The sequence below is a fragment of the Lytechinus pictus genome, chromosome 6 (assembly GCF_037042905.1).
Source record: "Lytechinus pictus isolate F3 Inbred chromosome 6, Lp3.0, whole genome shotgun sequence".
Taxonomy (NCBI): Eukaryota; Metazoa; Echinodermata; class Echinoidea; order Temnopleuroida; family Toxopneustidae; genus Lytechinus; species Lytechinus pictus.
In genome coordinates this window covers 13347785-13455693 of record NC_087250.1, presented here as the reverse complement: position 1 = coordinate 13455693, position 107909 = coordinate 13347785, and the positions used below count along the sequence as shown (strand labels likewise).

Genomic DNA, 107909 nt, shown 5'->3' with positions numbered 1-107909 from the left:
TCCAGGTTGGAGATATTTATATCTCAATAAATATAGTAAAATTCATAAAGCAAAATGCTGAAAATTTGATTAAAATTGGATAACAAATAATGAAGTTATTGAACTTTAAAAAATTGCATTATTCCTGTAAAACAGTTCTAGGCGTATATATCTTTATGAATATTCATTGGGTGGGCTGATGATGTCATATCTCCACTCGTTCTTTTGTATTTTATTATATGAAATTAGGTTTATTCAAAATGTTTCTACCAATAATTAAAACAATTGCATTGACAACTGATGAAGTGCATTGGTTATTTATTGCCACTTATTTCATCATAATGGTGATAAATATGCTGTAACGCGCTTTGGGCCATTCTGGGAAAAGCGCTTTATAAAAATTGGCTATTATTATTATTATTATTATTATTATAAATCATTTACGCATGTATGAAAAATAAAGCATTTATAATTTCATGTAATAACATAATTATTAAGAAAAATGAAAGTGGGGGTGTGACATCATCAGCCCACCCAGTGGCGTAACAGGCGGGGGGGGGGGGTAGGGGGGCAAACTGCCCCCTGGCCGATTTCACCGGGAAAATAAAAAAAAATGGAAAAAGAGATAAGGGAGGGAGAAAGGGGAAGGAAAGGGGAAAAGGAAAAGGAAAGGGAAAAGAAAAAAGAAATTTTTTTTTTATATGAAAAAGGAAGGAATTAAGCGGGAAAATGAACGAAAGAAGAACATTTGAGAAAGAACAAATTATTCCGAAATAGGCCTATGTAATGCAATAGCGTGATGTGAAATCAATCAAAATATGACGGGAAAAGAATGAAGAATAGAATTAGTCAAAAGCTAAATTGGAAAACAATGAAATGGGACAACATTGTGCTATATAAGCTTGATAAATTTTATGCAAATACGCTACCGGGGCTTTGCCCCAGACCCCACGCAGTAGGGGCTCTTCATTTATAACATTCAAATGGCTCTATAACGCCCCCGGCTCCTGTAAGGACCCTTCCTACATTAAGATTTACGTCAATCACTGGTATATAGGCGCGGGGGGTCTTGGTTCCACACCCAAGAGGAAATAATAATTATAGGAGACAACGTATGATGAAATTAATGGAAACAATGAAATGTGTTATTTGCTGAATATAATGGAAAAATCTAACACATAATTATAATTTAATTTTAATATTTTTATAGGCACTTTTTTGCAGCTCGCTTTACTCGCTGGCGACTCGTTACAAATTTTCCCACATTGTTTGCCCCCTCAAAATATTTGGTTCATTACGCAACTGGGTTGAATAAATTTGTTGTGTAAAAGCTATATTCTGTATATACCCGCGATTTGATCAAAAAGCTGCAATCTGCGAGGTTTAAATGCCTTTGATATCATGCAAGACCCCAACCGCATAATTGTTTGAGACACACAGTTTGTTCTTTATTTAAATAAAAACGCGCTTAGACTCAGTTTTCAGGTCGGAATATCAAAAAATGTTAGCTCGCGCTTCACACTTTCATTATTTAATCGGTGATCCTCTTCATTATAATCACTAAAACAGTCCTAATTCTCTTTTTACGTTACTATATTAAAATTTCGGCTCGCGCTTCGCGCTCGCATTGTTTAGTTGGACACATATCTTTGTTATGATGATTATAAAAACTGCTCACAATCCTCAGGTCTGAAGACATAAAATATCAAAGAATTTGAGCTCACACTTCGCACTCGCATATTATATTAAGACCACGTGAGATACCTTATCTTGTTTATAACAATAAAAACTAAAACTTCAGTCTTTAGTTAGGAATAACCCCTGAAAAACCAAAAAAAAAAATCAGATTATAGCGGCCAATCGAGAAAAATGTTGATGAAAATATTTTTAGCCCCCCCCCTTTTGGCGAAATCTGGATCCCCCCCCTGTTATTTAGGGTATACGCCTATGATCGTTCACTCCCTTTGCAGGGGCCGCGGAAGCGGGGGGGGGGGGGGGGGGGGCTTCGGCACCCACTTTTTCCAAAACTGTGAAAAACGTGAAAATGACCATAGGATTGTGATTGTTTGCATTATGGTCACTCCACACACACACTTTTGGCTCAGCCCCCCCCCCCATTTTGAAAACCGTTCCGGCCGCAGCCCCAGCTTTGAAAGCACCCCGTGTCTCTGTCTGCCAAAATTTCTGAACCCCGGCCTTTATTTCACGGGCTTTTCCTGCTTGAGAGACGTACCCCCTAAATCCGGAACACGTACATGTACCCTAATATATCTCAGGTGAGTTCTCATTCAAACCCTCTATCTAAGCTAGGACAGACACCCCCCCCCCCTTCATCTCAGGTATAAGCTGTCATTACAATAGAGGTTCCCTGCATGATGTCATGTTGGAGGACATGCAAAACAATAGCAAAACCATAAAAACAATGAATGTTCATAGTCTAATGCACGAGTTTTTATTGTTTGTCCTCATCAATCCAATATGGCTGCTTAATTGTAGCTATATTAGGAAAGATTTTTAAATATCTCAGGAGTCCAAAGAGATGATCGAGAGACAGAGTGAAAAAAAACACCCCCTTTTTTTTACAATTCGCGGGCCGGACTTGTCCCGCGAAAACCCCTCTATTACGGACAATTTTGGAACACGCATGCATGCGGTCCTTCCGACCCCGGAGTGGGGGGGGGGGGGGGGCGGGGTGCAGGGGAACCCAGTTTTCTCCAACCGAAATAGGTCAAAACATGGTATTGGTAGCCCGGGGGGGGGGGGGTCAGAAGTATTATTGTACACATGCGTGACCAAACTATTTCCAAACGGCGCCCCCTCAACGAGTTTTTCCCTGTGTGCAAAATTACCCCGGCCATAAACAACTTTTTCGCGGGCATCATTTACACATTTTGGCCCTTAATCAAGTTGTCACGAGCCATAACCCCTTAACAAGTTTTGTCTACTTGCTAACAATAAGCTTGTTTATGTCCCCCCCCCCCCACCCCCCATCGGGAAGAACCCGACCACTTTTCAGAAACGAGGAGGAAAAAGCCCCGGGGAAAAAATTAGGGAATTACCCTAAACACGTTTGGCTAGTCTTAAAAAAAAATGCTTTGGAAAAAAGCATACCCTATACGTTTGACCCCGCGATTGACCATTGACCATTCTTTCAAACGCACCCTTTAAAAAAAAAAAAATCGGTGTTTTTGATACCCTAACGAGGGCATGCACACGCTGCCCGAGTCCAAAACTGAAGAAAAACACCCCTTTTAACGCGTTTTTTTTTTTTTTTTTTTTTTTTTTTTGGGGGGGGGGGGGCATGTGTAAAGCAATATATTTGACTGCCCCCCCCCCCCGGACGGTATAGGTCTCCTAATTTACTCCGAAAATTCCTGGAATTCTACAAAATATCTCGGAATTTTACAAATGTTCACAGTCTTTAATACATGTTACACTTCTTTTCTATATAGGGCCCAGTTCCGTATAATGAGCCAAAACTTTTTGAGGGGGCGGAGTATGACCGCATCGGATAAAAGATAACAAAGTATTATTAAATGTTAAAGTTTATTAATATTTTGTGAAAACAGTTAAATGCAAGTCGTGATGAATATTCATAAGGTGGTATGTTATGGATCACATCCCTGCTTTCCTTTTTCTTATGTTAATTACATGAAATCATACATGTGTAAATGATGTGCCTCCATTATGATGAAATACTTTGTTGCAGCAATGAATATCGAATAATGCACTTAATCAGTTGTCAGTCCAGTTGTTTTAGTTCTTGGTAGAAAATTTTTGAATTGAGCTAATTTCATATAATAAAATACAAAAGTACAAGTGGTGATATGGCATTATCGGCTCACCTATAATGAATATATTCATGCACTTGACTCAGGGGCCGCGGAAGCGGGGGGGGGGGGGGGGGGAGGGCCTGAAACAGCTAGCCCCCACTTTTTTCCAAAACCGTGTACAAAAAACGAAAAAATGACCATATGATTGTGATTTTTTGCATGGTCAGTCCCCCCCCCCCCCACTTTAAAAACCGCTCCGCGGCCCCTGTGACTATGTACATTATTTTTTTATTCAACTATTTCCCAGATTTTATCGTTGTATTATTTGCAATTTTCCCTTGTAATTTAGGGGGCCTATGTTAACTTGTATGTGCCTTGTTTTTGTTTTTATGATGAATGGAATAAATGCTATATCAAAAAAATAAAATTTCACCGGAATAATGCAAATATTTAAAAATGCAATATCTTTGCTATTCGTTATCCGCTTTTGATCGAATTTTCACCATTTTGCTTTTTGAATTTTGCTCTTTTTAGTGGAATATAAATATCTTCAGCCTGGAGCATACCTTTAAAGGGATGGTCCAGGCTGGAGATATTTATATCTCGATAAATATAGTAAAATTCATAAAGCAAAATGCTGAAAATTTGATCAAAATTGGATAACAAATAATGAAGTTATTGAACTTTAAAAAATTGCATTATTCCTGTAAAACAATTCTAGGCGTATCTTTATGAATATTTAGTAAGTGGGCTGATGATGTCCTATCTTCACTCGTTCTTTTGTATTTTATTATATGAAATTAGGTTTATTCAAAATGTTTCTACCAATAATTAAAACAATTGGATTGACAACCGATTGAGTGCATTAGTTATGTGTATTAGTTATTTATTTCAACTTATTTCATCATAATGGTGATGAATCATTTACACATGTATGAAAAATAAAACATTTATAATTTCATGTAATAACATAATTATTAAGAAAAATGAAGGTGGGGGTGTGACATCATCAGCCCACCCAGCACTGGCGTAACAGGCGGGGGGGGGGGTTGGGGGGCAAGCTGCCCCCTGGCCGATTTCACCGGGAAAATAATAAAAACGGGAAAAAGAGAAAAGGAGGGATAGAAAGGGAAAGGGGAAGGAAAGGGGAAAAGGAAAGGGAAAGGGAAAAGTGAAAAGAAAACGATTTTTTTTTTTTTAATGAAAAAGGAAGGAATTAAGCGGGAAAAGGAACGAAAGAAGAACATTTGAGAAAGAACAAATCATTCCGAAATAGGCCTATGTAATGCAATAGCGTGATGTGAAATCAATCAAAATATGACGGGAAAAGAATGTAAAATAGAATTAGTCAAAAGTTAAATTGGAAAACAATGAAATGGGACAAGAAAACAAAAACCTTAATAACACGACCCGCCTGCCGGATTGACAGTAACGAGAGGGAAGAAAGATGGACAGTATATATACAACATTGTGCTATATAAGCTTGATACATTTTATGCAAATAAGCTACCGGGGCTATGCCCCAGACCCCACGCAGTAGGGGCTCTTCATTTATAACATTCAAATGGCTCTATAACGCCCCCGGCCCCTGCATGTAAGGACCCTTCCTACATTAAGCTTTACGTTCAATCACTGGCATATAGGCGCGGGGGGTCTTGGTTCCACACCCAAGAGGAAATAATATAGGAGACAACGTATGATGAAATTAATGGAAACGATGAAATGTGTTATTTGCTGAATATAATGGAAAAATCTATCACATAATTAGAATTTAATTTCAATAGGCACTTTTTGCAGCCCGCTTTGCTCGCTGGCGACTTTTTACAAATTTTCCCACATTGTTTACCCCCTCAAAATATTCAATTCATTACGCAACTGGGTTGATTAATGTGTTGTGTAAAAGCTATATTCTGTATATACTTTAAATGGCTTTGATATCATGCAAGACCCCAACCGCACTGCACTGCCGTATATGAGTATCGAAGGGTTGGGCCATGGCCCCAAAAGTTCTACAACCAAGAGCAAAAAAAAAAGGAGGAAAGAAAAGAAAAGCAAAAGTGAAGGATATGATTTTATTCATTAATGTAAAAAAAAATCTCAAAGTTAGATTCTCATGAAAAGGTGATTCTTGTTCTCGCTCGCTTCGCTCGCTCGGGACTTATATATTATAAGCAGCTTTTTAGCACATGCGCCATACTGTGCCCCTCGTTTTTTGTACTCTTCACGCTATACTGCCGCAAAGAATCCTGTTCACAGTGGGGTACAGACCACAAAAAAGGAATGGAAAGAGAGAAGAATGAAAAATTTGGATTTTTGTATTGAAAATGTCAAAAATTTTACTCCCTCGCTTCGCTCGCTCGCAACTTTTTTTAAAGATAAATTCTGCCCGATACGCAATATCTGGCCCTCTCAAAATCGTCTCTTCATTACGTTTGTTCATACCATGATATGACCGGGAAATTTTTTACTCTTGCACCCCGGCCCCCCCGTCCCCTGAGCCCACCTAATGAATATTCATGACGATGTGCATATACTGTTTTCACAAAATATTGACAAACTTTATAATTCAATAACTTGATCGTCATTTGTTATCCGATTTGGATGAAATCTTCAGCATTTTGCTTTCTGAATTAATTTTACTCTATTTATTTACTAGATCTAAATATTTTCAGCCCGGGCAATCCCTTTAATATTGAAAGTTGCTATATATGTTTGTAGTTTAAATGTATTTATTTGATTTCCCTGAATTTCCTGTAATTTTTTCACTTCCCGAAAATTGCCTGAAAATAATCTGGATTTCCCGAAACTCGGGAAATTTCCTAGCTTTAAGTGGAAGCACTGGGTCGATCACGGCCCATGGACCAAAAGGAATGCTCTCTATAGCATGGTAGCTGTGATGGGTTTCGTCTAATGCAATGTCGCGCCGTTTTCTTAATTGAAAGAGCGCCAACTGCGTTGCTTACGTGCGGGAAGCATACAGGGTGCTTACACTATTTTCGAAATATACCATTTTTACATATGATGTTACTGGTGAAAGACAAGAAATACCATGAAAAATCATGAAGTTTTGATGCTAAGGATAATTTTATTATATGATTATTTACATCACTTTCACTAACTGGTCCTATTTCATTGATTTTGTTCAAATTTTTACTTCGAGTCCTATCCCATTATCGGCTCATCTAGTTCTGTGAAACATAGCAAAGGCACCCCTCGTAATTCATCTTTTTCTTTGATCTTTCTGCTTGCGAGCTCGCCTTGAAAATTTTGCTCAAAATAGACGTAAAAATTTCGATTTGAGACTGAACGTACCTAGACTCCATATTTTACTTATTCGGGAGATGGATAAGAGAACACGCAGAACTGTTTGGGAAGCCAAAAAGGCAGCTAGACCTGGTAAATATATAATTTTATTGAAATATCTTTTTTTACAGTCAGTGCCGTGCTGCCAGGCACCAATCATGCGCAGACCGCGCCCGACTGGCCTGCGCCAGCCTGCCGCCTTGCTGGCGGCGCATGCAGCTGCAGCGGAAGCGGCATCCAACTCCAAGAGTCCAAGTACCAGGCAGTAGTGCAAGAAAGACATCGATCCGTCTCGAGGATTTGTTTTGGTCTTTAGTATTTGAGATATTCTTCCATTTGCATGCTAGCTTTGCACTTTGTTTACAAACATGAAACAATAAAAACTAGGTCTAACGTAATAATACTAACTGACTAATACTAATAGTATAATAGTCTCTCTACTCTACTCTCTAGAGTCTAGTCTAGAGACTAGACTAGTCTAGACATGCTAGATTCCAATTTTGAACAAATTGCACTGAATATTTTTGACGTCTTGTCGAGTTGACTGCTTTTTACTCCTTGGCAGTTACTAAACTTTAGTTACAGTTGCATGCCATGAAGTTGTTAAAGGACAAGTCCACCCCAACAAAAAGCTGATTTGAATAGAAAGAGAAAAATCAAACATGAATAACGCTGAAAACTTCATCAAAATCGGATGTAAAATAATAAAGTTATGACATTTTAAAGTTTCGCTTATTTTTAACAAAATAGTTATACGAACGAGCCAGTTACATCCAAATGAGAGAGTCGATGATGTCACTCACTCACTATTTCTTTTGTTTTTTATTGTTTGAATTATACAATATTTCAATTTTTACGAATTTGACAATTAGGACCCCCTTGCTTGAACCACAAAATGTTAAAATAATGGAATTCCATGTGTTCAGGGAGGAATTAAACTTTGTTTGACATGACAGTGACGAGAAAATCAAAATATTTCATATTTCATATAATAAAATACAAAAGAAATAGTGAGTGGGTGATGTCATCGGTTCTCTCATTTGCATACCGAACAGGGTGTGCATATAACTGTTTTGTGAAATTAAGCGAAACTTTAAAGTGTCATAACTTTCTTATTTTACATCCGATTTTGATGAAATTTTCAGTGTTATGCTTGTTTGATTTTTCTCTTTCTATTCAAATCAGCTTTTTGTTGGGGTGGACTTGTCCTTTAACAATAACACTTATGTTTAGTAGTAGTATGGTCAGTTCCCCCATGTCTGCGCGGTCTCCCAAGTCTGCGCACCCGCGTATCTGCGCGATTCTAGTAAAAGAAGATACGCAACGAGCACGAACTTTACACATGCATTACATAGACAGGTATTCATAAAAAATCTGACTCAAAATGGTGGAAAAATAATGAATTCAGGGCATTTCATGCGACGGCCTCAAAATGCAGCCTTTGTCATCAAAATCCCCGAATAGTGTGCAAAGTGAATGAGTGCGCAGACATGGGGTACCATTTTTTTTTCAATCTGAAAATGACTGCCCAAAGGTTTTTCAAGAAAATCTTATATTTTCTTTCATTTTTTAATGAGAAATTTGGTACACTTACTCTTAATAATATAAGGAACACTATTAACCAAAAGATTTTGTGAAATAAGAAGAAATTCATGTTAAATCTTAACTCAAATTGTTAGGTGCGCAGACTTGGGGCCCACCATCATACATTAAAATAAAACATATGCATGTATGTATTTACAGTGGTTCAGTGAAAAATAATTTCATCCGACTCGAATCGTGGGATTTGTCATTACTTTAGTTTAGCAGTAGTGGCGCACGGCCAATATGGGAGACTCTCCAATAGGGGAGACAATCTCCCACATTGGAGACTTGCTTTGCAAAAGGACAAAAGAAACAACACCATCAAAAGCATGATTTTTTTCACCCAAAATTTTGTCTCACTGAGGTCAGAAGCCCATTTGTTTTGTGTGTGATTGACAACAAAAATCCTTATCAAAACAAAAGTAGACAGTGAATTTTTAAAGTAGACGGTGAAAAGGGGTAATTTTTCATGAGGAATCTGCTTATCACATTTTTATTTGCCGCCAAGTTAATCCTTTTGCAGCAAATGTAAACAAAGGAAATTGGACTCCAAAACTGGAGACTCTGAAATTGGATACCCAAATTCTTTACAAAAGTCTCTGATATTGGAGATAATCTCCCACATTGGAGACAGTCTCCAAATATTGGCCGTGCGCCTCTACTGTTTAGCCTTTAGGGAAGTTCGGGTAGCCAGGACTCAGGAGGTCCTAGACTAGAGTAAAAATCATTTACTAACGTATGCGTACTCTCAACGTAGCCTGGAATTGCTTCCTATACATCTACACACACCGCCAAAAACTTGAAACTTTCGCCCCCGAGATATTCAAAGAAATCTAGCCCTAAATCATGTACATGGGATACAACTTCATTCCCCAACAAGAATTCATTCAAAAAACAAGAAAAATGTTATGAAAAGATGGGAAAAATTTGCGGGCCGGACTTGTCCCGCGAAAAAGCCCTTTACCAGACAATTTTGGAACACGCATGCGGTCATTCCGACCCCGGAATGGGGGGGGGGGCGGGATGCAGGGGAACCCAGTTTTCTCCAACCGAAAAAGGTCGAAACATATGGTACCGTACTGGTAGCCCGGGGGTTCAGAAGTATTGTTGTACATACATTGCATGACCAAATTATTTCCAAACGCCCCCTCAACGAGTTTTTCTCTGTGTGCAAAATAACCCCGGCCATAAACAATTTTTTCGCGGGCTTCATTTACACATTTTGGCCCTTAATCAAGTTGTCGCCAGCCATAACAAGTTTTGTCTACTTGCTAACAATAAGCTTGTATGCCCCCCCCCCATCGGAAAGAACCCGACCTCTTTTCAGAAACGAGGAGGAAAAAGCCCCAGGGAAAAAAAATTGGGGAATTACCCTAAACACGTTTGGCTAGTCTTAAAAAAAAAATGCTTTGGAAAAAAGCATATCCTATACGTTTGACCCCGCGATTGACCATTCTTTCAAACGCTCCCTTTTTAAAAAAAATCGTTGTTTTTGATACCCTTACGAGGGCACACGCTGCCCGCGTCCAAAACTGAAAAAAAACCCATCCCTTTAAACACGTTTTTTTTTTGGGGGGGATCATGCATGTGTACAGCAATATATTTGACTGCCCCCCCCCCAGGACGGTATAGGTCTCCTGGAATTTACTCCGAAAATTCCTGGAATTCTACAAAATATCTCGGAATTTTACAAATGTTCACCAGTCTTTCATAAGATGTTACACTTCTTTTCTCTACACACAGTATAGGGCCCAGTTCCGTATAATGAGCCAAAACTTTTTGAGGGGGCGGAGTATGACCGCATCGGATAAAAGATAACAAAGTATTATTAAATGTACATGGGATACAACTTCATTCCCGATGTTTCTACGATATTGATTTAATTTTTAAACAAGAATTCATTAAAAAAACGAGAAAAAATGTTATGAAAAGATGGGAAAAAATTGCCACCGCGTTTACGTTGCCATCTTGATTTCATTGTCTTTTGCTTGGCAACAGCACGCAAAACGCAGGATTTGCCTATAGATGTGACACTTAAATGTATTTAAAGTTTTATACCATTTATAATCATTTCTGTGCTTGTTGCACAAATGTAACGATACCAGTTTTACCACCTATATAAAACACATGACCTTTTATTAATTTTGAAAACAATGTTACTTGAAATTTGTTGCTTTTCAACATAAAGGGACTCACAAGAATAGGCTCAATACTACAGATTTTAAGCGCTTTTCTGAATGAAAAAGATGAAAGACATATCATAAAATGGTCGTGCTATATATTTGTAACCATGATGATTTTTTTTTAAACCCATTTATTTGACAGTTTGTGTGATGTCACTGTGCCCACCAAGGCCCCTTTTCAATGTATCAACCAATTTTTTTCTCACAGAAAACAATGTCCTTTACTGTATAGGGACAGTGATTTTCCGCGATCGCGGAAAACGGACGGAATTCACGGAAAGGGCCTTTTGAAACGGAAAGTGGCATTTCAAACGGAAAATCACGGAAAACGTATTTTCCCTCAAAATACACAGAATAGCAACAGAAATTACTCCAAAATCACAACAAAATGAGAATATTAAATGGCCACAAAACCCCATAAAACACGATCTCACTTCGCTACTATCATGACAATTCACACATCGTGACTGCACTCGACATCAGCACACTCGATTGTACCCCGCACCCGTCCCGTGTCCCGTATACGTACCCGGCGCGGCTGGCCGGGTTGGGCTTCACAATATGCACACATATCGTTCAACTACACGGTCGTGTGTTGCTGCCCTCTACGTTTGAAGATGTAACAGCACGATATCGTCTTAAAATCCAAGATGGCGGATTGGCAAAAGCCGTTGACTGATGATAACGATGTCCAAAAAACCCCAAAATTATCGATGAAACATCATTTCACCGTGAAATAATGCTAATAATGTGAAAGGTGAGGATGTATGCATGCTAAATGGGTTTGTAAAAATATTTTATGCACCTGCATAGATCCGATTAGAACGGATTCTATTGTGTTGTTGGTACAGTAGCAGATACAAATTTTGACCAGTGCGATTCAATGTGATTTTGCTATTCAATGTGTAAACGGAATTGTCACTTTTCCGTGTGTACAAAGTAAGCTTGTAACCGATTTTGCAATCTTCAACCGATTCCATTCGATTTCACCACAATCGGCAATCACTTGCCGATCTTCGATCATGCCCCTTGAAGGAAAAAATCGAAAATAAAAAATCGGCGTAGATCTGGTTACAGTGCGTGATCGCTCAGAACATATTTCAAGATTGTTTTTGAGGTGCTAGCTATTTACAGGTCGCATTATTCAGGGAGAAAGTCGCGGTATTATCTATGGCAATGTTTAAGGGGATAGATATCTTCTCTTCCAACTCATGGTGATAGCGGATGCCGCCGTGAACTTTGAAAAGTCGTATTACCGACGGAGCTCACTGCGTTACTCTCTTACATCGTTTATGATTATATACATTTTATTTTCAACCTCGTGGTGATAGCGGATGCCGCCGTGAACTTTAAAAGGTCGTATTACCGACGGAGCTCACTACGCTACTCTCTTACCCCCTTTATAATGATATAAATCTTCTCTTCAACCTCGTGGTGATAGCGGACCCCGCCAGAAACTTTTAAAGACTGTACTGTTGACGGAGCTTATTGCGTTACTCTCTTACATCATTTATGATGATATTCATTTTATTTTCAACCTCGTGGTGATAGCGGAAGCCGCCGTGAACTTTGAAAGGTCGTATTACCGACGGAGCTCACTGCGCTACTCTCTTACATCGTTTATAATGATATAAATCTTCTCTTCAACCTCGTGGTGATAGCGGACCCCGCCAGAAACTTTTAAAGACTGTACTATTGACGGAGCTTATTGCGTTACTCTCTTACATCGTTTATGATGATATACATTTTATTTTCAACCTCGTGGTGATAGCGGATGCCGCCGTGAACTTTGAAAGGTTGTACTATTGACGGAGCTCATTGCGTTACTCTCTTACATCGTTTATGATGATTTACATTTTATTTTCAACCTCGTGGTGATAGCGGACCCCGCCGTGAACTTTTAAAGATCGTGCTACTGACGGAGCTTATTGCGTTACTCTCTTACATCGTTTATGATGATATTCATTTTATTTTCAACCTCGTGGTGATAGCGGATGCCGCCGTGAACTTTGAAAGGTTGTACTATTGACGGAGCTCATTGCGTTACTCTCTTACATCGTTTATGATGATTTACATTTTATTTTCAACCTCGTGGTGATAGCGGACCCCGCCGTGAACTTTTAAAGATCGTGCTACTGACGGAGCTTATTGCGTTACTCTCTTACATCGTTTATGATGATATTCATTTTATTTTCAACCTCGTGGTGATAGCGGAAGCCGCCGTGAACTTTGAAAGGTCGTATTACCGACGGAGCTCACTGCGCTACTCTCTTACATCGTTTATAATGATATAAATCTTCTCTTCAACCTCGTGGTGATAGCGGACCCCGCCAGAAACTTTTAAAGACTGTACTATTGACGGAGCTTATTGCGTTACTCTCTTACATCGTTTATGATGATATTCATTTTATTTTCAACCTCGTGGTGATAGCGGAAGCCGCCGTGAACTTTGAAAGGTCGTATTACCGACGGAGCTCACTGCGCTACTCTCTTACATCGTTTATAATGATATAAATCTTCTCTTCAACCTCGTGGTGATAGCGGACCCCGCCAGAAACTTTTAAAGACTGTACTATTGACGGAGCTTATTGCGTTACTCTCTTACATCGTTTATGATGATATACATTTTATTTTCAACCTCGTGGTGATAGCGGATGCCGCCGTGAACTTTGAAAGGTTGTACTATTGACGGAGCTTATTGCGTTACTCTCTTACATCGTTTATGATGATATACATTTTATTTTCAATCTCGTGGTGATAGCGGATGCCGCCGTGAACTTTGAAAGGTCGTATTACCGACGGAGCTCACTGCGCTACTCTCTTACCCCCTTTATGATGATAGACATCTTCTCTTCAACCTCGTGGTGATAGCGGACCCCGCCGTGAACTTCAAATTGATTTGAAAACGCTAGCTACCCAAAACATTTTAATAACATATTTCAAATCATCGTGCGTGCTTGCGTCGTCTACTTCATTTTAATTGCACTTGCGACTTTAAGATGATGCGTCGTAAGAGATCATTCCAATAATTCTACATCGCTAGCACCTAAAAATACTTCTAAAAGATGTCCCGCCGATCGTTCATTAACCTGTGAGCTATGAGAAATATTTTCATTTTATTTTCCTTTGCGCCTTTGCTCGAAAGATGCGTCTTTCGTTTATCTTTCTAATAAAAATCACTCGGTTTATTTTAAAGCAATAACACCTCAAAACCCCTGGCTTTAAAACATGTTCCAAACGATCGCGCATGTTGGCGACTTCCATTCCAATGCATTCGTCTTTGTGACTTTGTCAGGAAGATGCGCGCGACCGCGAACAACATTTTGATGTATTCCTTTGTTTTTAAACATCGCCGATTCGATTTTAGAAGCTTAACTGCCGATCCGATTTTCGATCTGATTTTTGATCCGATTTACAACATTAGTACAAAGTCTATGGGGAAACGGAATTTCCGTTTTCTGACATGCTGAAACGGAATTTGAGATTTTCTGAAACGGAAAAGGCAATTTTTTTAAACGGAAAATCACTGTCCCTAACTCTAGTCTTAAAATAACTATAGTCAGCTGCAATTGAATCAATAAAAACAACAATATTTACATATAATAATAAGAATAATAATGATAATAGTAATGACGCAAAGATTATCTACTTTTCCATGCAATGGTGCACTAGATATATCACCCTAATGTAGCTTTAGCTTCAGCTGCTAAGGCGCTTGGTGTAATAAAAAAATAATCAAACTTGCTAAAATAGTGCTTAACACTTACTTTATCAGAAGTCTCTGTGCGCTCTATGTAGCCTTATTAAATCGTACCCGGTACCCATTCACCTCACCTGGGATGAGTGCAGCACAATGTGGATCAATTTCTTGCTGCACGAAATTGCGACATGGCTGGGATTCGAACTCAGGATTCTCATTTCAAAGGTGAGAGTCAGATCAGGGTTCCCAACCATTCAGGGAAAATTATTTTACTTTTACTTAAATCAGGGAATTCGATAAAAAAATACCTCATATCAGGGAAAAATGGTTCAAACTTCAATTGAGAGAAAAGTGAAGGAATTTTGATCAGCCCAAAAGTCATCAAAAGCATGGTCGTCAGTCAGATCTGTTATATTTTGTAGCATATATAAAAACAATATCTATTGAATGACTGGTTACGGTGGTACAAATTAGTTTTACATTATTTGTTTTTATGCTGAAAATACATGTATTTGACTGCAACAACTTTAACATGCGAAAGTGGAAATGGGTTTTAAAAATTATCAGGGAACGTTAAAACTTTATCAGGGAATTTCGTTTTCTTGAAAAGCTGGGAACCCTGCAGATTCAACAGTCCACAACGATCCAATTTATCAAATATGAATAAGCTATCACCATTCCATTTGTTTTGGTCTAGTGGTTTACTAAGATTCTCGCCTTTCAAACTGAAGGATGTAGGTTCGATTCCCAGCCATGGCGTGTTTTCCTTCAGCAAGAAATTTACCCACATTGTGCTGCACTCAACCCAGAGAAGGTGAATGGGTGTCGGCAGGAAGTAATTCCTCAATAAAAAAAAAAAGCTGTGGGCACCGGAATCAGAAGACTAGCTCACCGGGGTAATATACATGTAGGAGTGCCATGAGCACCTAACAAGGTTGATGCATGCGCTGTATAAATCCTTTTTCTTTTTGAGTAAGCTAGTCTACCGATCCCGGTGCTCACTGGGGGTAATATAGGAGTGCCTTGAACACTTAACAAGGTCGATACATGCGCTATGTAAATCCTGTATTATCATTTTTTTCTCTTTTGAAAAACAAAACAGAACTGCGAGACCTGGGTGACTGGGAGCGTTTTCATTTCCGCGACAGTTTCCGGCCGCGCATCGAAGAATTGAAAGCCAAGGACAATTGCCATAGGGTGGATGTGAACTCGGTGACGACGGACGAGTTTATCGAACTATTTGAAAAGCCTGGACTCCCCTGTGTCATCGTGAAGGATCAGGATACGTGGCTGGCGCAGAAGAAATGGACAGTCAGGGTGAGTTGTCGGCCCCGTCTCAGAGCTGCCAAGTAGTACGATTTAGCCGTATTTAGTACGTTTTTGCAACCAAAATACGGCAGTACGTTTTTTCTTTAAAAAATATGTTTTTTGTATTAAAAAAAAAAAAAAAAAAAAAAAAAAAAAAAAAAACATCATCTCTTTGGCCCGAATTCACAAAGGCGGTTTTGAAAACCCACGGTTGAGTCCATGGTTTATGCAGATTTCCTGTATAAATTACGCTTGATTTAGCGCGTATCGGGCGCGTATAGAAAACATGTCCAATGCTGATGCGCGCATTTGTCACAGTGCGCCAAATTGACGCCTGTTACCATGGTTAAATACGCCTTTTTATTCATGAGTCCACTGTTTTTATTCATGAGTCCACTCTTCAAACAGTGGACTCATGAATAAAATAGCGTATCTAACCATGGTAACAGGCGTCAATTTGGCGCACTGTGACAAATGCGCGCATCGGCATTGGACATGTTTTAAACACGCGCCCGATACGCGCTAAAACCATGGACTCAACCGTGGTTTTCTTACAAAGAGTTGCGATTGATCCAATCAACCTCAAGTATATATGGAAATCCATCAATGTCAAAATTTTAACATTAGGAAATTTGCACAATGTCCTTTGAAAACAAAGAGAAGCATACTGAATTGTCAAGAATATACTGACTGTATGAATATACATGTACATCGTATCTAGAAAGTATTTTGTACAAACATGTATCTTAGATGTTGACGTTGCTGGCTTTCTATTGTTGTGGTTGATTGAATCAATTGCATTTTTTTGCAAGACGGGCCGTCTTACAAAGAGTTGCCATTGATCCGATGAACCTCAACTATATGAAAATCCATCCATGCCATAATTTTTTCAACAGGAAATTTGCACTAAGGAAAGAGAAGCACACTGAATTTTCAAGAAAACGATGAATATATTACTTGTGGAAAATATTTTGAACGATTGCATTTTAGATGTTGACATTGCTGGCTTTCCATATTTGTGGTTGATGAAAGACTCTGTACTGACTGAACGGAAGCATTGTTTAGCGGCAACAATGCATATTAATAGAGGCCTTATAACATGTACAACTGGTAATGCCCCATCGATGCCTCATGTTACGATATTGCATTATTTACAACTTTGATGAACATTTGTCAATACAGGTCAATGAATATGACTGTGATTGACTGGACCTACTGTAGATGCTCTGTTAGCGCTAAAAATGTTTCTGTGCGGCCGGCATTGGATGTTTTGTCTGTTTTGCTCATTGTGATGCAACGCTGAGTCGATGAATTTTAGTATCAAGCAGCTGAGGAGTGAACCTAGTACTCCAGGGGCCCGTAACACAAAGCTTTATAGCAATGATCGTAGAACATTTTTCTATGATTGATTCCATTGACTACAATGTATAATCAATCGTGAAAATCAAATGTCCGAGTAATCGCTAACCTTTGTGTCATGGGACCCTGATGAGTGATTGATTAATCCAAATTGCCTCTGCTGGTTTGTTGGGATTGTCATTACCAATATTGCAAGAGGTCGAAGGTTCGAAAATCAATCCTGTCCCGTTTTGGTCTTGCCTGCACAGTAGGCAAGACAAGCCTGACATTTATTTTATAAATTCATACTGCTCGAGTAAAATGTTCAATTTACAAGAATCAGGAAGACACGGTGGTTTGATACTGTTCCAGTATCTTTCTTATGATTCTTTTTTCTCCACACCAGCCCCTCGCTAAAAATAGTCCGCACCATTGCCTTCAGTAACCATGGAAGACCCGGCGCTACTTTTACGATCGGCCATTAAAAGACTTGTGCATGCGGGCCTGGTGCCGGTCTGGCGCTGATAAAAGCAGCGTCAAAATAGCCCTTGCCAGAAGTAGCCCGCGCCATTTATATACTCAAAATTTGATCAGCGAGTTACTGAAAGCGGTATCAGAAACTTAAAATTCTCAACCGTCACTTTACTATTGCAGAGGCTTGCCAAGAAATACCGCAATCAACGCTTCAAGTGCGGCGAAGATGACGAAGGTTACTCCGTCAAGATGAAGATGAAGTATTACGTGCAATATATGCATAACAACAGGGACGATAGCCCACTCTATATATTCGACAGTAGCTTTGCTGAGGTAGGTTATCTTTATTATTTCTACTGTCATTATTCACCACCATTAAAATAATGATGTTCTTTTGACTCCGTAGATCGCCCGTCTCTATACCCGGAAGTCTGGAGTTCAAGCCCCAAAAGACGTTAAAAGATTGGAGTGGCTGCTACCCTGTTTGGCGTTCAACGATTTAAAGGGATAGAGCAAAGTTGATCTGGCACTGCACAATTTCATTTCATTTCATTTCATTTTCATTTATTTCCATATTCAAATTCAAATTGTACAATATAAAAAACATGATAAATATACAAAAAAGAATCAATTAAGAATGACAAAAATACAAAAAATACAAATTAACCAAAGAAGCAGAACATAATGTAATCTGAATACGGAGGAATTGCCAAAAAGCCAAAGACGCTTATCGAGGGCAATCCCAGAGTAAAAGTAAAAAGATACATTCATATGGCTGCCGGGCCTTCAATCAATAGGGAGAAATAAGTTTTTGTATGATGACTGAAACTGTTGCAAATGTCCATTTTTATCTGCGACACCAAGGAGAAAAATAGCACTGGGCTCAGGGCGTTTTCACCCTGACGTGCTCATAAGAGCCGTGGGAAATAACCAGAGCCCCAGAAAACTCCATTCACTGCAATATTAATGCTTTTCCAACGTTACAGATTGAGGCATTGTATGGTAAAAAGTAGCCCCCCCAAAAACGGGAGGTACCCACTTACTACACATAGGGCCCATTGCAGAATAAGTTGCTTTTAATAGGGTCTCTTAAAATTATTCTAGTGTAAGTCCCCAAACACACTAATGATTGGTCGAAAATCAAACATCCTTTGATTTTTAGAGCTGTGTTTCATTGCAACCTTTTTTTGTAACAGGCACCCCGATTTAGGTGTATAACAATGTGGATACATCTTTTGCAGGAGGAAATTACATTCTGAAGCAAATAAGCTACTTGAAGACTACGGTATGTCATATCTCACTTGAGTCACTTCAGACCTTTGTTTTAAAATAACCTCACTTTGCAAATCTTAGTAATAATCCTGAATGAAACCAGCTTTTCAGAACCCTTTATGAAAAAGATTGTCCTTTGTCATCATAACATTGAACTTCCAATGAATTAAATGGAATAAATCTTAATTTACATTCTATTTCCCAACAAAACCAATGAACTTTCGACACGATAAAGTATAATCGCTGATGTGGTTTACGGTACACCATGTGGAGTGTTATAGAAACAGTGGATAGAAGAAGAGAAGAAATGGATAGGCGAGAAAGTGGAGATTTGAGAGTAGAGTATTCTTTCTTGAAAGTAGTCCTGAAAAGGACTGTAAACCAGGAAAGTTTGATGAGTTGAGTAGTAGAGCTGATGAGGAGATGCTGGCTTGAGTCGGCGAGTAGAGATGATGAGGAGTAGAGACTCGACGTTTCGGACAGGTTGACTGTCCGTCTTCAGGAGTGAGTGTTCACTCGGCGTGCGTGCGGACGTGGGGGAAAGCGCTGGGCCGGCGGTCACGGCGGGCTGACGTCGTAGGTGGCGCTCTGTGCGTGGGTCGGCGATAAAGTATGTAACATTGATATACATTCTTATCATTTTCCCCAGCATCCGAAGCGTAAGAAGTTGCTGGAAGACTACGTTGTGCCGCACTTCTTTCAAGACGATCTCTTCCAGTTTGCCGGTGACGAGAAGCGTCCACCTTATCGATGGTTCGTTATGGGCCCGGAGCGCTCTGGAACAGGGATCCACATCGATCCACTGGGAACAAGCGCTTGGAATGCCCTCGTCCGGGGTCATAAAAGGTAAATATTAATTTGAGTGTGTGCTGTTTGTGATCGCATATCACCAAAAAAAATTCATTGAAAAGTAAAGAAATACATAAATTGCAAAAACAATATATTTCATCTGATAATAAAAAATATCGCAATTTTTTTTCAAATACTCTTTCTACGAATGACACAAAGTTTCTGCACCAAATATTGGCACATTTTGAGCTTTATTAAGCAAAAGTATGATTTTTCATACTAATTACGCATAAATTAGCATGCTTAATTATAAGCAATTTTCATGAAATTAATACCAATACAGTTTTGTAAATTAGTTCCTAGGCAATGTCCGTGCCAATTTTTGGCACGATCACAAGCCCGGCGATTTCAAGGGGGGCAATATAATATAATATAATCTCCCAAAATACCCCGGCCGAGTTAGGGCTGATTTTATTCATCCTTATTCTCATTTTTTTTCAGATGGTGCATGTTCCCGACTCAGACGCCGAAAGAACTTGTCAAACCATCGATCAATGACGGAGGAAAGCAGAGGGATGAAGCAATCATGTGGTTTACTCACGTTTATCCTCGCACCCAAGACCCATCCTGGCCACAGGAATTCAAACCAGTAAGGATGCTTTACAAAAGGAGTTGACAAAGAGTTAATAAGTGTGACTCACAGACATGCTTAATAACCCTATTTAAAATGGGCTATTTCAGACCAGGATGTACTGGGGGGGGGGGGGGGCTCAATTAGACCCCCCCCTGATCTCGGCCGCTCATACTTAATTCTTTGTGAAACACCCCCTGGATGTTACAGCTAGCGTATGCTGACATATGTACGACAGGCCGTTTTCTCATTATCCCTAAACTTGATTTCAAGAATTGCCTTTGGTTCACAAGGTACAACGATTTCTTGATATAAAGGATATGATATTTCAAAAGGCAATTCTCAATATGGAGAATAGGACGCATGGTTTGTCAAACGCAGGATAAAACGTCAAAATGTGACCGCCCTTTAATTGACTCTCTCATCTGTTCATTAGGAAACTCACTGCTACTAGATATACAGAGCTGCCAAGTAGTACGATTTTTCCATATTTAGTACGTTTTTGCAACCAAAATACGGCAGTACGTTTTTTCTTTAAAAAATATGTAAAAAAAAAAAAAAAAAAAAAAAAAAAAAATGGAGAAAAATCATCTCTATATGTCTCTATTTCATAAAACGTACACAAATATGGTTATTAGATCAATGTAATTTCAGGTAACTTGTTTTTTTTTTCAATCATTTTGTAAAAACCAGGGTGAGATATACACAAGTTTCAATGGGTTTTTTTTCATCTGCAAGAGCAGTGCACATTTTAGCTTGCATGCAGCTTGAGTGCCGTGATGGGCGAGTGCGCCAAGCATTTTATTATGAAATACACTTTTTTGGGGAAAAATACAGTTTTTTTTATCACAGAATGCAGTTTTTCATTCCCAGAGGTTGGCAGGTCTGCAACCATGACATAATGGTGATTTACAAAAAACAAAATGATGATGATTTCAACATTTTTGGCAATCTTGGTAGTGATTGGAACAGAATCCCACAAAATAGGTCCAGGGGCCCGTTGCAGAAAGAGTTGCGTTTAAACGCAAACCCAAAAATCAATTGCAAGTCCCAAATGCGCGCTGTTGATTGGTTGAAAATGAAGTTGCGCATGATTTTCAGAGTTGCAATCGATTGCAACTCTTTCTGCAACGGGCCCCAGGTGAAACTGTCTTTGTGCCAGAAGGCTGGTGGCGTGTCATTTTAAACCTTGATATATCTATACTTGTCACTCAGAACTTCTTTCATTCCAAGTCTTGTTTGAATTCTTCCTTTGTTTCATTAGTTTCAGATCCTTCAGGGTCCAGGTGAAACTGTCTTTGTGGGGGGGGGGGGGGGGTTAGTGGCTAGTGGCATATAGTTGTAAACCTTGAAACAACCATAGCCGTCACCCAGAATTTCTCTCATTCTTTTTGCCATTCTTCCTTTCTTTCATTAGCTTGAGATCCTTCAGGGTCCAGGTGAAACTGACTTTGTGCCGGGGGGGGGGGGGGGGGGGGGGCTAGTGGCTAGTGGCATATAGTTGTCAACCTTGGAACAACCATAGCCGTCACCCAGAATTTCTCTCTTTCTTTTTGCCATTCTTCCTTTCTTTCATTAGCTTGAGATCCTTCTAGGTCCAGGCGAAACTGTCTTTGTGCCAGGTGGCTAGTGGCATGTCGTTGTAAGCCTTGATGCAACATTAACCGTTACCCAGAACTTCTCTCATTCTCATTCTAATTTTTGTTCCAATTCTTCTTTTCTTTCATAAACTCGAGAACCTTCAAGGTCCAGATGAAACTGTCTTTGTCCCGAGAGGTTGGTGGCATGTCGTTGTAAACCTTGATACAACCGTAGCCGTCACCAGGAACGTCTCTCATTCTTTTTGCAATTCTTCTTTTCTCTCGTTAGCTTGAGATCCTACAAGGTCCAGGTGAAACCGTCTTTGTGCCGGGAGGCTGGTGGCATGTCGTTGTAAACCTTGATACAACTATAGCTGTCACTCAGAACTTCTGCAGCAGGACAAACTTTCCCGTCGTATGGCACAAGACCGTCAGAGGGCGCCCCAAGCTTTCCAGGAAATGGATCAAAGCCCTTCAGGTAATGAGTTGTTATTATGTCAATGATGATGATAATGATAATGAGAATGATAATGAAAATGGTAATAATGATAATATTATAATAATAATGATAATAATATTATGATAACAATGATAATAATAATAATAATAATAATGATACTGATAATGATGATAATAATAACAATAATTTTAACATTTTCTGTTGTAATAACAATAATAATAATAGTGAGAGTAGTAATAAATATAAGGGAATGCCATAAATAATCAAATCTCTTGGTGATGTTGTTACAGAGAGAATGGCCGGAGGTCGCCGCCATGGCCGAAAATGTTGACCTGTCCAAGCCCAGCGGTCTCCAGTCCGATAGCTCCTCCGATAGCTCCAGCTCTAGTTCCAGTGATGACAGCGCTTGCTCCTCCTGCGAAAGCAGCGGCAATGAATCCGAGGCTGAAAAACGTCACGATAAAAGAATCAAAAGGTTTGTTTGCTGTGTTCGAGGAAAATTATGGTTTTGTTTGTCAATTTTTCATTTTTTAAAGATTCAATATGAAATGGCTCTTAGGACTATTTATCATATGGAAATAAGAGTCAAATTTAAAATTTGAATGAAGTATAAAAAGTTTTAATGGGTTCGGTTGTGTCACAAGAAAGTAAGTGTGGGCTTTCTGCCTTGCCTGGTCCCAGTAACGTAAAGCTTTACGATTAATCACAGAGTTTATTTTTATGATTGATTATACACAGTAGTCAATGGAGTTAATTACAGAAATCAGCTCAACGAACAATAATTGCTAAGCTTTATGTTACGGGAGCTGGACTTGTAAACACGTGCTATGTGAACGTGAAATGAACCAAGGTTTTAATTTTAGGATTGGCAAATGTCCACGGTGATGTTGGAGAAAGCTGACGGTAATGTAGGCATGACCTCACTTGTTTTTGTTTTTTTAATTAGGCACATTAGCATAGCTCACACATTTGCGTTTTAAGCTGCGTATTGGTTCGTTAGAACAGCAACATGCAGCCTATCGCACCATCCTACGCAATGACACATCAGTTTGCTATCACACTTTTGCTAACAAGCTTGTACACAGTTGCACGCAGTAAAGCAAGAAAATTCATAATAATAATTAACAGTACTTGAATAGCGCATATCACATTATAAATATCACGTCTCTATGCGCTTCCAAAGGACTTGGATATTACATGTATTACCCCGTCTTAAGCTTGGCGGCCGTAATTACAGCGCACACGCATTTCAAAGAATTAATTCTTACCGGGTACCCCTTTACCTCACCTGGTTCGAGTGCAGCACACTGGATGAATTGTGTGCCGAGGGAAACTACATCATGGCTGGGATTTGAACCTGGGACCTTCTGTTTCAAAGTCCGGATACTAATCCACTGGGCCACAACGCTCCACAAATTGGAGGTAAATAGAGCACCAATGCTACATTATTGCCTGTGTAAGCCGCTCGCTGTTGCTTGTTCCTTGTTATTGTGCGTCCTTGACACATTTACACTCATCTTTGCTCGTGTTGATTCTGGTTGTGTTCAGTTGCGGATATTTGAAAAAAAAATTCAAACTAGAATGCATGGCCTCTGCGTTAGTCTGCATATCGGACTCGTATTAGCTTGCGTTTAGTTGTGCTTGACTGTGTTTGTCTGCGTTCAGGCAATCCGCAGATGAACGCAAGCCTTGAGGCAAAGGTGTGAGCCATACTTTCCCAAAAGTGGTGTACCAGTAATAATAATAAATAATAGTTACATTTATATAGCACTTCACACGTTGGTTTCTAAGCGCTCTACATTGTAGTTATTACAGGGGTGTGAGAGTTCAGATTTTTATCTGATTTCAGATTTTTTTGTTTTGATTTTCAGCTTAATTTCAGCTTATTTTTGGCCTTCCTCTGTACAAAAAAGTACCATTTCGGACTTTTTCAACACTCTTCAGCTATTTTCAGATCTTTTTATTTGTGACCACTCACACCCCTGTTATTATTACCCCGGTCATAGGATCCATCACTGTTACACCAGCTCCACTCCCTGGGGAGTATCCTTGCCAGGAACCATTTATCAGTGCACACATGCCAATCTAATCACATTGACTTTCACATCCTATTAGGTACCCATGCAACACCTTGGTGGAGAGCGACAAACGTGGATAAGTGTACCATTTTCTAGAATTACTCATTTTATTTTATTTTCTTCAATTTATTCAACAGACGCAAGGTGGAGGGTGATGACAATGCTGATATACATCATCAGACCATGACGCAGTATGACCCCACAACAGGCATGACCTACAACAGATGACACAACCAATCAGCATCGAGCTTTCATCCCGAGGCATCATGGGACATCATACCGAGTGCTTGGCAGAAGTGTGCAAACATATAGGCCCGTATTCTGAACTCGGGTTTAAATAAAACCCTGCTTTAAAGTTGTGGTATAAGTATGGATAGCCAATAGTTACATAAATCACTAACGGTAGAGATATCATACTTCAGCTCATTTGACTCTCAAATCTTAATTGTCTAGGAAATATGAATAGATAACTGTCTTTACAATCAAATAATCAGGAAAGAGCAGAGCAAATATAAGAAACACACAATGCAATAAAAAATGTTGACACTTTTGGCTTCCCATAATTTTAGCACAGAGTTAAACCATGGTCTAAGTTAAACCTGACTTCAGAATACAGGTCATTGGGTGGTGTTCTGATAATTAAATCTAGGTTTAACCCTAGTCTAAACTAGAATTTTAAACCGCACTTCTATGGAATGCTGGCTTCATAGTATTTATCCCATATTCATTGCAATTTATAATCAACAAATCAATTAATACAATTTGTTATATTAGGCCCTATTGTATTTTCCTTTTCTTCCCTTTTCACGAATCTTGTTATTTTTTTGACCACCTATTACAGCAGGACGAGAATAATTGGTGAATAAGTTGACAAGTGGCACTCCATAAAAGTGTGTAAGGGTGTGTTCAATGTCGGTTTCCAAATTTAAACGGCAACATTGATCATGATTGAAAACTTGATTTTAAAACACGGATATAATGAGAAACAAAGGGTGTGTTCAATGTCCACCATTCCCGGTCGTAAAAGTAAACGTCTTTCAAATCACGATTCGGTGGAAAATTTAAACGTTGAAAAAGATGCGTTTGTCAACGCGATCAGCTCAAATTTACGACCTTAAGCATCGCGAATGCGACATTGAACACAATAGCGTTTTGAAACGTCTTTAAGTTTGCTCTCGCAGTGGAAGCCTACATAAACAGGTGCCAGACCTGACCTCTTTTAATGGGTCAAATTGCATGAGCACTAATGCTGCTCTAACGAAAGCGGGAAATTCAAAGGCGATCAACATATAAACGGCTTCATATTTTCGACACAAGGGTGTGGCGCTGATCGTGTTTTTGTTTGCTGTTTTGGAATTGAGTTTTCAATCATGATTTGAAAATCAACATTGAACACACCCTTAATTAACCCAGTTGTATCTAAACCATTGCTATCAGAATACCACCCATAGTGTAGTTATTATTAATATTATTTTTTTTCAATTCGGGATCGTTGAAGGAGGCTGAAATTGATCACTGTTCATGATTACTTTGTTGATTCTCGTTAGACTGTCTGGGCCCTGTCTCTCAAAAGAGCTATGATTGATCCAATCGGTCTCAACTATGGAAAGCCATTCATGTCATAATTCTTCACACGGAAGGTACACAACATCCGCGACTGAAATCCTTGATTGTGATTGGCTGCTGCGCATTGTTTCCATGCAACAGGGATTTATATCCTATTCGTCTAATGCCAATACGTCCAATTGCCAACTCGTCTACTACCATTTGGTCTATCATCAATTTGTCTACTATCCACATGGTCTTCTTTCATTTCGTCTAATAACCAGTTCGTCCTATAGCCATGTAGTCCATATACCATTTGGTCTAATTAAACTTAAGTGTTCATTGTGCAAAATGAATGAAAAGAAAATGGGTATTAGACCAACTGGTTATTAGACGAAATGGTAATTAGACGAAGTGATGATTGGACCAAATGATTGTGAGACTAAATGTTGATGGAGGGAATGGCATTAGACTAAATGAAGGTACTCCATGTGGTGAGTGGACCAGTTGTCAGTGGACAAATTGGCAATTTACCGCAGGAGAGCCACTGAGATATCCTGCATCTGACAATCCAATTTCTCCTTAAAACAATTTAATTCTGCCCCAAGATACAAATCAAACTATAGGCTTATTTATACTGAAATGTACACTCTCCTTTTAATACATTTAGTAACCTCACAACGGGCAAGTATATTTATAAAGACTAGCTTAATAACACACAGTGAGTTAGAGACTATGTGCAGTGTGGGTCAGCTCGTTCTTGCTTTGCATTTTTTTCTTTTCCATGTCAGCTCTGTCTTTCCTGTATCATGTTCACATTTCATCAGATGAAATGTTGAATACTTGCTTTTTTGTTTGTTTTCTTGTCAGTATTTTCTTGTTCCAAGCCATACCAAATGTGTATGTACTTTATAAATGTTTCCAATGTGGGTTTAGTCAGCCATGGGTAAATCTTTCAGGACCTCAAAAATCTGTTCGGCACTTCAACTTTGGCAAAATTTGACTTAGAAAAGTGAACTGCACTGGTTACAGTATTACAGTAAGGATCCTTATCAAATGGTTGATCTCCAATGATTCCCATTGACAAAAAATAAATAAAATAAAAAAGATATAAATACATAAGAAATTTCTAGAGCAATGAAATACATGAGAAGAATTTTTGATACAACTTTTTCTTAAATACACATTTGACAAGAATGTTGATACCAAAGTTTAACCATATTTGAGCTATATTTAAAGATACACAGCCAAATTATGATCCTATGTATTATTTAGCATAATAATTAACACTTGATAAGGATCTGAAAAGGAGTGTTCAGACCAGAATTAAAGTTATGGAGCTATATTTGAAGATTAACAGCCAAATAATGATTTGATGAATGAATTAGCATAATGAATTAATCAATTTGAATGATTCTGGTACAATGTAACTTTTCAATTTTGGAGATTACAATATGTGTGAAGTGTGTGCCAATTATCACCGTGATGGCGCGATCAAAGGCCAAGATCTGGGGAGCGTTTCATGAAAGGAATTGTCGGACGTCTTGTGCGACAAGTCCTGTTTTTTTTCCAACAGTTAGTGCTTCTCAGCCAATCAAAATCAATGACAACTTGTCGGACAAAAAATGTTGATGAAACGCTCCCCAAGGCCCTGTCTTACAAAGAGTTGCAATTGATCCGATCAACAACAACTATGGAAAGCCAGCCACATCAACATCTAAAATCAAAGTTTGTTTCAAATGTTTTCTAGATATGATGTATACTAATACTTTCATTGTTGCCTGGACAATGTGATGCGCTCCTCTGTTTACAAAAGAGCTTTGTGCAAGATTTTGATAGGGAAATTATAACGATGATGGATTTCCATACAGTTGAGATTGATTGAATCAATCGCAACTCTTTGTAAGACGGGACCCAGGGGCCCCGTTTCATAAAGGACTTGCAACTGTTGTAACTTTGCCATAATGGCAACTACCATGGTTACAGGGCTCGGCAGCCAATCATAATCAATGTTTCAATGGTAGTTGCCATAATGGCAAAGTTACAACAGTTGCCAGTCCTTTATGAAATGGGCCCCAGATCTGACAACTTTTCTTGATTTTGATTGGCTAAGAAGCGCTGTTACCATGGTAACTGTCGGATAAAATGGGACTTGTCGGATAAAACGTCCGACAAGTCTTTTCATGGAATGCTCCCCTGAAATGGGGAGGTGGAGGGGGGGGGGGGGGTTCAAATAAGCGGCCAGGGCTTTATAGGCTTAAGCCCATGTGGTATGAGACTATCTTGATCGAAGACCAACTACCTGTAGACCAAGTCAATATAAACCTCTTTATATAAATTACTACAGTATGGTGCATGATGTGGAAAGTATCCAATAAATCAGCATTTTTATTTTTGTAGACTCGTAAAAGTATATAAAATGCTAAATAAGCAGCTTGTATACAAGGATACATATATGCATCCTTGTATGCATCGTAGTGTCATATCAGTGTTGACAGGTGATTTAACAATGTACACAACGGAGTACACTGAACGCCAAACTTGTATTAAGTTATGGCTGGTAGCTGGTGCTAAGATTGCCTCAACACCAGCATTCTACACTTGACACCAAACTTATCATCCAGCGTACATCACTTCTAGACCTCTTTATGCAGTCACCTATAGTCAATGCATGTTTATATTTGTATTTGTGTTGAATGTTGTAAGCTTTTTATTTAAATTTGCAATAGAATGCAATCAGTTGTCAAGCTTGTCTTTGTGTTTTAATTCATCTTGGAGAGGTTTTTAAGTGAAAGAAAAGAGTACCAAAGCGATGACGTCAGTTGCCATGGTGTCATGGCGGCCTGGTTCTAAACAAATGAACCCGGAGTGTGTTTCTCATAGGAGAAAATGGCTGCTAACGGCATTTCATCGCTTGCAATCTCAGGATGGTAATTTTTGCAAATACAGATGTGTATAGACGATCGTCAGCTGCGACTCTGTTTAGAACCAGCCGGTACGTTGTCATGACAGTGATGTCACACTTTGGTACTCTATGGTTGATGGGGAGAGAGGAGGGCTCAGAGAGCAAGAGAGACTGTGAGGGGAGGAGAGAAAGAGAGGGAGGGGAGTGGGAGAGGGGGGATAGGCGAGGGAGGTGGGCACTGAAAGAAGGGGGGTGGGAGGGGAGAAGAGAGAGAAAGGGGGAGTAAGAGGGTGGGGGAGGGAGAGATAAAAGGGAAGAAAATGGGGGAGTGAGGGTGGAGAGAGAGGGTGGGGGAGAGAGAGAGGAGGGAAGAAAATGGGGGAGGGAGAGAGATAAAAGGGAAGAAAATGGGGGAGTGAGAGGGTGGGGGAGAGAGAGAGGGGTGGAGGGAGGGAAGAAAAGAGAATGGGAGAGGGTGGGGGAGAGAGGAGGGAAAGAAATAAAAGGAAAGGGGGGGGGGTGGTGAGAGGGAATGGGAGAGAAGAGGGGGTGGAGAGAAGAGAGACAAGACAGACGTTGTTGTTTATAAGTTATTCTTATGGTAACTCTTATATCAAATCAATAGCCAATCAGAATCACGGATTCCATGCAAATTACTACCATCGCATGGCATAAGTTACCATAATGGTAACTTTTGCAACGGGGCCTAGAACCATTAATATGGTTTGAATGTGATTTCATGAAAAGACACGGGGGTGTTTCACAAAGATTGAAGTATGACTCAAGTTGCACTTAAATGCCGACACGTACATAATGTGCAACGCGCGATCTTATTGATAGATACGCAGTAGTGCATGTCCTCATGACACGATCTGACCAATGCGGTCAAGCCTTTCATACCGTCATATACGGCATTTAAGTGCGACTCTAAGTCATACTTAAATCTTTGTGAAACGCCCCCCAGGGGAGGGCAGGTGAAGGTAATTCACAACGAATTCAATCAACATCAGGTTCCCATTTTCATAAACACTTGATATAACAACAAATGGATGGAAGGGTTTCAGTAGCTTTGAACTGTTTTTGTAAATCTGTTATTTTACAGAGTCTTATGAAAAGGACCCCTAGCATACCTGGACCAATCTCATAAAAATAAAAGGCAAAATTAAGGCATACAGTGTCGTCTATCTCGAAATATTCTATTCTGAGGAGCACCATATAGTACATTTTCATTAGTATCCAAAAAAATATAATCACAAAAACTTGATTTAATCTATTAACTTGTGTATGGAATGAAACCAAAGAACCCTATTCCTTTTTGTCAGAGAAGAAACTCATGGGCTATCATTTCGTGACACAAAATTTGCTCCTGCGACATTTGCTTGGGTCTTAATATCTCAAAGGGCATAGGGTTTGAGTCAGGATTGTAATAGTTCTTGGTTCAAAAGAATTATGTAAAGAAAAGGATTTATTGGGTTCATTTCATTTTGGAGGTTAGATATTATGTTTGGCTTTAACATGCAGATTTTTCATTGGAGCAATTGTCATCGGAGCATGTCATGGAACCTTTTCAACATGGAGGGGGGGGGGGGGGGGGGCAGCGACTATAGAAGCGCTCATGACGGCCAATCGATTTTCCAATTTTGCATTTCAGCATTTTTTTATTCCACATTTCTGTTGAGCAAGATGAAATACCCTCAAGGCCCAAATTTGGTGGGATTCGGGTCATCGGGCCCTAGTCCAGATTGGACCATGGTGTTTGGAAGTTCTCTTTCCCAAAGTTAACATAGAGGGCACATGACTGCCACTCTCTCGGTATCACAGGCCTAATACATCTCCCATCATTTTCCATAGACTCGTGTGTTAAAGTGGCACTGTAAAAAAATTCATAAAAAAAATAAGGAGGAAATTTGAGGGTTGAATGTTTACTACCAGTGGACAGGATATATGTCTGACATTCCATATCTGACTAGAAAAGGGTACCTCGACCGTCTCATTTTAAAAATAAATCGGCGATTATGAAGACAGGATCAAATTCATCACTTGAGTAAAATGGCCCTAATTCTTCCGCCAGTAAAAAAAATAGTTCCAAAGTAGTGATATATCTTTCCAATTTGGAAAAAGGAAGTTCAGTAGGTACCCTCCCTAGAATCAGTGTTAGATTGTCAATCATATTCATTCATTTTTGTCAATCAGCAATATCAAATTTAAAAATTGAGAATGTCTTTTGCCTGCCAGTTGTAATTAGGCCCATGCAACCTCTAATTAGCCCGAATCCACTCATCTTCCCCCCTCACCAAGGTGAGGACTAATCGGGCCCCAGATTTGAAGACATAATTAGCCCAATTGAAGGCAATGTATTATTTTCCTTCTAAATGTAATATAAACCAGGCAAAATAATGATACATGTACATTGATTCCAATGGGGCTAATTATATTATGTATTCACGAGGTCACATCTTGGGCTCCCTTAGAGGCATTCTCACCAAATTTGGATTGCGGATGTAGTTTTATCATGCTCTACAGAAATAAGGTATACAAAATGCTGAAATGCAAAAAAAAGAGATGTTTGTGATATTATCACTTTGGTAATCTATAAGGGAATGTCAAGTGCTGCAAGGTAGGTGGAAAGAGCATCCGAGGCAATCATTTTCATTAATTTTAATTGTACTTTGTGTTCTGAAGTTTGGTTCAATTTAAACACTGGTCAAAAGTTGTGGATTAACTATGGATAGCCAATTGTGACACAGATAGAGGATAAATGTATAAGCTAAATTGACCCTCCAATCATTCTTTATTTTCTGGGGAAGATATCAGACAGATGTCTTCACAAAGAATTATGAAAAGCCACAGTAATAAACTGCTCAATAAGTTGTGGATTAACTATGGATAGCCAACTGCGACATAGATCTGTATTAAATAGAGGATAAATGTATCAGCTAATTTGACTCTCCAATCATTCTTTATTGTCTGGGGAAGATATCAGTCAGATGTCTTCACAAAGAATTATGAAAAGCCACAGTAATAAACTGCTCAATAAGTTGTGGATTAACTATGGATAGCCAACTGCAACGTAGATCTGTATTAATTAGAGGATAAATGTATCACCTAATTTGACTCTCCAATCATTGTTTATTGTCTGGGGAAGATATCAGACAGATGTCTTCACAAAGAATTATGAAAAGTCACAGTAACAAACTCTGCTAAAAAAGTTGTGGATTAACTATGAATAGCCAACTGCGACACAGATCTGTATTAAATAGAGGATAAATGTATCAGCTAATTTGACTCTGCAATCATTCTTTATTGTCTGGGGAAGATATCAGTAAGATGTCTTCACAAAGAATTATGAAAAGCCGCAGTAATAAATTCTGCTCAAAAGTTGCGGATTAAATATGGATAGCCAACTGCGACACAGATCTGTATTAAATAGAGGATAAATGTATCAGCTAATTTGACTCTCCAATCATTCTTTATTGTCTGGGGAAGATATCAGACAGATGTCTTCACAATTAAAGAATTACGAGAAGCACAGTAAACATGAGATGCATGCTATGTAAACAAAATTTTGACATTTGGCTTCCCATAATTTCAGCTTGAACCAGACCCCAGACTATGGTCTAAAGTGTAAAAGTACCAGTCCAAAAGGTTCAGAGTATCATACAAGATGTAGTTTAAAACATTGGAGATGTACACCAAAGTGTGAAAGTGAATGAGAGTTAGTTTCATTGACCTTGAGTAAGGAGCGATCTGGGCCCTGTCTCACAAAGAGTTGCGATTGATCCAATCATGGATCCGTGCAACTATGGAAAGCCAGCAAAGTCAAAATATAAAATGCATGTTTATTTAAAAAAAAGATTCTAGATATGAATGTATATCCATAAATTCATTGACTTGACAATTTGGTGTGATCTCCTTTGTTTACAAAGGACATTTTGCAAATTTCCTGTAGAAAAAATTATGACACTGATGGATTTCCATAGAGTTAGGATTAATTGGATCAATCGTAACTCTTTGTGAGATGGGGCCCTGTACTACAACTCAACTCTATGGATGAACCCAGCATGTCTTATGTACAGTGTGTGCAGTGTACCCTGAATGTACCGTGAAGCTAATAATACTCTGTGTACACGTACGTGAACCGCCTATAGGTTATGTATCAACTCAGCGGAGCCAGCCATTATAAAAGCCCAAAACGATGCTAACAGGGGTTGCTAGGCGCGAAAATCCGATTTAGCTCCGCCCACTTTTTACGCTGAGTTGGAGGGATTCACGTACGTGTGTATTGGAGTTACATAAAACAGTTCAAAGACAGACAGCACAGCTACTAGACTTACTGAATTTGAGAAAACTGGGCATAAACTAAATTTTATGCATCTTGGAGACATTTATATCTAAATGATAAATATGATATATGTTTTTCATCCTATATTGTGGTGAGTTTCAGGGTTATTGAGGACAAATAAAAGTTTAGCACGAATACACACGTGTTTCATCTAAGTTTGAGAAATTTTCACATTAACTGCTCAAAGAACCAGGGCCGCGTCTTACATAGAGTTACGATTGATCAATCTCAACTGTATGGAAATCCATCCATACCATAATTTTTTCTACAGTAAATTTGCACGATCTCCTTAGTAAACAAAACGAATCACACTGAATCATCAAGAGAATGATGAATATACATCCTATCTAGAAAATATATGTCCATTTTAGATGTTGACGTTGCTGGCTTTCTAGTTGTGGTTAATCGGGTCAATCGTAACTCTTTGATGGGGGCCAAAGGGTGGTGTGGGAGGTAAACTCCACTTTCTCTCTTTCGGTAATTTTCTCTTGTTCTTCGCCACAATCAAAGTTATATCTTTATTTCAAAAATTTAACACATCCGATTGTATATTCATATTCTTCCAATGTTTATTTCATTTTCTCAGATGAAATAAATCCATACAATAACAAACACCGGTCTACAATTAATGATCTTCCAATGTTACATTCTTCCGATGTTTCTATCTAATTTTTCTCCGAAAAAATAATCTATACAACAACGAATTCAAGTCTATCATCAAAGGTCTTTCTCAGAAGAAATATATCATACAATCACAAATACAGGTCTATAACAATCTTTCACCCCTCAAAAAGTTATTAATTCTTCAAATCGTACATAATTTGAAACAAATACATTGGAAAAATCTCCAGCATTTGAATGTAGTCTTTGCATGGACAAAGCCATACTCATAGCAGTGCCGTCCGCAATGCTGAATTACTTGATGTTGCTTTTGTTGTCGAAAACATCACTGAGGATGCACGAGGCTCCAGAACATTTCATTGCTTTGAGTTTTTATTGTATATACTCTCTTCATTGCCGATGCTGCAATTGTATGCAGCAGAGCCTTCTTTCAGAAGCCACCTGGAACCACTCACCCTCCGTTAGCTCTCCAGTTGAGATGCATCTTTTTACTTGCACTATAGTTCAGTTTTGTTCAACTGCACCAAATGTCATGTGTTTTTGTGATTGCGGCCTCAGCCAAGTACGACTATACTCTGTAAAGAGGACTGTACTCAACGGAAGAAGAAGAGCCTTCCCCCCTGCCGCTAAAGTGTTCACCATTATCTTTACTTTCGCAGACATCCCAGAGGATGGACTTAGTACCAGAACGCTATCGTTTCGAAGCTTTCTTTTTCATCATATGCAGTCTCTTCATGGCTGATGCCGTGCTCGTTTGCGGCAGTGCCTTCCCCGACGCCGAACTGCTCGATGTCGTCTTCGCAGTCGCGGACATCCCAGAGGGTGCGCTCGGCCACTTACCCGACTGCAAGACGGACGTCGACCGCTGCACAGATTGCGGCTTCAGGAGCTTCCCGCTCATGGTGGTCGTCGTACCGGAGGTGCTCGAGCTCCGACTGGTAATGGATGAGGGCGCTATTTTAGCTCCGGTACTCGTTATGATGCGACTGGATCCAGAGGCAGAGGATTTGGACGATGAGGAATTTTGTCGATTTGTGAGATTAGCGGCGTAGCTCGCTAAACCGCCAAATGGTTGCTGGCCACTGGATGTTGAGGTTGGGGAGGGCTACATGTATAAAATAAAGAAACACAAATTATATAATACAATTTAAAAAAATAAAAGGGCTCTTAACTGCGCACAGTTGAAATTCCTGCCTTCGCTATTGCCAGAGCTAACATAAATTCCAAGAAATGAAATATTCACAGTATGCTTAAATCAAAGCATTCCTGAAATTTCAGTTATTAAAGATCAAGTAAACATAACTTTCACATCAATATACACACTACGTGATTGTTGTGATGGAAGGGAATTACTAACACCGAGTCATTAAGGTTTTTTTTTTTACCTGTGACCAAAAATCACCAGCACAGATAGGCATATTTGGGACAGTGTATTATTATTGTTTGGAAAAAGAGCAGAGATTTGGCTGGAAATCCATGCTTATTAAAGGTCAAGTCCACCCGAGAAAAATGTTGATTTGAATCAATAGAGAAAAACCAAACTAGCTTAATGCTGAAAATTTAATCAAAATCGGATGTAAAATAAGAAAGTAATGGCGCGATAGCTCAGTCGGTAGAGCGGGGGATTCGTATTCCGGTGACCCGGGTTCGATTCCCACTTGGTGCGCTAGTGCCCTTTGGTAAGGCATTAATCCTCAGTACCAGGTCCTTCGGAGAGGACCTTAAGCCGTCAGTCCTCTGGTTGCTTGCTTACAAGCATTCATGCTTTCTTAGTAATCAGGTAAAAAAAAAAAAAAACAACAACTTAAAAATCACATTTTTAAGTTTCGCTTATTTTTCTCAAATAGTTATATGCACAACTCCGTGATATGCAAATGAGAGAGTTGATGATGTCCCTCACTCACTATTTCTTTTGTTTGAATTATACTATATTTCATTTTCTACAGATTTGACAATAAGGACCAACTTGACTGAACCATAAAATGTTATAACAATGGTAATGCCACATGTTCAGTGAGGAGAAAACTTTGCTTCACAGACAATGAGGAGCAAAGTAGAATATTTCATATTTCATATAATAAAATACAAATTAAGTAGTGAGTGGGTGACGTCATCAGTCCCCTCATTTGCATACCGACCAGGACGTGCATATAACTGCTTTGTGAAATTAAGCAAAACTTAAAAATGTCATAACATTCTTATTTTACGTCCAATTTCGATGAAATTTTCAGTGCTACGCTTGTTAGATTTTTCTCTTTTTATTCAAAATAACTTTTTGTTAGGGTGGACTTGTCCATTTCTTATCAATTACACATATTCTAACGGAATCATTTGTTAAACATCTAACTTACCTTAGGGTCAGCTCTTCTGAATAGATTCATGGGACTTGTTTGATCCTGGTTCTTATCGTGCTCTTTCCCCGATGTTGACGACGATGACGAGGAGGATGATGACGAAGACAAACCACTGGTAATGACCGTCTCAGGGAGGTTCGTTGGTTTCTTAGCAACCTGTCAAAAGGAGATATAACAAAAATATTTACTGACTGATTCATTCATTGTACATACTAGCTACCAATTCTTTTGCTATTCTATGGTCACCATTTACCCTTATTTAACTGGGAGGGGGGAGGGTCAAATTTACCCCCCTTGAATTTCTGTCACAACACCGTTGTGCGAAATTTGTTAACCATGCCATTCACTGACTTATCACTTTCAAGCCTTGCGCATATTTTGAGATTGAATTTGCGATGTCCGGGTACGCGGTTCCGAAATTATGCAACATTTTGTTAGTGCACGTCAGACTCAAAATTGCTCCAAAAAATGAATCTGTGTAAAAGGTCAATTCAAAATAATTAATAAAGTTTTTTTGAAAATTGTACTTTACAGTCTGGTAGTAAACAGGTATTGTGTGATCAGAAGGGGGGGGGGGGTTAAATTGACCCCCCCCCCATATATCCTGGTCTGAAATAGCCCAGTTAACGCTATCCAGGCCGGGGGGGGGGGTCTAATTTAATTTGAATTTTTTTTTCTTCAGATATTCATTGAATCTATTATAATTTTCATACGTAATAATTTTTGTTATTGTTATTCATACTTTTTATCATATTACGACTCATTTTTTTATGTGAGTTATACGTACATTGTATTTTCATTTGTATTGTTCTTTATTAATCTTTGCCTGCCAATGAAATAATGAACGAAATGTTATTTGTCAGCACTTTATGAATTTGTTGTACATGTGCTTGACAATTACGATAAAATATTATTTAAAATTGATTTGTGTAAAGGAGGGAGAATAATGGGGGGGGGGTGTGGTCGTGGGCAATGTAAATGATTGATTGGATGTTTGTGACTTTGTGAGGGAGGGGATTGGCGAAAAGAAGTCAATGTTCGGAGCAAATGAAATTAATATTCATTTATGGATGTGTCTACTGTGATTATGGCTGAATAATCTTTACGGCAATTGAGAAATCCACCTTAGGTCGGGAGGGGTACGAGTTTCAATAGATTTCGATAGAAGTACACATTCAACATAATAATACTCCATTAAACATATTTCTGATAAAGTGTAATTGACAATTCATTCACAGATATTCATTTCAAGTATGAATTATTGAAGTTGATTTGTGTGAACGTTTTAGAGGAAATGTATTTCGTTTGTTCATGCCCACATGAGTTGCTAGTATAATTTGAATATCGTTGCATGAATTGTTAAATTTCACTTGTCTTTATGTTTTATATCGGAATTATGCTTTATAAAGAGTTATCTTTACAACGTCGTTAGCCTAATTACTGCGAGTGGGCGATATTTATGAAATGAGTTGGAATGTGAACAGACGCACCAAAGCCGATGACACGTGATCAAATTTGTATTCAATTTCTTGGTTGAGCCAATCATTGTGCTTGAAAACAGGTTTCCCTGAAATCCCACCCTTGGAATGTGTGCCACGTACGGGACCTGTTAACCTGTTGTTCGAGTGCGATTCAGCTGATTTCGTGACCTCAAATATTCTTCATGTTGTTTACGCTGGATGGGGGCTATAGAATTAAGAAGATCTTTCTGACTCCTTTTTTTTCATTTTTAATAATCTGTTCGTGAATTTCTGTAACTTTAAAACTGCACCTATGGTTATATTGTGTTGCAATTTATTGAATCACGTACCTCTTCCCACTCAAGAAAACATTTTTAAAAATTTTAAATCGCCAAAAATACATGTAAAGAAAGATTATTCAGCCGTCATAATAATAAGTAGTGTAGACACGTCTTTAAACATGTATTCGCTTCGACTTCTTCACCAATCCCACACAAATGATCTCAACATCCCCTTTTCATTTTCCACGACCCCTCCCTTTGCTCTCTCCCTTCGACCATCCTCCAACCCCCCCCCCCCCTTCCTCTCTCTTTCACACACGCTGTAATGATACATAGTGTAATATGTAAAAATAGAAATCTGCTTTCCTGTCAATTAAGCTATACTTTCAAAACATATTTCAAAATTCACAATTAATTAATAAGAACAACAATATCGTTATATTTAAGTATTCATTACAAATGACTAAAAATATATATCATGCTCGTGAAGGGCACCCTCCTCCCGGTCAGAATGAACCTGGCGAGAACGTTGCATTTTAGGAGGTAAAAAAAAGAGATTGTGTCGTAACCAGTCCCTTCATACTGCGTTTACACTTTCATTGATAGAATATGCTTACATTTTAATAGGACGTAAAAAAAGAGAAGTTTTTGTAAGTAAAAATGAAAAAAAGGTAGTGTGCTTACCAGTTTCTTCATGTTGCGTTTACACTTTGCGCAATACCAGACCAGTCTAGGGTCGTTAGGATCTGCATCAGTGACAGGCGGGGTATGGCATTTCTGATAAATGATAAAAAAACACCAATAATAACTTGAAAACCATGAATAACTGATGACAAAACAAGACAGGAAATGAAAAACTCCTTTTTTCAAAATGTGGCAGATAATATGAATATGTAAAGTAACATGAATGTAGACCTGCACCATCATTTAATCTTCGCTATTGCGATCATTGTCTGCTTCATCATCATCATTATCACCATCATCATCATCATCACCATCATCATCATCATCACCATTATCACCATCATCACTTCATTATCACCATCAGCATCATTATCACCATCAGCATCATCATCACCATCATCATCACCATCATCATCACCATTACCATCATTATCACCATCATCACCATCATCATCATCACCATCACCATCATTATCACCATCATTATCACCATCATCATCATCACCATTACCATCATCATCATCATCATCATCATCATCATCATCATCATCACCACCATCATCATCATCATCATCACCATCATCATCATCATCACCATCATCATCATCATCATCATCATCACTGGTAGTCAGACTTACCTGATGACAAAGATTATTGCATTCTTAACATTTTTGCCGGTCGATATATCCATATCCTTACACAGTAGACAGGCTAAACCGAGCCACACGGCATGGTCATCATCTCCACCATCACCATAACAACCATCAATCATCAAAATAACCATCATCACCACCACCACCACCACCGGTAGTCTTACTTACCTGATGATAAAGATTATGGCATTCTTGACATTCAATCAGTTACCAGCTGATATATCCAGATCCTTACACACCACACAGGCTAAACCGAGCCACACGGCATGGTCATCATCTCCACCATCACCATAACAACCATCAATCATCAAAATAACCATCATCGCCACCACCACCACCGCTAACACCACCGGTAGTCTTACTTACCTGATGATAAAGATTATGGCATTCTTGACATTCAATCAGTGTGTTACCAGCTGATATATCCAGATCCTTACACACCACACAGGCTAAACCCAGCCACATTTCGTCATCATCGCCGACAGAGGCTCCCAGCTTCTCTTCCGCCTTCCTCGATCCCCTCTCATCATCTGAAAGAAATTAATTACAGGCTCCTCATCAAGCACAAATGAATGAATGGATGGATGAATGAATGAATGAATAAATATATGAATGAATGGATGGATGAATAAATGAATGAATGGATAAATGAATTGATGGATGGATGAATGAGTGAGTGAATGAATAAACAAATCAATGAATGAATGGATGGATGAATGAACAAATGATTGAATGAATGAATGTTGAAAGCCGGGTCATTCCACCGCCTTTGGACCGCATGTGTGACATGTTATCATAACTTCAGAAGTATTACACAACTAAACAAGGTCATTACATATAATATTTGTGGTGCCTATAGGAAGTGTGTGAACATCACAGACATGTCATTTCATGATGCTTTTCAAAAATAAATAAGAAAAATAGGGTTTTGAAGGTAACAGGACACTGTGTCTTTGTTTCATCCAAAAGTTCTGTAATTTTCTATATAACAGGAGACCATGAATTTCTTTCATGTCAAAATTTGCATAAGTAGGTGGTACATAGTTAAATCATGCATCAAAGCTTGAAGAAATAAGTCATATGATTAATTGAGTATTTCTTCCAGCTTGTGCGGATGTAACAGTGTCCTTTTGGACTGCGTCACTCGCTGACATTTTTAATTTTAAGTCTTACGCAACTTTTGAGACCAAAAATGCGACCCCTGGGTACATGGTTCCGGCTTTAGCTCGAGCTACCATCACCGGCGCTCAGTGCATGCAAGGAATTAATCCTGACGGGTACCCATTCACCTCACCTGGGTCGAGTGCAGCACAGTGCGAATAAAATTTTTGCTGAAGGAAAACACGCCATTGGAAACCAAATATCTTTGTATTTATATATTGACCAATAAAAGAATCTTGAATGTTAGATGTTGATATTACTGGCTTTCCATAGTTGAGGTTGTTTGGATCAATCGCAAATCTTTTGTAAGACGATATCCATACCTTCTTCCTCGCTGCTCTGACTTGTTTTCTCTTCTTTCTCCTCCGTCTGATCATCGTCCGTGTCATCTTCGTCATCCTCCTCCACAGACTGGTCGTGGTCGTCATCATCGTCATCATCGATCACCGGTTTCCGTGGTTGAATCTTGGACTGCCGGACCTCTGCCTCTATCTTTGGTTTCTTCGCAACAACGCCAGTGTCGCCACTGGAAAGAGCCGCTCCAAAACTTGACTGTGGGCAAAATCAGACACGAATAGCATCAGTGATGGATATTTGTTTTCTATTCACGTGGTGTACTCAGTCAGTCATTTTCATAGGAGTATTCTATAAAAGCTGATGAGTTTTAAAAAGAGCTCTCAACTAATTAGCTTTACGTCCAATATCATTCACACAAAAGAAAAATTTGGTGCGATACTATGAGATATGGAGCTGACCCACTTGTTTACTAACTCTCAGTTTTATACTTCATCGTTTCAGTTTGCTTACTTTACATTTTATGCAATAGTTTTTAAGCCAGAATTAATTCCTCATGTTTAAGCTCAGTATCGTGTCATGACCTAGTGTCATCATACATATTAGTTTCATGTTCTCCTTGTACTTTGTTTTTGTTAGTTGTTTAGTTTATGAAATGTTTTACATTTTACATTTTATTTACCTTCATGCTATATCTTACAGGTCTTCTATGTGCACCAGTTGGTCGGGAAGAGGGACCATTACGGTTACAGTGATTAAGTTTGCTTTCCTCTTCCCCGGCAGCCAACTGATGCATTCAGAGGACCGCCAGTAAGATTTTGCATTTATAATTGTTTGTGTACTCATATTTACATTGTTATATTTTGTGTGAATTGCCGAATAAATAATAAATAATAAATAAATAACTCGTGGTGTGCACTAATTCATCATCATCACCACCACCATCATCATCATCAACACCACCATCATCATCATCAACACCATCATCATCACCATCATCATCATCATCACCATCACCATCATCATCATCAACACCACCATCATCAGCATCATCATAATTATCATCACCACCACTATCACCACCACCATCATCATCACCATCACCACCATCATCATCATCATCAACACCATCATCTCCACCACCATCATCACCACCATCATCATCACCATCATCATCACCATCACCATCAACATCACCATCACCATCAACACCATCATCACCATTGTGAAAGCGCTGTGGTGTAGCGGTTCTGACTGTCGCCTTGTAAACAGAGGGTTGTGTGTTCAAATCCAACCATGGCCTAGCATCCTTTGGCAAGGCATCAATCCACACTTTGCCACTCTAACCCAGATGCTTATTGGGTACCGGTAGGAAACAACCGTCAGTGTGGTTGGCTTAGCAAGTGTACGCCTAACAGGCTGCTTGAATTGCTATGAATCCAGTGACCGGGTAATAATAATTGTAAAGTGATTTGACCAGTTGTAGATTGATATTGCGCTATGTAAAAGCCAATGATTATTATCAGTATCATCATCACCATCATCATCATCACCTTTTCAGCAGGTCTCTTCACAGTTGTTTTCTTGGTAGGAATCTCAGTCCTTGATGCAGTCACTGACGGAGAAGCAGGCTTACTGCTCAGCTGCTTAGGGAGGAAACAAAATCACAAGAGTGTTATGTGAAGTGTCTCCTCAGCATTAACTTCCCCCAACTATAAGTTTGATCACATGTGCATGGCCCATCAGGGGCCTGTTGCAGAAAGAGTTGCATTTAAACGCAAGTCAACATATAAAGCGCAAGCCCGTATTTTCCCAAATACGGGTGCTTCATTGGCTGAAAATCAAGTTGCGCAAGATTTTTTTAGTTGCGTTTGATCGCAACTCTTTCTGCAACGGGCCCAGATGAACAGATATTCACCCACTGCCTACTGGAACAGGGTGATTCCTGTACAAAGCCTATGGGAATCACATAACTCAGTAGTCAACAGGTTAACCCATTGCCAACTGGAACCGGGTGATTCCTGTACAAAACCTATGGGAATCACAGAATTCAGTAGTCAACAGATTAAAGTCTTGTGCACAGGAGAGAAAGTAATTTCCACTTCTAGGGGCTTTTGTCCTCCTAATTAATACATTTAACGTTGTACATCGCCTACTTAGCTTGTTGTACGCGAGCAAATGGGAGACTGAATGTCAAACATTTGTACCGTTGCACACAACACGTACCATCCAAATTGTACCGTTGCACGGCTTTAGGAGGTGACGTCACAATACGATTTAATTCATTGCGCTCAGTAATAAGGTGCAATACGCGTATAAGCCTGCTGGCTAAATACACAATACTGCCCAAGGTCATGTGCGCTTGTGGGATTTTGGTTTTTGCTTTCAATATTTTTGCTCCCTTTTCATAGATTACTGCAGGGAAAAACTTTTTTTTTTCTCATATTTTCGCTAAATTCCAAGGCGTTGTACAACACAAATACCAAATATTCTTATTCGTGCAATGGTGCAAGATTTTGCATTCGGTGAAAGAAAGAGACGCTATATTCAACTCATAGCATCTTGAACAGATCTTGACTAACTGTCCTCTTTGTGGGATGCACTGTATAAACCAGGGCCACACACAATTTCAAAGAAGAAAGAACAGCGCTGATTGGTTCCCGGTGAGTGTATCAAACAAAAGGCATATACAATAATAAATTTGATTGGCCAGTTCTGCCATTATAAATCCAATTGATTGCAAACCTTTCCTGAGGTCTTGCCAAGTACATCATCTAACATCTGTTTCAATTGGTCGGTCGAGTCCTTGCTCCTAGACCGCAAGAGGGCCAACGCCTTTGTGAAAATTGGGTCCAATTCCATGCCTGTCATTTCCCTTGTATGATCTAGGACCTATGTACTCTGGAGAGAGGGAGAGAGAGAGAGAGAGTGAGATGGTATCATTAATAAAGGAAAAGACATAATCATCTATATAGAGTGTTTTAGCGATACCTTAAAAAGGTGTATTTTGGTCTGCATCAACTTCCTGAGTGTGAAATATCAGAGCCTATCCCTAAATAAGACCGAAATCCGAAGAATATCCCATCTATAGGCTTCTGTACAAAATTTGCCGTTGAGTATGAGACCATATTTAACAGTCAAGTGCACATGCACGAATGCGTGAAATATAAAACGCACACAATGAAAGCAATGCGATACATGTAAAGCATAGATCACAATTATGCTCCATGACGTCATAATGGACTACCGAAAGTCGCATGTCAACGACCAAAACCGATCCTATGAAATGATGATGCCATAATGTGATAAGTGATATGACTTGTTAAATCAAATTTATTCTTCTTTTTTTTTTGGGGGGGGGGAGGGGTTCGATAGATGATAATAATTTTATTGGATGGCTATATTTCATGAAATACCAGAAATATTCCACTCGTTAGAGCCAATATTCCACTCATATGCGATTTGTGACATATTTTCCCAAACTCTTGTAATATTTCTGGTATTCCATTCTGAGCGATCCAATATAATATAAACAGGGGCGGATCCAAGATTCTCCAAATGGGGGGGGGGCACATTTCCCTGAGGAAAAATTATACAAGCAAAAAAAAAAAGTCTTCACTTTAAAAAGGGGGGGGGGCACACTTCTGTTTTAATGGCATTTTTACATCACAAATTTTAATTGTGCCTCTCAAAAGGGGAGGGGTGGAGGCATGGGCCGGCTTTCATGGCTTTGCCCCCCTAGATCCGGCGGAGCTCTGACCCTCGCGCATGCGATGTTTTGAAATCGGCAGCGAATTATTTATATGTGTGAGGAACTCGATGTTGTCTCTAAATCACCAATTTCGGGGCTAACAGGAAGATGGATATGGAGTGAAATTAGGATGAAAAGAAAATAAGCTTCTTATTTTTAAGCTTGTTTCGGTGTAGGATTTTTACAATAAATATGTAGGTATGTGACAAAAAAAAATGAAAATCATCAAATATCAATAAATTTGGTATCATTTGAAAGCTCTTATTAAAAAGACCTTTCAAATGATACCAAGAACTCTAATTTTCATCAAGAAATTGTAAAGTAATTCCAGTTTAAGTCGCGCATACATGTATTCATCCAAATTTGTGGCCATTGTCTTAATGTAAAGTCAATGGAATGTACAGAACAGATTTTTGTGACCATTTTGAACCAAAGTCTTCAACAGGCTCTAACTTCTTTGCTTTTGAGCCCTTTGAAGTAATTTAGGTATCAATGGAAAGGTGAAAAAAGCTCAATTGATGTGTAATCATTTCACTTTGTAATTTTTCTTCTTAATACAAACGTGTATGTGTAAAATAATTTCTTCTAATTAATTCTAATCAATTATGCAAATTACGCAAAATCACAATTACACGCCTCTTTTTTTGCCAAATGAAGGTGATCATGATAGATAATTTAAATAATTTTGTTGGCATCAAAACAGCATCATGTAGATAATTTCCTAAATGAATTTGTTCAAAATATTGTTTTTGTAATTTCAAATGTATTTCCTTGTTTTTCTGATATAAATTACTAAACTTTAGTATTGTATACATGTATGTACAGGGGTATATGAAAATTATCATTCCTTTTGTACTTTGTATGACCAAATAAAAATACAAGTGTGCTATTTTTTGATGTATTTGATTGTTTCACCAATTCCTTATGTATTCTATCGTTTCAACAATTTGTTATACAGGTATATATGTAGCTTTTGATTTTAGAGACAATGGACATTTGATTACAATTTTTTTAGGAGGGATGAGCAGTTGAGTGCAAAATATATGTAGCATTATGTGCAATTTATTACAAGTATCAAGAAGGATAAAAATTAAGCTTTAATATATTCCATTAGTTTTCAATGCATTTCTTAAATTTGTATACATTGTATTACAAAGGCCCTGTTTGAGCTCTCTTTTTTAAGAAAAAATAAATAAATTCAGATTCTAGTGTAAAATCAATGCACATAAATGTACACAATTTTTTACACATACTTCCAATCTATTATGAAACAAAACAAAAAAATTAGTAAGATTTTGAGGAAAAGAACTTAACAATGCAAATTTACCAATCTCCCCATGGATAGACTTGAAAGGCACCAAATTATTAGTTGAAGCAAAAATAAAAGGAAAAGAGTGGTCTATTTCTTTCAAAACAAACAAAAAAACAATCAGGAAAAAACAGATATCAAAGCTCTAAACAACAAAAACAGACATCAAAGCTCCAAACACTCAAAACAAGAGAAACAAAAGTGACACAAAAACTTGTACCAATCCCATCCCCATTTTCCAGTTTAAAACACAACCCCCACCTGCACCCCAAACGAAAAAACAAAAAAAGGAAAAGGAAACCCCCAAAAAATAATACAATTAATAAAACAGAAAGAAAAATCATAAATACAGGACTTAGACCCATCAGGAAATGAAATATTCTTTCCTCTGAGTTTTCATGTATTTTCTTACAAGAGTGAAAACAAAAATAAATAAAAGCAAATCCAGTCTCAAAATAATGAAACATGATTGAAAAGTTTCCAAATAATTTTTTTTTCTACAAAAGAAAAAATTAAACTATAGATTGTGCATTTTAATTTAAAAAGTCAACATTGATATTCCACTTCCAAAAGAATCCAGTTTCCAAATGATGAAACATGATTGAACAATCATCCTCCTTGACTAGGCACTTCAGGTGAAAATTAGGAAAGGCTGTTCCAGCATACTTGATTGGCTCACAATGAGGCTCAATATCTACGATTCACAAAACTGTTTGAATTTTCAAATTCCGATATCTAGAAGTCAAGTTATTGTCATCTTTGTGATGAAAAAACAGTGCTTTTTGTGGACAAAAGAAGATTGCGAAATCTTATTATTCTCTTTGTTTTGGGCATGGCACATTTATAATACATAGCTTATGGGGAATTGTACAAGCTTTTTATTTAAATCTTAAAGTACTCAGATTGATTTGACATATTGGCATATGATTTCTTTGGTTCAAGGGCAACTACCCCTGGACGATAACCCCCCACCCCCACCCCCGGACAATTCCCCTCCCCCACCCCCACCCTGGACAATTACCCCCCCCCCCGGACAACTACACTGTAGTCTGTACCCCTATCCAAAAATCTACACCTAACATAACCCTGTTTCGGGGGTAATTGCCCTGTGGTAGGTTTGTGCACAGGGTAAACATGACTTGATATTGATTTTCTTTGCTTGAACATTAGAAATTATAAGTTTTCAATGAATATTATTTGTAATCAAAGAAAGAGAATTAAAATAATAATCTTAGGATTTCTATCAAAAAATAAAAACAGATTGATTTCAATTGTCTATTATCTCATTATTGTCTTGCTATTGTGGTCTCAATAAAATTGTTGATATTATTATTGTCTCATCATCGTTTCATTATTGTCCCAATTATTATTATAATTATAATAATTATTATCATGATAATTATTTTTGTTTCATTAATATTATTTTCTAAATAATTATTACAATTATAATTACTATTATTATAGTAATTATTGTTATAATTATTTCATAATAATAATTATTATTGAAATAATAATTATTATTGTCTCAATAATTATAAGGCCTTTAATTATAATTATGATTATTTTTATAATTATAATTATAATAATTTTCATGATAATAATCATTATTGATGACTTATCAATATTACTGTCTCAGTAATTATTACAAGTACAATTACTTTCATTATAATTGTTATCATTATAATTATTTTATGATAATTATTACTATTGTAATAATAGTTATTATTGTCTCAATAATTATAAAGCCTTTAATTATAATTATTTCTACAATTATATTTATTTTAATTATAAATAAGTATTATTATAATGATTATTATTGATATCTCATTAATATTATAATCTCAGTAATTATTACAATTCAAATTACATCATTATAATTGTTATCATTACAACTATTTTATTATAATAATGATTACTGTAATAATTATTATTGTCAATAAATACTAGAATTTATGTCTCATTAACATTGTCTCAATAATTATTACAATTATAATTATTATAATTATAATTGTCATCATTATAATCATAATAATTATTATTGTAATAATAATTATTATAATTGTCTCAATATTTATTGTCTCATATTATTAATGTCTCATCATCACTGTTGCCTCATTATTGTCTTCTCTTATTTTTTCATAATATCTTCAAAATAATAATTAACACCATAACAAAGGTCCATAAATCAGATATCAAATTCATGAAACACATCTCATGTATGTAAACCTATTTCTAAATTAAATTCATGAAAGGAGCTTTCTGTGCCATTCAAAAATACGACTTTCATTAAAGGGGAATCCAGCCTTGGCCATAAAATGTTGTGTTGGGAAGGAGAAAAATAAATTAAACAGAATGGTGAAAGTTTGAAAGAAATCGGACAAGCAATAAGAAAGTTATAGCTGCTTTAAAATTGAGATCATTAATAGTATGTAGATTTCAAATTGGCAACTGGGTAAGTATATTATGACAAGGGGCAAGGACAACTTTCCCGTAGGCCATGTACTTTATTATCAGGGATTTGTGGTTTTCTCCTAAGTACCCATTCCCCTGGGGCAGTAATCTAAATATGACACAGGTAGTATATTGTTTTATGTCCCAATGAAAGAAAAATATAATTTGAATAAAAACTTTTGGGGAAAATGACATTTTAGCCATAATATGTATTGGAGTACATGGAAGAGTAGTCCTTGCCTTACATCACTATGACATCCCATATGCGGCCAATTTGAAGTCTCCATGGGTATAGTGATTACCAATATTTACAACTTTTAAAAATTCATAACTTTCTTGTTGCTTGTCCAATATTGTTCAAACTTTCACCTATCAACTTGTCTGATTTTTCTTTTTCTTATAAAAACAAGTTTTTATTTGGGTTGGATTCCCCTTTAACAATACCATATTCTAGACATTCAGACGCATTCCAACAAAAAAATCACTTATCAAACAAAATTCTTGAAGTTTACTTGCAGTTTTGCTCTTAATACTTATTTCACACTAATTCTACAAAATTATTTTCAAAATAACAATTTGATTTTCATAATTAACAGAGCTCAAATCGTAATTTAAAAAAATATACAATGGCTGAAACATACTGTGTCTGAATACCAAGACTAATCTCAGGCCCAACGCAGTGGGGATCAGTCAGACCGCAGGTCCCTATGCTAATGAGCAAAAAGGCCAGATTCATCCAAATCATCTCGTGGCTGAATCCTCCTCCTTGCAAAATCTCGTGATTCGTGAGTTTTCTTTCTCTAAGAATTTACCTGTTTTAACCTCAAGTTAAATGAAATATTATTGCACCATCAGATAGAGTAAATGTTACTCTTCCATATTGGTCATTTATTTTGTATACAATATTTTGTTAAATAAGTAAATTTCTGGCCTGAAAATGTGCCTCAAAACTGAATTTTCTTCCTCTGTTTTCTTTTGCAAATTGTGCAAAACTTTTTATTTTGAGCCTCAATGATATCTATATCACCATAAAGCTGAACTTCTGTACTTTCTCACAATGCCACTCTTGATATGCGGCACCTTTTAATCGGGTCAAGATCACACTTTTTCCACCAAGGTACAAGACGAGATTTCTGAAATTTTGTACTTGCATGAAATCCAGAGTTCTGATTGGCTGGATAAGGTTCACAGAACAACAGGCGCGGGGTATTTGAGGAGATTACCACATGGGAAGTGTGACCTTCCCATGAATACAGGCACTAGAACCGTTGGAATTTGCCAATGTGTGGTCTCTTTGACCAATCAGAGTGCAGTATTCTTGTTTTCAAGCTGCTTTATGTACTTGGCAAATGAAAAGTGTGATCTTGACCCGATTAAACCAATTCTAATTTTGAAACAGGTCTATATCATTTTAAAGCATACATATTCAGCTTTATCATGATCTAAAAATTATTTGGGCTCAAACAAAAATAAAGTGTGAAAATAGCAGCTTTTGTCAGGTGAAAATAATTATTTTGTAGCACATTTTAGATCAAAATTTTAACCTATATTACAAAATCTTTTAATAAATTCAAACACATGACCTGAAAGAATGATTCTTTTTCTTTACAATGATACCAAATTCATGAAATTCGATGCACAATTAGAGCAGCAATGACCGAATGAAAAGAGGTGTTTTGGTCCGCATCAAGCTCATTAAATATGCAAAACATATCAAGTCATGAATATCACTTGGATGAAAGAAGCCACTTTCTTGGGACCTGCCGTCTGACTGGGATGACGTCACTCACAGCTGTTCGTATACGCTCAAAACAACCCTGCTCGATCGGCCGAGTCAGATTCACAAACACCTCATGACACTCAAAACTGAAGCTCATATCCGCAGGCTCTCTACGGACCAAATTTGATTAGAATTTAACAAAATGTTCTCAAATATACAATTTTATTACTGACCGAGTATACAAGGGATCCGATGATTACAAGAAGGTGATTTCAAGCAAAGAAAAATAAATACCTGAATATTAGGTCCTTCCCTCGCATGAAGGTAATGGATACTCCGTCTTGTATATTTCCGATGTTTACCGAAGATGTACGAAGCAACCGCGGGAATTTTCGACCAATCAAAATTAGCGGAATAAAGGAAGAAACTGACTCTGTCTTTTCGAGCAATGCCGAATGCAACTCCAGCGCTCGGCCAAAGTGCCAAGCGGAGCGAACTGTGTGTGTTAGATATGCGCTCGCCATTCACTGCAATGCAAAAATCTACGTCTAGCGCTGTGTCCGCGCGATCGCCCGCCCGGCTGAAGTGTCTACCTTGACTCTTCAAGAGTCACATAAGTTACCTTGTCCTTGGGAGGAAAAAATATTTTTGTGACAAAATGTATGTAGGCCTATTAATTATTATTTAAATCAATATCAGAATAATTATCTAACAAAAAAAGGAAGGAGATAGTTGAAGAGCTTCCTGTGGCAAAATTTGGTTCGATGACATTTGCTCCGGCGACAATTGCTCAGCTCTAAATTCCACACACTAATTAATTGTTACTTTGTTTGTGTGCCAAAAAAAAACTGACGTCGACGATAGTGCATTCGTCTCCCAACATCATTTTGAGTTACTGGGACTAAATTCATCATGTTCATAAACCCTTATCAATGTGCAAACTAAAAAAAAAACAATTTAACATTGAATTAAGACGTTAGAAAGCTGATATTTACCATACGATGTAAACTAAAAGATGAAAAACCGCTTATCACTTCCAGTAGTCTGATATTATGAAGATATTTACCACACAGTCACAGTCCATTGAGTCCAACACATACCGTTATTTTTCGCAGTCAATTCGCTTATACACATACGGAACGTAGAGGGCAGCAATCAGCGAATATGGCTGGAGTTTGCATGGAACAAGTAGGATGGGGGGTTGGGTGTCCGGACACGTAACTGAAATGAAGCCTTGTTTTTATCTCAGGAATAAACCCAAAATATAGGTTGAATAGTTTATTTTCACCATCAATATTTGTTCTTTATAATATTTTCTTATATTCTGTGCTAAAAAGAATTAAAGACATTGCTTGTAAGCTTTTCAAAATTGAGAGTAAAAGTCATGTGTCCGGACACTCAACCCGTCCGGACACACAACCACTGGGTATACAAGCCAGTCCAATGTCGCTGCGGCCCGGTTCGCTGCCTGCATGGAATGGCTCTGAAAACCACTAAAAGACCCTGGGAGGGGGGCACTTCCATTGACGAGTGGATACCGTGCGTGATCATGGGGTTTCAAAAAGCACTAGTGCACCCTAAAGAAGTATATATATACTTTCCATGATCTGAAAATGCACAGTATTGGCGTGTGAAATCCTATACCCGTAACAAGTATAAGACCCCTAAACAACTACAGCGACAGTTTGAAGGTCAAGTCCACCTTAGAAAAATGTTGATTTGAATCAATAGAGACAAATCAGCCAAGCATCATGCTGAAAATTTCATCGGATGTAAAATAAGAAAGTTATGATATTTTAAAGTTTCGCTTATTTTTCACAAAATCGATATATATACAATTTAGTCACACTATGCAAACAAGAGAATCGATGTCCCTCACAATTTCTTTTGTTTTTTATTGATTGATCTATACATTATTTCAATTTTTGCAGATTTGACGAGGACCAACTTGACTGAACCATAAAATGTTAAGCAATGGTAATTCAACATGTTCAGTGTGAAAAACTTTGTTTTACAAGGCAGGACAAGGAGGAAATTAGAATATTTCATAATAAAATACAAAAGAAATAATGAGTGATGTCATCAGTTCCCTCATTTGCATACTGACCGGGATGTGCATATGACTGTTTCGTGAAATTAAGTGAAACTTTAAACTGTTATAATTTTCTTATTTTACATCCGATTTTGATGAAATTTTCAGTGTTATGCTTGTTGGATTTCTCTCTTTTTATTCAAATCAACTTTTTGTTGGAGTGGACTTGTCCTTTAACAGCCCCAGCAAAAGGGGCGGATCCAGGATTTTCCAAAAGAGGGGGCACTATATTTGCATGGCCGAGGAAAAATTTGAAAAGTAACAAAAAAAAGGTTTTTAACCCAAAATTAAGGATGCAAAATATTTAACAAGCAAAAAATAATTGTAAAAAAGGTCTTTAATTTCAAGGGGGGGGGGGGGGGGCACACTTCTGTTTCAAAGGCATTTTCACATTACAAATTTTAATTTTGCTTCTCAAAGGGGGGGGGGGGGGGGGAACGGGCCGGCTGGGCAGCAATATCATGACGTGTTTCCAACGTTTAAAAAATACCCCACCAGCTTATAACACAGGAACCCCATTGCCTTGCGTGTTATGTCAATGGGAGCTAAAGTGGGGTATATGACACCCTACTTTCAGTTTTTGGGAGAGTTTCATTTCTCTCGTTTAAACTGGGGAGGGTACGTGGATTGACAGCTGATAAGAGACCACAAGTTTAAGATTGCCTTGCGTGTTATGTCAATGGGAGCTAAAGTGGGGTATATATGACACCCCACTTTCAGTTTTTGGGATAAAACAAAATACAACTGGTTGCTTGCTTACAAGCATTCATGCTTTCTTAGCAATCAGGTAAAAAAATCACCACCACCAAAGATTGAATTGGCCCGTGCCCCCGAAGAGTACTTTTAAGATCGATTTGGCACGTACCCCATGGTAAATATCATATTGGTACCCCTCCCCCCTCTTGTTTTTCCCCCTCTCTTTCCTTTTTCTCTTTAGCTTATTCTTATTCTCCCCCTTCCTATTTTCCCTCTTCTCTCCTTCACTATTTTCTTTCTTTCTCTCTCCCTTCCATTTTTTGTTCCCCCCCCCTTTTTTCCTACCGGGAGGGGGGAGGGCACCCACCCAAGATAAAGTTTAAGAGTAACTTCCGAATGTCTACTACCCGATCACTACGGCCAAAATCGGGTCACATCGCTGAGGAAAGATGGAGCCATTAGCCATATGACGGCCGTTGATCGCACGATCGCGACGAAAATTGGCACGCACGTTGCCCATGGCATAATCTACAAATTAAACTGTAAGATCAAATTCTGAGAAAAATCTCATTGCTAATTAATTATGCTAATTCATGCGTAAAATCAAAAGTTCGCTCTAATAAATGCACCTAAAATGCAAATTTTTGGTTCACAGTCTCTTTATAGGAATCTGTTGAAAAGTTCTTAAAATGTCTTTTTCATGTAGGCCTATATTGCTTTCTAATTTTCTTATGTATTTCTTTGTTTTGTCAATGGAAAATGTCGGGGACGTTTTTGATCACAAACAAGTAGAAATTAATTGATTACAATTGGTAATAGGAAAAATAATGATACATTTATGAATTTTGGCTAAAAATACTATTTGCATTGAATTTGTACACAAATTCATGTTTTTGAGCAATTTTAGGTCTGATGTGCACATGCACTAAGAAAATGTTGCATGATTTTGGAACCGCATACCCAGGAGTCGCATTTTGGTCTCAAAAGTTGCGCGAGACTTGAAAGTACAAAGTCAGCGAGCGATGTGGTAAAAAATATTTGCGTGGCGGATTTATTGCAAAATTTTTGAGGGGGGGGGGGCGATTTCAGTCTTATTTTTAACCGAGTCTTAGTTATTAGGGTTAAACCCAGGTACAATTTGGTCTAATTTAGGCTTTACACATTAAAACCACTTGGTCTAATATCAGTTGGTCTATACGATTAGATGAACTATATGCAGACCAAATTTTACTTGAAAAAATAAAAATAATAACCAGAGAGGGTCATGTCTGATGTTTTTTAATCCTACCACAGCCCGGCGTCCTTTGGCAAGTGTTAATCCACACTCCCCACCCAGGGGTATATGGGTACCAGGTAGGATGTGAAAGTCATTGTAGCTTGCCCAGTACTGTGTACGCCTCAATCGCGACTGGCTGGAATACTCCCCAGGGAGTGGAGGATGTGCTTACATTGTATGCGGGAATGACTGAATGAATCCCATGACCGGGGTAATAGTAAATCCGTAGGCGCTTAATGCATGCCTTTTAGCTCATTATCTATAACCAGATTATCATTATTTTTTTTACCTGTTGGAGACAAGATAATTTTGCTACAACACATGTTTTCCATAGACTCCAGCATGCTCAGCCTCCAACGGGTTAAATCAATTAGTACACAAATTGACATAACACCAGCTGACCTGGTGGGTGTTTCATAAAGCTGTTTGAAAGTTATGCAAGACTTTACGCACGACTGGTGACCTTCCTTGTGCCATACTATCCCTATGTAGCTCTTATAGCACCTAAGATCATGTTCCAGTCGTGCGTAACTTTACGAACAGCTTTAAGAAACACCCACCTGGACATTAGACTAAATGAGAAATGTGTATTAGACCAAATTGAGAGTAGACCAAATGGGGAACTGGACTATCTGGAAAGTAGACCAACTGCTTGAAGACAAAGCGAATACAAACGATAAGATGTAGGCAATGGGAACACGAGTGAGAAAGTAGATTTCAGATTTTATTAATTTCAGTTTTACATTAATAACAAAATAATGCATAAAATTGACATGTCACAAGGTATCAATTGAGACAACCACTACGAGTTAGGCCTGGCCTGGGTCGCGTTTTATAAAGACTTGTTATAATAACAAATGCTCAATTTCTATAACCAGTTTGCTATCAGATTATAATAATAATCGGCTTTTATATAGCGCTTAATACATCGGAACAATATCTCTAAAGCCCTTTACAGATATATCATTGAATTGAATGATTTCAGTAGCTTTAAACTGTTATTGTAAGTTTATTATTATAACAAGTTTAATGAACCAAAACCTGGGGGGTGTTTCACAAAGATTTAAGTGTAACTTAGAGTCACACGCGCACTTAAATGCCGACGCATACATAATATTCAACACGCAATCTTATTGATCAAGACGCAGTAGTATGCTCTCTCTTGACATGATCTGACCAATGCGGTCATGCATTTTATGCCGTACGCAACTAGGCATTGAAGTGGACTCTAAGTCATACTTAAATCTTTGTGAAACACCCCCTAAGGACAGTCAACAAAAAGCGTGAGAGGTACCACATGTATTTACGGTTTTTACATACTCCCTAAGTTACCCCATTAAATTTCTTTTGGATGCACCCTAACACTAATGCAACCTTTTAATTTTCTCATGATGGACTTATTGCAAAAAAAATTGGGGCAGCCCTCCAAGGTACAGCCAATATTATTTTTTTTCATTTGGTATAGTTATATACACTGTACCCCAAAGTCGATGCCTAAAAAAATCATATATATATTTTTTTATAGCAGACTTGTACTTTTTGAGTAATAATAATGATAATGATGCCTTATCTTACCCAGTGTAGCACTTCCTACCCTTACCAATTCACCTTACCTGGGTTGAGAGCTGCACAATTTGGGTAAACTTCTTGCTGAAGGAAAATATGCAATGGCTAGCAATCGAACCAACGTCCTTCAGGTTGAAAGACGAGAGTCATAAAAACTTCTCGACCACGACACCCCTACAAAGGCACTTACTCATCCTCTTGATGCCTCCTTTATGCGATCTTCCACTTGTACTATCTTTCTATCATTTCCTTGCCTGGCTCTTTCATTCCTGCAATGTTTGTAGTCTGCATCTTCCATGTCACTCTCATACTTTCCCTTCCTTTTCCCTCACGCGGAATCGACATTCGTTCTTTTATCACTTCGTTCTCTGCTTCTTCTCTTCTGCCTATGCTGGTGTCTACTCCACGACTCGTCATCCCTTCCATCTTTCCGCCGATCGCCGCCTGTCTCTCCACCCCTAGAATGATAATTACCACTATGCAAGCGTGTTCTTTCCTTCTGTCTATCAAAAGGCCTTTGGTATCGGTCGTTCCTTCTCTCGCTTGCATGAATTCTATGTGCATGTGTCCTTTCCTCCGTGTGATGGTGGCGCATCTCATCACTGCTTCCATGGTTTTGTCTCTTCTCTCTATCATCCCTTCTATCTTTTGATGATTCCTTCATTCTACTAGCCCTATATCCTTTCTTACTATCCTCACTCCTTGATCGTTTCTTGCCTTTCTCATACATGTAGTGCTTATCACTTTCACCACTTTTGCTTTTCTTTCTATTTTTCGTCCTTTTCCGATTCCTACGTTCTTCTTCACTGCTCTCATTGTCGGAGCTACTACTGTCAGATGACGTATATGTATCTCTTCTCTTCTTTTTCTCGTCAGCTCTCTTCCTTTTCCGATTCTGTTCTTCTTCATCGGTGCTTTCACTTGATGTGTCTCTCCGTTTTTTCTTCATTTTCTTTTTATCTTTCTTCCTCTTCCGATTCCTACGTTCTTCCTCACTGCTCTCATCAGAGATAGTACTGTCTGTTGATGTGTACCTCATGTTCTTCCCTTTCTTTCTATCTTTCTTCCTCTTCTGATTCCTACGCTCTCCTTCATTGCTCTCCTCCTCATTACTAGAACGGTCTGAAGAAGAGAACTCCTTGCGTGTCCTCTTTTTCGCTCTCTTCCCCTTTTCTTCACGATGCCTTGTAGCTTTGTACTTGGTATCTCTGGGAGAGGAACCCCTCCTGTTTTTCTGTCAAATAAAGAATAAATTACAAAGAAAATCTTGTTGTCTTTTGTCCATTGTTGTAGTCTTTTGATTTTCTTCTCTTCTTTATATCAAACTGGCAAGGAAATACCTGTGGAGTACTTCACAGAGCATCTCCTCAGCGATTCTGACTGAGCAATCTCCTCCGAGCCAATCAGATGCAAGGATTTCAATAGCTTATAACAAATAGTCAGTTTAAAATCCTCATTTGCATCATGGAATGCTCTCCAAATATCTTGGATATGGTTTTGCAATTGCTGGAGAGTATTGTACACATTTTTAAAACAATGATTTAAAAACCCTCATACAGTACTTCAATGGTGCACTGATATGGGTGAATGATAATTACCATTGTACAAATGTTAACTTTAATACTGTACAATAAAATCACAGAAGTAGATTCTAGAACTCTGATTTTTAATCTAAAAGTTTGTTTCAATCAAACGCTGATATTTTGATAATCTAACCCTACTCTAAGCTAGAAATTTAGACCACACTTTAATGGAATACTGGATTTCATACATTTCTATCTGTATGGCAAAGATTCACGAAAAGTAAAATGCCAAATTTGGGGCGAAAATATTTCATTTTTGACCCCCCCCCCCAAAAAAAAAAACATGCCTCTCAGGGAATAATTTTCATGCTATGCATAAATTCTATTGTATAGCATATATTTACATAGGACTGTACATTACTTAGTTGAGAGCTATTCTCTTATGACCAAAAATACTATTCAAATTTGTAAAGCAAAATTATTCCCTGTGCCTTCATTCTTAAATTGTTCAAGTGCATTTGGCATTATGGATCTGTGCTGGTAATAAAAAACAAAACAGGTGAAAGCCTGAAAGAAATTTGACAAGGAAAGAAAGATCCACACAGATATTGAAACGAAAATATCAAATTGTCAATCTGGTTTATATTAACATAGGACTGTACATTACTTAGTTGAGAGCTATTCTCTTATGACCAAAAATACTATTCAAATTCGTACTAGCAGGGAGAAGCTCTGGATGAGACGACTTCGCACCACCCAACCTCATGGCCTGAACATCCAAGAGGGGAACGACTGATTTTTCTTTCCTATCCACTTTCAATTTATATATACATATAATTTTTCCCCTCAGCTCTTTTGAATAGTTACATTATAGTTTCTTACTCTACTTTCCTCCCATATCTCATACAAGCTCAGCTCCAATTTTTCCTTCCTTATTCAGGCGATATAATAATTATTATATATATATATATATATTTGTTTTTTCTCCACTCACCTCTTTTAGATTTACCACATTTGCTTATTTACATGTATACAATGGTTTCTTCATAATACACCCCCTCTCTTCTATATTTGCTTTTACCTTTTTAGGCAATTTGCTTCCTCTTTTTCACATATACAGATTTTTTTTCTTTCCTACTATATAGTCTTATGTTTTTTCCCGTCACACCTAGCGGATTACCATATCAGTTACACCATATGTGTATATATTTATATATTTTTTCATATACATTTCTTTTTTGGATATATTTATATACATATCACTTATAGATACATATTTACACTTACCTTCTTCTCTTAGTTTGTTTAATGCTTTATCATATATACTTATATGTCTTTTGCACATTATCAGTTGTTCCCCATTCTTTTTCTTCTTTTTTCCCCCCACTCTTATGCACCAGTTTATTAAGCCTTTCTTTGTAACCTGTTTGACCCACCTCTCACTAATTCTCTAGTTATTCATCCCTCTATCACTGTTTTGTTCCAGATCCTGTTTGATGTTGCCTGCCTCATTATCTTAATCCCTCTTGGCCTTACTTACACTAACTTCCCTTTGTGTCTGCCTACTCCTTTTCTTTCATCCCCTTCACTAACCTGATTGGTCTTCTCTACTCACTAATGCCCCTTTTGTCTCCTTGTTTCTAGTGTTGCTGTAGCTTGTTTGTGGTCTATATTATGGTTGTTCCACTTTATATGTTTGTCATTTTGCCTCCGACGAAGATTCTGCTAGGATCGAAAGCTTAGGCCCCTTTTTGACTTTATGGTTTATATTAAAGTAGAGTGCGGCAAACTTTAGGGACTACTCTCCCACTTGCAGTTTACTTTGTTAAATGACAATGATCTTATATTCCGTTCAGAATATCGAGTTACCTTTTTCTTTTTCTTGTGCTTGTGGCCCTTTTCCTTGGAGTTGGGCATATCTTGATGGTGTTTTAGCATACCCATGTCGATATCTGGTATAAGGTCATAAGTCTTCTCACCCGGTTTGTAGAAACAATCCTGGGTAAGATGGCCTGTAGTAGATAATGAAAGATGGTTGGTTTCTTATGACTGTATTAAATTTATTATACTTGCTTTTATTACATGTAGGCAATACGAACCAGCTGCCTTGCACAGGGTTGGGCTCAATTACAAGGTAAATTGATCAATGACGTAATTAATTACATTCTTTGGGTAAATTGTAATCAAAATTGGAAGTTTGACAGGGAAAGTAATTGTAGTAGAAAAAAATGTAATTGACTTCAATTAATAATGATAATAATAATATTCAGTTCTTGTATAGCGCATAACACATTATGAATAACATCTCTATGCACTTCCAAAGGACTTGGATATTATTACCCCGGCTGTTGCTCAAACGGTCGGTGCATTTCAAGGAATAAATTCCTGCCAGGTACCCCACATTCACCTCACCTGGGTCAAGTGCAGCACAATGTGGATAAATTCCTTGCTGAAAGAAACTATGCCATGGCTGGGATTTGAACCCATAACCCTCAGTTTCAAAGTCCGGAAACTAATCCATTGGGCCGAAACGCTCCAATTACTTTAAATTACATTCAATTACTTACAATAAACTAAATTCATCTATGATTTAAGTAGTTCATGACCTTTTTCATGTCAACTGCTTCAGCATCAAAGAGAGTAACAGGCAGAATCCGTGCTTTTTAACCTAAACCTTCATCTTTTCAGTTTCTCTGTAACTTAGAATTATGTTGAAATATGTGGAACTATGTACAAAATAAAAACTGGTTTTATTCATGACTTTTCTAGAAAGTAATCGAAATTGTAATTGTAACTGACAAAAGTAATTGGTAATTGTAAATTTTGAAGAAAAAAAATGCAATTTATTGAAAAGTAATTTTAATTGAACATTCCTTCAATTGCATAATTGTTGTAATTGAAGAAAGTAATTGAGTCCTCAACTATTCTTACCAGGTTACTTATTTGTACTAAAGGCCCACTTGATTTAATTCTCTACTCGATCCAATCATCCAGCAATAATTGAATAAACAAGTAGTGAAAGCAAGTACCTATCCTAATTGGCCCGAATTCACAAAGGTGGTTTTTAAAACCATCGGTCGAACCCCCAAGATTTATGCAGATTTCCTGTAAAAATTACGCTATTAACAGCTTCTATCAAAAAATATCTAATGCTTTGTCACAGTGCGCAAGATTGACGCCTGTTGCCATGGTTATTTATATATCCATGCTATTTTATTTGAGTCCACTGTTTTGTTTGTTTTGAATTCATGAGTCCACTCTTCAAACAGTGGACTCACAAATGAAAAAGCGTACTTAACCATGGCAACAGGTGTCAATTTCGCACACTGTGACAAAAGCGCGCATCAGCATTGGAATTTTTTTAATAAACGCCGTAAATAAGAGCAATCTATACAGGAAATCTGCATAAATCATGGGTTCAACTGGTGGTTTAAAAAACCACTATTGTGAATTAGGGCCATTGACTTTCTCTTATAGAACTAAAGGTAAATTAAATTTATTCGCTTTATACTTCATAGTTATCTAAAAATCTCTATTTTAAGACTAGCTCTTCATAACACACAGTCAATGCAAAACAACGCAAAGCTTGCAACTCCTAAGGTGAAAAAATGAGTTGTTGAAAGGAAAAAAAATCCTCTATTTCTTCCTAGAGTATGGTAAACAAAATCTGTTTTTTTAAAATGAAATGGAAGTCATTTCGTCTAGCGCGGACTGCGCGTCACCTTCCCTCACAAAGGCCATTAGTGCGTACTCTTCACTGCACGATAAACAGCCCTTTCGCGGGAAGGCGACGTGCAGTGCGTGCTAAGGGCCTTTGTGCGGAAGGCGACGTGCAGTGCGCACTAACGGCCTTTGTGCGGAAAGGTGACGATTTACTATCTTAACATAATTCTCTAGCTGGGGAACATTCCTTTTAATACATGTCTGCAGAGCAATGCTGATGGACACTCGGACTTACCTACAGTTCCACATTTCTTGCAAGTAGTGTTGAGGACAGCTCCCAGCTCTATCTTCGGTTTGGGTACATAGCCTCCTTTCTTTTTCCTTTGCTCTTCTTGCCTGGTATACAAACAAAAAGTATTATAGAAGAAATAATGCACAGAGGAGTGTGAAAATGGTCCGCACTCGAGGGCATTAACATGATTTATTTTCAATTGGTCTGATGCCAATTCACCCAATTACCACTCGTCTATCATTTGGTCTACCATCAATCCGCCCACTATTCACAATATTGTCAAATCTGCAAATAATGAAGCAATACAAAACAAACAAAATCAATAGTGAGTGAGGGACATCATATACTCTGACTCTCGTATGAGTTGTACATACAACTGTTTTGTGCAAAATAAGTGACATTTTAAAACGTCTTATTCAAAATTTCATCTTTTTTCACATTCTTAGCGTAATGCTTCTTTGATTTTCTCTATTGATTCAAATCAACATTTTATCTTGGGTGGAGTAGACCTTTAACTCCGCTGTTTATCTTGAAAGCAATCCATTTTCATACAGAAACAGGGTGCTACGTAAGCACTTGCCCGATTGCCCAGGGCAAGTAAAAGTTAGAGTCAGGCAAGTGTTTTGATGTAAAGACCAAAACTACTTGCCCGAATTGGGCAAGCAAAATTCTCACAGTAGAATGACCAAAATTAGGGTCGAAATGATATGATATTGACCCTAGTTTTGGTCATGGCAGGCAAAATAAAATCACTTTGGAAAAAGAAATGCAATAACAAGGTAGATCAGTTCATGTCAAAAGAGAGAAAAGGTCAATGGTTTGAATAACCGCAAAACTTTCCTTCGAAGAGGTAAAAGGTTTTTTTCAAGGATTTTTTCGGGCAAGTGAAACAGATTTTTGGGCAAGTATATTCCAACTATTTAAAAATCTACTTGCGCGACCGGGCAAGTGCTTCTAAAAAGTTATGTAGCACCCTGCAGAAATTTCCCTTTCAAAGAGGGGAAGATGGAAAGAAAGTTGACATACTTGGTCTGGACCATGTTTGGATCCAAATCTTGGCCGTTGTCCTGATTCACGACCTTCATAGAGAGTGAGATCTTTTTCTCCTCATCTTCCTGAAAAAAAATTATATCATAAAAATAATAATAGTAAAAAGAAGCTGCTGAAAACTGCTTATCTAATAAAAGAGAGCCAATGGAGTAAATTAGAAAGTCAAAACGGGCCTAAGCTTTCGATCCTAGCAGAATCTTCGTCGGAGGAGACCATTTTGCCTCTGACGAAGATTCTGCTAGGATCGAAAGCTTAGGCCCCTTTTGACTTTCTAAAAATAATAATAGTCAGTTCTTGTATAGCGCATAATGAATAACGTCTCTATGCGCTTCCAAAGGATTTGGATATTATTACCCTGGCTGTAGCTCAAGCAGCTTTCACACGCTCGGCATTTCAAGGAATTCAAGGAATAAATTCCTGCCTGGTACCCATTTACCTCACCTGATAACACATTATGAATAACGTCTCTATGCGCGTCCAAAGGACTTGGATATTATTACCCTGGTTGTAGCTCAAGCAGCTTTCACGCGCTCGGCATTTCAAGGAATGAATTACTGCCAGGTACCCATTTACCTCACCCGGGTTGGGTGCAGCACAATGTGGATTAATTTCTTGCTGAAGGAAACTACGCCATGGCTGGGATTTGAACCCACAACCCTCTGTTAGTCCGGAGACTAATCCACTGGGCTACAATGCTCCACATAATAATAATAACCAGCATTTAGTATGCTCTCTGTAATAAAAACTATATCACAGCGTTTACAAACACTGAATATCAAAATATTTTTTTTTTTAATTGCATATATACAAAAGATTTTAATAAGAATTGACTAGTTGGAAAAGAGGTAAGTTTTTAGGGATTTCTTAAACTGATTTGTGGTGTTTGATGATAATAAAAGAGGGGATGTTGTTCTATTCTTTAGATGCGGTAGCAGTTAAAGTGCGATCACCGGGGGGGGGGGGGGGGGAGGGGCACTCAAATTATTTTTTGATGGGGGTGTGCCTCACGAAACTCTGAAATGGGGGTCTAGGGAACTGACTAAAAGGATAAAGTACGGGGTCTTAATAATAATAATAATATTCCGCATTTATACAGCGCTTAACACATCAGAACGACGTCTCTAAGCGCTTTACAGATATATATTATCTTGGGAACTAAATACATACCGTGCAGTGTGAAAAACAGGATCGCTGCACTGTAAGTATGTTGCACCATAGCGCTGTGCATGCGTTAGCCTTGCATGGAGCGGCTACTAGTTATGTGTACGGAGTTGCGAAGCCGTATGTGCATCTCTCGCATGCGGTGCTCGCGCTTGACAATTTTGGCAGGGCTGGGGAACTGAGATGTATGTCTCGTTAACGAGGGTCTTGCGAGTGGGGCTGGGCGGCTTCTGAACTGAACTTTTGTCATTCGGAGTACCTAGAGAACAGAAAATTAGGTCTGAAAAAGGGGGTCATCAAAGCAGCACGTCCCTGTACCACCATATGTGAGTGCCCCCCCCCCCCCCCCCGGCGATCACCTGATTTTGTACGGGTCTTTGGACTTGTAACTTATTACTTCAATACGGCACTTTTCCGTAAGGCCCAAATCGCTTTACGATGAAATAATTAAAAGGAATTATGCAATGCTAAGACTTTAAGCTACAAGAGAAATGGATTTTTAATGTCTTTCTGAACATTGCTAGAGATGGAGAAAGTTGTATTATAGGTGGCAAATCATTTCAGTGAAGCTGACACAGTAAAAATTCTATCACCGGCTCATGTATGAGTGCGAGTTACTGAAGAGGGTCAAAGGCCAACCTAAGTTCTCTTCTTGGTATGTATACAGCGTCAAACAGGACATAAAAAATCTGGAGCCTGTTTATTCAGTGTTTTGTAGACAATTGAGAGTAATTTGAACATTATTCTCTGTTTCAAAGGAAGCCAGTGAAGGGAATTAAATAGTGGCTGGGAGGATGATCTCGAGAAACTTTAATTTAACCTTTAAAAAAAATAACCCCTCACAAATCCCCAATTTAAGGAAAAAAAATATTTGATGAACACATTTTTTATTATGTATATGGCCTGAAAGAGTATCTTTTCTAAAATACTTTGTTATTTTTGTGGTACTTAAAGCCCGGATAATCGGGAGGAATTTTTTTTTTTACTGTGATGTAAAATTTGATTTGTGCCAAACTAAAGCATGGCTGCAAAAATCTGCAATGAATGAATCCAGATCAGATGCCAATGGTGTCATGATCCTACTGGAGTTTAGTAATCAAATTCGCAAATCCCTATTCAATGAAATTAACTTCAAACATAGATGCCTGAATGCATTTATTAAACAATTCCTGCATTAATTATTGAAAAGGCGTTTTGCAATGGATTTTAATGCAACCCTTGTAGAATTATGACATCATTGACATCTGGATTCATTAATTGCATACATGCATCACTGAAAAGAATATCTACTGATAATCCAAGCATGAAGACATACAAATATGGTATCAAATTATTTGGGAAAAGATACACTTTCCAGTCATATATAATGATCATGTGTTTATGACATTTTTTTTATTGGGGATTTATGATGTGTCAAGTTTTATTTTTCTTCACACGGTATAACAAATTAAGCTACAGTGACCAGTTTCACCCGAGTATCGCCCAGGGAGGGGTAGGGGCGCCACCTATGATTTTTTTGTTTATTTCTGATTCATCTAAATGCCAATTGCCAACTTGTCTACTTTCATTTGGTCTACCGTCAGTTCGTCCACTATCCACAGCGTCTAATTGCCAATTCGTCCACTCACCATTTCGTCCATTGGTCCAAAAGCCATTTAGTCCATATACCATAATTGATCTAATTTGACCAATTGTTGTTTGTGCAGGATGAATGAAAATGAAATGGAATTTAGACCAAACCGTTATGAGACAAAATGGTCAAAGACGAAATGGTGATTAGACGAAGCGATGATTGGACCAAAAGTTTGTCGAAGAAATGATGATGGACGGAATGGCATTAGACTACGAAAGTAGAACATACGGTGAGTGGACAAGTTGGCAGTAAACAAATTGGCAATTTACCGTTAATTGCCCTCAATAAAATAAAAAAATAGAGAAAACAATAACCACCCACCCCAAAACCAACAAGTCGCCATTCAACAGTGAAGGTTCTCTATAAATGGCCATGTGGTATTCAAACAGCAAAAAATAAAAAATAAGCTTGTACCTAAAAAAGGAATAGGATGGGGGGGGGGGGGGGTTGGGTGTCCGGACACTTAATATTTATGAAGCCTTCTTTTTTGTCTTTGGATAATACTAAAAACATGAATTCAATAGTTGTTATCATCTTCTATTTTGTTCTCTATAATATTTCCTCACATTTTGTACTAAAAATTGATGAAACTTCCCTTGGAATTTGTCCAAATGACTTTCTAAAATTGATCGTCCGGACACACAACCTGTCTGGACACACAACTGGGTATACATGTACTTCTTCTTTATACTGCCCCCCCCCCCTCCTTCCCTTGAATGCACCTACCCCAAGTGATATAACCTTTGACCAGACGGCATCTCCAACAGAGAGAACCTCAGATACATCCTCCACACGCTTGGTCCGTGAAATCTGACTCTTGTGAACAAGACCTGATTTGGGTGGGGGTGGGGAGTGAATGGGGGGGGGGGAGAGGAGACAGTGATTACAGTAAAAGGGGAATCTAACCCAAATAAAAACTTGTTTTTACAATTTTAGGGGAAAAGGAATAATCGGACAAGGTGAAAGTTTGAACAATATCGAACAAAGTCAACAAACAATAAAAAAGTTAAGAATTTTCAAAAGTTGTGAATATCGGTAATCACTATATCCATGGAGGTTTCAAATTGGCAGTTTATGTGATGTCATAGTGATGTAAGGCAAGGACTACTCTTCCATTTACTCCAATACATTAAATGGCTAAAATGACATTTTTGTTCAATAGTTTAACTTCAAATCACATTTTTCTTTCATGAGGACATTAAACAATATACTACCTGGGCGATATTTAGATTACTGCCCCAGGGGAACCGGGTACTTTTATAGAAGAAAACCACTAATCACTGATAATAAAGTACATGGCCTGTGTGAAAGTTGTCCTTACCCCTTGTGATAATTGGTACCCAGTTGCCAATTTGAAATCTACATAGTCTTTAATAGGGATCTCAATTTTAAAACAGCCATAACTTTCTTATTACTGGTCTGATTCCCTTTCAAACTTTCACAGAACTTTCTATTTTATCTATTTTTCTCTTTTCAAATACAACATTTTGTGACCAGGGCTGGATTCCCCTTTAAAGATTACTCTGGTACTGGTAACAACAGAAAATAAAAAGCTCACAGAATTGAACAAATTGCACATATAAATAATAATAATAACTATCTGCCAAAACAATCTGTCAGGAAAATATAATTGCAGGGCTATGATGAGCAAAGATCAGAAAAAATGGAAAATCCATCCATTCATTTACAGCATGGTTCAGAAGGTTGTTTTAGGGCTAACAATTCATCAACTAACACCTTCTGTTGCAAGAAAATGATCAGAAAATCAAAAGCATAACTCTTAAGATTGATTGTAAAACCTACATGTACATTTGACTTGCGATTGATTACATCACATATAGTACACTCATCTCGAAATACAAACATGATAGGGGAAAAAGAAAAGGAAATGTAAAATATATTCATTTTCACCCCCCCCCCACCCCCGGAAACGGATAAAAAAGGCACATGCATAATTATAACTTAAGATTGATTGTAAATGTGAGATCTACATTTAAATTATTTCATTTTGAATCAAGGAACATGACCAACCCCCTTCCCTTTAAAAAATAAAAAACAAACAGTGAAATTAAAGGAACTCACCATTTTTCTTGTATCCATCTAATTTCACAAAGGCACCATATGGTTGAATTGACGCAACCTATATAAGGAGTAAAACAAAGAAAAAGGTACTGGTATTTGAATTAGGTTTAATCATAGAAAAGTCAAGTACATTGTCATTAGAATCGCCGTACAATGGAGCGATTTTTGCAATATTTGCAGTCACAATAACTTGGAAAGAAAATTGTGAAAACAGAAATTATGCACTTACCACGATTATATGGATGAAGGTCTATCGTGTGGCAGTGTCCTGAAATCGAGGCACAGACTGGAACCTCAAAAAAACGAAAAGTTCTGTCGCGGTAGCGCTTCTTTCAGAATTCATAGCAAAATGGCCGATCGAGACCGGTACAGAGGGTGTAGGGCGCATGCACAAATTTTTTGACCAAGTCTACATGCGCTAACTAGTGCTATAGCCTCGGTCTGGATCGGCCATTTTGTTTTGAATTTTGAAAGGAGAGGTATCGCGACAGAACTTTTCGTTTTTTTGAGGTTCCAGTCTGTGGCTATGCCTCGATGTCAGGATGCTGCCACACGATTATCTCAGGCGATGTTCGTGCAGGCTCCACTCCACTTCACTACCGCTACACTCCGCTCCACCTACCCGAACATCGGGACCGTGAACCATTTCAGATATACAGAGTCACAAAGGTGGGATGGAAATCATGTTTATCATAAAAATTAAACAAAAAAAATATAACGAAAAAGATGATTGACTTAATATCTTACTCTACACCCGTATCTCACTCCGTTTCCATCCTCCGGTTATCCTCAAAATTGGTGATTTTGGGCCAGTATCAAATTCCTCACACGTATTATTCACGGCCGATTTCAAAACATTGTATGCAACAAACGTAGAGGGCAGCAACACATATCAGTGTTGCTATTATTATATTAGGAAGGTCCACTCGATACGCGTTTTGTAATCGGCCGTGAATAATACGTGTGAGGAATTTGATACTGGCCCAAAATCACAAATTTTGAGGATAACCGGAGGACGGAAACGGAGTGAAATACGGGTGTAGAGTAAGATATTAAGTCAATCATCATAATTCTTATTCGTTATATTTTTTTGTTTAATTTTTACGATAAACATGATTTCCATCCCACCTTCGTGACTCGGTATATCCGAAATGGTTCACGGTCCCGATGTTCGGGTAGGTGGAGCGGTAGTGAAGTAGAGCCTGCACGAACATCGCCTGACGAGGTACCACACCATATAGACCTTCAAAAAGTTCAATCCAAATAATTTCTGTTTTCACATTTTTCTTTCCAAGTTATTGTGACCACAATCTACCCTAGTCCCTGCTAGTCCCGTGAGTATGAGTAAATGCACGATGAGCTCCTGGCCTGGGCTCCGGCCCACTTCGCGGGCCGGAGCTCCCTGGGGCTGGGTTACCACACTTGTTCACAGCAATCACCCTGCCTGTACTACACTACAGCCTACAGGTAGGACTATGGCTAGACCAAAAGCTTCAGTCTCTGTATTTTGGTTGTTCCGCTGAACTGCGTTGGCTCACTCATGGGGATTATAGTAAAATGTCAGAAATTGTTGAATAAATCCCCAGAAATGACGGTTATTCCTGTCTAGACTATGGCATGCCAATGCTGTACAGAGCACACACTTTAAAAAATCATTAAAATATCAATTTTGTGACCAAAATTACTAATTTCCATACAGTTGCAATTTATTTTTCATAAGTAACTTGGGAATAATTTTTGTATTCACTAGAGCACTCAAATACTTGAATTTTGGGCATATTTTTGTGTATGCCCTCTATTGGTGGAAAATAATATGGCAAGAAAATTTTCATTTTTTTATCTCTATTTTTATTTTTAATTAAGAAAAAAATAATTTAAAGAATCAAATTTACTTAAGCCGGCCAAGTTGTATGACGAATAGGTGTGATGGAAACTGTCAGTGTAAAAAAATCAAGCATTTGTCCCAAAGAAAAAGATAAAATAAGCCAAACATTGCCATCCTTATTTTGCCACACATGGAGATATCAGTGGCGGATCCAGGGGGGTGGCGCAGGGGGCGCGCGCCCCCCCCTAATATTTGAGAGGTACGGACGCTTGCGTCGCGTAACGTTGGGGAAGAACAATAGAAAACAAGATGGCGGCGTAAACATCGGGCAAGTCTCTTCCGTCTATTCATGATATTTTTCTCATTTTTTTTAATGAATTCTTGTCTAAAAATAAAATCCATAGCATAGAAATGTCGGAAATGAAGTTGTATCCCATGTACATGATTTAGGGCTAGATCTTTTAGAAAGAAAGTAGAAATCTCGGGGGCGAAAGTTTCAGGTTTTTTGGTGGTACATGCAAAAGTGTATGACTGAGGCCCTGGCTTCGTACTGAGAGTGACCTTACGTTAGTAAATAATTTTTACTCTCTAGAAGCCGCCTGGCTAGTCTTGCCCCCCCCCCCCCCCCCCGGAAATATTATCTGCGTGTGGTCATGCAAAATGGCATGACTGGAAATCCTACATTTTGAAAAGAGCATTTGACAGGGTCAGACTTTACCCCTTTTTCAACATTTTCTTTTATGGCGCCGGTGAAGTGCAAAAATATGTGCGCCGCTCGGCAGTGCGCCCCCCCTTTCGCCAAAAGCTGGATCCGCCTATGGATATAACTGAGAACAAGGTTATATCATAACCTTGTTTATTGAATGAGTGGGTTACCATGACATGGGTGATGTCTGACGACTGCCTAGTAGTAGTAGCCACCAGGCTGAAGCCAGCGCACAAACCCAGCGCACAGAATATATTGAAGCAAGCCAGCGCACAAATCCAGCGCACAGAGCTATCGCGATACAAACCGCCCTACACCGTATGCATAGTCTAATAGTTGCAGACCCTAAATACAGCTTAAATTCAAACGTCTCGAAGATTGTCATAATGCGCACGAAAATGGTATGCAGATAAAAGGCATAGTTATCCAAACTTACAGATGGCTGATAATATGGAATTTTAATAATGCACTATTCCACAATATGATTGCTTCAAATATTAGTATATGACTGATTTGTATAACATTTGAATATATTAAGAATTAAAGGAAGTATGTTTCTATATGACATGGCATGAATGCAGCTGAAAGTAATTGAGATCAAGAAGAATCAAACAAATTTGGTAAAATGTAAACAAAATCGGACAAGGATAACAGAGTTATGATATTCTAAAGATCCGCATTTCGGCCAGTTCTATATGCCTTAAATTTCTTCTTTAACATTCATTGGAGAAAAGTAATCTCTCCTGTATATTCCATCTTTTTGAATCATATGAATTTATGAATATTCAAATTTCCTCCCCCTAGAATAAAAAATATTGTATCAAACAAAATTTAATGCATTTGTTCATTAATTCATGGATATTATTTTAATATAAGAGACATTACATGATTTAAAAAACGACTTCATGTAAGAACATTTTATAAGCGAAACGAAAGTTGGAACACGACATCATGATAACTTCAAATGGATAGTCATGACTGCGTGCATTTTATTTTCACAAAATACTGCTGACCTCAAAATTCTCTTTTGTAAATTTGACTCTTTTGTAAATGATGTCTCTATTAGTATTATGATGAAAGAAGTTGCAACAACAAATAACTGAAGTAATGAATCAGTTCCAACTGTTTTAGTCCCAGGTAAAAATAAAGTGGTAGAAAATCATATAATAAAATACAAAAGAACGAGTGGGGATAACCGATATGATATCATCAGCCCACCTAATGAATATTCATGAAGACATTAATATCTATATCAAATTCTCAATAAAAATTACACCCCCTGCATTTCGGGGCATCGTAGACCCCGTCCCCCTTTTCTGTGCACCAATGTTCACCCCTAGATCGATTAAGTGATTATTAAAGATCAATTTGGTTGATTTTCAAGACATAAAATCGTGATTTCGATTAGCGGCGAATTTACTACCAGACCAAAGCGGAATTGTTGGAATACACGTACATAATATAGCACGCCATAATAGCAAGTGCCGTATTTTCGTCAATGCACCTCCACCTTTCGGGGCATCGTAGACCCCGTCCCCCTTTTCTGTGCACCAATGTTCACCCCTAGATCGATGAAGTTATTAATGAAGATCAATTTGGTTGATTTTCAAGACATAAAATGGTGATTTCGATTAGCGGCGAATTTATTACCAGACCAAAGTGGAATTGTTGGAATACACGTACAGTATATAATACATATATAGCACGCGCTATATTTTCGTCCTTGCACCCCCTACCTTTCGGGGCATCGTAGACCCCGTCCCCCTTTTCTGTGCACCAATGTTCACCCCTAGATCGATGAAGTGATTAATAAAGATCAATTTGGTTGATTTTCAAGACATAAAATGGTGATTTCGATTAGCGGCGAATTTATTACCAGACCAAAGTGGAATTGTTGGAATATACACGTACATAATATATATAGCACGCCATAATAGCAGGCGCCGTATTTTCGTCAATGCACCCCCACCTTTCGGGGCATCGTAGACCCCGTCCCATTTTTCTGTGCTCCAATGTTTACCCCTAGATCGATGAAGTGATTAATAAAGATCAATTTGGTTGATTTTCAAGACATAAAATGGTGATTTCGATTAGCGGCGAATTTATTACCAGACCAAAGTGGAATTGTTGGAATACACGTATATATATAGCACGCGCTATATTTTCGTCCTTGCACCCCCTACCTTTCGGGGCATCGTAGACCCCGTCCCCCTTTTCTGTGCACCAATGTTTACCCCTAGATCGATGAAGTGATTAATGAAGATCAATTTGGTTGATTTTCAAGACATAAAATGGTGATTTCGATTAGCGGCGAATTTATTACCAGACCAAAGTGGAATTGTTGGAATATACACGTACATAATATATATAGCACGCCATAATAGCAGGCGCCGTATTTTCGTCAATGCACCCCCTACCTTTCGGGGCATCGTAGACCCCGTCCCCCTTTTCTGTGCACCAATGTTTACCCCTAGATCGATGAAGTGATTAATGAAGATCAATTTGGTTGATTTTCAAGACATAAAATGGTGATTTCGATTAGCGGCGAATTTATTACCAGACCAAAGTGGAATTGTTGGAATACACGTATATAATACATATATAGCACGCGCTATATTTTCGTCCTTGCACCCCCTACCTTTCGGGGCATCGTAGACCCCGTCCCCCTTTTCTGTGCACCAATGTTCACCCCTAGATCGATGAAGTGATTAATGAAGATCAATTTGGTTGATTTTCAAGACATAAAATGGTGATTTCGATTAGCGGCGAATTTATTACCAGACCAAAGTGGAATTGTTGGAATACACGTACAGTATATAATACATATATAGCACGCGCTATATTTTCGTCCTTGCACCCCCTACCTTTCGGGGCATCGTAGACCCCGTCCCCCTTTTCTGTGCACCAATGTTCACCCCTAGATCGATGTAGTGATTAATGAAGATCAATTTGGTTGATTTTCAAGACATAAAATGGTGATTTCGATTAGCGGCGAATTTATTACCAGACCAAAGTGGAATTGTTGGAATACACGTACAGTATATAATACATATATAGCACGCGCTATATTTTCGTCCTTGCACCCCCTACCTTTCGGGGCATCGTAGACCCCGTCCTCCTTTTCTGTGCACCAATGTTTACCCCTATATAGATCGATGAAGTGATTAATGAAGATCAATTTGGTTGATTTTCAAGACATAAAATGGTGATTTCGATTAGCGGCGAATTTATTACCAGACCAAAGTGGAATTGTTGGAATACACGTATATAATACATATATAGCACGCGCTATATTTTCGTCCTTGCACCCCCTACCTTTCGGGGCATCGTAGACCCCGTCCCCCTTTTCTGTGCACCAATGTTCACCCCTAGATCGATGAAGTGATTAATGAAGATCAATTTGGTTGATTTTCAAGACATAAAATGGTGATTTCGATTAGCGGCGAATTTATTACCAGACCAAAGTGGAATTGTTGGAATACACGTACAGTATATAATACATATATAGCACGCGCTATATTTTCGTCCTTGCACCCCCTACCTTTCGGGGCATCGTAGACCCCGTCCTCCTTTTCTGTGCACCAATGTTCACCCCTAGATCGATGAAGTGATTAATGAAGATCAATTTGGTTGATTTTCAAGACATAAAATGGTGATTTCGATTAGCGGCGAATTTATTACCAGACCAAAGTGGAATTGTTGGAATATACACGTACATAATATATATAGCACGCCATAATAGCAGGCGCCGTATTTTCGTCAATGCACCCCCACCTTTCGGGGCATCGTAGACCCCGTCCCCTTTTTCTGTGCACCAATGTTCACCCCTAGATCGATGAAGTGATTAATGAAGATCAATTTGGTTGATTTTCAAGACATAAAATGGTGATTTCGATTAGCGGCGAATTTATTACCAGACCAAAGTGGAATTGTTGGAATATACACGTACATAATATATATAGCACGCCATAATAGCAGGCGCCGTATTTTCGTCAATGCACCCCCACCTTTCGGGGCATCGTAGACCCCGTCCCCTTTTTCTGTGCACCAATGTTCACCCCTAGATCGATGAAGTGATTAATAAAGATCAATTTGGTTGATTTTCAAGACATAAAATGGTGATTTCGATTAGCGGCGAATTTATTACCAGACCAAAGTGGAATTGTTGGAATACACGTACAGTATATAATACATATATAGCACGCGCTATATTTTCGTCCTTGCACCCCCTACCTTTCGGGGCATCGTAGACCCCGTCCCCCTTTTCTGTGCACCAATGTTCACCCCTAGATCGATGAAGTGATTAATAAAGATCAATTTGGTTGATTTTCAAGACATAAAATGGTGATTTCGATTAGCGGCGAATTTATTACCAGACCAAAGTGGAATTGTTGGAATATACACGTACATAATATATATAGCACGCCATAATAGCAGGCGCCGTATTTTCGTCAATGCACCCCCACCTTTCGGGGCATCGTAGACCCCGTCCCATTTTTCTGTGCACCAATGTTCACCCCTAGATCGATGAAGTGATTAATAAAGATCAATTTGGTTGATTTTCAAGACATAAAATGGTGATTTCGATTAGCGGCGAATTTATTACCAGACCAAAGTGGAATTGTTGGAATACACGTATATAATACATATATAGCACGCGCTATATTTTCGTCCTTGCACCCCCTACCTTTCGGGGCATCGTAGACCCCGTCCCCCTTTTCTGTGCACCAATGTTCACCCCTAGATCGATAAAGTGATTAATGAAGATCAATTTGGTTGATTTTCAAGACATAAAATGGTGATTTCGATTAGCGGCGAATTTATTACCAGACCAAAGTGGAATTGTTGGAATATACACGTACATAATATATATAGCACGCCATAATAGCAGGCGCCGTATTTTCGTCAATGCACCCCCACCTTTCGGGGCATCGTAGACCCCGTCCCCTTTTTCTGTGCACCAATATTCACCCCTAGATCGATGAAGTGATTAATATAGATCAATTTGGTTGATTTTCAAGACATAAAATGGTGATTTCGATTAGCGGCGAATTTATTACCAGACCAAAGTGGAATTGTTGGAATACACGTACAGTATATAATACATATATAGCACGCGCTATATTTTCGTCCTTGCACCCCCTACCTTTCGGGGCATCGTAGACCCCGTCCCCCTTTTCTGTGCACCAATGTTCACCCCTAGATCGATGAAGTGATTAATGAAGATCAATTTGGTTGATTTTCAAGACATAAAATGGTGATTTCGATTAGCGGCGAATTTATTACCAGACCAAAGTGGAATTGTTGGAATATACACGTACATAATATATATAGCACGCCATAATAGCAGGCGCCGTATTTTCGTCAATGCACCCCCACCTTTCGGGGCATCGTAGACCCCGTCCCCTTTTTCTGTGCACCAATGTTCACCCCTAGATCGATGAAGTGATTAATAAAGATCAATTTGGTTGATTTTCAAGACATAAAATGGTGATTTCGATTAGCGGCGAATTTATTACCAGACCAAAGTGGAATTGTTGGAATACACGTATATATATAGCACGCGCTATATTTTCGTCCTTGCACCCCCTACCTTTCGGGGCATCGTAGACCCCGTCCCCCTTTTCTGTGCACCAATGTTTACCCCTAGATCGATGAAGTGATTAATGAAGATCAATTTGGTCGATTTTCAAGACATAAAATGGTGATTTCGATTAGCGGCGAATTTATTACCAGACCAAAGTGGAATTGTTGGAATATACACGTACATAATATATATAGCACGCCATAATAGCAGGCGCCGTATTTTCGTCAATGCACCCCCACCTTTCGGGGCATCGTAGACCCCGTCCCCTTTTTCTGTGCACCAATGTTTACCCCTAGATCGATGAAGTGATTAATGAAGATCAATTTGGTTGATTTTCAAGACATAAAATGGTGATTTCGATTAGCGGCGAATTTATTACCAGACCAAAGTGGAATTGTTGGAATACACGTATATAATACATATATAGCACGCGCTATATTTTCGTCCTTGCACCCCCTACCTTTCGGGGCATCGTAGACCCCGTCCCCCTTTTCTGTGCACCAATGTTCACCCCTAGATCGATGTAGTGATTAATGAAGATCAATTTGGTTGATTTTCAAGACATAAAATGGTGATTTCGATTAGCGGCGAATTTTTACCAGACCAAAGTGGAATTGTTGGAATATACACGTACATAATATATATAGCACGCCATAATAGCAGGCGCCGTATTTTCGTCAATGCACCCCCACCTTTCGGGGCATCGTAGACCCCGTCCCTTTTTTCTGTGCACCAATGTTCACCCCTAGATCGATGAAGTGATTATTGAAGATCAATTTGGTTGATTTTCAAGACATAAAATGGTGATTTCGATTAGCGGCGAATTTATTACCAGACCAAAGTGGAATTGTTGGAATACACGTACAGTATATAATACATATATAGCACGCGCTATATTTTCGTCCTTGCACCCCCTACCTTTCGGGGCATCGTAGACCCCGTCCCCCTTTTCTGTGCACCAATGTTCACCCCTAGATCGATGTAGTGATTAATGAAGATCAATTTGGTTGATTTTCAAGACATAAAATGGTGATTTCGATTAGCGGCGAATTTATTACCAGACCAAAGTGGAATTGTTGGAATACACGTATATAATACATATATAGCACGCGCTATATTTTCGTCCTTGCACCCCCTACCTTTCGGGGCATCGTAGACCCCGTCCCCCTTTTCTGTGCACCAATGTTCACCCCTAGATCGATGAAGTGATTAATGAAGATCAATTTGGTTGATTTTCAAGACATAAAATGGTGATTTCGATTAGCGGCGAATTTATTACCAGACCAAAGTGGAATTGTTGGAATACACGTATATAATACATATATAGCACGCGCTATATTTTCGTCCTTGCACCCCCTACCTTTCGGGGCATCGTAGACCCCGTCCCCCTTTTCTGTGCACCAATGTTCACCCCTAGATCGATGTAGTGATTAATGAAGATCAATTTGGTTGATTTTCAAGACATAAAATGGTGATTTCGATTAGCGGCGAATTTATTACCAGACCAAAGTGGAATTGTTGGAATACACGTATATAATACATATATAGCACGCGCTATATTTTCGTCCTTGCACCCCCTACCTTTCGGGGCATCGTAGACCCCGTCCCCCTTTTCTGTGCACCAATGTTCACCCCTAGATCGATGAAGTGATTAATGAAGATCAATTTGGTTGATTTTCAAGACATAAAATGGTGATTTCGATTAGCGGCGAATTTATTACCAGACCAAAGTGGAATTGTTGGAATATACACGTACATAATATATATAGCACGCCATAATAGCAGGCGCCGTATTTTCGTCAATGCACCCCCACCTTTCGGGGCATCGTAGACCCCGTCCCCCTTTTCTGTGCACCAATGTTCACCCCTAGATCGATGAAGTGATTAATAAAGATCAATTTGGTTGATTTTCAAGACATAAAATGGTGATTTCGATTAGCGGCGAATTTATTACCAGACCAAAGTGGAATTGTTGGAATACACGTACAGTATATAATACATATATAGCACGCGCTATATTTTCGTCCTTGCACCCCCTACCTTTCGGGGCATCGTAGACCCCGTCCCCCTTTTCTGTGCACCAATGTTCACCCCTAGATCGATGTAGTGATTAATGAAGATCAATTTGGTTGATTTTCAAGACATAAAATGGTGATTTCGATTAGCGGCGAATTTATTACCAGACCAAAGTGGAATTGTTGGAATACACGTATATAATACATATATAGCACGCGCTATATTTTCGTCCTTGCACCCCCTACCTTTCGGGGCATCGTAGACCCCGTCCCCCTTTTCTGTGCACCAATGTTAACCCCTAGATCGATGAAGTGATTAATGAAGATCAATTTGGTTGATTTTCAAGACATAAAATGGTGATTTCGATTAGCGGCGAATTTATTACCAGACCAAAGTGGAATTGTTGGAATACACGTATATAATACATATATAGCACGCGCTATATTTTCGTCCTTGCACCCCCTACCTTTCGGGGCATCGTAGACCCCGTCCCCCTTTTCCGTGCACCAATGTTCACCCCTAGATCGATGAAGTGATTAATGAAGATCAATTTGGTTGATTTTCAAGACATAAAATGGTGATTTCGATTAGCGGCGAATTTATTACCAGACCAAAGTGGAATTGTTGGAATATACACGTACATAATATATATAGCACGCCATAATAGCAGGCGCCGTATTTTCGTCAATGCACCCCCACCTTTCGGGGCATCGTAGACCCCGTCCCCCTTTTCTGTGCACCAATGTTCACCCCTAGATCGATGAAGTGATTAATAAAGATCAATTTGGTTGATTTTCAAGACATAAAATGGTGATTTCGATTAGCGGCGAATTTATTACCGGACCAAAGTGGAATTGTTGGAATACACGTATATATATAGCACGCGCTATATTTTCGTCCTTGCACCCCCTACCTTTCGGGGCATCGTAGACCCCGTCCCCCTTTTCTGTGCACCAATGTTTACCCCTAGATCGATGAAGTGATTATTAAAGATCAATTTGGTTGATTTTCAAGACATAAAATGGTGATTTCGATTAGCGGCGAATTTATTACCAGACCAAAGTGGAATTGTTGGAATATACACGTACATAATATATATAGCACGCCATAATAGCAGGCGCCGTATTTTCGTCAATGCACCCCCTACCTTTCGGGGCATCGTAGACCCCGTCCCCCTTTTCTGTGCACCAATGTTTACCCCTAGATCGATGAAGTGATTAATGAAGATCAATTTGGTTGATTTTCAAGACATAAAATGGTGATTTCGATTAGCGGCGAATTTATTACCAGACCAAAGTGGAATTGTTGGAATACACGTATATAATACATATATAGCACGCGCTATATTTTCGTCCTTGCACCCCCTACCTTTCGGGGCATCGTAGACCCCGTCCCCCTTTTCTGTGCACCAATGTTCACCCCTAGATCGATGAAGTGATTAATGAAGATCAATTTGGTTGATTTTCAAGACATAAAATGGTGATTTCGATTAGCGGCGAATTTATTACCAGACCAAAGTGGAATTGTTGGAATACACGTACAGTATATAATACATATATAGCACGCGCTATATTTTCGTCCTTGCACCCCCTACCTTTCGGGGCATCGTAGACCCCGTCCCCCTTTTCTGTGCACCAATGTTCACCCCTTGATCGATGTAGTGATTAATGAAGATCAATTTGGTTGATTTTCAAGACATAAAATGGTGATTTCGATTAGCGGCGAATTTATTACCAGACCAAAGTGGAATTGTTGGAATACACGTACAGTATATAATACATATATAGCACGCGCTATATTTTCGTCCTTGCACCCCCTACCTTTCGGGGCATCGTAGACCCCTTTTCTGTGCACCAATGTTCACCCCTAGATCGATGAAGTGATTAATAAAAATCAACTTGGTTGATTTTCAAGACATAAAATGGTGATTTCGATTAGCGGCGAATTTATTACCAGACCAAAGTGGAATTGTTGGAATATACACGTACATAATATATATAGCACGCCATAATAGCAGGCGCCGTATGTTCGTCAATGCACCCCCACCTTTCGGGGCATCGTAGACCCCGTCCCCTTTTTCTGTGCACCAATCTATGAGAATAATAATAAAAGTAACAATAATTAAAATTCAGTAATCCAATTTATATAGCGATTCATACATCGGAACGATTATAAGCGCACTACGGATGCCATTAGACTAATTACAGCAAGAATGCAAAAGATATTCGTTCGACCCAACCCATTCGATTTTTCTATAATATGATATTGATGATTAACAAAAGTGTATGAATATCAATAAAAATCTAACACTGATTCTAAAAATGGTAACTACTGAACTTCCTTTGCCCAAATTGGGAAGATATATCAATGACTTTGGAACTATTTTTTTACTGTGGCGGAAAAATTAGGGCTATTTTACTGTTTCAATTGACGAATTTAATAGTTGTATTCCAACAATTCCGGTTTGGTCTGGTAATAAATTCGCCGCTAATCGAAATCACGATTTTATTTCTTGAAAACAACCAAATTGATCTTTATTAATCACTTCATGGATCTAGGGGTGAACATTGGTGCACAGAAAAGGGGGACGGGGTCTACGATGCCCCGAAAGGTGGGGGTGCATTGACGAAAATCACTGAACTAGAGATACGTATCTCTAGTTCAGTGACGAAAATACGGCACTTGCTATTATGGCGTGCTATATTATGTACGTGTATTCAAACAATTCCGCTTTGGTCTGGTAATAAATTCGCCGCTAATCGAAATCAGGATTTTATTTCTTGAAAATCAACCAAATTGATCTTTATTAATCACTTTATCGATCTAGGGGTGAACATTGGTGCACAGAAAAGGGGGACGGGGTTTACGATGCCCCGAAAGGTGGGGGTGCATTGACGAAAATACGGCACTTGCTATTATGGCGTGCTATATTATGTACGTGTATTCAAACAATTCCGCTTTGGTCTGGTAATACATTCGCCGCTAATCGAAATCACGATTTTATTTCTTGAAAATCAACCAAATTGATCTTTATTAATCACTTTATCGATCTAGGGGTGAACATAGGTGCACAGAAAAGGGGGACGGGGTCACGATGCCCCGAAAGGTGGGGGTGCATTGACGAAAATACGGCACTTGCTATTATGGCGTGCTATATTATGTACGTGTATTCAAACAATTCCGCTTTGGTCTACTGGTAATAAATTCGCCGCTAATCGAAATCAGGATTTTATTTCTTGAAAATCAACCAAATTGATCTTTATCAATCACTTTATCGATCTAGGGGTGAACATTGGTGCACAGAAAAGGGGGACGGGGTCTACGATGCCCAGAAAGGTAGGGGTGCATTGACGAAAATACGGCACTTGCTATTATGGCGTGCTATATTATGTACGTGTATTCCAACAATTCCGCTTTGGTCTGGTAATAAATTCGCCGCTAATCGAAATCACGATTTTATTTCTTGAAAATCATCCAAATTGATCTTTATTAATCACTTTATCGATCTAGGGGTGAACATTGGTGCACAGAAAAGGGGGACGGGGTCTACGATGCCCCGAAAGGTGGGGGTGCATTGACGAAAATACGGCACTTGCTATTATGGCGTGCTATATTATGTACGTGTATTCAAACAATTCCGCTTTGGTCTGGTAATAAATTCGCCGCTAATCGAAATCAGGATTTTATTTCTTGAAAATCAACCAAATTGATCTTTATTAATCACTTTATCGATCTAGGGGTGAACATTGGTGCACAGAAAAGGGGGACGGGGTTTACGATGCCCCGAAAGGTGGGGGTGCATTGACGAAAATACGGCACTTGCTATTATGGCGTGCTATATTATGTACGTGTATTCAAACAATTCCGCTTTGGTCTGGTAATACATTCGCCGCTAATCGAAATCACGATTTTATTTCTTGAAAATCAACCAAATTGATCTTTATTAATCACTTCATCGATCTAGGGGTGAACATAGGTGCACAGAAAAGGGGGACGGGGTCACGATGCCCCGAAAGGTGGGGGTGCATTGACGAAAATACGGCACTTGCTATTATGGCGTGCTATATTATGTACGTGTATTCAAACAATTCCGCTTTGGTCTACTGGTAATAAATTCGCCGCTAATCGAAATCAGGATTTTATTTCTTGAAAATCAACCAAATTGATCTTTATCAATCACTTTATCGATCTAGGGGTGAACATTGGTGCACAGAAAAGGGGGACGGGGTCTACGATGCCCAGAAAGGTAGGGGTGCATTGACGAAAATACGGCACTTGCTATTATGGCGTGCTATATTATGTACGTGTATTCCAACAATTCCGCTTTGGTCTGGTAATAAATTCGCCGCTAATCGAAATCAGGATTTTATTTCTTGAAAATCATCCAAATTGATCTTTATTAATCACTTTATCGATCTAGGGGTGAACATTGGTGCACAGAAAAGGGGGACGGGGTCTACGATGCCCCGAAAGGTGGGGGTGCATTGACCAAAATACGGCACTTGCTATTATGGCGTGCTATATTATGTACGTGTATTCAAACAATTCCGCTTTGGTCTGGTAATAAATTCGCCGCTAATCGAAATCAGGATTTTATTTCTTGAAAATCAACCAAATTGATCTTTATTAATCACTTTATCGATCTAGGGGTGAACATTGGTGCACAGAAAAGGGGGACGGGGTTTACGATGCCCCGAAAGGTGGGGGTGCATTGACGAAAATACGGCACTTGCTATTATGGCGTGCTATATTATGTACGTGTATTCAAACAATTCCGCTTTGGTCTGGTAATACATTCGCCGCTAATCGAAATTACGATTTTATTTCTTGAAAATCAACCAAATTGATCTTTATTAATCACTTTATCGATCTAGGGGTGAACATAGGTGCACAGAAAAGGGGGACGGGGTCACGATGCCCCGAAAGGTGGGGGTGCATTGACGAAAATACGGCACTTGCTATTATGGCGTGCTATATTATGTACGTGTATTCAAACAATTCCGCTTTGGTCTACTGGTAATAAATTCGCCGCTAATCGAAATCAGGATTTTATTTCTTGAAAATCAACCAAATTGATCTTTATCAATCACTTTATCGATCTAGGGGTGAACATTGGTGCACAGAAAAGGGGGACGGGGTCTACGATGCCCCGAAAGGTGGGGGTGCATTGACGAAAATACGGCACTTGCTATTATGGCGTGCTATATTATGTACGTGTATTCAAACAATTCCGCTTTGGTCTGGTAATAAATTCGCCGCTAATCGAAATCAGGATTTTATTTCTTGAAAATCAACCAAATTGATCTTTATTAATCACTTTATCGATCTAGGGGTGAACATTGGTGCACAGAAAAGGGGGACGGGGTTTACGATGCCCCGAAAGGTGGGGGTGCATTGACGAAAATACGGCACTTGCTATTATGGCGTGCTATATTATGTACGTGTATTCAAACAATTCCGCTTTGGTCTGGTAATACATTCGCCGCTAATCGAAATCACGATTTTATTTCTTGAAAATCAACCAAATTGATCTTTATTAATCACTTCATCGATCTAGGGGTGAACATAGGTGCACAGAAAAGGGGGACGGGGTCACGATGCCCCGAAAGGTGGGGGTGCATTGACGAAAATACGGCACTTGCTATTATGGCGTGCTATATTATGTACGTGTATTCAAACAATTCCGCTTTGGTCTACTGGTAATAAATTCGCCGCTAATCGAAATCAGGATTTTATTTCTTGAAAATCAACCAAATTGATCTTTATCAATCACTTTATCGATCTAGGGGTGAACATTGGTGCACAGAAAAGGGGGACGGGGTCTACGATGCCCAGAAAGGTAGGGGTGCAGTGACGAAAATACGGCACTTGCTATTATGGCGTGCTATATTATGTACGTGTATTCCAACAATTCCGCTTTGGTCTGGTAATAAATTCGCCGCTAATCGAAATCACGATTTTATTTCTTGAAAATCATCCAAATTGATCTTTATTAATCACTTTATCGATCTAGGGGTGAACATTGGTGCACAGAAAAGGGGGACGGGGTCTACGATGCCCCGAAAGGTGGGGGTGCATTGACCAAAATACGGCACTTGCTATTATGGCGTGCTATATTATGTACGTGTATTCAAACAATTCCGCTTTGGTCTGGTAATAAATTCGCCGCTAATCGAAATCAGGATTTTATTTCTTGAAAATCAACCAAATTGATCTTTATTAATCACTTTATCGATCTAGGGGTGAACATTGGTGCACAGAAAAGGGGGACGGGGTTTACGATGCCCCGAAAGGTGGGGGTGCATTGACGAAAATACGGCACTTGCTATTATGGCGTGCTATATTATGTTCGTGTATTCAAACAATTCCGCTTTGGTCTGGTAATACATTCGCCGCTAATCGAAATCACGATTTTATTTCTTGAAAATCAACCAAATTGATCTTTATTAATCACTTTATCGATCTAGGGGTGAACATAGGTGCACAGAAAAGGGGGACGGGGTCACGATGCCCCGAAAGGTGGGGGTGCATTGACGAAAATACGGCACTTGCTATTATGGCGTGCTATATTATGTACGTGTATTCAAACAATTCCGCTTTGGTCTACTGGTAATAAATTCGCCGCTAATCGAAATCAGGATTTTATTTCTTGAAAATCAACCAAATTGATCTTTATCAATCACTTTATCGATCTAGGGGTGAACATTGGTGCACAGAAAAGGGGGACGGGGTCTACGATGCCCAGAAAGGTAGGGGTGCATTGACGAAAATACGGCACTTGCTATTATGGCGTGCTATATTATGTACGTGTATTCCAACAATTCCGCTTTGGTCTGGTAATAAATTCGCCGCTAATCGAAATCACGATTTTATTTCTTGAAAATCATCCAAATTGATCTTTATTAATCACTTTATCGATCTAGGGGTGAACATTGGTGCACAGAAAAGGGGGACGGGGTCTACGATGCCCCGAAAGGTGGGGGTGCATTGACCAAAATACGGCACTTGCTATTATGGCGTGCTATATTATGTACGTGTATTCAAACAATTCCGCTTTGGTCTGGTAATAAATTCGCCGCTAATCGAAATCAGGATTTTATTTCTTGAAAATCAACCAAATTGATCTTTATTAATCACTTTATCGATCTAGGGGTGAACATTGGTGCACAGAAAAGGGGGACGGGGTTTACGATGCCCCGAAAGGTGGGGGTGCATTGACGAAAATACGGCACTTGCTATTATGGCGTGCTATATTATGTACGTGTATTCAAACAATTCCGCTTTGGTCTGGTAATACATTCGCCGCTAATCGAAATCACGATTTTATTTCTTGAAAATCAACCAAATTGATCTTTATTAATCACTTCATCGATCTAGGGGTGAACATAGGTGCACAGAAAAGGGGGACGGGGTCACGATGCCCCGAAAGGTGGGGGTGCATTGACGAAAATACGGCACTTGCTATTATGGCGTGCTATATTATGTACGTGTATTCAAACAATTCCGCTTTGGTCTACTGGTAATAAATTCGCCGCTAATCGAAATCAGGATTTTATTTCTTGAAAATCAACCAAATTGATCTTTATCAATCACTTTATCGATCTAGGGGTGAACATTGGTGCACAGAAAAGGGGGACGGGGTCTACGATGCCCAGAAAGGTAGGGGTGCATTGACGAAAATACGGCACTTGCTATTATGGCGTGCTATATTATGTACGTGTATTCCAACAATTCCGCTTTGGTCTGGTAATAAATTCGCCGCTAATCGAAATCACGATTTTATTTCTTGAAAATCATCCAAATTGATCTTTATTAATCACTTTATCGATCTAGGGGTGAACATTGGTGCACAGAAAAGGGGGACGGGGTCTACGATGCCCCGAAAGGTGGGGGTGCATTGACCAAAATACGGCACTTGCTATTATGGCGTGCTATATTATGTACGTGTATTCAAACAATTCCGCTTTGGTCTGGTAATAAATTCGCCGCTAATCGAAATCAGGATTTTATTTCTTGAAAATCAACCAAATTGATCTTTATTAATCACTTTATCGATCTAGGGGTGAACATTGGTGCACAGAAAAGGGGGACGGGGTTTACGATGCCCCGAAAGGTGGGGGTGCATTGACGAAAATACGGCACTTGCTATTATGGCGTGCTATATTATGTACGTGTATTCAAACAATTCCGCTTTGGTCTGGTAATACATTCGCCGCTAATCGAAATCACGATTTTATTTCTTGAAAATCAACCAAATTGATCTTTATTAATCACTTCATCGATCTAGGGGTGAACATAGGTGCACAGAAAAGGGGGACGGGGTCACGATGCCCCGAAAGGTGGGGGTGCATTGACGAAAATACGGCACTTGCTATTATGGCGTGCTATATTATGTACGTGTATTCAAACAATTCCGCTTTGGTCTACTGGTAATAAATTCGCCGCTAATCGAAATCAGGATTTTATTTCTTGAAAATCAACCAAATTGATCTTTATCAATCACTTTATCGATCTAGGGGTGAACATTGGTGCACAGAAAAGGGGGACGGGGTCTACGATGCCCAGAAAGGTAGGGGTGCATTGACGAAAATACGGCACTTGCTATTATGGCGTGCTATATTATGTACGTGTATTCAAACAATTCCGCTTTGGTCTGGTAATAAATTCGCCGCTAATCGAAATCAGGATTTTATTTCTTGAAAATCAACCAAATTGATCTTTATTAATCACTTTATCGATCTAGGGGTGAACATTGGTGCACAGAAAAGGGGGACGGGGTTTACGATGCCCCGAAAGGTGGGGGTGCATTGACGAAAATACGGCACTTGCTATTATGGCGTGCTATATTATGTACGTGTATTCAAACAATTCCGCTTTGGTCTGGTAATACATTCGCCGCTAATCGAAATCACGATTTTATTTCTTGAAAATCAACCAAATTGATCTTTATTAATCACTTCATCGATCTAGGGGTGAACATTGGTGCACAGAAAAGGGGGACGGGGTCACGATGCCCCGAAAGGTGGGGGTGCATTGACGAAAATATGGCACTTGCTATTATGGCGTGCTATATGTACGTGTATTCAAACAATTCCGCTTTGGTCTGGTAATAAATTCGCCGCTAATCGAAATCACGATTTTATTTCTTGAAAATCAACCAAATTGATCTTTATCAATCACTTCATCGATCTAGGGGTGAACATTGGTGCACAGAAAAGGGGGACGGGGTCTACGATGCCCCGAAAGGTGGGGGTGCATTGACGAAAATACGGCACTTGCTATTATGGCGTGCTATATTATGTACGTGTATTCAAACAATTCCGCTTTGGTCTACTGGTAATAAATTCGCCGCTAATCGAAATCAGGATTTTATTTCTTGAAAATCAACCAAATTGATCTTTATCAATCACTTTATCGATCTAGGGGTGAACATTGGTGCACAGAAAAGGGGGACGGGGTCTACGATGCCCAGAAAGGTAGGGGTGCATTGACGAAAATACGGCACTTGCTATTATGGCGTGCTATATTATGTACGTGTATTCAAACAATTCCGCTTTGGTCTGGTAATAAATTCGCCGCTAATGGAAATCAGGATTTTATTTCTTGAAAATCAACCAAATTGATCTTTATTAATCACTTTATCGATCTAGGGGTGAACATTGGTGCACAGAAAAGGGGGACGGGGTTTACGATGCCCCGAAAGGTGGGGGTGCATTGACGAAAATACGGCACTTGCTATTATGGCGTGCTATATTATGTACGTGTATTCAAACAATTCCGCTTTGGTCTGGTAATACATTCGCCGCTAATCGAAATCACGATTTTATTTCTTGAAAATCAACCAAATTGATCTTTATTAATCACTTCATCGATCTAGGGGTGAACATTGGTGCACAGAAAAGGGGGACGGGGTCACGATGCCCCGAAAGGTGGGGGTGCATTGACGAAAATACGGCACTTGCTATTATGGCGTGCTATATGTACGTGTATTCAAACAATTCCGCTTTGGTCTGGTAATAAATTCGCCGCTAATCGAAATCAGGATTTTATTTCTTGAAAATCAACCAAATTGATCTTTATCAATCACTTTATCGATCTAGGGGTGAACATTGGTGCACAGAAAAGGGGGACGGGGTCTACGATGCCCAGAAAGGTAGGGGTGCATTGACGAAAATACGGCACTTGCTATTATGGCGTGCTATATTATGTACGTGTATTCCAACAATTCCGCTTTGGTCTGGTAATAAATTCGCCGCTAATCGAAATCACGATTTTATTTCTTGAAAATCATCCAAATTGATCTTTATTAATCACTTTATCGATCTAGGGGTGAACATTGGTGCACAGAAAAGGGGGACGGGGTTTACGATGCCCCGAAAGGTGGGGGTGCATTGACGAAAATACGGCACTTGCTATTATGGCGTGCTATATTATGTACGTGTATTCAAACAATTCCGCTTTGGTCTGGTAATACATTCGCCGCTAATCGAAATCACGATTTTATTTCTTGAAAATCAACCAAATTGATCTTTATTAATCACTTCATCGATCTAGGGGTGAACATAGGTGCACAGAAAAGGGGGACGGGGTCACGATGCCCCGAAAGGTGGGGGTGCATTGACGAAAATACGGCACTTGCTATTATGGCGTGCTATATTATGTACGTGTATTCAAACAATTCCGCTTTGGTCTACTGGTAATAAATTCGCCGCTAATCGAAATCAGGATTTTATTTCTTGAAAATCAACCAAATTGATCTTTATCAATCACTTTATCGATCTAGGGGTGAACATTGGTGCACAGAAAAGGGGGACGGGGTCTACGATGCCCAGAAAGGTAGGGGTGCATTGACGAAAATACGGCACTTGCTATTATGGCGTGCTATATTATGTACGTGTATTCCAACAATTCCGCTTTGGTCTGGTAATAAATTCGCCGCTAATCGAAATCACGATTTTATTTCTTGAAAATCATCCAAATTGATCTTTATTAATCACTTTATCGATCTAGGGGTGAACATTGGTGCACAGAAAAGGGGGACGGGGTCTACGATGCCCCGAAAGGTGGGGGTGCATTGACCAAAATACGGCACTTGCTATTATGGCGTGCTATATTATGTACGTGTATTCAAACAATTCCGCTTTGGTCTGGTAATAAATTCGCCGCTAATCGAAATCAGGATTTTATTTCTTGAAAATCAACCAAATTGATCTTTATTAATCACTTTATCGATCTAGGGGTGAACATTGGTGCACAGAAAAGGGGGACGGGGTTTACGATGCCCCGAAAGGTGGGGGTGCATTGACGAAAATACGGCACTTGCTATTATGGCGTGCTATATTATGTACGTGTATTCAAACAATTCCGCTTTGGTCTGGTAATACATTCGCCGCTAATCGAAATCACGATTTTATTTCTTGAAAATCAACCAAATTGATCTTTATTAATCACTTCATCGATCTAGGGGTGAACATAGGTGCACAGAAAAGGGGGACGGGGTCACGATGCCCCGAAAGGTGGGGGTGCATTGACGAAAATACGGCACTTGCTATTATGGCGTGCTATATTATGTACGTGTATTCAAACAATTCCGCTTTGGTCTACTGGTAATAAATTCGCCGCTAATCGAAATCAGGATTTTATTTCTTGAAAATCAACCAAATTGATCTTTATCAATCACTTTATCGATCTAGGGGTGAACATTGGTGCACAGAAAAGGGGGACGGGGTCTACGATGCCCAGAAAGGTAGGGGTGCATTGACGAAAATACGGCACTTGCTATTATGGCGTGCTATATTATGTACGTGTATTCCAACAATTCCGCTTTGGTCTGGTAATAAATTCGCCGCTAATCGAAATCAGGATTTTATTTCTTGAAAATCATCCAAATTGATCTTTATTAATCACTTTATCGATCTAGGGGTGAACATTGGTGCACAGAAAAGGGGGACGGGGTCTACGATGCCCCGAAAGGTGGGGGTGCATTGACGAAAATACGGCACTTGCTATTATGGCGTGCTATATTATGTACGTGTATTCAAACAATTCCGCTTTGGTCTGGTAATAAATTCGCCGCTAATCGAAATCAGGATTTTATTTCTTGAAAATCAACCAAATTGATCTTTATTAATCACTTTATCGATCTAGGGGTGAACATTGGTGCACAGAAAAGGGGGACGGGGTTTACGATGCCCCGAAAGGTGGGGGTGCATTGACGAAAATACGGCACTTGCTATTATGGCGTGCTATATTATGTACGTGTATTCAAACAATTCCGCTTTGGTCTGGTAATACATTCGCCGCTAATCGAAATCACGATTTTATTTCTTGAAAATCAACCAAATTGATCTTTATTAATCACTTCATCGATCTAGGGGTGAACATTGGTGCACAGAAAAGGGGGACGGGGTCACGATGCTCCGAAAGGTGGGGGTGCATTGACGAAAATATGGCACTTGCTATTATGGCGTGCTATATGTACGTGTATTCAAACAATTCCGCTTTGGTCTGGTAATAAATTCGCCGCTAATCGAAATCACGATTTTATTTCTTGAAAATCAACCAAATTGATCTTTATCAATCACTTCATCGATCTAGGGGTGAACATTGGTGCACAGAAAAGGGGGACGGGGTCTACGATGCCCCGAAAGGTGGGGGTGCATTGACGAAAATACGGCACTTGCTATTATGGCGTGCTATATTATGTACGTGTATTCAAACAATTCCGCTTTGGTCTACTGGTAATAAATTCGCCGCTAATCGAAATCAGGATTTTATTTCTTGAAAATCAACCAAATTGATCTTTATCAATCACTTTATCGATCTAGGGGTGAACATTGGTGCACAGAAAAGGGGGACGGGGTCTACGATGCCCAGAAAGGTAGGGGTGCATTGACGAAAATACGGCACTTGCTATTATGGCGTGCTATATTATGTACGTGTATTCAAACAATTCCGCTTTGGTCTGGTAATAAATTCGCCGCTAATCGAAATCAGGATTTTATTTCTTGAAAATCAACCAAATTGATCTTTATTAATCACTTTATCGATCTAGGGGTGAACATTGGTGCACAGAAAAGGGGGACGGGGTTTACGATGCCCCGAAAGGTGGGGGTGCATTGACGAAAATACGGCACTTGCTATTATGGCGTGCTATATTATGTACGTGTATTCAAACAATTCCGCTTTGGTCTGGTAATACATTCGCCGCTAATCGAAATCACGATTTTATTTCTTGAAAATCAACCAAATTGATCTTTATTAATCACTTCATCGATCTAGGGGTGAACATTGGTGCACAGAAAAGGGGGACGGGGTCACGATGCCCCGAAAGGTGGGGGTGCATTGACGAAAATACGGCACTTGCTATTATGGCGTGCTATATGTACGTGTATTCAAACAATTCCGCTTTGGTCTGGTAATAAATTCGCCGCTAATCGAAATCAGGATTTTATTTCTTGAAAATCAACCAAATTGATCTTTATCAATCACTTTATCGATCTAGGGGTGAACATTGGTGCACAGAAAAGGGGGACGGGGTCTACGATGCCCAGAAAGGTAGGGGTGCATTGACGAAAATACGGCACTTGCTATTATGGCGTGCTATATTATGTACGTGTATTCCAACAATTCCGCTTTGGTCTGGTAATAAATTCGCCGCTAATCGAAATCACGATTTTATTTCTTGAAAATCATCCAAATTGATCTTTATTAATCACTTTATCGATCTAGGGGTGAACATTGGTGCACAGAAAAGGGGGACGGGGTTTACGATGCCCCGAAAGGTGGGGGTGCATTGACGAAAATACGGCACTTGCTATTATGGCGTGCTATATTATGTACGTGTATTCAAACAATTCCGCTTTGGTCTGGTAATACATTCGCCGCTAATCGAAATCACGATTTTATTTCTTGAAAATCAACCAAATTGATCTTTATTAATCACTTCATCGATCTAGGGGTGAACATAGGTGCACAGAAAAGGGGGACGGGGTCACGATGCCCCGAAAGGTGGGGGTGCATTGACGAAAATACGGCACTTGCTATTATGGCGTGCTATATTATGTACGTGTATTCAAACAATTCCGCTTTGGTCTACTGGTAATAAATTCGCCGCTAATCGAAATCAGGATTTTATTTCTTGAAAATCAACCAAATTGATCTTTATCAATCACTTTATCGATCTAGGGGTGAACATTGGTGCACAGAAAAGGGGGACGGGGTCTACGATGCCCAGAAAGGTAGGGGTGCATTGACGAAAATACGGCACTTGCTATTATGGCGTGCTATATTATGTACGTGTATTCCAACAATTCCGCTTTGGTCTGGTAATAAATTCGCCGCTAATCGAAATCACGATTTTATTTCTTGAAAATCATCCAAATTGATCTTTATTAATCACTTTATCGATCTAGGGGTGAACATTGGTGCACAGAAAAGGGGGACGGGGTCTACGATGCCCCGAAAGGTGGGGGTGCATTGACGAAAATACGGCACTTGCTATTATGGCGTGCTATATTATGTACGTGTATTCAAACAATTCCGCTTTGGTCTGGTAATAAATTCGCCGCTAATCGAAATCAGGATTTTATTTCTTGAAAATCAACCAAATTGATCTTTATTAATCACTTTATCGATCTAGGGGTGAACATTGGTGCACAGAAAAGGGGGACGGGGTTTACGATGCCCCGAAAGGTGGGGGTGCATTGACGAAAATACGGCACTTGCTATTATGGCGTGCTATATTATGTACGTGTATTCAAACAATTCCGCTTTGGTCTGGTAATACATTCGCCGCTAATCGAAATCACGATTTTATTTCTTGAAAATCAACCAAATTGATCTTTATTAATCACTTCATCGATCTAGGGGTGAACATTGGTGCACAGAAAAGGGGGACGGGGTCACGATGCCCCGAAAGGTGGGGGTGCATTGACGAAAATACGGCACTTGCTATTATGGCGTGCTATATGTACGTGTATTCAAACAATTCCGCCTTGGTCTGGTAATAAATTCGCCGCTAATCGAAATCACGATTTTATTTCTTGAAAATCAACCAAATTGATCTTTATCAATCACTTCATCGATCTAGGGGTGAACATTGGTGCACAGAAAAGGGGGACGGGGTCTACGATGCCCCGAAAGGTGGGGGTGCATTGACGAAAATACGGCACTTGCTATTATGGCGTGCTATATTATGTACGTGTATTCAAACAATTCCGCTTTGGTCTACTGGTAATAAATTCGCCGCTAATCGAAATCAGGATTTTATTTCTTGAAAATCATCCAAATTGATCTTTATTAATCACTTTATCGATCTAGGGGTGAACATTGGTGCACAGAAAAGGGGGACGGGGTCTACGATGCCCCGAAAGGTGGGGGTGCATTGACGAAAATACGGCACTTGCTATTATGGCGTGCTATATTATGTACGTGTATTCAAACAATTCCGCTTTGGTCTGGTAATAAATTCGCCGCTAATCGAAATCAGGATTTTATTTCTTGAAAATCAACCAAATTGATCTTTATTAATCACTTTATCGATCTAGGGGTGAACATTGGTGCACAGAAAAGGGGGACGGGGTTTACGATGCCCCGAAAGGTGGGGGTGCATTGACGAAAATACGGCACTTGCTATTATGGCGTGCTATATTATGTACGTGTATTCAAACAATTCCGCTTTGGTCTGGTAATACATTCGCCGCTAATCGAAATCACGATTTTATTTCTTGAAAATCAACCAAATTGATCTTTATTAATCACTTCATCGATCTAGGGGTGAACATTGGTGCACAGAAAAGGGGGACGGGGTCACGATGCCCCGAAAGGTGGGGGTGCATTGACGAAAATATGGCACTTGCTATTATGGCGTGCTATATGTACGTGTATTCAAACAATTCCGCTTTGGTCTGGTAATAAATTCGCCGCTAATCGAAATCACGATTTTATTTCTTGAAAATCAACCAAATTGATCTTTATCAATCACTTCATCGATCTAGGGGTGAACATTGGTGCACAGAAAAGGGGGACGGGGTCTACGATGCCCCGAAAGGTGGGGGTGCATTGACGAAAATACGGCACTTGCTATTATGGCGTGCTATATTATGTACGTGTATTCAAACAATTCCGCTTTGGTCTACTGGTAATAAATTCGCCGCTAATCGAAATCAGGATTTTATTTCTTGAAAATCAACCAAATTGATCTTTATCAATCACTTTATCGATCTAGGGGTGAACATTGGTGCACAGAAAAGGGGGACGGGGTCTACGATGCCCAGAAAGGTAGGGGTGCATTGACGAAAATACGGCACTTGCTATTATGGCGTGCTATATTATGTACGTGTATTCAAACAATTCCGCTTTGGTCTGGTAATACATTCGCCGCTAATCGAAATCACGATTTTATTTCTTGAAAATCAACCAAATTGATCTTTATTAATCACTTCATCGATCTAGGGGTGAACATAGGTGCACAGAAAAGGGGGACGGGGTCACGATGCCCCGAAAGGTGGGGGTGCATTGACGAAAATACGGCACTTGCTATTATGGCGTGCTATATTATGTACGTGTATTCAAACAATTCCGCTTTGGTCTACTGGTAATAAATTCGCCGCTAATCGAAATCAGGATTTTATTTCTTGAAAATCAACCAAATTGATCTTTATCAATCACTTTATCGATCTAGGGGTGAACATTGGTGCACAGAAAAGGGGGACGGGGTCTACGATGCCCAGAAAGGTAGGGGTGCATTGACGAAAATACGGCACTTGCTATTATGGCGTGCTATATTATGTACGTGTATTCAAACAATTCCGCTTTGGTCTGGTAATACATTCGCCGCTAATCGAAATCACGATTTTATTTCTTGAAAATCAACCAAATTGATCTTTATTAATCACTTCATCGATCTAGGGGTGAACATAGGTGCACAGAAAAGGGGGACGGGGTCACGATGCCCCGAAAGGTGGGGGTGCATTGACGAAAATACGGCACTTGCTATTATGGCGTGCTATATTATGTACGTGTATTCAAACAATTCCGCTTTGGTCTACTGGTAATAAATTCGCCGCTAATCGAAATCAGGATTTTATTTCTTGAAAATCAACCAAATTGATCTTTATCAATCACTTTATCGATCTAGGGGTGAACATTGGTGCACAGAAAAGGGGGACGGGGTCTACGATGCCCAGAAAGGTAGGGGTGCATTGACGAAAATACGGCACTTGCTATTATGGCGTGCTATATTATGTACGTGTATTCCAACAATTCCGCTTTGGTCTGGTAATAAATTCGCCGCTAATCGAAATCACGATTTTATTTCTTGAAAATCATCCAAATTGATCTTTATTAATCACTTTATCGATCTAGGGGTGAACATTGGTGCACAGAAAAGGGGGACGGGGTCTACGATGCCCCGAAAGGTGGGGGTGCATTGACCAAAATACGGCACTTGCTATTATGGCGTGCTATATTATGTACGTGTATTCAAACAATTCCGCTTTGGTCTGGTAATAAATTCGCCGCTAATCGAAATCAGGATTTTATTTCTTGAAAATCAACCAAATTGATCTTTATTAATCACTTTATCGATCTAGGGGTGAACATTGGTGCACAGAAAAAGGGGACGGGGTCTACGATGCCCAGAAAGGTGGGGGTGCATTGACGAAAATACGGCACTTGCTATTATGGCGTGCTATATTATGTACGTGTATTCAAACAATTCCGCTTTGGTCTGGTAATACATTCGCCGCTAATCGAAATCACGATTTTATTTCTTGAAAATCAACCAAATTGATCTTTATTAATCACTTCATCGATCTAGGGGTGAACATAGGTGCACAGAAAAGGGGGACGGGGTCACGATGCCCCGAAAGGTGGGGGTGCATTGACGAAAATACGGCACTTGCTATTATGGCGTGCTATATTATGTACGTGTATTCAAACAATTCCGCTTTGGTCTACTGGTAATAAATTCGCCGCTAATCGAAATCAGGATTTTATTTCTTGAAAATCAACCAAATTGATCTTTATCAATCACTTTATCGATCTAGGGGTGAACATTGGTGCACAGAAAAGGGGGACGGGGTCTACGATGCCCAGAAAGGTAGGGGTGCATTGACGAAAATACGGCACTTGCTATTATGGCGTGCTATATTATGTACGTGTATTCCAACAATTCCGCTTTGGTCTGGTAATAAATTCGCCGCTAATCGAAATCAGGATTTTATTTCTTGAAAATCATCCAAATTGATCTTTATTAATCACTTTATCGATCTAGGGGTGAACATTGGTGCACAGAAAAGGGGGACGGGGTCTACGATGCCCCGAAAGGTGGGGGTGCATTGACGAAAATACGGCACTTGCTATTATGGCGTGCTATATTATGTACGTGTATTCAAACAATTCCGCTTTGGTCTGGTAATAAATTCGCCGCTAATCGAAATCAGGATTTTATTTCTTGAAAATCAACCAAATTGATCTTTATTAATCACTTTATCGATCTAGGGGTGAACATTGGTGCACAGAAAAGGGGGACGGGGTTTACGATGCCCCGAAAGGTGGGGGTGCATTGACGAAAATACGGCACTTGCTATTATGGCGTGCTATATTATGTACGTGTATTCAAACAATTCCGCTTTGGTCTGGTAATACATTCGCCGCTAATCGAAATCACGATTTTATTTCTTGAAAATCAACCAAATTGATCTTTATTAATCACTTCATCGATCTAGGGGTGAACATTGGTGCACAGAAAAGGGGGACGGGGTCACGATGCCCCGAAAGGTGGGGGTGCATTGACGAAAATATGGCACTTGCTATTATGGCGTGCTATATGTACGTGTATTCAAACAATTCCGCTTTGGTCTGGTAATAAATTCGCCGCTAATCGAAATCACGATTTTATTTCTTGAAAATCAACCAAATTGATCTTTATCAATCACTTCATCGATCTAGGGGTGAACATTGGTGCACAGAAAAGGGGGACGGGGTCTACGATGCCCCGAAAGGTGGGGGTGCATTGACGAAAATACGGCACTTGCTATTATGGCGTGCTATATTATGTACGTGTATTCAAACAATTCCGCTTTGGTCTACTGGTAATAAATTCGCCGCTAATCGAAATCAGGATTTTATTTCTTGAAAATCAACCAAATTGATCTTTATCAATCACTTTATCGATCTAGGGGTGAACATTGGTGCACAGAAAAGGGGGACGGGGTCTACGATGCCCAGAAAGGTAGGGGTGCATTGACGAAAATACGGCACTTGCTATTATGGCGTGCTATATTATGTACGTGTATTCAAACAATTCCGCTTTGGTCTGGTAATAAATTCGCCGCTAATCGAAATCAGGATTTTATTTCTTGAAAATCAACCAAATTGATCTTTATTAATCACTTTATCGATCTAGGGGTGAACATTGGTGCACAGAAAAGGGGGACGGGGTTTACGATGCCCCGAAAGGTGGGGGTGCATTGACGAAAATACGGCACTTGCTATTATGGCGTGCTATATTATGTACGTGTATTCAAACAATTCCGCTTTGGTCTGGTAATACATTCGCCGCTAATCGAAATCACGATTTTATTTCTTGAAAATCAACCAAATTGATCTTTATTAATCACTTCATCGATCTAGGGGTGAACATTGGTGCACAGAAAAGGGGGACGGGGTCACGATGCCCCGAAAGGTGGGGGTGCATTGACGAAAATACGGCACTTGCTATTATGGCGTGCTATATGTACGTGTATTCAAACAATTCCGCTTTGGTCTGGTAATAAATTCGCCGCTAATCGAAATCAGGATTTTATTTCTTGAAAATCAACCAAATTGATCTTTATCAATCACTTTATCGATCTAGGGGTGAACATTGGTGCACAGAAAAGGGGGACGGGGTCTACGATGCCCAGAAAGGTAGGGGTGCATTGACGAAAATACGGCACTTGCTATTATGGCGTGCTATATTATGTACGTGTATTCCAACAATTCCGCTTTGGTCTGGTAATAAATTCGCCGCTAATCGAAATCACGATTTTATTTCTTGAAAATCATCCAAATTGATCTTTATTAATCACTTTATCGATCTAGGGGTGAACATTGGTGCACAGAAAAGGGGGACGGGGTTTACGATGCCCCGAAAGGTGGGGGTGCATTGACGAAAATACGGCACTTGCTATTATGGCGTGCTATATTATGTACGTGTATTCAAACAATTCCGCTTTGGTCTGGTAATACATTCGCCGCTAATCGAAATCACGATTTTATTTCTTGAAAATCAACCAAATTGATCTTTATTAATCACTTCATCGATCTAGGGGTGAACATAGGTGCACAGAAAAGGGGGACGGGGTCACGATGCCCCGAAAGGTGGGGGTGCATTGACGAAAATACGGCACTTGCTATTATGGCGTGCTATATTATGTACGTGTATTCAAACAATTCCGCTTTGGTCTACTGGTAATAAATTCGCCGCTAATCGAAATCAGGATTTTATTTCTTGAAAATCAACCAAATTGATCTTTATCAATCACTTTATCGATCTAGGGGTGAACATTGGTGCACAGAAAAGGGGGACGGGGTCTACGATGCCCAGAAAGGTAGGGGTGCATTGACGAAAATACGGCACTTGCTATTATGGCGTGCTATATTATGTACGTGTATTCCAACAATTCCGCTTTGGTCTGGTAATAAATTCGCCGCTAATCGAAATCACGATTTTATTTCTTGAAAATCATCCAAATTGATCTTTATTAATCACTTTATCGATCTAGGGGTGAACATTGGTGCACAGAAAAGGGGGACGGGGTCTACGATGCCCCGAAAGGTGGGGGTGCATTGACGAAAATACGGCACTTGCTATTATGGCGTGCTATATTATGTACGTGTATTCAAACAATTCCGCTTTGGTCTGGTAATAAATTCGCCGCTAATCGAAATCAGGATTTTATTTCTTGAAAATCAACCAAATTGATCTTTATTAATCACTTTATCGATCTAGGGGTGAACATTGGTGCACAGAAAAGGGGGACGGGGTTTACGATGCCCCGAAAGGTGGGGGTGCATTGACGAAAATACGGCACTTGCTATTATGGCGTGCTATATTATGTACGTGTATTCAAACAATTCCGCTTTGGTCTGGTAATACATTCGCCGCTAATCGAAATCACGATTTTATTTCTTGAAAATCAACCAAATTGATCTTTATTAATCACTTCATCGATCTAGGGGTGAACATTGGTGCACAGAAAAGGGGGACGGGGTCACGATGCCCCGAAAGGTGGGGGTGCATTGACGAAAATACGGCACTTGCTATTATGGCGTGCTATATGTACGTGTATTCAAACAATTCCGCTTTGGTCTGGTAATAAATTCGCCGCTAATCGAAATCACGATTTTATTTCTTGAAAATCAACCAAATTGATCTTTATCAATCACTTCATCGATCTAGGGGTGAACATTGGTGCACAGAAAAGGGGGACGGGGTCTACGATGCCCCGAAAGGTGGGGGTGCATTGACGAAAATACGGCACTTGCTATTATGGCGTGCTATATTATGTACGTGTATTCAAACAATTCCGCTTTGGTCTACTGGTAATAAATTCGCCGCTAATCGAAATCAGGATTTTATTTCTTGAAAATCATCCAAATTGATCTTTATTAATCACTTTATCGATCTAGGGGTGAACATTGGTGCACAGAAAAGGGGGACGGGGTCTACGATGCCCCGAAAGGTGGGGGTGCATTGACGAAAATACGGCACTTGCTATTATGGCGTGCTATATTATGTACGTGTATTCAAACAATTCCGCTTTGGTCTGGTAATAAATTCGCCGCTAATCGAAATCAGGATTTTATTTCTTGAAAATCAACCAAATTGATCTTTATTAATCACTTTATCGATCTAGGGGTGAACATTGGTGCACAGAAAAGGGGGACGGGGTTTACGATGCCCCGAAAGGTGGGGGTGCATTGACGAAAATACGGCACTTGCTATTATGGCGTGCTATATTATGTACGTGTATTCAAACAATTCCGCTTTGGTCTGGTAATACATTCGCCGCTAATCGAAATCACGATTTTATTTCTTGAAAATCAACCAAATTGATCTTTATTAATCACTTCATCGATCTAGGGGTGAACATTGGTGCACAGAAAAGGGGGACGGGGTCACGATGCCCCGAAAGGTGGGGGTGCATTGACGAAAATATGGCACTTGCTATTATGGCGTGCTATATGTACGTGTATTCAAACAATTCCGCTTTGGTCTGGTAATAAATTCGCCGCTAATCGAAATCACGATTTTATTTCTTGAAAATCAACCAAATTGATCTTTATCAATCACTTCATCGATCTAGGGGTGAACATTGGTGCACAGAAAAGGGGGACGGGGTCTACGATGCCCCGAAAGGTGGGGGTGCATTGACGAAAATACGGCACTTGCTATTATGGCGTGCTATATTATGTACGTGTATTCAAACAATTCCGCTTTGGTCTACTGGTAATAAATTCGCCGCTAATCGAAATCAGGATTTTATTTCTTGAAAATCAACCAAATTGATCTTTATCAATCACTTTATCGATCTAGGGGTGAACATTGGTGCACAGAAAAGGGGGACGGGGTCTACGATGCCCAGAAAGGTAGGGGTGCATTGACGAAAATACGGCACTTGCTATTATGGCGTGCTATATTATGTACGTGTATTCAAACAATTCCGCTTTGGTCTGGTAATAAATTCGCCGCTAATCGAAATCAGGATTTTATTTCTTGAAAATCAACCAAATTGATCTTTATTAATCACTTTATCGATCTAGGGGTGAACATTGGTGCACAGAAAAGGGGGACGGGGTTTACGATGCCCCGAAAGGTGGGGGTGCATTGACGAAAATACGGCACTTGCTATTATGGCGTGCTATATTATGTACGTGTATTCAAACAATTCCGCTTTGGTCTGGTAATACATTCGCCGCTAATCGAAATCACGATTTTATTTCTTGAAAATCAACCAAATTGATCTTTATTAATCACTTCATCGATCTAGGGGTGAACATTGGTGCACAGAAAAGGGGGACGGGGTCACGATGCCCCGAAAGGTGGGGGTGCATTGACGAAAATACGGCACTTGCTATTATGGCGTGCTATATGTACGTGTATTCAAACAATTCCGCTTTGGTCTGGTAATAAATTCGCCGCTAATCGAAATCAGGATTTTATTTCTTGAAAATCAACCAAATTGATCTTTATCAATCACTTTATCGATCTAGGGGTGAACATTGGTGCACAGAAAAGGGGGACGGGGTCTACGATGCCCAGAAAGGTAGGGGTGCATTGACGAAAATACGGCACTTGCTATTATGGCGTGCTATATTATGTACGTGTATTCCAACAATTCCGCTTTGGTCTGGTAATAAATTCGCCGCTAATCGAAATCACGATTTTATTTCTTGAAAATCATCCAAATTGATCTTTATTAATCACTTTATCGATCTAGGGGTGAACATTGGTGCACAGAAAAGGGGGACGGGGTTTACGATGCCCCGAAAGGTGGGGGTGCATTGACGAAAATACGGCACTTGCTATTATGGCGTGCTATATTATGTACGTGTATTCAAACAATTCCGCTTTGGTCTGGTAATACATTCGCCGCTAATCGAAATCACGATTTTATTTCTTGAAAATCAACCAAATTGATCTTTATTAATCACTTCATCGATCTAGGGGTGAACATAGGTGCACAGAAAAGGGGGACGGGGTCACGATGCCCCGAAAGGTGGGGGTGCATTGACGAAAATACGGCACTTGCTATTATGGCGTGCTATATTATGTACGTGTATTCAAACAATTCCGCTTTGGTCTACTGGTAATAAATTCGCCGCTAATCGAAATCAGGATTTTATTTCTTGAAAATCAACCAAATTGATCTTTATCAATCACTTTATCGATCTAGGGGTGAACATTGGTGCACAGAAAAGGGGGACGGGGTCTACGATGCCCAGAAAGGTAGGGGTGCATTGACGAAAATACGGCACTTGCTATTATGGCGTGCTATATTATGTACGTGTATTCCAACAATTCCGCTTTGGTCTGGTAATAAATTCGCCGCTAATCGAAATCACGATTTTATTTCTTGAAAATCATCCAAATTGATCTTTATTAATCACTTTATCGATCTAGGGGTGAACATTGGTGCACAGAAAAGGGGGACGGGGTCTACGATGCCCCGAAAGGTGGGGGTGCATTGACCAAAATACGGCACTTGCTATTATGGCGTGCTATATTATGTACGTGTATTCAAACAATTCCGCTTTGGTCTGGTAATAAATTCGCCGCTAATCGAAATCAGGATTTTATTTCTTGAAAATCAACCAAATTGATCTTTATTAATCACTTTATCGATCTAGGGGTGAACATTGGTGCACAGAAAAGGGGGACGGGGTTTACGATGCCCCGAAAGGTGGGGGTGCATTGACGAAAATACGGCACTTGCTATTATGGCGTGCTATATTATGTACGTGTATTCAAACAATTCCGCTTTGGTCTGGTAATACATTCGCCGCTAATCGAAATCACGATTTTATTTCTTGAAAATCAACCAAATTGATCTTTATTAATCACTTCATCGATCTAGGGGTGAACATAGGTGCACAGAAAAGGGGGACGGGGTCACGATGCCCCGAAAGGTGGGGGTGCATTGACGAAAATACGGCACTTGCTATTATGGCGTGCTATATTATGTACGTGTATTCAAACAATTCCGCTTTGGTCTACTGGTAATAAATTCGCCGCTAATCGAAATCAGGATTTTATTTCTTGAAAATCAACCAAATTGATCTTTATCAATCACTTTATCGATCTAGGGGTGAACATTGGTGCACAGAAAAGGGGGACGGGGTCTACGATGCCCAGAAAGGTAGGGGTGCATTGACGAAAATACGGCACTTGCTATTATGGCGTGCTATATTATGTACGTGTATTCCAACAATTCCGCTTTGGTCTGGTAATAAATTCGCCGCTAATCGAAATCAGGATTTTATTTCTTGAAAATCATCCAAATTGATCTTTATTAATCACTTTATCGATCTAGGGGTGAACATTGGTGCACAGAAAAGGGGGACGGGGTCTACGATGCCCCGAAAGGTGGGGGTGCATTGACCAAAATACGGCACTTGCTATTATGGCGTGCTATATTATGTACGTGTATTCAAACAATTCCGCTTTGGTCTACTGGTAATAAATTCGCCGCTAATCGAAATCAGGATTTTATTTCTTGAAAATCAACCAAATTGATCTTTATCAATCACTTTATCGATCTAGGGGTGAACATTGGTGCACAGAAAAGGGGGACGGGGTCTACGATGCCCAGAAAGGTAGGGGTGCATTGACGAAAATACGGCACTTGCTATTATGGCGTGCTATATTATGTACGTGTATTCCAACAATTCCGCTTTGGTCTGGTAATAAATTCGCCGCTAATCGAAATCAGGATTTTATTTCTTGAAAATCATCCAAATTGATCTTTATTAATCACTTTATCGATCTAGGGGTGAACATTGGTGCACAGAAAAGGGGGACGGGGTCTACGATGCCCCGAAAGGTGGGGGTGCATTGACGAAAATACGGCACTTGCTATTATGGCGTGCTATATTATGTACGTGTATTCAAACAATTCCGCTTTGGTCTGGTAATAAATTCGCCGCTAATCGAAATCAGGATTTTATTTCTTGAAAATCAACCAAATTGATCTTTATTAATCACTTTATCGATCTAGGGGTGAACATTGGTGCACAGAAAAGGGGGACGGGGTTTACGATGCCCCGAAAGGTGGGGGTGCATTGACGAAAATACGGCACTTGCTATTATGGCGTGCTATATTATGTACGTGTATTCAAACAATTCCGCTTTGGTCTGGTAATACATTCGCCGCTAATCGAAATCACGATTTTATTTCTTGAAAATCAACCAAATTGATCTTTATTAATCACTTCATCGATCTAGGGGTGAACATTGGTGCACAGAAAAGGGGGACGGGGTCACGATGCCCCGAAAGGTGGGGGTGCATTGACGAAAATATGGCACTTGCTATTATGGCGTGCTATATGTACGTGTATTCAAACAATTCCGCTTTGGTCTGGTAATAAATTCGCCGCTAATCGAAATCACGATTTTATTTCTTGAAAATCAACCAAATTGATCTTTATCAATCACTTCATCGATCTAGGGGTGAACATTGGTGCACAGAAAAGGGGGACGGGGTCTACGATGCCCCGAAAGGTGGGGGTGCATTGACGAAAATACGGCACTTGCTATTATGGCGTGCTATATTATGTACGTGTATTCAAACAATTCCGCTTTGGTCTACTGGTAATAAATTCGCCGCTAATCGAAATCAGGATTTTATTTCTTGAAAATCAACCAAATTGATCTTTATCAATCACTTTATCGATCTAGGGGTGAACATTGGTGCACAGAAAAGGGGGACGGGGTCTACGATGCCCAGAAAGGTAGGGGTGCATTGACGAAAATACGGCACTTGCTATTATGGCGTGCTATATTATGTACGTGTATTCAAACAATTCCGCTTTGGTCTGGTAATAAATTCGCCGCTAATCGAAATCAGGATTTTATTTCTTGAAAATCAACCAAATTGATCTTTATTAATCACTTTATCGATCTAGGGGTGAACATTGGTGCACAGAAAAGGGGGACGGGGTTTACGATGCCCCGAAAGGTGGGGGTGCATTGACGAAAATACGGCACTTGATATTATGGCGTGCTATATTATGTACGTGTATTCAAACAATTCCGCTTTGGTCTGGTAATACATTCGCCGCTAATCGAAATCACGATTTTATTTCTTGAAAATCAACCAAATTGATCTTTATTAATCACTTCATCGATCTAGGGGTGAACATTGGTGCACAGAAAAGGGGGACGGGGTCACGATGCCCCGAAAGGTGGGGGTGCATTGACGAAAATACGGCACTTGCTATTATGGCGTGCTATATGTACGTGTATTCAAACAATTCCGCTTCGGTCTGGTAATAAATTCGCCGCTAATCGAAATCAGGATTTTATTTCTTGAAAATCAACCAAATTGATCTTTATCAATCACTTTATCGATCTAGGGGTGAACATTGGTGCACAGAAAAGGGGGACGGGGTCTACGATGCCCAGAAAGGTAGGGGTGCATTGACGAAAATACGGCACTTGCTATTATGGCGTGCTATATTATGTACGTGTATTCCAACAATTCCGCTTTGGTCTGGTAATAAATTCGCCGCTAATCGAAATCACGATTTTATTTCTTGAAAATCATCCAAATTGATCTTTATTAATCACTTTATCGATCTAGGGGTGAACATTGGTGCACAGAAAAGGGGGACGGGGTTTACGATGCCCCGAAAGGTGGGGGTGCATTGACGAAAATACGGCACTTGCTATTATGGCGTGCTATATTATGTACGTGTATTCAAACAATTCCGCTTTGGTCTGGTAATACATTCGCCGCTAATCGAAATCACGATTTTATTTCTTGAAAATCAACCAAATTGATCTTTATTAATCACTTCATCGATCTAGGGGTGAACATAGGTGCACAGAAAAGGGGGACGGGGTCACGATGCCCCGAAAGGTGGGGGTGCATTGACGAAAATACGGCACTTGCTATTATGGCGTGCTATATTATGTACGTGTATTCAAACAATTCCGCTTTGGTCTACTGGTAATAAATTCGCCGCTAATCGAAATCAGGATTTTATTTCTTGAAAATCAACCAAATTGATCTTTATCAATCACTTTATCGATCTAGGGGTGAACATTGGTGCACAGAAAAGGGGGACGGGGTCTACGATGCCCAGAAAGGTAGGGGTGCATTGACGAAAATACGGCACTTGCTATTATGGCGTGCTATATTATGTACGTGTATTCCAACAATTCCGCTTTGGTCTGGTAATAAATTCGCCGCTAATCGAAATCACGATTTTATTTCTTGAAAATCATCCAAATTGATCTTTATTAATCACTTTATCGATCTAGGGGTGAACATTGGTGCACAGAAAAGGGGGACGGGGTCTACGATGCCCCGAAAGGTGGGGGTGCATTGACGAAAATACGGCACTTGCTATTATGGCGTGCTATATTATGTACGTGTATTCAAACAATTCCGCTTTGGTCTGGTAATAAATTCGCCGCTAATCGAAATCAGGATTTTATTTCTTGAAAATCAACCAAATTGATCTTTATTAATCACTTTATCGATCTAGGGGTGAACATTGGTGCACAGAAAAGGGGGACGGGGTTTACGATGCCCCGAAAGGTGGGGGTGCATTGACGAAAATACGGCACTTGCTATTATGGCGTGCTATATTATGTACGTGTATTCAAACAATTCCGCTTTGGTCTGGTAATACATTCGCCGCTAATCGAAATCACGATTTTATTTCTTGAAAATCAACCAAATTGATCTTTATTAATCACTTCATCGATCTAGGGGTGAACATTGGTGCACAGAAAAGGGGGACGGGGTCACGATGCCCCGAAAGGTGGGGGTGCATTGACGAAAATACGGCACTTGCTATTATGGCGTGCTATATGTACGTGTATTCAAACAATTCCGCTTTGGTCTGGTAATAAATTCGCCGCTAATCGAAATCAGGATTTTATTTCTTGAAAATCAACCAAATTGATCTTTATCAATCACTTCATCGATCTAGGGGTGAACATTGGTGCACAGAAAAGGGGGACGGGGTCTACGATGCCCCGAAAGGTGGGGGTGCATTGACGAAAATACGGCACTTGCTATTATGGCGTGCTATATTATGTACGTGTATTCAAACAATTCCGCTTTGGTCTACTGGTAATAAATTCGCCGCTAATCGAAATCAGGATTTTATTTCTTGAAAATCAACCAAATTGATCTTTATCAATCACTTTATCGATCTAGGGGTGAACATTGGTGCACAGAAAAGGGGGACGGGGTCTACGATGCCCAGAAAGGTAGGGGTGCATTGACGAAAATACGGCACTTGCTATTATGGCGTGCTATATTATGTACGTGTATTCAAACAATTCCGCTTTGGTCTGGTAATAAATTCGCCGCTAATCGAAATCAGGATTTTATTTCTTGAAAATCAACCAAATTGATCTTTATTAATCACTTTATCGATCTAGGGGTGAACATTGGTGCACAGAAAAGGGGGACGGGGTTTACGATGCCCCGAAAGGTGGGGGTGCATTGACGAAAATACGGCACTTGCTATTATGGCGTGCTATATTATGTACGTGTATTCAAACAATTCCGCTTTGGTCTGGTAATACATTCGCCGCTAATCGAAATCACGATTTTATTTCTTGAAAATCAACCAAATTGATCTTTATTAATCACTTCATCGATCTAGGGGTGAACATTGGTGCACAGAAAAGGGGGACGGGGTCACGATGCCCCGAAAGGTGGGGGTGCATTGACGAAAATACGGCACTTGCTATTATGGCGTGCTATATGTACGTGTATTCAAACAATTCCGCTTTGGTCTGGTAATAAATTCGCCGCTAATCGAAATCACGATTTTATTTCTTGAAAATCAACCAAATTGATCTTTATCAATAGGAGTGGGCTATAAATGGGTGATTTTTGGTTTTACTGTGGGAACAGTTTTTTTGTGTTCCTTTTACCTTATCTCAACATGAAATGACAATATTTTTTGTCTCGGGTCCGAGAAAAAAGTGTGCCGGGCCAAAATCCAAAATGGCCGCCAAAACCCCCCAAAATCACAGTTTTGGCCACAACTTTTTTATTTGGTGGTCAATTTCTCTGGTTTTGGTGTCTATTCATATGTTTTGGGGGGCAGGCAATTTGTTTTTCCTATAATTAGTACTTTTATTCCATTATTTGTAGAGTTAAAAGGTAATTATACCTAAATTTTCCAATTTTTGTAGCCTTTTTTCAGCCAAAAAGTAGGTTTTATCATCCTGGGGTTCTGGGATATTAGATGGTACGAGGTCAACAATAGCAAGCAGCTTCATATAGCTATATTGCTTTTATTCCTCCACTTTGGGTTTTACGGATATTTGTGAAATAAAAGAAAATGTCATTTATCCATAGGGGCTATACGGTGTACAATGCACTGTACATACTACACTGCATATATCCATGCATTGACCACCATGGCATATGACAAGGCCTGTATATAAACTAGTGTCATAGAAATGAGCTTCAAAGGTTTAGAATTAGATTGTGAATTTGATACCTTGTCAGCTGATGTACATGGTGAAACCAGCAACATAAATTACACTTACATGTAAATATCACATACATGTATATATATGTACATCAAATTTTTAGCCATATCTTCTTCATTTGGAGGCTTTTTTAAAAACCTGGTTCTGGTGTCTAACTGGCCTATGTTTATGGGGTCAGATAACTACTAGTATCATGGTAACGCTGATCAACAGCCAATCAGAATAAAGGATTGCATGCAAGTTACCATTAAGTTAAGTTAACATAATGGTAAATTTTTATGCAACGGGGCCCAGAATAGCTACAGTGTAAATTACCTCTCTCCGCCCCCTGAATTCTCGCTACCCCAAATAGGAACAAAAATCTCATAATGCGCGAGACGAGATAATTTTCACTCCGTCGGGTCGTCATCACCACTTCCGGTTTAGAGTCATGCTCGCGCGAGGTTCGCGATACTGAGTTTTCCACCACGCTGAAACCGATGCCAATCAGCGTAATATGTACAGAGTATAATACTTTTTATTA

The 107909-nt window shown here is 39.2% G+C and overlaps 3 protein-coding genes across 4 annotated transcripts; 1 reads left to right on the top strand and 2 right to left on the bottom strand.

The window, feature by feature from the left end:
• Positions 1 to 6709: 6709 nt before the first annotated feature.
• Positions 6710 to 28738, top strand: LOC129263792 (bifunctional arginine demethylase and lysyl-hydroxylase JMJD6-like). The gene is made up of 8 exons (XM_064100951.1): positions 6710 to 7148; positions 15625 to 15839; positions 17823 to 17975; positions 19564 to 19760; positions 20205 to 20352; positions 22204 to 22392; positions 22665 to 22849; positions 24590 to 28738. Exons 1-8 carry the CDS (start codon positions 7094 to 7096, stop codon positions 24678 to 24680), a joined length of 1233 nt encoding a protein of 410 aa, XP_063957021.1. The 5' UTR covers positions 6710 to 7093; the 3' UTR covers positions 24681 to 28738.
• A 3444-nt stretch (positions 28739 to 32182) lies between these two features.
• LOC129263793 (integrator complex subunit 12-like) lies at positions 32183 to 51468 on the bottom strand. Of its 2 annotated transcripts, none has more exons than XM_064100950.1 (8): positions 50979 to 51468; positions 43498 to 43653; positions 42306 to 42395; positions 40782 to 41010; positions 39664 to 39827; positions 38645 to 38737; positions 36217 to 36375; positions 32183 to 34970 (listed from the first exon to the last, which is right to left on the bottom strand). In XM_064100950.1, the coding sequence occupies exons 2-8, from the start codon at positions 43621 to 43623 to the stop codon at positions 34557 to 34559; spliced, it is 1275 nt and encodes a 424-aa protein (XP_063957020.1). In that variant the 5' UTR covers positions 43624 to 43653; positions 50979 to 51468; the 3' UTR covers positions 32183 to 34556. The 2 variants fall into 2 exon arrangements, with proteins under 2 accessions (XP_063957020.1, XP_063957019.1); XM_064100949.1 differs by having other exon boundaries at positions 42306 to 42398; positions 50979 to 51151.
• Positions 51469 to 53010: 1542 nt separating this feature from the next.
• Positions 53011 to 67663, bottom strand: LOC129263794 (uncharacterized). The gene is made up of 7 exons (XM_064100769.1): positions 67640 to 67663; positions 67018 to 67075; positions 65662 to 65765; positions 62118 to 62206; positions 61095 to 61195; positions 59006 to 59148; positions 53011 to 56847 (listed from the first exon to the last, which is right to left on the bottom strand). The coding sequence occupies exons 1-7, from the start codon at positions 67661 to 67663 to the stop codon at positions 55942 to 55944; spliced, it is 1425 nt and encodes a 474-aa protein (XP_063956839.1). The 3' UTR covers positions 53011 to 55941.
• Positions 67664 to 107909: the final 40246 nt, after the last annotated feature.

Bases quoted from the DNA above. Each gene is read 5' to 3' on its own strand.
- LOC129263794 (XM_064100769.1), bottom strand. From the start codon at position 67,663: ATGGTTCACGGTCCCGATGTTCGG. The intron at 61,196-62,117 runs GTATGTCAACTT...TTTGTATACCAG, and splicing joins CCAAACATGGTCCAGACCAA to GCAAGAAGAGCAAAGGAAAA. The intron at 59,149-61,094 runs GTAAGTCCGAGT...TATCTACTACAG, and splicing joins CAAGAAATGTGGAACTGTAG to GCCATCTTACCCAGGATTGT.
- LOC129263792 (XM_064100951.1), top strand. From the start codon at position 7,094: ATGGATAAGAGAACACGCAGAACTGTTTGGGAAGCCAAAAAGGCAGCT. The intron at 20,353-22,203 runs GTAAGGATGCTT...TTCTCTCGTTAG, and splicing joins GGCCACAGGAATTCAAACCA to CTTGAGATCCTACAAGGTCC. The intron at 22,393-22,664 runs GTAATGAGTTGT...ATGTTGTTACAG, and splicing joins AATGGATCAAAGCCCTTCAG to AGAGAATGGCCGGAGGTCGC.
- LOC129263793 (XM_064100949.1), bottom strand. From the start codon at position 43,623: ATGACAGGCATGGAATTGGACCCAATTTTCACAAAGGCGTTGGCCCTC. The intron at 42,399-43,497 runs GTTTGCAATCAA...TTCCTCCCTAAG, and splicing joins TTGGCAAGACCTCAGGAAAG to CAGCTGAGCAGTAAGCCTGC. The intron at 41,011-42,305 runs GTGATGATGATG...TTTTGCCCACAG, and splicing joins TGAAGAGACCTGCTGAAAAG to TCAAGTTTTGGAGCGGCTCT.